This window comes from Blennius ocellaris (genome assembly GCF_963422515.1).
Source record: "Blennius ocellaris genome assembly, chromosome: 1".
NCBI classification, from domain to species: Eukaryota; Metazoa; Chordata; class Actinopteri; order Blenniiformes; family Blenniidae; genus Blennius; species Blennius ocellaris.
Window position 1 is genome coordinate 5,819,671 of NC_137650.1, and position 144,179 is coordinate 5,963,849.

A 144,179-nucleotide genomic window follows, 5' to 3' on the forward strand; every position below is an offset into this window, starting at 1 on the left:
GGAGTTAGCAGTGTGCCAGCAGATGGCTAATGGCAGCTTCAGCCCTTATGGACAGCCAACCGTGGAGCCCCACTGTGTCTACAATGCAGCATATCTTACTTCCCAGAAGCTTTTTGCACCCAAGTGTAATGGTTTGGTCCTTCATGCCATTTGGATGAATAGTTTTTGCAAAATGTTGGTAAAATACATACATGCATTCATGAATACGTACATACATATGAATACATGCAGACAAATACATAATCTTAAAAACAAAAACATAATCTAATCAGTCACTAACAGCTGCTTATTAGCTCATCACTGACAACAGAACTTCTCTAAGTAAATTAAAATCCACTATGAAGCAGGCTCAAATGCCGAGGTGATTCGTGGTCCATCAGGTTATCTGTTGTGTGAAAGGAGCCTGTGTGTGTGACAACCAGAAGGTACACATAGAGGCAGTTGTTTGTGCACAGAGTATGTCGATGTGGTGATAGCAAGACTGCCGATGGCAGCGACACATCAACAGATGACCAGCATCTGTGTCATGTAGATTATGACATCTATTCAATACAATACGGACTTGCAGACTGTTCTTCGTAACCAGTTAAGATTATTTGCATGTTTTTGGAGTACCTAAAGTACCTAAAGTAGTACCTAAAAGGAGTACCTAAAGTACCTAGAAAACATTTCCTGGACTTCTTGCTATGAAGCAACAGTGCTATCTGTAGCCTGCCTTGCTGCCCAGTGCTATTGATTGTAAGACATTGTAACAATTATGTAAAGCCAATTTCCTGTTCCTACGTTCAATAGAAGTTAAAATCATTGCAATGGTCCTACAGATGTTTCCTTCACGTATATCTCTCTTTGAAGCAATTGCTCTCCCACTTATGGGTTTTCTAGAATCGCATATGTCGAAGAGTTAAAGTAGGATTTCCAGCTTTAAAGGAGATAGTAATATAAGCCCATGAAATTAAAGGAAAGTTAAGGGTCCTTTACAATCCACTACTAATGTCAATACTTCGATTCAGGTTCCGTTTGGTCATGGAATAAATAATGATACCCTGAATTCCACTGGAGTCTGACCTGAGCAGTTTGTGGAAAAAACAACTTTTTCTCTCCATTCATTCAACTGTCAAGTTAACGGTGAGAACCGACGCTTGCTGAAGAGACCAATACCAGAGGTCTGCTAAATGAATTGAACTGATATTCAGCCAAACTGTGCTCGACTCTGATGCAACTATAACGCATCAGATTCACTGGAGAGCAGCACTCCCGTCCATATTAAAGGGTGAACGTAGCAAAAAGGACTAAAAAGAAGAACTAGCTGATCCACTGGTGCTGTGAAATATGATTCTCAAACGGGAATCAAACGATATAAAATGAATTCAATGTTAAAGTAATATTTCTGAAAATAAAACTGTGAAAAAAGGGATGAAATGAGTCATCTTTAAAATGATTTGATAATGACAGTGAAAAGCCACACTGACCTGTGCTTCACTGTTCCTTTGTTCTGAATGAATCAGTAAATGATTGGCTGCACAAAAAAGGTTGTGGCAGTTCTTCCACACTGTTGCAATGCTGTTCCCACAAAATAGAGGGAAAATGCCTCAATAAACTACAAGACAACCAGCAGCTAATGTTCCTGTTCAAACAGTCATATTCTCAACAATTTACAAAGGCGCCAAAATGTTCTGATGGTTAATGCATGTGGAGCTGAGAAGAAAGCCCATCACTCAGTTTGTTTAGAAGGCAATACATTCCATCCAGATGTTGGTCCCACTATTTACAGTGAAACATGGTAGAGGTACCATCAAGGTGTAGGGCTGCTCAGCTGTCTCTGATAGTGGAGACACTGAACATATTAAATGTCAATATGACATCAATGTTTCAGGCAGAAATGTGTTGATTATATCAGAAAGAAGCAGGACATGAAATAAAGCTCACGCCCAACAACATTAAACAAAATTCTAAATGGTTTAGGCCTCGATAACAATTTTGCATGTGCCTGAGTGTGCCTGAGTGTGCACGTTACCACTGAAGACACAACTTTTTGAAAACCACTTCCAAGGGGGAACTTTTAGGAAAGTCTCCTTCTGAGTTTAGATGATGAAAAGGCCGTCACTGTCCATACACACCACAGCCATAGTAAACAGTCCCGAAGGTGCTCAGTAGATGGACAATAACAACATGGAGACACTGGAGACAAACATGTTGTTATTGTCCATCTACTGAGCATGTGCAGATGAATGATATACTATTGCCATGGTTGGCATACAAAGAGAAGCCCAAATCATAAGGAAGGTTTTCTGTTTTCTAATGTAAAACGTCGTGAAGTTTTGAAAAGGATTATGATCAAATCACAATCCATTTCATGTGTTTAAAACACAGGTGCAACCATAAACCAACATAATAAATACCACAGTAGATCGTACAGTAATCTATGAACATAAACTGCTCCCAGTGTTGATGTTCTTTTGTCCTGTTGGGCCTGTGCTTTCACACCTGAGCCTGTTTTACAAGTGAAAACATTTAGATCTTCCTTGAAAACCTCACAGACAGTTCATAAGAACCTTGTTTGAATACTGAACAGCATTGCTGGTGTAGTGGCATCATACAAGTTTCCCATTCATGTGACCCGGTTTCAATTCCCGGGGAGTGCATGGAAAACATTGGTTCAATGAATTTCTATTCTTCAAAGAATGTATTCAGTTGTACAATGGAGGCTACGGTTGCTGGTTGCCACACCCTGCCATAACCTTTCCACAGCTTGCATGTTTTCTTACTTTAGGTGTTGTTTATGCAACAGAAAACCTACATAGTGTTTTGAGGGTCTCGGGTGACCGCAGCCACTGGAAAGACAACTACTATTTGAAAACAGCTCCCAGAGAATTGTTCATTTTTTTATATATACTATAACAGCAATGCTGGTGTAGTGGTATCATATGTTCTTGTGTCCTGGGTTCCATTCCCGGGCAGTGCATGATAAAGCATTGTTTAAAGAATTTCTCTCTTGGATTAATGGAGATTATGTTTGCTGGCTGTCACATCCTTCCCACAGCTTGTCTGTCCAACTGTATATTCCCCAACTTTAAGGTGTAATGACATGTTCAATTGCAAAACAAAGGTTTTGTAGCATTTTGCAGTTCTGGGGGACTGTTCTGCCAGGACTCAATGAAAAGACAACTACTATTGAAAAACAGCTCCCAAGCATGAATTTTCTCCAATTCTAACAGTCACCATGTATACGGTGGAAATGATTCGACTGCATATGAGCACCTCGGTTGTAGTAGCTAGTAGTTGTGCACATGCTCAGTAGCAGGACAATCAGAATAACGTGTCCTCCGGTGTCATGACTTCTAATCCATATTCTCCTGGACTTGATGGTTTTATTTTGATAGTCATAGTAATAACAATCCAACTTGTTCGTCTGTCCATTAGAATGTCTGTGTTCTCCTGTTGTTAAGGTTTAGATTGTTCTGTGCTGCATATGTGCGTGATTTCATTTACAAAACAAACAGATATCAACCACTCATTGCTCAATATGATAATTACATGTGTTGCAGTATTTCTCCTGTTTTCCAGTAAACAGACATCATTTTCAAAATGTTTCAGTTTAAATATAAACTTTTTCTCAAACACATTTTCTTCTGAAACGTTGTGGTGTAAGCTGGACTTTAATGTGTCCAGGTATGAGTCCTCAGCAGGGTTGGGAAGGTTACTTGAAAACTGTAGTCCGTAACAATTACAAGTTACTTGTCAAAAAATGTAATCAGTAACTTACTCTAAGTACTAAAATAAACTTTTCGTTACTTTTGGATTACTTCACCAGCAAACATAAAAAATAAAGGCAAGAAAGAAAAGAATGTATCGTCTGCTCAGTGTATTGACACATCTTATACACAGCAGATACAAACTGCACTTAACAAGTTTTGAACTATCAAAACTCAGAAACCAATCAGGTGTCGAACACTGATTTTTTTTAAAGAATCAGCTTTTAATTTCTATTCAAGAAAATGTGCCCATCTTTTCCAGAACACTCTCTCTCTCTGTCTCTCTCTCTGTCTCTCTCTCTCTCTCTCTCTCTCTCTCAACCCGTTTCCTCGTTGGTATTAATGTTGTTTTTTTCTGGACTAAATATGAATGTTTGATAGGTTTGAGAAGCTGCATGAATCACTGATTGATAATAACTGAACAACTCGCCACTGAGTCAACCAGCAGACTTAAAAAAATAAGTTATAGCGCGTGTCGCCCTAATTAATACCTAAAACATGAGATCCTCTAAACGTATTGAGAATGGCTTCCCACCATCAGCACCAGTACTGGTATTGGCAGGTTACTGACAGGTTATGAGCTAATAAAACTAGTTGACAGAGTCGAGGTGTGTTTCAGTGAAGGTGAGCAGGTTTTATCCTACCAGATGTTTCTTCAGGTGAGACGTCGACTTCCTGGACGTTCACAGCACTTTCACGGATGGGAGGCGTCATTAGCATTGTACAGAGAGGTTAAGAGACTTCTCAGACTTTAAAACATAGTGATGAGAGCAATTAGCTGCAGTATCCATGCCAACGCGTCAGTTCTGGCCAGCCTGAAAGGGGAAGTGTCGCATGTGCATGTGACAGCTGCATTTCTAGTTATTCCATCTGATTTTCTATTGTAATCCCGCTCAGTTATCCCAGTTTTTATCAAATTTACCTGGAACTAGATTACACATTTTTTATGTATTGCAACGGATTACAGTTACATTTTTTAATATCCTAATTACGTAACACCGTTGCATGTAATCCATGACTACCCAACCCTGGTCCTCAGCAAAGGCTTCAGGAGCTCAAATCTACCAATTCAAAAAGAATTCCTGCAGAAGTGAAAGAAACATTGGAATGGAAGAGAAATCTAGCAGAAGGTGCAATAAGCTTCTGGAGCAGCGGTAGAAAATCCTGGTCCTGGAGCATTGCATTCCTATGCTACTTCAATCGGCCTGCTCAATAGCTGATCAGGATGATCAGCTTGTTGTCAGGCTTTCTGTGGAGCTTCATCATGGTTCATTCATTAAATTCAGAGGAACATTGATAGCATGCAGGACTGCGGGCCCCCCTGGACCAGGATACCCAATGTGGTCGAGACTGAAGGTGGCGAAGAAACATTGATAGTTTGTGAAAATGTTGATATTTGTTCTAGATTTTACAAACATTAAAAACAACTTGTAATTTCACTTTAGAAACAAGTGTTTCGCTGCAATCGACTGTGAATTGTGAGCCTCAGTGTTGATAATTGCTAAACCAGCGCAACCTGAAGTGGACAAGTTATTAATCACTGTTCAAATAGAAAAAAACTCCAGTTAAAGGCAACTTATCAATGATTTTAAACATTACAATGGTATTGAGTTGGATTTTACCCTCTGGTGGGCTCATTTGGGATGCTGCCAAAGATACTGTCATCAAATATTATATACATTTCAGTAACTTTGAGGGGATTGTACTTTCATTCATTCATTCAATTATGTATTTATGTTGTGATTTAAAAAAATATTTATTTAATTAGATTAAATTTTGGGGGGTATATTTATGTTTTTTTTAATCAAAATACACAAGAATGTTTGCTTCCTTCGTTGTGTATGGATATTAACAGTCTGTAAATGAAGTTTGCCTTCATTTATTGGCAGTATTGTAGAATCTGTACAAAATACTGATGATGATGACAGTACACCACATTCAGAAGCGAATAAAATTGGACAGGATATTTCAGGTTTTTCTGTGTTGTAAAAATCAAACAAGTGATTTGGAGCTCAGTTTGTTTATTATGAAATAACACCGAAGAGAATGTTGAGCGGAAATGCTGCCAGAACAGCCACATATTGAAGGGTTCATTAATAGGCTCACAAATAGTAAAATAGCTTTATGATTCAAGGAAAACCTCGGAGTTTAGGTTGTGACGCAGTGTGTGGGCAGTCGGAGTGCCTGCTCAGCTCAGAGGCACCGTGTCAGAGTACCAACATGGGACCAGACCCACTGGATTCGGCTCACTACGTTTACACGTTTTCAGTGGAAATGCATTGTCTTTGGATTTTTTAAAATCAGCATTATCATGAAAGCAATACCATAATATGAGTCGGTGAAAACATGCAGGCAGAACCTGCAGGAAAGCTGGCAGCTAAGAAAAAAAGGACTTTTGCCAACATCTGTGTGGTGAGAAAAAAGTTGTGTTTCAGTCTCTCCAAGTACCATTGTTGTGTAAATGAGACATTCAAGACTGCACTCAAATGTTTCCGTTTTCACTTGAACACGTTGTCATGTAAATCAGGCCGAAATCTCACAACTATATAAACACTCCCCTCTCGACACATACAGATTCAATACATTTGTTGAACATTTTCAGCCTGATCTAGTCGTGGTTGAGAATTAAAATTGATATATGACAATTGCTGACAATAACTGACGATTGCATCTAAAAAATGAATATAACATGCACAAGACATGATGAGAATTTGCGTTCATAAATTAATAGAAATTTTTAACAGATTTAAGGGAGCAGTTTATATAAAGAAATAAATTTACAATTGTGACGGCCATGGCCGTATTCTGTGTTCCGGTCTGGCTGGCTGTTTGTCTTTCACAGGTGCTGCACTTGGGCGGGTTTCACTGCTGCTCCGCAAGGCCCTCTGCTGTCCACTTGTCATTTTCAAGTGGTGGTGCAATCGGAGATCACAAAATCTAGACAACATGACGAGGGAAAGAAGAAGGAAATTGAGAAAAAATGTTTTTAACATTTTCCTGGAGCCACTTCCTCTGGTGTATTTTAGTCTCGTCAGTCACATGTCGATGACGAGGAAAACGCAAACTCGCGACTGGATCGTTCAGTCGCGTCGAAGGCCATGAGATACAGATCTGATTTGGTGCCACATAGGATGGAAGGCCTGGGTCTGGTGAGCTAAAATCAGAATTGGAGCATTCACACGGTCACAAACCAGGTTGGATGTCACTGTGAGCAGAAAATTGAAATTGGGTCTCATTTGTCTGCAGTGTGAATGAGGTCTAAAGAGAGGAATTCAGGGTCTCAAACGAGAGGGGAAAAGTCAGTACAAGGACGTGCAAGAAACAAAAGACTTCATATGAGCTTAAACTAAGGCAAAGCATAAAACATTAACACACTCAACAAGAAAATTGTTTGAGAGGAAAGATGGAGAAATGGCGGCGTTACCACACTGCTCCTCTGCTTATCACAGCCTGTTGCATGAAGGTGTTCTATTGTTCAGCAGCTGACGTTCAGGAGAAGCTGGCTGATGGAGTTAAACATGGGAGGAAAATCAACCGATTGAAAAGCTTGACGGATGAAAATCTATCTTTTGCAGTAGAGCCAGGAACTTAATCCAAAGAGTGGCTTAGTGAGCATCTCACAGCAGTTCTATCAGCAGACACGCTTCAGATTATCTCCTGAATGTTGGGCAGGTATCAAGGTTGAATTTATTACTGCTGAAAGGAGCGTCAACCACCTTTTAAATAAAGGATTTACTCACTCTTTCCAGGGCGAATTCTTAATGGCAATGTTCAATTTTCGACACACATGACTTACATGCTGACCTTATTTAATTTTAGAATCAATTCAAGCAGAAAATTTAAACATTTCAAAGGCTTTATTCATTCTTTACCGTGAATATTGTTCAATAAAATATTTAATTTAAGGCCACATAATCATCAAGTAGCTTGCGTATGAATTAGATTTTGTTTCCTGACATGAAAACTAGTTAAAAAAAATTTTTAAAGTTGACTTTGAACATATTCCAACAAGTATTTGATCCGTTTGAAATAAGCTTCAATTACTAAATGTGATTTAGGTGAATACATGACACATAAAATCAAGATTTTTAGATTTGTCTCATTGGGAAGGAGCAACTATCTTACAAGTATCGCTCTTTAAATTCTACAGAACTCTCTATTAAAGGTTGAGAGTAGGTGCCAATGATTAGAGGCTCTTTTGGGACTCACAGGTGGAACCTATCTTCTTTAATCCTCTTACATCCTTTGGTCTGCACTTGCCTTCTTTATTGAAGCGTAGATCCTTATGAGCCAATCAAAGAACTTAAGATGAAATAATCTTCAAGATGCATCAATTTCTAAAGCCAGCAACATGAGCTCACAAACAAACCATCCAAAGCCACTGCTTTAGAAAATGGCCAAAATTGTAATGACTATGTCAGCAGGTGTGTCTGGTTGCATTTCACCTTCATGGTGTGCCAATAAAAAGAGGCAAACAACAGTTTGTGAACACTGATTGACAAAAAGGCAGACTCTTTTGGATCTGGTCTACTCTGGACTAATAATTCATGTTTTTCTGGTCACAGCAATGATGCAGACCAAAGACCGGGTTTTAAAGGCGCCCTCACCTGGAAATCCCAGGTTTCTTTGATAAAACATGTATATTGGTGCTGGATCCGCAGTCGAAACGTGCCTGAAAAGCTGGAGTTGGAAAGTGGCTGAGTTTTGTTTTGTTTGTGCTCGTTGTTCAAACCAGAATTGCCCAAAAGGGGGCGCACCTCAAAACGGGAGGTTTTGATTGTGCTGTCATCAACACAAGAGGCTAATATCATAAACCCACCTCTGTTAAATTTAGCCGCGAGCAGTTAGCTGCTAAGGCGATGAGCATAAACTTTGAACTGCATGTGATTTACAAATGACCCTGTATTTTATTCTAAATCTCCGAGGTGCATTGCTCTGTAGCAACAGAGATTTGTAGATAGCTCCACAAGTTATTTAAATGTTGTGTGTGAGCAAAGGCCTGCTATGCTATCGCTATCCTATCAGTGGTTGACAGTTCCTGCAGTCAATCAACACACGTTCAAACAGCCATACCAGACAAAATTTTGCATGTACTCACATGAGAGAAATTTGCGGGTTGAAAAATGATTAGAATGAGCTTTCATTTTTTTTTTCAAAATATATCTTTAAAATTGATTTAAATAAAATTGAAGGGGGACTGGATATGTGAGAATACCAGGTGGCAACGGCATTCTAAATATAAATGGTCTTTACCTGCATTGCACATTCCAATGTGGCTGTAGATCAGTAGGTAGAGTGGTCATCTCTCAGCTGGAGGGTTACAGGTTTGATTCTCCCCCTGTCTACATGCTGAAGTGTCTTTGAGCAAGTCACTGAACTGCAGACATGGCATGGCTGCCACCTCCATTGGTGTGCATGTCTGAATGTGTGTGAATTGTGAATGTGATTAACAGTGTAAAGCGCTTTGGGGGCTGCTCAAGCTGTGGAAAAGCACTAAATAAGTTAAATCGTTTCATTTAATCCTTGAGCTGTCTTAACATACTTTGACTATGAGTCGTGTCTACATACACACATTCATACACAGTTATATACCAAAGTACAGCTGCCATGCAACATGCTTGCACACCACCAGCAACAAACTGGGATTCATGGAGAGTGCAGAATGGCACGATGGAACCACAAACTTTGGGATTGGTAGATGACCAACTATTTCCACTTCCAGACGACTGACAGGATAAAAATAGATAAAATGAGCAATAAATATGTGGACTAGTTCATGCAGAAGTCAAATTAGCAGAGCAAAACAATATTGCTTTAAACATGCTGGGACTATATTTCTTTGCATATCAAAGTGTGAAAGGTTTTAAGAAAATGATGTTGAAAGCTTGTGGATTATCATTCAAAATATCTCCATTTCTCACATAACTTATAAATAAAGACTTCAGAATTGCATGCAGACAGTTTTGGAGGCTTTAGTGTGTTTTGGGTGAATTATTAAATCAACTACCTGCTTATTTAACGATATAGCTGCTTATTTTCAGTGTGTATCAATAGTGAGGCAACACTTTTGTACATGAAATCATGCCAATTCATGGGCCAATGAACAGTCAGACTGCAAAATGTGAATATCATTGAGGCAAAACCAGTTTATTGTCTGGTTGTTGGTGACAAACAAGAGCCACTGATCCCTTGTGATTTTCACAAAATTGGAGTTATCCCAGTATTGTAAAGAAGGGACAAAAGGAGAAAAAACCCAATCCAGGGAGCATTACATCTATGGATAGGAGCACTTTGTTGATGAGAGAGGTCAAAGAAGAATGGCTAAGCCTGGTCGATGTTGACAAAAAGGCTCCGGTCACTCCGATAACCGTCGGGGTAGAAAACCAACAGCGGATGCTCGTCACGTCCAACCTTGAGGTGGTTGGTAGCAGCAATAGACAACCTGTGACTTCTATAGCAGACGGCCAATGAGATGAATCTGAGGGTGAAGTTGGCACAACCTCACAAAAATACAACATGACAGAAGAAAAGGAAGAACCAGGTCTTGCGCTGATGGAAGGACCAGACCTGCTATGTGGCTTTTGGTGGTTGATGTTCATCCTCTTATAGTCGTTTGATGAACCTTCTATTAAACGTTGTCAAAGGTCTTCAGTCTAAGTTTGAGAAGCTGTTCGGTGTTCTGCAGCAGGAAAACTGACTGTGGCTGTGCAGAGAAAATATTGTTAAAACAAAATTTGTTCTCAAAGGATCATTTTCAAACTCATCTGGAATCTGCAGCTATCGGCAAATAGTATATCAAATATCAATCTGTGTTAGGCCTTGTTTGCACGGCAATGTTTCAAGTTACAGTGCATAGCTTTAGCATTTTATTTTCTGAAAAGTTTTTTGTTAACACTGCAATGCTTTGAAAATAAAGTCAGTTTACATGAAAACAGCAGAAACACTGAAAACAATGCAGTTAGCATGGCAGGCCATGAGTTAGTGCTGTTGGTTGTTTTTGCAATAAAACCACACACACACACATCAGAGAACAATCCACTCTCAACATTAACAACAGGAGAACGCAGACATTCTACTGGACAGACAAGACCATGTTGGATTGTTATTACGGTGACTGTCAAAATAAAACTACCAAGTCCAGGAGAATATGGACTGGGATTCATGACACTCTGGAGGAAATATTGTTCTGATTGTCCAATATTTGTAGCATTTCCTTCCATTTCCATGGAGACAGAGTCACAGCATTTTCAAAAATTTCCACCTTGGGTGCTGTTTCCAAAAAGTTGCATTTTTCAGTGACGCCAAGCACCTTTGTGATGTAAACGTTGATCTAAAATGCAACAAAGTTTTTCTGTTTTCTCTTGAAAGCATTCTCATATGAAACTTTGAAAAGAATTATGTTCAAATCACAATCCATGTGTGTAAAACACAGATACAGCCATAAACCAACATAGTGAACACCACAGTAAATTGTACATTAAGCTAAAACATGAACATAAACTGCACCCAGAGTTTTATATTACATGTTATGTTCTTTTGTCCTGTTGGACCTGCTTTCACACCTGAGCCTGTTTTACAAGTGAAACCCTTTAGATCTTCCTTTAAAAACCTCACAGACAGTTCATAAGAACCTTGTTTTACTAATTAACAGCATTGCTGGTGTAGTGGTATCATACAAGTTTCCTGTTCTTGTGACCTGGGTTTGATTCCAAGGCAGTGTATGCTAAATGTTTGTTTAATGAACAATTTCTGTTCTTCAAAGAATTTATTCAATTGTATTTTGGAGTTTATGGTTGCTGGTTTCCACAGTTTGTATGTTGCCGTACTTTAAGGTTTTGTTTACATGACAACATTTGGAAAAGACAACACAAAAGTTACTAAGTGTTTGTGACTGGAGTCGTTGAAAAGACAATTTGAACACAGTTTCTAGAGAATCTTGCTGTTAGACTTAAGGGCACTGCTGGTGTAGTGGTATCATACAAGATTCCCATTCTTATGACCTGGGTTTGATTCCCGGGCGCATAGAAAATAATTTCTCTTTGGGATTATAATTTCTCAGTTTAGTTGGTGGTATGCTTGCTGTCTGCCACATTTCCACAGGCAGTCTGCCCTGCTGTGCATTGTCTTGCAGTAAACTCAACTTTCTTCTTCCCACACTGATGCTGACAAAGGTCATGTTTAACAGACCCAGAGTTATAGGTTTGCTTTCATGCTAATTCAGTCGCTGCAACAAACCAACTTGATCGTCTGGCCACGAGAATGTTCTCCCATCGTTAATGTTTAGAGCTAATTGTTCTCTGCTGCATGTGTGTGTGTGGTTTTATTACAAAAACAAACAGCAGCACCAACTAGGGGCCCAAAATTAAAACTACATTGTTGTCAGTATTTATGCAGTTTCCATGGAAACAAATGTTATTTTCAAAACAATGATGTGTAAACATGAAACTTTCCTGAAATGAATACAAAAAAGATATTTTCATTTGGAACATTATCAGGTAGAAAGTTAGATGATAGAGAAGTTGACTTGTGACCAGGAGTTTGCAGGTCCCACTAGGTTCCATGTGTGGAAGAATCATTTACTCAGGCCCTGGTATGCATGCACATTGGCAACATTTCAGAAAAGTTGTGTTTTATCCCATTTACACAGAGACTCCAGATGACGTGTTTTCAAAAAAGTGTTTTCAGTGACTCCGAGCACCAGTCAGCAACTAAAGCAATGAAAGATTCCTGTTTTCACATGAAAACGCCATGTTCTTAGTGTGAGCCGGACAACTGTCCTGTACATCAGTAATGTATAGAAACTAGGGATGTCGATGATTCCATAGCTGCATTGAATACCAACCCGATATCATTAAAATATATATATTGGGTATCGGAAAATGCAACCTATACCTGAGGCAATTCTTTTCCTTCACCCGACTGACTGTAAGCTCAATAAGCTGTGCTAACCAGTAACAGCGATTACTGTAGGCATTAAGCATGATGAGTCCAAACATGACAGCGTAACAATCTACGTTAATGTTCATGATGCAGCAGCCATTAGCTGGTCAAAGTGTTTGGGAAGCAGAAATAAATCTGTGTTCCGAGGTTTTCCACACCAAAGGAAATTGTGTCATTAACCATTCAGCCAAACGATCAAGATAATAGGCAAGTATATAAATTAGGTTTTAAACTCCTGAGATGTTCTGTTCACACGGTTGTGGAGCATTGATCAAGACTTCATAACTTTACTTGAAATTTTAAAGGAAACATGTAGCATCTTAGATGTTGACTATCTAGTTTTCAATGCTAGATATCACACGCACCACACACACACACACACACACACACACACACACACACACACACACACACACACACACACACACACACACACACACACACACACACACACACACACGCACACACACAAAACCACATTTGAAATGAAATGAAACATAGAAATGAATTAACTTTCTACAGACGAAATGTATAACAAGCTTTGCATTGCATTGTACCATGCAGTACAACAGCAGAGTATCGCCAGTTCTTAGATGGACTACATCACTTACCTGTGGATCTTGTTACCAGTCATGGTAACAATTCTCTCACAATTAACTCTCGCCTGAGTAAATTAAGTGTTGCCGGACCAATTAAAGTGCCTCATGTTGCAGAGTGAGGATAATGAGAACTTGGAAGACGATGGAAGTGCATTATGTTGCCCAATCTGCAACAACAGGCCAAAGTGAAATCTGAATAGCTTCATTACTCAACAGTGCTTCGAAGTTTCCTATTCCATGCACTCTTACTTTCCAAACCATGAGTGTACCTCAGCAGGATAAGAAGAGAACACTAATGAATGACATACAGTCTTTTTTTCAAAAATCATAATGTCTTTTGACAAAACTGTAGTAAACCCACATAAATTATCACATGTAATCATGTCACACACATTTACAAGGCAACATTTTACAGAACACTACACTACGCAAAAAGATTGAGGATGTTTGGCTTTCGGGTGCTCCCTGATCAATGAAGGTGATGAGGCCTGTGCCTGGTGGTGTGTTCAGGTATTGCAGGTGGTTGTCTAAAATGGTCTGACGTGACACTTGGTGCCTCTCACCTCTTTCAATGTTCCTGGAGTCGAGTGGATTCATCTTCCATCTACGTTCCTCTGGTTCTCCTCTGACACTCTGACCTCAGTGGACACTTTGTCGGAGAACTTCCTGTTTGAAGCTTCTGTCGAGGTTCTGTTGATGAGTTGTTAGGTCTAGTCTTTGTCTCATGACGTCAACATGAGAACTGCATGACGAGGAGAACGATCCCTATACCAATTCAAACTGAACCTGGAGGTTCTTGATCCATTCGTGGATCAAACAGCTGTTGTGAATGTTTACATTAAGCTATTTGTACAGAACAGCAAGTTGTGGAAAATGAACTGAAACATTGAACAGTTGGATGTTCAACAGCTTAGAGAAGGTCACAGCAATGTCAACTGGAAAGGTTATAGTGCATTTTAGTTCCATCCTGAAATTTCACCAAAAAGCCCAGTATTCTTAAATTTTTGTGATTAGGCAAGGCAAGGCAAGGCAAATTAATTCATAGAGCACCATTCAGAAACAAAGCAATTCAGAAATAAATAAAAGAAATACATTGAAACGTCACAGAGAAATAAAAGAAATACATTAAATCAAACAATTAAGAATCTTCAGCTCAGGTGATTATGAGCATGAAATACTTTAAAATCTCACAATTCTCATCCTTTCCATTGGGTCAACTTTAGCCCTTTGTGTGTTTGATGTCCAAGATCAGCCACAAATACTCCATCCTCTTGGTAGTGAACTACACCGGTCAAGCCGGTCCAGGTACCTTCACAAACAACATAGAACTAATACATTTCTCCATGAGTAGAGGGAGTGTTTCACTGCATCAATTCAATCCTTGATTATTTTCAAGGAACATTTTTATGGTTGATCACTGTTCTAAATGTGAGTTGAAGGGAGTAGAGAATATCAGCTATAATTTAGGACAATAAAATAGACTTCTGCCTTTAGAATCTACCACGCCACCATTATCAAGAGGAGACAACTGCCACACCCAGCCTATGTAAAGATGCATCAGCACCTTCCCTGAATCAGTCACAAGAAGAACTTTCAGGGTGACGTACAAGAGGCGATCTCCTCCAGAACAGCGCCGAGTGATGTGACCCTGCATCGCCAACAGGCGAGGGCTCATCTCCCGCTGAGCTATGTGCAATCACAAAAGAAATACTCTCTCCAATTAGGACACATCCTGCTCCGACATGGAGCCTGACAGTGAAACTAACCACAAACAAAACCACCCCGATGTTCACAGGATGCACTCCAACACGTATGAAACACATTACAGCACCGACGCCGACAGAACGCCGCTTCTTTGTACATTAATAAAAACATCGTCTGCAGCAGCGCGCTACAGAGGAGAGATGATAGAGCTGTCTTGTTTCATATAGAAGGAAGGTTTTACCCCCTGTCGAGGTGCCCTATCATCTCTATGTTGTCTATTTTTTTTTCTCTCCTCTCTGTCACTTCCCGGCTCTCCTCTTCTCCCCACGTACAGCGGCGGGTGTGATGTTTGTCTTTTTCTCCGTCAGAAGTGGTCTCTGGAGTTCAGAGATGGGGAGTGTATCAGGAGTTCGCGTCTCATTACTGACGGCACATGAAAGCAAAACCACCCGGATCAAAACATCTGTTAATTGCATAAAAGGGAGACAAACAATGGTATTTATTCCAGGCACTCGCAGGTAGTAGTGCCCTCCTGTATTTACCCCCCTAACCCCCCTCCAATCCCGCTGTCAACAGGATACAAGTAAACTCCTGTTCCTTTTTTCCCCCTCGCTTTTGTTTACTTGTCTGTCTGCTTCTTTCGAAAGAGTTCGGCCTGAGCAGCTTCTCAGAGGGAAACGGATATTTGCTTCACTTTAGTGTACGTAGTGAGATGTCAGTGTGCATACGCATATATAGAGGACAAACAATTAGGGATGCACCAAGACCATGTTTAAAGGACGAGTACACATAGAAAGTACAAACTTTTTGACACTTGCAGATATCAAGTATTGACACGAGAACCTATGAAATGGCATGAAGCCTATTTTATACTCCATTTGCAGATGATATGTGAAGACTATGCTTTGCTGTGAACAACCTCTGCACAGCCTCTGTTGAGGCTCCGTTGTTTAGTACTCACTGTGTTGTATTGGGGATCAGTCACGATTACGGTACCAGACCCAATACTAGCATCGGTGTTGGTGCCAATCCCAGCTTCTGTGCAAACACTTTACCTTGTATTATCTTGGTATCATTTATGGTTATTTGTTCAGACCTTTATCAGTCACCTTCATTTAGAATTTCTAATGAGTATAAACTATTCAGATTTAAACTGAATGATTCGCATCCATCACTGTATATAAATGACATTTGCAGTCTTTACTTAATTGTAAAAGGCAACACAGATAACATTAAGATAAAGATCATTTATTATGATTGTATTAAAATGAATTACAATGTGAGGTTTTCAGTGCAATTCCAGTGCATGAGCAATATTACAAATTGAAAATAAAACATTTAGGAATGAATGAATGAATTAATAAATGAATAAATGAATGAATGAATACACATAAGCACAGAATAGCAACAAAAAAGTTATTATTGTACATTAAGTATTTGAATACATTAAAAAACGACGAGTGTGTCAAGTGTTCCAAATGATTCAAATATTTAAGATTTCTTGTTACACACTGATAAACATAATTCTGTGAAATCTGAGGTTCACTGTGACTCATGAATATGTCATAATTAGATTTGTGCATTAATTCAATAAACATTCTGTCGCACAGTAATCTTGGCTGCAGTTGCACTATATTCTCATCATCAGTGATCGTAAGCCTTTTTCAAAGCGTCGGGTTCTGGCGAGCCCGAGTGTTTCAAACACAACAGGATTGCTCAGACTCCCAACATTCAATGAGATGTCATTTGTCTTTTTGTTTGTTTCAGAATAAAGTTCTGAGATAAACAATTTTTATAGCTTGTTGTGTGTTTCCTCCATCCATACAAAAAACAACATTTGCTGAGACAGATTATTGTTCACTCTGCAGTGCACCATAGCTTCTATAGCTTGGCATGAAAATAAAAAACAACCTTAGATTTAGGTTGGCAGAAATTCTCTGCTTTTTAAACCATCAGTTTCCTGATTCGCGGATCTACGTGGAGACAGTCCTCTCATAATGTCAATATGTTATCCACATTTTGATGGTACCTCTTTTCCTGCAGTAATCATTCATCTTTTTGGCATTTTGTTTATATTGCATCTTGGGGGTTTTTTCTCGCACTGAATTACCATGATTGGAATTATTATAACCTTAGTCAAAGACAATCCAAGTGTGCTTCGGAAACATCCACCATCACACCAACTGGACACAACCATCGGAATGTAGCAGCAGAAATGGAGACCCGTCAGAGCTTTTCAAGGCGGGTTGGTCCGGTCTCAAAAGTGAATGTGAACGACACTGTCCCAAGAGAACCGAGTACCGAGTCTTCTATTGTCCAGTTTTGTCCACTTCACAAACAAAAAGAACAAAAAGAGGGTTCAGAATTCCTGCTGGATGCAGGCAGAGAAGCCGACAGGTGCTAAAAATCTGAAGGGCGCCCTCCGAGATAGGCCACAAGAGGTGATGGCACTATTCCTCAAGCTCCACCTCAGCCTCACTCGCCTTTTCTCTACTCGATTCAGCCTCGGTCGCTTTCCATTACAATATAGTACGACCACAGCATGGGTGGAGTCATCGAAACTTTTCCCCGTTGCGCACAAGTAATCACCCCTGATATGATGTAGAGTAAACGTGGATTGGATGTCTGCTCAAATAATAAATTAAATTGTGCATACACTGTATTTATTATATTTAGTAAGAATATTACAAAATGTGGATCGTTACACGTTACAATCGTGCTTCACTGTCCGGTGTTTCAGTTTCACTGGTGCCCATGTTACCTGGTGACTTCTGCCACAAGCTGTTCGGAGCAGCTCATGTTAAAATAACACAAACACATGGTACGATACATTAAACTTAAATGAAAATGCAGTTCAATGTTACTTGTTTTCTGCCATCATTTGTTCAACTGTCAGAATCATATACTTCTGTATTTGTTGTTACTACTTTTTTAATTTATGTTCCTGCTTGAAAATCACATTAATATCTAGATAGAGCTGCTCAGGTTAGTTTAATCTAATAACAGTTGGAAAGTGTTTAGATCAGTGTGATAGCTGTAAATAATATACAGAGCATTAACAAGGATATTGACTGTTGCCCCCCACCCCCATTTGCAGGAACCATGAAAGTACCTAGTAGTGGGACTAACACATAGTGGAAAAGTGTCAAAAGCGAGTCGAGTCAAGTCGAGTAGGCCTGAGGAGGAGCTAGTGGAAAAGTGCCTGAGGAGGACATGCTGTTTACATCAGGCACCAGGATGGCAGGAGAAAAGCCGATGCCTCTGACCTTCAGATGGACTGAATAAACAGGGAATTCGGGAGACGACAATACAAAACTGGCTCTATTTACATGCTTCTTTTTGAAACAATGTACCCAAGGAATTAAAAAAATCTTCTCAGGGAGATGCTGGAGCTCAGAAACAACATGATGAACGGGCTCTGACTGCATATTGGAGAAGGTGAGAATGTCTTCAAGGCAAATGAACCGATTGACCATGTCCCAAAGCATATTGTTGACTAAAAGAGAGCAGGGGTGTTAGTGAGGCTCATAGTGTGCTGTCAGGGTGATAAACACTGTCTTCCAGTCATCTTGCTTGCTAATGTGGACAGGGTCGTAAGCCTTGTGTGTGTCAAGCTAATACGTTTGTCCATTGCTCTTCTATCTGGCTCTGGTCAAGAGTACACAGCTCCTTCAGGCAGTGAAGTACCAGGCAAGAGGTCAATACTGCAGTCACATGGGTGGTGCAGAAACGCTGTGGCCTTGGTGGTGAAGTAGACCTGGAAGGAATCATGTGATCAACTATACGAATTAAAAGCCCCTAAATGCAACACAGTTTTGCACAATTCTGCATGATTTGCTAAAATGGTATAATTGTGTAGCTTTGCAGCACAGGTCTCAGTCCATGTCCACTAATCTGACTTTATTTATACGGCACCAAATGCAACACATGTTTAGATTTTTAGGTTTGGAGAAACTATTCTCCATGAGCAAGTGTAAGCAACTGTGGAAAGGAGAAACTCCCATTTCCACACCTTTGTGGTGATTGTAATAACCGCAATTCCTGTTACAACAACAGTTCGTTTTGACAACCTCCATCCTACATTTTAATTGTAATTTTCACACCTATATATATATATATATATATATATATATATATATATATATATATATATATATATATATATATATATATAGATAGATAGATAGATAGATAGATAGATAGATAGATAGATAGATAGATAGATAGATAGATAGATAGATAGATAGATAGATAGATAGATAGATAGATAGATAGATAGATATATGTATGTGTGTGTGTATATATATATAATTTTGTTTTCTTATGAAACCTGTACACAGCTGCAAATTTGAAATCCAATAACATGAAGATAAAATAACCATGAGCTGCAGAACTTCAACCTATTGTAGAATCCATTATAGATTTCTTGATAAAAATCACAGTGAATCCAGATGGTCATGTTGATCGCAGGGTCAAGGGTCCAGTTTGGGAACATGTTCTCTAAACAGTGAGAATTAATATACAATATATGCAGGTTTGTGCTCTGGGAGTTAAACTCTCCATGATGAACTTACATGTAGGAGCTCACTGTCATCTTTCAAAGAAGCTGTAGAACACAGACTGGGAGGGAATATCATTATATTTATTATTGTGTTATTTTCTTTAGATATTTTTTTCCTTTTGTTGTTGGTTTGTTTGTAAATTGCACATAATCTAAGTTATTCATAAATAATCCACTGCCTTCAGCCTATTCCTGTTTTTGGCCATTTAAAGTGAATAGTATTTTCTTGGTGTTTGTATTTTGTAAGTGTTGAACTTTGAACAATATTCAACCATTCAAACAGATTTTGAACAGGTTATTTCATGTAGTCCATCTTCAAAATTTCTTCTTGTCGCCCGTAATCTGTCACATTTTTTAAAGTCTGTAGAAATGTTTGGTGGACTGCACTGTGGCACGGATGCTTTTGAGATACATTCTGACTTCAAATATCGTTTCAGCACAGCTCCAACCTCCTTTGTTTCCAAAAGCAGATCAGACTCTCACGTTTGTTTTGCAGAATGTCACCAGTTGTAACTGCTGTTCTCTTTGTTGTTGTGCAGGCGTCTCTGAGACAAACATAGCGCTCTAAAAATAAATGTGATGTGACTTGACCTTAGCTCCAGCTTGTCCCAGGGTCAGTCACGGGCTTTATTTGGCCCAAGTCGCTGGCACGCCGTCCTCATGGTGATATGCAGCAAAATGTGTTCATGCATATTCATAATGGCCTCATTTTATGCCCGGGAACATTTCAATGGTGCCACACACACACACACACACACACACACACACACACAAACATTGATGATTTAGAATCAGAAAACTGAACATGTGCGCCCAACACTGATACACTATGTGCCAGTACACTAATTCATTCATTCATTTACTTTTTTTGTGTTTTTTTTTCCCATGTAAGAACTCATTGAGATGCACTATAGGATTAAAAGTTAAAAGCTCCAGATGCTGTGGTGCATGTATCTAAATCCGGAAGGAAGCGCCACCAGAGGACAACTTCGATCGCCATACCTCCGCCCATAGAGGACGCACATCCTGTACCTCAGGAAAGAACAAGGCTGCAGAGGCAGAGCACTTTCTCCGCAGCCACAGGAAGACAATGCATTCTGATGAAGACGCAGATTTGCAGTGTGAGAGGAGCACCGCCCTGACTTGTGTGTGTGTGGGGGTGCTTCTCTTGTGAGCAGCGTGCGGGCACAGAGCCAGAGTCGTCTGCAGAGAAAACACTTCATGTGTTCTGTAACTTTGTAATCCAAATGCACTCGGCAGCACCATGGAACCCAGGAGTTAGTTTCACTCTGGAACCGATGAACTATTTTTTTATTGTTTGGTAGAATTACACTTACACAGTAACGTATCGCTGCTGTTGTGATTTCAATCATTTGCCAGGTTTTCATTTTCACAGGTGAGTTTGACTTTGAGCAGCCAGACATCGTGGTAGAGCGACGTCATTGTAAAAACAATCACCCGAACGCGTGGGCGGTCTTAATGTTAAGGCTGATTGCTGCAAGCTGTCTCTGTATGCCGGCTGGAGAGGGAAAAGAGAGACGGAGGAATCCAGGATCATCCTTTTTACTCATGTTTGGGGAACATTTCCCCTCTTTAGAAAGCAGTTTTCTTGAGTGAAGTGCATTACAAGACGCGTAGTGGAAATCTGTCTGAATGTCAGCAGATGTTCTTACTGCCATATTTTCCTCCTTCATGCACTTTTGCTGTTTATTTTTATTTACTTATTTCCCCAGTAAATCACATTCATCTGTTGATGCTGCAGGAGCCTTTATCAAATGACAACTACATCTGGTACTAAAACTTGACTTCAGCCCTGCGTTATCCTGATCAGCAAAGTAGGAATTCTTCTTAAATGTCACGCTGGCGCTCATTGTAATGTTTTATGCTCTCAGCTTTGCAGGTGTGGATCTCTGCTGCCAGGTTGAACAGGAGGAAAGTGCTTCATGGTATTTAAAGCTGTGGTGCTGGTGTCATTGAGAAAGTACACAGCTCAGACTTAGCTGGCCCCTCAGAGACGGTGGGGGGGCAGGTGGATCATCTCTGTTCTCCGTCTTCTCCGCCGAGGCCCTGGCTGTCTGCTCCATGACTCGCTTTCACCGTCATGCTGAACTGAGTAAATCCCTGCAGTAAAAGCCCCGCGCTCAAGGTTCACGCTTTCTCCTCGCTGTGGAGAACCTGCGATGCACCCCTGGTGTGCTTCCCGACTTCATTTTCTGGCTGTGAAAGGAGGTGGACGGGGTTCAGGTGTGCTTTGTTTCCATCAGCGGCTGTAACCAATGGAAGAAAAAGGCAGAGAAAAACAAAAACAAGGCGAGTGAATGGGAAAATGTAAGCAAAATGGATATGCGCCGCTCATATTGATGTGCATTGTTGGCGAATGGCAGAAACAGATTGGTCCTTTCTTTGGCAATAAAGATAATACTCTAAAAAGGCCCATCTGTCTTATTGAATTCCAGCAGCCACAACACACACACACACACACACACACACACACACACACACACACACACACACACACACACACACGCGCACACGCACACACACACACACACACACAGCCGATTAAATGCAACCACGTCATACACAACACACACACATATGCTGAAGGGCTACTACCCAGCTGTGTCTTCCCATTCATAAATGTCACTGAAACTGTGCTCAGTATGATGAATCTCAAAGTTGCCCCCCATTTGCATAATAAATTATCAACATGCAGGATCAGAGGTTAACCAAAGTGACTCCAGCGCATCAGTGGTGCAGTGGCTCAACTCTGAAGTAAATTGCTTCTTTGACACATTGTCTTGCCAATAAAAATGTGAAGAACACGACCAGCCATAACATTATGAACATAGACAGATGATAGTACCTGTTTGAAAGTGGTAGCAGCTGCACATTTCATCCTCAAAGTTGATGTCTAAGACAATATGGGTGTATAACGAAACAAAAAGCAGAGTCAATCTCATAAACTCTAGCTCTTAAGGGGCAAATTGGGTTGGCAATGTCTGAAAAGCAAATCAAAAGTGGTCAAAAGAATGATAAGTAGTAAACAGGCAAAAGGCTCATTGAAGCATGTGATCTCATGGAAGGGCTCTCACCTCACAGAGAGAAGGTCCGGGTTCAAATACCAGCTGGGCCATTCTGTGTGGAGTTCTCATGTTCTCCCTGTGTGTGCATGGATTTTCCCCCAGTTTCCTCCTACAGTCCAAAAACATTTGCGTTTAATTAGTGATGCTAAGTTGCCCAGAGGTGTGAATATGAGTGTGTGTGTGTGTGTGTGTGTGTGTGTGTGTGTGTGTGTGTGTGTGTGTGTGTCAGAGCCCCAGTTCACTTCATGGCTCCAGGGATCAGGGTTGGTTTTGGTTGCATTGCAGCAAAATATGGCATTCCTCTGCGAGAACAAGTCTTTCAACCGCAAAGTCGGCAATTCATTGGAGAGCGCATATCATCATGAGGTTACAGATTAGCTTTGAAGCAGAGTTTGGACCTCATCTCCTGCTTCACCAGTGGGTCGACCATCACTCTCATATCCATATTCATCCATCTGAACTACGACTGACCTGTTTGGCCAGAAGAAGGAAGACTTACTCAATTGTATATATAAATGTTGTGTCTCCTTGATGTATGTGTAACGAAATGCAGCTTCAGCCTGGTGACAAAAAGCAGCCAAAGTGTTGCATCAGGCTGCATATTGTATTTGAATGAAAAACCCCTCAAGACGCAGAATCTGCACTTGATTTAGGGCATTTCCAAAGCAATTAATCCTCTTTCTCTTACAGCAAAATCTTTCAAAGTGTTGGGGCTGTGAGAGTGGTGGCTGTATAACACATTTGGTGCAGGGCGAGCATTGTAGTCAGAAAAAACATGATCAAATATACATTCATGCTTTAGGCCAGAGTCCCTTGTGTCACTGCTGTGGACCAAAAGGCTTCCATCCTGCCAAGAGTTACTGCAACCAAATATAATGCTTTGTACATTGACCTACATACTCATATACTACACACTGAACTTGATCCGGATATGAGAGTCCATAACACATATACATGTGGACTTGAATAATACATTATTAAAACTATGACTGTTTGGCTGCCAGGCAATGCAAGTTTGTGAAAAAATGTAACGCTTCTTTTTATTTCAAAGTTCACCTGCTCAGTTTGGATTGAAGGCAGCAACAGTGACACGATATTTCACCATGTAATGAAGTCCTGCAATTTTCTCAAAGGGTGTTTTATTACTATTTCTGGCAGTAACTCTGGAGACACACAGAAAATGAGAAAGGAGGGAGAATGAGGCGCACTACAGACCCACCAGGAATCACATCTCAGGGCCTTTTGGTGTCAAGATTTGGTAGATTATGTGCTGCATAACTGCACTGCGGATCGACAACCCTTCAGTTCATAAATATATGCTCCTCGGGCTGGATGCTCCAGCAGTTAAAGACTGGTAGAGTCCAAAGTGCACATTTGTAGTGTTTATATCATAACAAGCAATGACTTAACAAGTAATTCCTGGCAAAGAATGTAAATAGTTTTTTGATCCAACAGGTTTATTCCTTCATGAATATAGAATGTTGGGGCAGTTTTCCAGTGAACACAAAACAATGGGAGTAGTTTATACTAATAAGGTAATGTACATAATGTGATATACAGGATGTCTGGAAAACTTTGCATTTGCTTTATAGATATGAAAAGAGGTGGAATTTAGCCTTTAGTACAGATACTGATGTGACACTGATGCTTGCTCCTCATGAGTTTTATTTTTCGACCGTGTGATGGGATATTTCCTGTTGTTGCATCTTTTCTGAATCTCTTCTGTGCTTCTTCTTTCCCCCACGTTTTGTTTTGTGACAGATACTCTCATATATGGTTTTATTTAAACTTCTATGGTACAAAAATGTCCCTCAGGGATTAATGAAGTATCTCTGGTGTAGTTTTTTTTCCCTATTTAACCTAAATAGTTTTTATTTGCCCCGACGTTAGGATATATGTCATAACTGTTTCCACTAACAAGTCCATCTCCATTTTATCACATTTCATTTAGTGCATGACGAGCTCAGAGTTCCATCCAGTCACTCTGTGGCATTTTAAAATAATTCAGGCAAAACCCTCATTTGAATACTCCTGTTTGCGGATGATGTGATTCTTAATCGCCTCAAGACACACTAAAATCTTTCTACAAGCAAGAAAGTTGCGATGCTTTCAAGGAGATCTCAGTAACTCCGTTACCACGTTACAATGTCGATGTGTTAATGAGTCCGGGAGCAGATAATGAACCTGAAATCTCTCTCATGCTATATGAAAATTTTGTGTTGCAACTATTTTCATAAGGAAAATGAGTTTGTGGGTGATTGTAGCTTTCAAGGTGAAGTATTTGGAGCCACTGATGTAGTCAAATATGCTACTTAATAAAACTATATTTATCACTTAAGTCTTCCATCTGACATGTGTTGGTGTGGATTGAACTACTCACCGTGGGATTGGACGCCAGCCGGCTTTATAAAATTAGAGGAATAAATGTTGCTCTGTGGGTAAAATTATTAGGAAAGTATGTTCTAAAGTTTCATTAAAACATGTCCTTGATAGCTTTTCGATCAAAAACATGATGTTTCTCCAGATTAATTGCAGTTAAACTTACTCTACCAGAATCCACATGAGAAAAATAAAAACACTTAAGACCCAGTTTTAGTTGTTGCTGTACATCTTTAATACGTTGTCAACACCTTTCTGATGGAAATTCATCATTACATTCATTAATTCCATATTTCCAGCATTTAAATTTGCAGAACGTACCCGGGTTTGTTGACATCACGGAAACTCCAAAAATCCCAGAGGCATTATGTCACCAGATCCCATTTGTTCACTCGATCTCGTGAGATCTCAATTAACCCTGGAAAAACGATTAACGTTCAGTTTCACAACATTTCAGACTGTCAAAATTGGATTTGCACATGTCAAAGAAAATCAGAGCTACATTTTTAGGAGCCTCAAGCAGACCTCTCTGGGTTCATGCGTGCATTTGTCTCCAGAGTAATTTGTCTTCACTGCTGCGAGATCAGATCAGGAGTTCAAAGCCTGTGAAGAAACCATCAAGAAATAAAGTTTGAGCACAAGAGTTGTATTATATCATTTGTAAGTTGTGATTTTCACTATCAGTCCAGTTAGTCTGTATCAGTCTCATGGTTGTGCAGTAGTAGGCAATGAATCATAGGCAATGAATCATACAAGTGCCTTTGACTGACATGGACCCTTTGGACTCCAAGTCAATCTCCCGAGTCAATGGTTAATCATTCCCAGTGATTCCCATCTTTTCCCAAGTGGTCAAACTAAGTGAAGAATGGGACTGTATTAACCTCCAACAAGCTTCCCTGGGAGAAATTCCCCACAATTGTTCCATAGAAATCTGCCCTGGCTCAGCCGTGGTCTCAGCTCTTGAGTTCAGGATTCTGACTCTAAAAGGAGGATTTTCATCTTCTGAAGCCATTCAGCTGAAGTTTTAGGTTGATGTTTGGGGTCATTGTCCTGCTGTTTCACCAATTTTCTGCTTGAGCTTTTGCAGGCAGACAACCATTCTCACTTTATCCTGTAAAACACCTTGATAAACTTGGGAATTCATTGTGCCTCGGGTGGAAGCAAGCCCATTTTTACCAGCTCCAGTCATCCCTTGTAGGAGCTCTTTCTTTCTGCTTGGTGGGACAATACCGACATAATGAGACTAATTGTAGTGAGTCACAAGTTCCAACATAGTTTCAAACTGAATTTCTTCTTTTTTGAGCCTCATGCTATGATTATTTTGACATTGTTTGGCTCCACCAGAGTCTGACAGGCCTAACTCGAGTTTGATAATCACTTTATTGAAAAAAGAATACTTCATACTGACTCAGCAACAAAGATTCCCTGGCGGTGATCCAGTTGCTTTAAAGAACCTGTCATCTTTAGACTGAGTTTGAAACCCAACACTGGACTTTTATGTAAGCACCTTTTTAACACACTTACACTTTGATGCACCATTGGCTGGATTTGTCACTAGGTTCTGCTCACGACAAGCCAAGATAACCTTTAGGAGTTCTCACTAGAGTCTCTATATATTTCTACTTGTTGTAGATGGCTGAAAATAACATCTCTGTTTCTCCCGGCTGTGTACCTTGCAGATTATGTCCTCATAATGTCTTTTCCTCCTCTGCACACGGGATGAAAGATTCTGTCTGAGACATAAAGTGTCTTTTTTTTTTTTTTCATACTGATCGCTCAACTGCGATGATGAGATGAGCCAAGTAAGAGGAGGTGGGTGGTAGCAATTTTGTGGGTGTTTGATATCTGTTTCCTTCCTCTTTAAAAGTTATGTCTCAGTTTTGTTGCCGGTTTCAAGGTCCCAGACTGCTAAATGATGTCATATCTGGCTCGGGCGCAATGGACAGTCAAAGTCAGCCAAGCACGCCGCCACATCTGCTTTAATCCAGCACGCCAATCCAGCACGCCACAATTATTCAGAATGTTTTTGCTTATTTCCATAATGAAGGGGTTAATTATGCTCATGAGACGCCCCAACGATCTTGTCTTGAGTGTCGGGGACACAGCTGTAGGTCTGCAAGCTAAATCATGCGCTAAATGTGTCACCTAGAATTAGACCCATTTGGCTGCGGCTGTCGGTGGGCTGTTTGGTGTGTGAGTGTGTGTGTGTGTGCGTGTGTGTGTTGGGTGGGTGTTGGCTCTGGTCAAGTCAGGAGGCAGCGGGGAGGCGGGCGGATATCACTCATTACCCACTGGTCCAGACAAGATGCAGCAAGTCAAGCAGAGCTCCCACTGTGTCCTGGAGATCAGTTGGACAATAAAGTTTTATGCACCCATGAACAACAGGAGTGTATTTCACCATAAATGCAGCATCGACGGTGCATCATGTCTGTTTTTTATTTCTTTTATGGGGCCTTTGTTCTTGTCAGATGTATCACATGAACAAACCGTGAACCTCAAATGACATTTTGAATATTCCCTGGTTTTACATTTGAAGATGTAAACAGAATCAAAGCCTTAATATTCATTCAAGTGCATTTTATTTTTATAGTGCAAAATACAACACAGTCATCTCAAGGAAGTTTTACAGAAAATAAGCAGCATTTCCATATGAGCAAGCTTAGGAGATGGTGGGAACTTAATTTTGACAGGAGAAACCTGCAGAACCAAACTCACTAGTGCACACTTTCTCTTCTTCCAGTTCAAGGATAGAAGGAGAGAAAATGACAGGACAGATGAATTGTGGGTAGGGATTCAAATCAGGGTTCGGGTATACACCCTTTAAAGGAATCGGAATTTGCAAATTCATGTCTGTTGATGAGGTAGATTATATATATCAAGCCTGTGAGGTAAAAACACTATATAAGTTGAACATTAAATTAGAATGAAACAGCTGACTCGGTTAATTTTTATAATGACTAATAATTGATTGTATTTGTGCCTTTTCTCAACACTGATCTTTTTTTCTTTTGTCAACAGAACCACATTTCTTTCAAACTTTAGTAACTCATCATGCAAACAAGTTCAAACATAATTTCAAAGCGAATAAATTGTTTTGGCTGACCAAAATATAATCTCAACTGAATATACATTATCCCAGAGAAGCATTAATTCCTGTTTGCAAACTCTATCCAGAAGCTAAACACACATCGTTGCATTTACTTATGTGTTTTCTTTATTACCAGGCTGAATTCACATCTACGCAGGTAACGGGTTGTTGTCTACAAACAGGATAACATGTATCATGCAACATTATCCTGTCTCACTACAAATTATCACAAGCCATCAGGTTTTATGCCAGTTTCACTATCAGTACAGCATCTACATGCACAGAAAAATATATATCGGATAGTTCAGTTCAAAATTAGGGGAACCAACAAAACCAAGACCATCTTCATAGAAAACAACCACATAAGTTGATTACGGAACCTTCAGAGTTGCCCTCTCGCTCCTTAAGTAAGAGTCAAAGCTTATTCTCAAGTGTTTGGAGTTCGCATGTTCTACCTGTGCTTGAAGTCCAGGGTTCATCCAACTTTCGCCCATCGTCACCTGGGATTGGATCCAGCAGCTGGTGACAATAAAACGCCATTTCTATGACAACGTTCAGAAGAGAAAATGCTAAACTTGGTTGTATTTTGGAGGTACATTTACACAACAATGGTGGAATTTAAGAACACACTCGGGCAAAAACGCAACTTTCTAGAAATGACCAGTCTCTGTGTAGATGGTAGAAACGCTGCTACTGTACATGTTACCATCGTTCTTCTGCACATGCTCAGTAGCTGGACCATCAGAACAATGTTTCCTCCGGAGTCATGACTCCCAGTCCAGATTCTCCTGGGACTTGGTAGTTTTATTTTGACAGTCACCGTAATAACAATCCAATGTGGTCGTCTGTCCACTAGAATGTCCGCGTTCTTCTACTGTTAATGTTTAGAGTATAATGTTCTCTGTTGCATGTGTGTGTGGTTTTATTACAAAAACAAACAATAGCACCAACTCGTGGCCCAACATGCGAACTCCATCATTTTCAGTGTTTCTGCCATTATGACATTTTTATTGTGTAAACATAACACATGCTTTTTGACTTGAAACATGTAAATGGGGTAGACAAAGCAGAGTGGAAGTTGTGTGAATGGAGCTTCAGGAAAGCTGCTCCACCACAGTGCACTACTGTAAGTGTGGAGCTTTAATGTATGTGTTCCATTAGCATGTATGAAGAACTGTAATGCAATATATTATGTTTATTATTCCAGCTGAGTACATTCAGTGAGAAAAAAAAAAATTCAAAACATGGCAAGAACATTGTGATTTAACATCTTCTAAGCTTTGGGCGATGTCTTCCCTGTTTTCCATTTGATGTGAATCAGCCTGGGATTTTGTTGTGCCTGCGTAGCTGTTGGCAGGGAACAACAGAGTTAAATGTTCTGCTGCTCGCCGCACCACAAGCTGCTTTTTGCAAATGTATTCACATCAAAAGTAGGCTATACCTGGAAGCTTTCCTCTGATTAATATGTCATCAACTCACATCTTGTATGCACATAAATCTCTTGATAATATCCATGCGACAACTGCAGGTTGATATAGAAAGCAAACACAACAAAGTGCGAGGCCTTCGCTCAGTGAGTTTGGCTCCCAAACTGCAAAGAATTTTCACTTAATCTTTGGCAATTCTCTCCTTTTCCCAAACATGAAAGGGTCGTTTTCCCCCGTCGTCCAAGATGTTAGAAAATAGCAGAATTATGTTTGTGACTAATTAAAGGAAATTGAATCGAGTGAAGTTATTTCTCCAAGGATATAGCTTAAGCATTTGTCTGATGACAAACACCCGAGAAATCCTCTGACACTGTGAAGGATCACAGGAGGGAGGAATTAATTCTCTGCTTTCGTAAAATCAAAGTGCTAAATAGCTGCATGCTATTGTCATAACACCGTTAGGAGTTATTACATTTACACTTATTGTTACGATAATTCCCTGTAAAGAGTTGCATTCAAAACGAGGCTCTGCAGGAAGCGCACAAGCAAAGCCAGCCTCGCTGTTTCTGTTTTTCTTCTGACTTCTGCTAATGTCAGCTCCGTGTCATCCATGTTTTGATATTATTATTTGCATAAGCATGCTGAGAAGGATCGATCCCGAGGTCACCGCTGGATACAGCCGTAGCCGTTCTGCCATCTTTAGAGCATTTGATGTAAAATCAGAATGTAAATGACATCCAATAATTTATTTATTTATCCACCATGTGAGTACTGTATTCCATTTACTGGTTGTGTTTTCTGGGTCATCGCAGTGTGGAAACTCATGGTACATACCCAGTGAAGGCATGTTTCTGTTTGGAAATGTAATATTATTTTCTCTCTCCGTGTGCTTTGTTTATCTTGTATGAATGTATGAGGTGGCCTGTGTCAGAATGTTGTTAGAACCTTTACCCATGTACTTATTTTGAATTAATTCCCATTGCATATCTAGATCTTTTTGCATAAACATCTTCATGTATAACATTATGACCACAGACTCTTTTATTGTGTTCCTGGGTAGTGTTCACTACATATAAGGCAACAAATTCACATTTGGTTCTGAAAGTTGTGTTACAAGCAGAAAAAGCTCCAGCTCTGCTGTTCACGGCCTTCGGTAGTCAGTTTTCATCAAAAGTGGTCCAAGGAAGGAGAAGGTGGCCTGTTCAGTCCAATCCCACAGATGACCTACTACAAATCAATGTGCTGCATAATTTATTGCTGGTTTTGATGAATAGGTGTCAGAATTAGTACTGCATGATACATGTGATGTCCTTTGCTCATATTGTTGTCGATATAAAGACTTATAATAATAGAGTAAGTACTAACACAGACCCTGATATTATTGTTTGCTCTTTTCTTTCCAAGTAACCGCACTTTTTCTCTTGCCCCCAATCCACACCAGTTGTGAGGGATCCTTGTGTGTGTGTTGATATTGCAATGATGATAAATTTGCAATATATTGTGTATTGCTACAGAAAAACACACTTTGTCACAGTTCTTTGGGAATACATGACAGAAAAGGGGGACCTGCACAATTTCAGGCAGGTAGTAATATTGTTATGGCTGTTCTGTGTACATAGTCCAACACGACTGTTTGGGGGTTTTACATGATCAGTTTTTCACACGTATGGCCAAATCGGGAGCAACTTGGAGTTCAGTGTCTTGCAAAAGCCAGTTAGCCACAAGGAAAGTCAGAGAAGGTCATTAAACCACTCTCTTGTGATTGAAAGACAACCTGAGTTACTATGGTCCCTTCAGAAGAAGTGCTCGTGCTGAAAGATGAATGATCTGTTTAAATTCTCCTCCTCTGGATCTGGTTCTGCATGTTTCATCCTGTTAAAAGGGAGTTTTTCTTTCCTTGATCTCCTCTGCTTGCTTATGTAGACTTGTTGTTGGTTTTTTTCACTTTAAAAGTGACTTGAAACACCTGTGTTGTATTTGAGCAATGGAAATACAACTGAGTTGAATTAAAAGATACTAATTTTCTCACAGTCTAAAATGAGTCAAAGTTCATGTACATTTAGCTTTTATAGACTCAATGTAGAAAATCTTAAACAAAACAGAGAGACTGGAGATACAAGGTCCTACGCCACTGCAGCAGATATAAATAGTTCATAGTGTTGAATAATTTGAGCGTATTGTGCTCTTGTGTTTTAGTCACTTTCAACAGCACTTTAAATGCTGTAACCTTGTTTCTCTCTCTACCTTGGAGGAGTTTCTGGGAAGTAGCAAAAAAGCCCTGCCACCTTGGTGCAGGAGTCAGCGTGCGGGCCACGGCTGCTGAGACAACTGGGGTTTAAATTAAGATAAAGTGTCACATCTGAGCACGCTGTTCTAGTTAAAACTTCCCCAGAGGTCGGAGGTCACACCTGGGCTATTCTTTCTCCGCTGCAGCTCCGTGTCACTTCCTGCACCGAGGTCAGTCCCAGAAGGACCCCCCGTGTCACAGCTCAGACCTCTACTTCGCTTCACGCGGTCACCCTGACCGGGAGTCTCTGGCTCATCAACAGCAAACACTCTCTCGTTTTCCCGCAGTGGCAGGAACCAAGGGGTGAGGCTGCTGTATCATGAGCCACGACCAGGAATCCTGTAGTCATTGGGAAGGTTTGTAGAGTCGAGGGAATATGAAAAGCAGCTCCAATCAGATGCGACATAATGTGGGATGTGACAGTTGTTTGGAGGGGGCTCGTCAAACGCAGTCGGACTGCTGCTCGATATTCACATGATGTCTCCGAATGACGCTGACACACTTTTCAAGCCATCCATGATGTGTCACTCTCCCTCCTACTCTTTCACGTCTTTTGTATCTGAAAAGAAATCGGATGAAAGAATTCATAAAAAAAAAAAGAATAAAAATAGCTAAACATGAGTCGGAAATCGTTTCAGCAGCAAGTTGGAGGGAAAAGTAGGCGGAGACACTCAACCTCCAAAATTAGCTCCTTCTTCTCAGCTGAAGCTTAATTTCAAAAAGAGCTGCTTGCAGACTATAATTCAGAGGTTAAAGCAAACATGAAATCTGATGCAAAACATCCACGAATCTCTGCGCTGTTACACAAATGGCTGCGTTTTGGTGTGTGTGCATGTGTGTGCTCAAATGAAAGCGGTGAGGCTCTTGAGGAAGGAGGGGGGCTGATAACAGACGACTCTCAGGAGTCTTTGTACAAGAATAACCGCATTCTGTGGGGATGAACCACCTTTGAATAAAAAAGAGGTTTTTGGTGTGTGAATGTGTCTGAGAAGAATAAAGATGCATAAAGATCCATCAGAGTTGGGAAAATGTCGAGATGAAACCCAGACGGTGGTATCAGCCAAAGGAAGGGCTTAGAACTGATAAGCTTTTGCAACCTAAAGGTTTCCTGCCCTCTCCCTGTCAGGTATGCAAGAGTATTGTTTCGCCCAAATGGGGGTTAAATCCACCTCTGCCTCACTGTTGGACACCCTGTGTGTGTGTGTGTGTGTGTGTGTGTGTGTGTGTGTGTGTGTGTGTGTGTGTGTGTGTGTGTGTGTGTGTGTGTGCGTGTGTGTGTGTGCGTGCGTGTTCATTTACAACCACATCTCCAAAGTTGCATGCATTATCTCTGAGAGGGAACGGATGAGGTTTCCTGGAGCGAGTCCGTTGAAAAGAAGAGCTTGTCACATCATGTCCTTCTCCGTCAATGGTCCCCGCAGCACCAGCAGCTCCAGCAGACAGCAGCAGCCCCCACCCCATCCACAAACCACCGCACTCTTTCTCTGCTCTGACGAGCCCTTGCCTCCTCCCGCTGCGAGCAGATCTACTCCATATGCATGCAAGTCAATATGTTCGAACCTGTCTTTCTTGACGGGTCACCCGAAGTCTCATCTCACAAAAAGGGGGGATGTCACGGCAGGCAAAGGGAGAATCCAATTGTATTTTGCAAAGTCACAGGCGATTGACCATCTGCCAGCCAGATACTGAGGCCGGGGAGGTAGAGGATCGTTTGTCCTCGTGGCTTCCATCATTCTGTCCATGCTGGCCAATGGAGCAGAGGATGTGTCCTCGCTCAGCCCCGCCGTTGATGGCGCTCCACTGAAATGCAGGTGGCACATATTCATGGCCCCTCACAGACACTCTGATTGCTTTGCAGGGCTGATGAGGTCAGCCGGTCAGAGACATTAAGCCGATGTGGCAAAGTCCACCAGTGAAAGTTCCGTTATGAATGTCTACATAAGACGGCGCATGGAGCTTTACTGAAGCCATATCATTTGTGTTGCAGCACCTTTCAACGTCTATTGTTCAGATTACCATCAGATACACAACTGGAGGACATTGTTCCTCCATCACCTGAAGTAACGTACTGTTTGATCACTACTTCCAATAGGAAACTTGAAGAGTCAAGAAATGACAACTGTTATTGTCACAGGTCAGAATCGTTCATTTGCGAGTACATGTCGTGTGTGTGTGTGTGTGTGTGCGTGTGTGTGTGTACACTGAATAAAAATGTAAATGCGACACACAATAAAGGCAATAAAAGGGAGGCCAGTCTAAATGTGCAGGTGTACTGTATTTATTTTGTTCAGCCTGAGACTCACCTGTGCAATAATACTGCTGTCAAATCAGCATCTTGACATCTTACGAAGAAAAAATAGGAGTGAGAACAAAAGCGTTGGACATATTTTTGTTCCGTGTAAATCCTTTGCTGAAGTCATAGACAGCAGAAGCATTTGTATATTTTCACTATGTTCTTGCACACGTCTTTAAAAAATGTAATTATGTAATGTAGTGTTCTGTAATGTAATTATTTAGTATGATAAAATTTTAATTGCGTATCACCCGAACAGCAGAACATGTTTAGGCTTTCTACTCTAGACTTATTTAAGTAGCATGAAATCGCTGATCCTTCTCGTTTCAGATTCATCTTGCCACCAGCGACGGTGACTCAGTGCTCTGGTCAGGATTCAAATAGGCCTTCACATCATTTAAAAGTGACATTAGAGTTACTAATAAAGCATAAATATTGCCATTAAATCAGTGTTCATTTAAAAGCAACCCTGTCATTATTGATTGCATATGGCTGTGGGTTTAGCACCGCTTCGATGAATAACATTTTAAGGGTTTTTCCATCCTTCTGTGCTACAGTCCATCCATCTTCTTTACCCACTTTATCTACTTTAGGGTTTCTGGAGTTGGAGCCGGTCCCAGCAAATTCCAAAAAAATCAAACAATCCATTTAGTATGGATCGTGTAAGAAAGCCAGAGCACCTTGGGAAAACAGAGAGAACATGCAAACTGTCCACTGAAAACCCCTGACAGTGATGAAGATGAAGGTGACAACAATTGCTTCAAGAACATCTTTAATTTGCTCACCAATAAGCCCAAACAGAGAATCAGACATGAAGTAATCAAACTTTCAAATCATCTGCAAAAATTAGCAAGTTGTGTCCCATTAAAAGTCCTAACAAAGCCATTAATCATGGGTCAAAGGTTCCTAACTTTCCATTAAGCCAGAATTAGGCAGCATTTTTGGCGTCTGACCCTTTTAAAGCAAAACACTGTCTAGTTACAACCTCTTGTCATAATTTGCATAATGCTTTGGACTTTCTAGCAGTTTAACAAAGGAGCGATGCTTCCTTGTCAGCTTGCTTTATTGTAATAGTTGTAGAAAGCCTGATGAGGTAGAACTATCCTCTAATTCAAGTAAAAATGTCACGCTTGCTGCACTTTCACTGCTTATTTTCTCAGACTAATTATCTGACAACCTCTTAGATTTATCTGCCCTCTTGCTCAGAACTGTTGTATTAACTTATCAGGAAAGGTTGGCAAGTCATCGGCAGTTTGAAATCAGTAACAAATATATTGATAGGATTTTCTTTTTACACTAATCTGATTGTTTATAAATGACTTTGGTCCACTGGATGTGTTTTCTGGCATCCACAGTAGTTTGGGTGTGATGAGGGTAAACAGAACAACAGAACTACGAGATTGATCCTTTCTAGTTTTCCAAAGTGATAAAAACAATGTTAACAATTTCATATTTTTGCATAACTCAGGGTTTTCTATAAAATATTCAGGTGTGATTTAAGTGAACCAGGTAATCTAAACTATTGCAGGTTTAATTAACTATGAATCATATCTATTCCAGTATCAGGTATTGCGTTTATTACAGCACAGAGTACTCCTACTTGTACTTGTCCTTTAAAAAAGTGCTATTGGTGCATCCCTGGTTTAACAGGATGTTGTTAATAGAATAAGTACATACTTTGTTGCCAACCCAGTCATCTCCTGGTCAGGCCTAAACAATCCTGATGTCTTATAAGAGCCACGTTTGGATTCCAAAGGAAGGGGAGTACTTTATAGAGCCTGGGACTGTTTGAAGGATTGTTGTTTGACCAAGGACAGAATAAGGGTATATCCACACAACGAAAAAACTATCTTTTTTCTTCCAAGCCTTCTCCCAAAAAATGTTGTCCACCCTTCACTATGATCATGGCTCAACACGAGGCTTCAGGGCATGTAATACACACGCCAGGCCTTTTGGGGCACTGTGACTCACCAAACACACCAAAAACGCAGAAGACAGAGTACATAGAGATTTAGAAGTAGACTCCTGCTCATAAACCTGTATTAACTCTAGTTCTATAGGTCTATAGCCACCGCTCCTCCTGCTGCTAACGTCATGTAGCTTCTGCAGCTCCACCAGAGCTTGTTGTCCCTGATTATTGTGGTTATTTGATGACATTGCAGACCGCGGTGGGGGGAGAGGGGATGATTATGTCATTTTTTTTCCACAGATGATCATCTTTGCTGTCTTTGCCGTCTTTAGGTTTCCCCACTCTGAGACCCATGAAACACTGCCTTATGTGGATGACAGGCCAAAAAACAGCTCGTTTAGGTTAACCGGTTTCCTGGTGTGGCCGGCTCCTAAATGTGAGTGTCTCATTTTTCCAATAACCTACAAGCACTAACACATTTAGCTTGGAGCAGAATGTCAAAATTAAAGCCTGTGGTCCAATCTGACAAAACCACCAAGAAAATGGAAACATTTTGACATATTTCTTAAGAGCAGCAGACACAACACAACACTGAGACCTGAGCCAAGATATCAGTGACGCTGCTGTGAAACCGAGCTACCTGGTTGCAATGCCATGCTGTCCAGGGGAGTTTGTAAAAACACCCACAATGCAACAGCTTTAGAGAAGTTTTCTGGCTATATGTTGAGATTGTACTCATTTTAATTGTTTGATTTTGTGAAAATATGTATGAGGTATACTCTGTGCAACAAATAAAAACTTTAGTTTGACTTTAAAAGTTATTATGGCACTGTTTTAGCGGCGCAGCACAATCAAGATAATATTGGCCTATATGTCAAGTCAAGTAAAAGTGACACTAATGTTTTAATGTGGCTGGTTTAAAGTCCTGCATGCTATACTACCTTATTTATTGCCATCAATAACTAAACTTGAACTGTGTGGAAAAAGGTAGCAACAACTAACTGACTCCTTCTTGTTTGTGTGGGCGACATGTTGTTTAGGGCAGGTAACTGCCTCGTGATATAATTAATGCTGAGAAAACACAATTTTCAATTCTGGAGCAAACCGTGGCATTCAATTTGAGTTACGTAGTGACGAAGAAAGCCTGTCTCATGAGGCTTTGTTTCACAATATTACTTGAGCCTGAGCTGTAAGAAAACCCATCGCGAGCCGCTCTGAAGGAGGAATTGGTTTTGGCTCAGGTCTTCTCACCCCGTTAGCTTGTTCACAATACTTCAGTCCACGTTTTCTTCCAGCTCTCCAAAATCTCTGGTGTCAGCCTCCCTCTGCTCATGTGGCTGCTCATATTGGATGTGTTTCTACCTCCAGACTGGAGCCATCCACCTCCACCCTTCCCCTCCGGACTGCTCCTCCCTGTGGCTGACCCTCCACCCATTTCCAGCCCTCCTCCCTCTGTCTTGCCCCGGCACTGGAGTGACCTTCCCCGCTCCAGTCAGGACGAGCACAGCTACCTCCTGCTTCTCCAGAGCCAAGATGAGAATTCATCTCTTCAAGAAATACTTCACGTTCTCTCCACCACCCCCGCCTGAGTCATATCTCCCTCTCCTCCGCTCCCTCTCCTCTTCTTCTTACTAGTCTTAAAAAAAGAAGAAATCTTTTCATCCCTCCTCTTGTGTTGTTGCTCCTCGGCACTTGTAGCATTTTTTTTTTCAGCAGCTCCCTATCGCACATTCAGGCTTTTGAAGGAATAATTAGCATGCCAAGCACAAACCCAAAATGGGTTCAAACAAACTTTTAACTCAAGAATCAGTGTGGCAGCCAGATTTACAAGATTTTAAATGTGGCTCATCTTTAAGGTCCGAAAAAACCTATTAACAAAAAAAAAAAAAAAAAACGAAAGTGGAAGCAAGTGAATCTCCTCATTCTCTGGTTAATCCTAGGGATGTACCGACACTGATACTGGTATCGGCATGCAGTTGTACTCGTGAAAAATTGTTGATACAAGACAGCGAGTATTAAGTGATGTTATCCATCAGGAAAGCAGGTAGACAAGTGAGGATGAGCGATGTCCATGGTTTGGAGATTCTTTAATATTGATGTGAAAAATATAAGTAAGACTGACTGTAAATTATGTTTTGACAAAATATCAAGAGGAGGAGAACGATAGTTGTGCAACAGCAGCAACTTCATCACCAGAGACATTTGGACCAGCAGAGTTAGAACAATGTCGCTCAATAATTCAACTGCTCAGTGGATCAGGAAAATTCTACTCTGAGTCGTGCTACATGCTACGTGCTATATGCTAGGGCTAGGTTTCAGGGCTCACAGACCAGCGATGCTACATGCTAAACATGACTAAATTCTGTCTGATACACTCATTAACAGCTCGGTCCCACGGTCTACAGTCTATAGTACATAGCGCAGTGTGTAAAGGCCCAAATATACAGTACTTTCCACATTGCACTGCCACACACCACTCAAACTTGTGTGCACACTGAAGTTGAGCACCTGATTGCAGATATTATAACACTTCTGGGTTCACATTGGTTCGCGTTAATGTAATGTAATGAACCAAAAAATATCTCCACTTTTGGTGGCCGGCGTTCTCCTCTTTTGCTAAAGTTGTATATATTTTACTCCAGGAGTTCTGAACCATCTGGCTGTCTTTACTATTTAAATGTGATTGTACAGTGGAAATACCAGCAGATCTACTCACACAAGCGATGGTAGGCTCTAGCACATGTGCCGTAGGAGCACACAGCTTTGGTTGACCACAGAGGAGTCGGCGTGGAACCTCGTGCACAATAGATAACGTGGACGTGGAAAGAATATTTAGGCCTAAATAGACACCATGCACTGCGCTATGTGTAGTTACAGTCATAAACTGGAGCCTTCAAGGCTGTTGGAGGTGATATAACATTAATACAGATCATTTACACTGAACAAAAATATAAACGCAACACTTTTGTTTTTGCTCCCATTTTTCATGAGCTGTACTCAAAGTTCTAAAACATTTTCTACCTACAAAAAGACCAATTTCTCTCAAATATTGTTCACAAATATGTGTAAATCTGCGATAATCCATCCCACCTCACAGGTGTAGCATATCAAGATGTTGATTAAACAGCATGATTATTGCACAGGTGTTCCTTAGGGTGGCAACTATAAAAGGCCACTCTGAAATGGGCAGTTTGATCACGCAGCACAACGCCACAGATGTCTCAGGTTTTGAGAGAGCGTACAATTGGCATGCTGACTGCAGGAATGTCCACCAGAGCTGTTGCCCATCAATGGAATGTGCATTTCTCTACCATAAGGTGTCCCCAAAGGCGTTTCGGAGAATTTGGCAGTACATCTAACCGGCCTCACAACCGCAGACGACGTGTAACCACATTAGCCCAGGACCTCCCCATGTAGTATGTTCCCCTCCATGATGGTCTGAGGCCAGCCACCCAGACAGCTGCTGCAACAATCGGTTTGCATTACCAAAGAATTTTTGCAGAAACCGTCTCAGGGAAGCTCCTATGCATGCTCGTCGTCCTCATCGGGGTCTCCACCTGACTGCGGTTCGTCGTAACTGACTTAAAGGGGCAAATGCTCACATTGGATGGCGTCTGGCACGCTAGAGAGGTGTTGTCTTCATAGATGAATCCCAGTTTTCACTGTTTAGGGCAGAGGGCAGACAGTGTGGCATCATGTGGGTAAGCGTTTCACTGATGTCAACGTTGTGGATGGAGTGGCCCCTGGTGGAGGTGGGGTTATGGTATGGGCAAGCGCATGTTATGGACAACGAACACAGGTTCATTTTGTTGATGGCATTTTGAATGTACAGAGGTACTGGGACGAGATCCTGATGCCCATTGTTGTACCATTCATCACGAACATCACCTCATGTTGGAGCAGGATAATGCACGACCCCATGTTGCAAGGATCTGTACACAATTCCCGGAAGCTGAAAACATCCCAGTTTTTAGCATGGCCAGCATCCTCACCAGACATTTTTGGGATGCTCTGAATCGGCGTATACGACAGCGTGTTCCAGTTCCGGCCAATATTAGGCATCTTGGCAGCCATTGAAGAGGAGTGGATTGATATTCTACGGGCCACAATCAAATGTTGTTCAGTATACATATGCAGTATAAATTAGGCTTTATGGTATTTAATAACTACTCATATCAGTACTCAGTATCAGCAAGTAGATAAATGTTAGTATCCCTGCTTGTGCGCTTCCTTTATAGAAATGTTATCAGTGGATCCCAAATTTGAGCTTGTTATTAGTATTTCACTTTGACAGCCCTGCTCACACCTGTGACAGACAACTGTCAGACAAATCTCTCTGTGGCTTTGTGAAGAGTGTGTGAATTGGACACACAGGTTGATGCTTCCTTTAATGTTACACTTCTATCATATGAGTAAAATGACAAACTCAAGAAGCTCCATCAAATCCCTTGTTTACTATATTACAATGATAGAAACACTGGGTAAATAAAAGCAGGTAATATGAAAGCTGTCAGAAAGCAATACATTTGTGCTGTAGAATGGACTTGTCTGCAAATACACGTGTTTGCTTATTATCGTCAACAATTCTTGTTCAGTTAAAACTACAAGTTGATGTTAGACTTCAGCAGCATACTGAATAAACAATCCTAATCTCAAGCACACAAAACAGCATGAAGGCTTTCAGTACCCAAGGTCCATGAACAAAAAACAAACAAACAACAACAACAAAAAGGTGAAACAGTACATTAGCATTTCAACCATTCAATATATTACTATTGGAACTGTTTACCTCATCTGCTTAAGATCTTTTTCTGGTGAAAATTGACACTTTAATATTATTTCAAATCAACATAATACTTGATAAAACACTCAAAAATAATTTTATATGTGAGATCAAGCTATAAGACTTAAACATTTTTATTAAAGAACTTCAAAAGGTAATGATTACATAAAATATTTTACATGACTAAACCATAATCTCTGTGAAATGTTGCTAGATATTATTGTATTTGAATGATCCATGAATTAATAAGTATTCAACAAAAATTGTGACAATTTGAAAATGAACAAATGGATTTGACAGTTAATCTGAGAACAGCTCAGGGGCCTCATTTATAAACGTTGCGTACGCACAAAAGAATGCGTACGCCACTCTCTTCGCAAACCGTGGGATTTATAAAAAGAGAACTTGACGGGAAAATGTGCGGTCCTTCACGCCAACTCTGACCCAGGCGTACGCACATAACTGGGGTAAGGAGAAACTGCGCCACTGATGGCAGAAGAAAGAAACGGGAGAAACTGTGAAACTGATCGTGTAAAATAAATAGTTATATGACCTCTCATATATGGACAGTTTATTTGCAAGAAATTGATAGTAAACAATTACATTTCTACAATGAATAAACAAACGTACTCCCTGGAGTGCACACGGGAAACATATGATTAAGACAGTAGTAAGACAACAGTAGGGCAAATTATGTTTACACTGATATGAATGCAGTGTGATATCCTATATCATAAAGCCCATATAGCAGTGTTGGGCGCAGACTGGAGGCCGGCGCTGTACGTGATGGGTGGCTTCTAGGTACGGAGAATTAATGTGGAAATCCTGAGACTTGCAATTTTGTACTAGTGTTTAACCCGTTCACGACCTTGCAGGCGACAGTGGAGAACCCTAACCCTCAAGCGGTGGCTGCTCACCCCTTTTCCTAACCCACAAGGCGCAGAGGAGAGGACCTATAACCACAGCCAGGCGCGCAGTATTGTGGATCGGGCTCCTGAAGGGCAGGTGGCGGTGTCTCGACAGCACAGGAGGAACGCTAGCCTACAAGCCCGAGAAGGTCTGCAGTATTGTCAGAGCGTGTGCTGTGCTGCATAACGTGGCAAAACTGAATGCTGTGGCCTTGCCCCCCGACGCTGATCGTCTTGGCCCCGACCCGGACCCCTATCCCCAGGCATTTGAGCCAAGCGCTGCTGCCGTGCGCCAGCGTTTGGATGGGATGCGTCGTTTATGAAAAAACAGGTATGGAAACAAATTCAAAATAATCATTTATTGATCAACTCTTTCATGGTGGTGTTGAGCTCGGACAGGACATGTTTTATCTCCCGCAGTTCTCTAGCAACTTCATTTATTGCGGTGATGGTGTCTCTCTGTGTCTGCAGGACTGCATCTGTGAGGACACGGCTGCTGGAGGGCTGGATGCACGAGGTGCAGTGGAGACGCTGGGCGCACACGGCTCAGCTGCAGCGCCACTGACCACTTTTTTCACCTCAGCCACACTCCGACCTTCTGAGGCAACAGCATTGACACCATCCGCCACATGCTGCCACTCTAGAGCCTTTTTGGCGTTGGTGACCCCAACACTGTGTCCACCCAATAATATCGCCTTCCTCTTCTCCACCTCCCCGACGAGAACTTCCACCTCACACTGGGTCAAATTGCATTTCTTGGCTTTTCTTTCTGCTTTCGGCATGCTTTCAGTCATGAATCAATATTCATGAGAGGCGTTTCTCTGAATATTTATAGGCAAATATGGGCGTGGTATGACCCGCACACAGGTGCGCCACATTTAGAGTGGATTGTGATTTATAAAGGGAAATCGGCGTAGGACGTGCGTGCGCACTGTTTTAAAAATCAGGATATTTTTGTGCGTAAGCACTTTCTGTGTTTCGTGCGTACGCCAATTTTGACGTCAATCCTACGCACAGTTTTATAAATGAGGCCCCAGGTGAGGTCAAAACATCTTCATCATCCAGACCCACTGGGATTAAAATACCATTTAAAGTGTAAAAGTTGCACAGACGGGAGATGAGTCACACATTTGCAGACTTCCACACCCATTTCACCAACATCCAGAGTTAACCTAATGAAATGGGCCATAAAGGGAGTGAAAAGGCACAAGGAGAAACAGATGAAGTCATATTGACTTCCAGAGCCAGATATGCAACTTTTACAGATTATACTGACTTAATACATCATTGAAGGCACCATGAAGCTGTGGTGATTTTAATTTAATAAAGCTTTAATTGAATAATTATGCATAGAATCTAATTGTAAAATTATGATTTCATATTATGCACTTACATTTTTGTTATAATTACATTGTATTTCATAAAGCACAACTCACTATCACACAACACCTTGGGTAAAAGTCTTACCATCTATTTTCCATTTTTTTCACATTAGTTAGAGGTGTAATGATGCATGAAACCAAACAGTGATGGAAGCATGGATGGAAGTGAAGGTATTGCAAAATAAAACTCAATACAGACTAACTGAAGTTTAGTTGTACATTTTCAGAATAAAACCCTTTATTGTTTCTTTGCGAGTCATAAAAGGTCTAAACCTGGAGTGTCAAACACATGGGCCAATACGGCCCTGAACCGGTAAAATTGTCCCATAATAACCTTTAAAATCTAAACTTTTAAACCATTATAAAGTTGTATTTGTCATGGCATAGAGTGTACATGATAGACATTTCTCTATTTTCACAAAACCAACAATTACTACCAAAGACTAGGGACAATTTCAACATAAAGCCAATTCTAATGAAACCATCTTGTACAAAATACAGCAAAATACCAAGAACTGTTGCATTATGGGTGTTTTTACAAACTCCCCCTGACAGCATGGTTTTGAGGCTAATGCTAGTTTGAAAGAAATGATCCCAGGACCTAAGTGTTGTGTTTTGTCTGCTGCTTATAAGAAATTATTTGGGAAATGTTTTTTGTTTTTTTTGACCATTTGCTTAGTACTTTGGCCGGATTAGAGCCTCTTGCAAACTGTTTTTTGCCCACAGGCCTTTATGTTTGACACTCCTCATAAAACAGGTCGGAAGAGAGGTAGAAGAGACACTTGAGTTGTCAACTGAGGTTAAGATTCAGAGCTAAAGCAGCATGAAAGTAAATGTTGTCCTCATTGACCTCGATACACAGAGACCTCAGCTTCCCCCAATGACCTCCAGACACGACACTGAAATATGGAGAAACTGTATTAGACTTCCATTGAATCCAATTTGTAGCATGAAAATAAACAAATTGAATGTGATTTGTTTGTGTGCAGCCACATATCAAACGTCACGCTTCAGCGACTGATTCATTGTTTATGAATTTGTTATCGACGCAGCACATGAATGCATGTCTTCTGATAACGGTGTGATTAAAGACATAAAATATGTCCTCATACCTTCACAACAATATTCTGCTCACACATTTAACAGTTAGAGATAATAAAACCAAATCATTATTACACCCATTAACCTTTGAGTGAATGCATTGGGTTTGTTAAAGTGTTGCCCCCATCAGATATGTTTCAAGTCACCTTGGGAAATTAGAAGAGTGTTACAAGTATTATACAAGCAGAATTGTTTTTCTTTCTTGAACGATGCGAACCATGTGGAGCGAGCGTTTTGAGAATGTGTTTTTGTTTGTTTTTTTTTGGCTTGTTTACATAACTCCGAAGTTGGATAGTTTTCCAAAATTTCCATCTTTGAAGCTATTCTCAAAAAGTTGCATTTTCAATGGTTCTGAGCACCATTGTTGTGTAAACAGAAGCCTAAAATGCAATGAAAGTTTGTATTTTCACTTGAAATCTGCATGTTGGAATGAACATTTGCTTATTATAGAAAAGAGGTGACGAGTGCTCAGTCGATGGTATTGAATTAGCTGATCTGTGTTTAGTGCAGCGGCACATATGTACCATTGCAGCAGCAAGCAGAAAAAAAATACTGAAGTTTTCCTGCTTGATGTTGTTATTTGTGTATTCTGTCCATGTGTGTCGTGGGTTTCTACCAGCTGCCAGCACTATATGATAGGGTGTCACAGAGTCAGACTACAGATTTATGGATAAAAAAGGGGTTTCTCTGAGGATTAAATCCTGCTGTATTTCAAGCGATATAATGATATTCTTTGAGAGGCAGCTCTGCAATCTTCAGAAGAATCAGCTGCGTCTCCTGTGTTCAATACACTACCATATAATTTCATCCTGGCAGAGGTGACAAAAATGCATCAGCAGCTTTTGACAAATTATTGATTCTCGACTCGGTATGCATTAAATTCACGGTAACTGTATGACAGAGGGTATAATTCAATTCTCTCTGTGCGCAGAGCTCTTTAGTCTGGACCGTACGACTGTGGAATGGCAATGCACCAGGCAGCGTTATTACACCTATCAAGCACACTAATGATCTACCTCAGGGGCACAGGTACGCCCGGGTAATTTATAGGTGCTGGCAGAAATCTACAGGTTAATGCCCTCCATCAAAAGTCCGCTGAGGACTGTAGCGTGAAACCGCCTGTGTGCACGTCACTCTGCTTCTTCTCTCCAAACAACCCTCCATCGTGGCATTTTGGGTGATTGCCACTTGCGTTATCTTTTCTTTCTTTAAATACCACATGCCACTTGACAGCCCAGCAAATGATATGTTGATGGAGGCTGAGTGCTCCTGTCAGATATTTTTGAGTGTGGAATGGAAGGTCCGCTTGGGGATGCAGCTTAGGTGCAGTAGCTATCATAAGAACCCCCCCCACCCCCCACCCCTGGTCCCCCCGCCCCAGCACCTCCACCCCTCTCTCCATTCTGTTAATTCCTCTTGCCGCGGTGTGACTCCAGTGTTTTTTTGCTCGCCGGAGTGACGTGGAAATACTGTCAGCGCTGCCACGTCGCCCTCCACCCTTCCACCCTCCCCCACGAGCTGCCGAGGTGACAGGTCATAAATCCCTACAGACATGGGTGTGGGGGTTTCAAAAGTGAGTTGGATGGGGGTGGGGGTGGGGGAGGGAGGATCACTGCAACACAAACCTGAAGGAGATTTCTCCTCATGCATAGAAAGCTGTTTCCCCCTCACCGACAATGTCTCCCTCGGGGATGCTACTGCCAACTCACTGCATGCGAAGTAGGCTCTCTCTCTCTCTCTCTCTCTCTCTCTCTCTCTCTCTCTCTCTCTCTCTCTCTCTCTCTCTCTCTCTCTCTCTCTCTCTACGAATGGGTCTTGGGGAACTTTGTGGTGCAGGGTAAAAGGCAGGGAGCTACGTCCACGGAATTTGCCACCCTCTCCCTATCACCCAAATGATCCTGAATGCCAATTACCCTCCCTCCACTCCGCAGGGAGCAGCCCGTCACTCACGATGCGCCTCGCATAACGCTGGGGCATCGAGCAGCCGGGGAGAAGAGTCTGCCACTGTGAAGGAGTCAAAAGCTGCCACGTCGTACAGTTCACCGGCAGGCAGCAGCAGGAAACGCCAGCCAACTCTCTCAAAGACAGACACGTACACACGTCTACACACATTTACAGCCTCACATGGGCAGTCGAACATCAGCAGGTCAGAGAAGCTTTCAGCTCTCCAATCTGGCTCTGGTGCTAACATCTGAGACTGAAAAAAACAGAGAGTGAGATCAATAATATAAAAAAGAAACACAAAAACAATCTTTTTAATGCTTGACTGGAACAAAATAGTGATTTCAGACGAGCGTACAAAAAGAGATTCTCAAAGGCTTGCAAGCCGCTTACAGATCTTAGTGTTGTTACAGTGTGATTGATTTTGATCTGCGCATGCTGCATCTTCATGGACATGGAGGTGACAGCTGCCACCACATACGTCAACACGCAGGAATACCATCCTGTATATACTCTCTATGTGCGGCATTCAATGAAGGTACCTTGAAGCATAAAACTATAAGAGGAGGTGTTATAATCTTAAACTTTGACCATGTTTCAAGTGAAAATGCATAGTTTTAGCACTTTCATTTCAGAAAAGGTTTGCATTTACACAAAAACAAAGCGTTGATGTAGTGAGCATGCCAGACCACGCGTTGGTGCTGTTGTTTGCTTTTGTATTGAAACCACACACACATACAGCTGCAATACTATCTAATGGGAGAACATGGACGACCCACTGTTTTTGGTCACAACCTCTTTTATTGTGACACAATTTTTAATTGATTTTGACTTTTAAACATGTTTTCTTTTTCTTTTTTTGGACCAATCAGATCCACACAGTTTGTACTGAAGATAGATCTATGAACAGCGACAATTCACCCATACAAATAGTTTCATTTGTGAAAGTTAAATCTGAAAAAGGAAACAAAGTGTATGAATTAATAGAATGTGTTCTCGTTTTGGCGCAACATGAAAACAGAGTTTCCCAACATGAGCTTTGCATTTATTAGTGTGACTATGTTGATTAGGACAGTTGCTATGTCAAACACTACGTATGTTATGTGTTCACTTCCAAGGGAAGTCCCTAAGGTTATGTTTTCTTTATTAATCCGAAGTTGTGTTGACGCCTAACCCTAATAGAGGAGTGACAACGCCTTTGAGAAGGTGCTAATTAGCCCCCGAAGAAAAGCAAATAGATGCTAATTTGCTTCGGTCATCAGGGTTCTTAATGCTGCTCATGACTTGAGTCAAAGCTTGTAAATCCGAGGATTCTATTATTTATTTGTAATTATCTTGGCTACTTTGATGCTTTGCTTCAGAAATAATTGATATTGCTTCTGACCAGAACTGGTGTTTGGCACCATTTTATTCTCATTTCCATCAATTTGTCTTCGAAATGTATGTCTCCTGATTGGAACAGAGCTGTGATTTGCACTATAACTACTATAAGCCTTTTATATATATTATTGATGGGGCAAGACTGAACCAACTCGGATACAAAATGGAGGGGGTGCTTCACAAAAAGACACCTTTAGTTCCCTTTGTGATCTTATTTTTTTGCACTTTGTTTGCCTGTGCTGTTCCCAGCTTTCTGCATGTGTCAGATGTTCAGTGTGCAGCCCTCTCACCTGGCCTGCTGTTTGCGTCTCTTCCTGTCCAATGGGGTTTCTCTCTCAGGTTCGTGCTACTTGAAAGCAAGTTGGTCCTTTCCACCCTCACTACAGATTCCTAAGGATGTGCCTGTTTTGTTGTAACGTCTTGACTTCATTATACAAAGCAGCCTGAGATGACGTGTATGATGATGAGGGAGTATGTAAATAAAGGTGGACAGAGGTGGACTGAGGTGATGGACTGTGTGTGATTGAATGGGGTCGCTCGTACATCAGTGACGAGAACGTTTTTGTGTGGCCCGGTACAGTACAATGACAATTTGACACAAATTAAGTCTGTCAAGTGAGTCTCATGTGAAAGTCAATTCAATATTCAACAATTTCATGAAAAAAAAGGGGTTTTTTTTGGACTTGAAAGTCTATATATCAATTATTAACATGTAATAAGCGCTGCACAAGAGCGTAAGCTCCATTGTTAAAGCCACAGTGTGTGTGTGATTTTCTTTCATGGAGGTTTCTTTTTGTGCATCACATTCTAGCTCTAACTTTGGGATCCATGTAGATGAAAGCCACATCATCAATATATTAATATTAATACAATGAGGCAAACATATCCATATTTAGCAGTTGAGAGTATTCATGTCATCAACAATATACTTATTGTCCAAGTCGTGTTCCGTGCGACCATGTTCCTACAAAACCTCTTGTAAATGTTCATGTCATTGAGCAAAATCTGAGCTTTAACGTGAATGTCTTTTCAGTGAGAATTTGCCAACTTGACAAAGTCTCAAGACGAAACAAAGTCTTGTCGCCTGGTTCTGTTTTCATTTAGATTGCCCTTGTCTTTATCCCCATTTCCACTGCACAAAAATTGCAGGAATGGACAGGCATAATCCGTTAGGGTCCGGGATTTCTACCGCAAGAATTTGTGATTTGTGACTGTCAAACAACCGTTCCAAAGGTGGTCACTTTTCCGCTAACCCTTGGGACCATGGAATGAGCCTGAGCTTGAAGTCTGCTGATTGGTCAGTGATTTACTACACGCCCTCAATATTTTAACATGTCGGCTGTATGAATGCTCTGCTGTTAGCGTATTCAGCTTTGCACTGGTTGTTTCTTTGTTTTACTTTGCTACGCAACCTTCGTGATGTCATGAAAGAGCGGACGTGAGACAGCAGGAGGCCGGGGCTCAGGAGCAGACGTTACGAGGAGCACTGGGATCTGTCTTTGCATCGCGTCTGAGCTTTCTGCTCAAACGCTGCAGCAGCCACTCTGGCGCTGACCACCGCTGGATCTGACTGCCAGCTGCTCTGAATGCCGGAGTTTGTCTTTGCATCGTCTCTGTGCTTTCTGCTCAGGTGCGGCGGTCACATCCAGCGGCGCCGACCGCTGGAGTGCTGGAGAGCCGGCGCCGCTGGACATGGCTACCTTGGCTTGGCTTGGCTGAAATGTCCAGAAATCTTCTCCATGAACTGTTGCATTCTGGGTCTTTTTATAAACTCCCTCTGACAGCATGACTTTGAGGCTAGTTTGACAGCAACTCAGCAGCTCACTTCCATGGCAGCATCACTGATATCTCAGCTCGGGTCTCAGTGTTGTCTTGTGTCACTACTCTGGAGAAATTTGTAAAAATCTATGTTTTTTTTACATGTTTACTATTTGTGTTGTGGTTTGGCCAGATTAGCCTTATGTTTGACACTCCTGGTATCGTCTCCACATTATACCTCAACTTAAACTTAAACCTAAGTGACACTCATAGAAAAAAACTGATACTTTTAATTTTAAGCGTAAATCATATTGAACGACTTTTTTCTCTTGTTGGTATCATTCTTGCTCTCAAAATTCTGATTATAACTCCCAACACTTAAGGTCAGAGGAGCTTCAGCATCAGTCTTAGTTTTCCCATAGTGTCAAACATTGTGGGAAAACACAGTGTTTGACAAATCCAGTATTTCTGGATTGATGAAAATGGTATTTTATGGTTTGATAAGGTATATATATATATGTCAATGTTGTTTCTACTTCCCCCAGTGGATAAGAATTACACACTGCAGTCTAATTGTTTTCTCTTTCCCCCCTGATATTAATGGCTACATAAACTTGGAAGGTCAGCAGTTATTTAACTAGCTTATATTGAGCAGTAAAGGCCACAGCTTGGAATGTCAGCCTTAGGCTAATTACAGTATATGACCTATGTCTACTCATACAGTAAATTTACATTTATTGGTTATATCATGAGGAAAAAAGTATGGCTTCATTATATCACACCTCTGTCTCTTCTGAAGAGCTTCAATCTGTTAAAACAGCCTCTCAATCAAATCTGGATGAAGCAATGAGTGAAGAGGATAAAGAGACTCTTGAAAGTGTCCCTCTCGATGTTTATGCACAGTATGCAATGATATCTGAAGATCTAATTTATAAACAGCAACCTAACGTATGTGTAACATCCAAGAATAGAAGAAAAAAAAAGAAGAATCAACATAAAAATGCAATTTGTGGTTTGTGACCTGACGAAGCCGTCACTCTGACATTTCTCTACCTGAGCCACGTTAGGATGGCCTGCGTTATCTCTCCCTCATCATTTTTTCAACTGCTTTTTGATGAATCAAACAGCGTTGCGCTATCGGTCATTCTTGTGTGCAGATGCCGCCCAGATCCCTAGATGTATTGCCATTTCGTCTTTATTGCCGGCCGGCTTATCCTCCACTGATGGAATTGTTAAAAAGCAGATATGAGCAGAATCTGGGAGGACCGGCCTTTGTCGGAGCATGCGTTCCCATCAGATGAGAGCCTGCCGATAAGAATCGGAGCAACGCCTGCAGGTCGTGTCACTCTATGCATAACAATCCGCGGCTGTGTGGCTGAAGGAAAAACACTCGGAGACGGCGGTGTGCTCAAAGGGGCTGTTTTGGTGATAAATATGTATAAGGTGTCTTGACTCCTTTTCAGCAGACCTGAATGATCAATATTGCACAGCACTCTGTCTCAAGCAAAGAGACAAATCAAGGTCTTGTTTGTACTGTCTGGAGCTATTTACAGTTTTATTCATATGTATCCTGTTTTTCAGGTCAAGATATACATATTCAAAGCGCAGCGGAAAATGTAAATTATGTTTAATTTGCTCTGATATCCAAGCCAAAATAAACACCTTTACTATAGAATGAGGGTTTCTGTTTTATCTATTTCATCTAAATACCATCCCAGTTGAAGTGCATGATTTATTGGTTAAATCAGGTGTAACTGAAACGTCTGGCTGAGTCTCCTTCACTGCAGGTTGGAACAAGCAGGCAAAAACCATAAAGACAAACACAACACATGCAATTACTAGAAATCCTTGGAATAAATAACTAAGTATTTTAACTGATTGTTATTTTAATTTTATGAACAACAATATACCCTTACCAGAAAGTTAGGAATTGCACATTGCACATGAAAATACTGAAATTACATTAAAACACCAAAGTAGCTTTATAAGCCACACACATTAAAGAGAAATCGCTCTTTTTTAAGCATTTTTTGGAAGAATTGCTGATTCTCACACTCGTCTTGCAGTCTGTTCTCAGACCCCGTTTCAAACAAATCTGGCTAATTTTCTGACTTGATCTGTGCATTTATCTTCAGAGCTAAAGAGGAGCTGGTCAGAATAACGCTTTATGATGTAATGCATTACTGTAGCAGCACAGCATCTTCCTACATTAACATTCAATTAAAATGTATTTATATAGCACTAAATACAACACAGTCATTCCTAGGTGCTTTTAACAGAGAAAAGAGAAAAACCCAATTGATCCAGATGAGCAAGCAGGTTTATTTGCGACTGTGGAAAGGAAAAACTCCCTCTAACAGGAAGAAACCTTTGCAGAAACCAGACTCAGAGATGGCGGCATTCTGCTGACGAGTTGGGGTGAGAAGATAGAGGAGAGGAGAGGAGAGGAGAGGGAAGACAGAGAGATAGATTGGGTTGAGAGATACAAACCTTGATTCAGGTCATCGGCAAGAAACAGACCCTGGTCCGGGTAGAGAGAGGTAGAGAGAGAGGCAGAGAGAGGTAGAGAGAGAGGCAGAGAGAGAGAGAGGCAGAGAGAGAGAGGTAGAGAGAGATGTGGGGAGGGAGTGTTTTGAAGCAGCCGTAACTGTAAGCTTTAGTAAATAGAAAAGTTTTGAGTCTCGCCTTAAAAGTAGAGACTGTTTCAGCCTCCCTAACTGAAACTGGGATCTGGTTCCACTTTGACTGCTCAAAGTTAAAGGGATATGAGGTTCGACACAGCTGTGACTTTTTGTTAGTCTGGCTATCGTATTGAAGAGAAATCTAGGATTGTTCTTGTTTTCTTCTATTAAGGAGGAATAGTGGGCATTTCCTGTTTTGCAAAGGGATTTCTTTTATATAGATTAACAAACTATCTGTCCAGGCTGTTTGAAATACTTCTGAGTTAAGTACCATTTCTTCTCTAATTTTCGTGCTGATTTTTGCAGATTATCATTATACCATGGAGCTATCCTCCTCTGAGTTGTTGCTTTTATCTTCAAGGGTGCAACAGAATCAAGTGTGGAGAGAAGTAAGGCTGTTGTTCTATGTACAACCAAGTCAACCTGAGTAGGGTTGATGGTGTGGCAGCTGTTTACTGCTGGATCCATGGATGATATTGAAGTCAATATTGGTGGGAGTACTTCCCTGAATTTGGTTACAGCATTGTCTAATAAATATCTTATATTTCAGATTATTTTCAGGTGATATAAAGCCAGTTAATGTACATTTGAATGATATCAGGAAGTGATATGACAACAGAGGGTTGTGGGGAAAAACTGTTAATTGATCAATGTCAATACTGTAAGTGAGGACAAGATCAAGCTTGTGATTAAGATAATGAGTGGGTTCATTCACCTTCATTAAAAACCCAAGTATGTACAGTAATGAGCTAAATGCCATGTTAAGGCTGTCATTGTCAACACCTACATGAATATTAAAGTCACCCACTATGATGACTTTATCTGTGCTCAGTACTAAAGTAGAGAGAACGTCTGAGAATTCAGACAGAAATTCAGAGTATGGTCCAGGAGGACGTCCACTATGACAAGTAGAACTGGCTGCTGGGTTTTTCGGTCAGAGTGCATAAGATTTAAAGTGAGATTTTCAAAGGATTTCTGGTTAGTTTTAGGTCTGGGATTGATAAGAAGACAAGAGTTAATAAATATAATATTCTATCAATTGACATGATAAATATAAACAGACATGATAGAGCATGTTCAGCTCAATAACTCTTTTAATTGTAATTGTAAACAGCCTTAGTGATAGAGACAGGTAAAGTTAAGATGATGTTATCAAGTATTAACTTTCAGTAATTTGTGATTTTTAAAATCTGTCATCTTTGGGCAAAACACCGAAGCCCAAGTTTCTCCCAATGGCAGAATGAGATCATGAAAAGCACTTCGATGATGCTCTGACAGTAAAATATGCCACATAAGTAAAGTCCATTTCCCGTCTACCTATAGAAGTAAAGATGAAGAAAATCAGATGGCAAATACAGATATGGTCTTACTGTGAAACTAATTAGGAACTAATCCAACGCTTAAACTGTTTTACAAAATATGATAATGTAGAAACCCTTTCTCTGCAGAATAAAGATGTTACAATAATTGCAATGGTGATGAGTAAACAAGCTGATCGTTGCACTACATGTGCCTGCAATGCTTCAATTCTTAATTGAATGCGAGAGATGTGATCTGAGAAGACACAAACACCCAGCCACATGTCACCGGACAAAGAACAGCCAAACACAAGTCTTCATTAATGATGTTCAACCTGTTTGGATTAAAGAGTTGAGTCATGTTACATGTTACAATGATTGCTTACATGTATATCTCTGTGAGTCAAGACTGAGTCTTTAGGACCAAAGTTGTTTCTGTGATCCTCCCATCAGCTCACATTCCTCCAACTGCTGTACTCCTGATGCTGCTTTTTCTACGGTGGTACATCTCGCAAAATCAACACAAATTAAGCTTTATCAATATGATATTTAACTGGCAATATTTTCTGCGTCACTCTAACAATTTACTTAAGTAAGAGGTTTGCATGGTCTTCAGGATGAACTGATCCATGTTTTTTCACTTCCAATCCCATCCCGTTACCTGAATTTGGACATCTGCCAATACCAATACTATTCAGATACCAGAGCTCTATTTGCTTTAATATTATCATCATTATTGTCGATTGCATATGAGGCTGTAATAAACTCCTCTCCACAGTATGAAATGTATGAATGTATGCATGTATTCTCTCAAAATGCAACTTAAGGTTAGTATAAAGTCAGAAAAGGAAGCAGTACGAAGTATTTTGTTCCATTTGGACAATGTGGGGGTCTGCGTGACGTCATCGTCTCATAATAAACTAGTTCTATCTTTTAAACTTCAGAATCACCTTATTAATCCCAAGAGAAGTTCTTTAGCAAAGCAGCACAAACAGTAATGTTTCCAGCTCTAATACAACAGAAATGATTGGGACTATTTTCAGGGGGTTTAGTATGGAGTAGGACGCAGCTTCACGGAGGTGTGAATCGCCTACTGCAGCACAGAGGAGCTGCTGTTCATTGTTTTGATGTCAGTGCCCTTCTCCTCAGTGAGCTGGCGTTTTAACAGTGATGTCTGGCTGCAGAGAAGCTGGACAGTGGCTTTACAAACATCCATGTAGATGCTTTGTGGTGGTTTGAGTGTAAAATACATCCAAACAGCGACATGTTGTCATGAAAATTTGGCGAGCCACATTGCCACTACATTAGCCTGCTCACTGACTGCAAACTGTGGAATGGATTTCCTGACTTTTTACTCCGTGTCTCATTGAGACTCACCCCTGTTCAGGAAATCCAGGCCCTGTTCACGTGGCGAAAACAGTTCATAAGTGAACACAGAAAACGTTTGTAGTGTGTTGGGTGTTCATTTACCTCACAATGGTGCTTGGAGTCACTGAGAAACTTGTCAGACTTTCTGACAATACTCTGACTCGAAAGAGGGGGAAAACGCAACTTTTCTGTAACGCTGGTACTGCACTTCACAGACGTAGTAACTAGTGGTTGTGCACATGCTCAGTAGCTGGATAATCAGAACAATGTTTCCTCCAGTGTGTCATGACTCCCAGTATATATTCTCCTGGGACTTGGCATTTTTAATTTGATAGTCATCGTAATAACAATCCGACTTGGTCATCTGTCCATTAGATTGCATGTATGTGTTACAAAACCAACAGCGTCAACTCGTGGCCTGGCATGCTAACTACATAATGTTTAATGATAATTAAAACACATTTAAACCTGTTGTCTGCTTCCTTCAACACCAGCACAGGCACACAAACACATGAGGCTTCAACATGTAACTTTGCTGAACTTTCTTTTGCATCATTGCTCTCTGCTTCTTCTTTGCTGCTATTCAGATGATTTAAATAGCTTGGTCACAACATCCAGCACCTGCAGAGGGCTTCTCATCACATTGGTATGATTAGGAAGTCACTTTTTAGTTTGCACATGTGACAGAATTCTGCATAAGTCCAGGAGTTAAATATTAGAGCATGAATCATGAATGAACCATGAATCACAGTTAAGATCTCTGAGGAAAAGTGTTTTGCTTTAACAATGGACTCAAAATGATTTCCAGCCGTGGCAATTAACTTTATATTTTCCTTTGTTTCTAACAAGCGCCAGAGACAAATACCAGAAATATTCAACAGACACATGAAACCTAAGAATGGCTCATTTGTTTACAAGTGACAACATGAATCCTCTCAAAGAAAGAACAGCAAACCCACCTAGTAACTTGATTTCCCATCATGCTGTTAGAGGACTCAGCCTGCACATTATGACATTTGGTCCTGCTGCTTCTGAGCCTCAAACAACAGCATGTAAATAATACCATAAATGAAGCTTTTGCACCTATCTCCACCCATCCGTCTTCTATCCCACTTATCTTGTTTGGAGTCAGGTGCTGGTGCTGATCCCAGCGCACTGTGGGTGAGGTACACCCTGGGTAGGTCACCAGCCTGTCACATTCACATCTAGGGGAAAATTGAGCTCACGTGTTATTTTGACTGTGGGAGGAAACCCACACACACACAAGGAGAACATGTCAACTCCACAGAGAAAGGCTCTGGGATAGAGTTGAACCAACAACCTTCTTGCTGTGAGGCGAGAGTGCTAACCACTGCACCAACGTGTAACCTCTTATAGGTATTTGTTAAATGACAAGAAATGGAAAGCTGAAAACTCAATGAGTACTTTAATGCTTGGCCTTGGAGTGACGCACTGACGTGAACTAGCTGGACATTGAAGAGCTTAAAGCACAGAGCACCACTTAGATGACATATCAAGAGACCATGGCAATCCAGAGCTAAAATAGCTGAGCCCACCTTTACTTTGACCTCTACGCATCATAAAGGATGTAAAAGACGACAAAATATCTAAACCCAAATAGACAAAGTAAAGGTTTAGTTAATGTTAAGTTCATGTTTTGAGTGGATTGTGTTCTATTGCATGTGTGTGTGTGTGTTGCACCCTCGAGCAGGCATGACTCTGTCTCTTCGTTCGGCAACTTTATTCTTCCCAGTTCAAATGCTTTTATATAATTTTGATGAGGCTCAATGCAGAACATACATGGGCTCACGGCTAAACTGCTAACCACCGGCCGACCGGCCCCGCTCCAGCTGATGACATCACCCGTTGAACTCACGATTCTAATCTGAATAACAAAGTATTAGCTGAATGAACATGGCAATTAACAGCAAATTTGTACTTTCTTTTTCAACATTTTCAGCTCACTGCCATTTAAATGATGAAAACATAAATCAAATAATAATGATAATGAATATTTATTCTCGGTCGAAACGTGTGTGGTTTTATTACAGAAACGAACAGCACCAACTCATGGCCTGGCATGTCAACTACATTGTTTTCTGCAGTTTGTCCATATGTCATTTTCAGAACACTGCTCTGTAAAGGTGAAACTTTACCGAAATGAAAATGCAAAAACGAGTTTTCATCTGAAATACTCCATAAACAGCATCTAAATCTAAGAACTCTGCATCTGTATTATCGGATGAATGATGTTGATGAAGGTTGGGAAAGAAAAAAGGGAGTTTGCTTCAGAAACAGAAACAGTTTCCATGCTTCACACATGCAATTCAGAATGCAGACATGTTTCTGCAGCTTGATGGTGTTAGCTGTCACATTTCAAGATGGATAACTGGGAGCATTCAATTTCCTTGTTTGTAGCCAATAATGTTCATAATGAGGAAATTTTGCAAAGCAGGAGGTTTTCCAAATATTGTAAATAAATAAACCCCAGATATCCAGTTCAATAATGAAACCTTGTTTCCTGTGTGACATTACATTAGATACTGCAGGATCCAAGTGTGATTTTTCCGCACGGTTTACTGATCCACAAATAAAATGCAAAAGTCAATTTCACAAAACTTTTCTCTCACAGATTCAGTCATGAAGGGTCGTTTCACCCAAATTATGAAAAAAATGACTACTTCACTGAAATAAAGTTAGAATAAGAATGGTCCGGCTTCTCCCTCGTGGTGTCTGGCTGTTTAGATAGCGAGATTCAATTTGAGACAGGCCTGTCCGTCTCAGTGGATGGGGATGGAATTTAGTTAGTGGTAAACAGCATTAAAGTTGACATTTACAAAAATTCAGCTGGAACTCTTCTTACCAGAAACAGTTTCATTGGTGCTCTGCGTGATCTGTTTCTCGCGAACATGGTGTTTTATACTCTGCAGAGGAAATCATCCCCATGAAGGCGACTCACACTTGATTCGTAAAAGTTCACAGAGTGAACCATTTATTCAATATTAAATCTAAATAAAAAAAAAAAAAAAAAAATACAATAACGTGCAATCAAAATTGAGAATAAACCAATAGAAAACCATACGGATGTAAACTGACTGATGTTTATGAACCTGATTCCAAGATCCTATGCAACATTATACACTCAAGTAAAAAAGATTAAATTTTCAGCTTGCATGTGTTTTGTGGGTCATTAACAAAAGAGTAATACCATGAATGACTATTGGATTGAGGGATGTGTGTGCTTCAGGATCTGTTTCCACAAGAATAATCTGCTTTAAAATGTCATTTCAATGTTAATTTGTGTCCACAAAGTGTTGAATATACTGTATGCATCAAATAAGGAGAAGGAATCTTGCAATAAAGTCTGGTGATAACAGTTGTGAAAGTCCAGCTGTTAAGAGGCATCCTATATGTTACTCTGCTATAGGCTGAGCTAATTGCGAATTTTCGTTAAAAACAGCAAAAGAAGCAATGACTCATTCAGCACTTTATAAATTAATCAAATACTGTAGATCAGGGGTGTCAAACACATTTTACTGGAACTGGACTGGTTAAATTGTGCTATGATTAACTTTACATTCAAACTGTGAAGTTTTTCTTTATTGTGACACGGAGCAAACAATCACTATAGAAAATTACTCCAATCTCAACATAAAGCCAATTTTAATGAATCCTTCCGGTGCAAAATACAGTGAAATATTCAAAAATCTTCTCTTGCTGTTTTTATAAACTCCCCCTGACAGCATGGCTTTGGGGCTAGTTTGATAGCAACCAGGTTGCTAGCTTTTATGGCAACATCACTGATATCTCATCTCAGGTCTCAGTGTTGTGTTGTCTCACTACTATTAAGAAACGTGTTCAAGAATCAGTTTTCTTTCAGATTTTTACCATTTGCTTGTTGGGTTCATCAGTCTCTTGCCAGCCGGTTTAGGCCCACGGGACTTATGTTTGACACCACTACTCTCAATGGATTGTGTGCATTATTTTCTCACGTGCATCAATCGTGATCCTCAATGCGTCCTGTTAGTTTAGCCAAAACATGACCTGACTCATGACTGCCACCTGACGCACAAAGGTGGCGCTCCATGCATACTCTATACTGCACCTCAAAACTTTATTCTAGGAATTGGAAAGAGTTGACTTCAATCATATTGTTTGGATATGTTCACAGTACCTGTAAAGGCTTTCACACATTTCTTACCCTGGTGAGTTTCTATCTGGGTTATATGTAAGAATATTAGGCAGCTTGTGGCATTTTCACAGTCTTATTTTAAAGTCCTTGTAAAAGAGCAGTGTTGTTGTGTTTGCGTCCAACAGTACATCACAATAATAACCAGGCAGCCAACTCTGGGTCATTAAAACCAAAATGTCAAGTATGTAAAAATGTCTTTTCAACATGAGCAGAAGCAAGTGAGTTGCAGTGTATAATCACTAGATATGCACACAGGAACAGATGCTGCTGGCCAGAAAGTGATCACAACAGGAGAGTAAAGACTATTGAAGCAGATGAGTAGGAATTTAACAGTGACAGCAGGGTGTCTTTGAACCTTGACTGAAAGTTGGTGTGATATACCAGAATAACCTGATCAGTGACGCGGCAAATGTTTCTGCTGATCGCAAGCTCATAGATTCATCCATGTTTGTGTTAATTTGGTCTATGCACGGTGGGGTTTGTGTTTCTTCAGCCCACAGATCCATTTAGCTAATTCCTACTTGGCTTCATCTTAAAACTAGTTAGACACGACACAGTTCTGGTCTGGTCTTTGTATATATGTAGTGTTTTGATATCGAGTGATTCACTTCACATAGATCCAAGTGGCATCAAAAGGTTCAGAGACTGACCTTTATGTGCAAACACACTGGTGTTCAGATAGTGGGAAGAATCCCAATCATCCTGCTGACCTATTGCCAGTTCATCCAGGTCACTGGGACACTCATTCACTTATTTCTACAGACAATTCCTCCAGTTATTTATTGACATATTCCAACATGCTAACTAACTCAATTTCAACGTGTCTGTCAATTTCATGGAAATGGGCATCATTTTAAAATGTTGTGTTTAAACGCGGAATGTTTCAATAATAAACTATGCGTTTTTACTTGAAAGGCTGTGGTGTAAATGGGGCCTTAAGAAGTTGATAGTGCTCTTTCTATTCATGTAATAGGGTTACATTTATGTTTGTGTACCTTTTAACCAGTCTGTGGATTTAATGGGCTGAACTCGTATACAGGTACATAGAAGCCGTCATTCAACCTATAACACTATGGTTTTGAACAGGAGCTCATTTTATCTATATGTATTTTATGTGATGTATAACATACATATAGCAGGGAAATACTCTGAATCCTTTTAAATATTGAGTTAAAGTGGCCATTGACTCGTGGATGAATTAAAAGTGTTTGTCTTTGTTCAAAGATTGAAAACTAGACAGCAAAAATGTAACTGAAAAAGTGTACGTTTACATAGAATATACAAATGATTAGAAAAATACATTGAAGTGATTTTAATTTTGCAATTTAGTAAAATGTGCATATTTTTTTCTTTGAAACTGAGTTGCAGCTGAAAAATTTAACAAATGACTGACCTTTATCCATTTTTGTTTGACCAAATATGAAAAAAACTCAGAAATCGTTTCTGAAACACACACTCTGTTCAGAGTAATATCGGCCTATTGTTTTGTTGCTCACAATAAAAGATGTACATAGCTTTAATACCTGCTACTTTTTCCACCTTAATGCCTGCAGGAGTGGACCTTCTGACTGATTTTGGCCCCTGGGCCGTGGGTTTGACACCCTGTATCCACACGTTGCTCTACAACATGTTCCAGCAGCAGTAATGTCATTCTGACCTTTGGCTCAAGTCGCCTCGGCCTCCTGCATATTCAAGTGGAGATGCATCTGGGAAGAGGATGAGAGCTGGCATGCCGAACAGCCCTGGACAAAATCGGATCTTCGCCGGTGCAAAGAGACGTACACGTCTGATCAATGGAGACAGTTGGTTGTAAAGGTCAGACGGGGCTGTTGGTAAACACTGAAGTGAGACTCACAATGAGCGTGGACTCTCCCTCTTGACGGGCGACCAGCGTCGGCCCACCCAGTGCATCCTGGGAGTGGTTTGGAGCGTTGCTCCCTCGTTTGATGGCACTTCTGACCAAACACAGGCAGGATTGTGTTCTGCTGTATGCGTGCATGATTGCAGAAACAACCAACAGTGCCAACTTGTGGCCCAACATGCCAACTATGTCGTTTCTATAATCTCCATGCAATCGGGCATTGTTTTCAGAACATTGCTGTTTAAATGTGAACATTTTTTGAAGGAAAAAAATAAAACACAAAAATGATAGGCTTCAAATATTTTGTAAACAGTGCCCAGATTTAGTCTGAAAGTCAGCTTTTTGTTCTTTCACATAGGAATATATGGTGGTCCATGGTATATCTACAAGTAATGTTTCAACAGGTAACACAAGGCATTTGTTGACAGGACTGAGATCAGAGCTTTCACTTTCAGTGCCAGACTTACAGTAATTCTCTCGACAAAGCCCACATTTATTGCCCTGTAACGTTTATGGTTTGCATTAAAACCTATTTTCTCATTTCATTTGCTCCTAATGTTGGAGGACAGCTCTCTGCATTTTGAAGACCCTGGCTTTTTCAACCGGTGTGGAAAATTCTGAGGGCTCAATGTGGAAAATAAATCTCACTCCCCGTATTTGAAGACTCAAATAAAATAGCAGACATTAATCTCGTGCAGTCTACAGCAAATGTTGGGAGCAGCTCTGGACACGGCCCAAGTATCCTGTGCCTGCTATATCTCTGGGGTGTGTGCCATTTTCTTTTGTCACCAGGTACTTAAACAAGTGTCGGCCGGCGTGATTGGCGTACAGCGTGGCAGTAAATCGTGCGAGTACAGATGTACTGCACAACGGGGCATGCATCATCGAGCACATGCACTTCATATCTGAGACAGACGCTAAACAGCCTGTAGCAAACACTAACAGGAGCCCAACAACCAACCTGTCCGTGGAAACATGCATGTGGCAGTCAGCCTTTGGTCATGCCGTTTTATTCTTTATCCCATCTTGTTAGCAGGGTGTGGCTGGAGGAGAGGGCTCAGGGGAGGCACTGCGCTTGGGAGGAAGGCAAGCAACACACCTGAGTCCCATCAGGGACTAATTACCTCTCTCCCACGGTGGCCTGCTGGGACATAAAGGAGAGCCCACTGAAGGACGGAGGAAGAATGGCCTCAAAAGACAGCTCTGGTCTGACCAATAATCAAAATAAATGGTCAAACACGTGCGAGCTCCACACATCGACCTCACCACGATTCTCATATTGTGCCCGTTTTGGTCAGGTATGACGTACCGCAGTGCACATACCGGCCGGTGCTATGTCTTCTTCAACATGGCAGCACCACGCACAGGTTAATACGGTTGCCCCCCTCCTGCCTTATCTAATGTGACGAGGGGGCATTTCTTGGCCATGCCACAAAGCTGCTTTGAAGCATCTGTCAGTGCCCTCCCCTGGATAAATGTCATGTGTGGAATATCTCAGGAGGCAGCTGCACCGTTGCACTGGCGACGGCAGGAGGCCAGAAAACAGCCCAAAGCCTTTGCGCTTCTCAGTTTGGGATGAGGGAGGGGGTTTCTTTCTCTTTATTCTTCTCTTTAAAACCTGCATGCAAGGTCATGCATTAGTAACACATAAAAAAAAAACAATAAACCTAAAAGATTTATTTGATGTCTTTTTTTCCCCAGAAATAAAAACATGCAGTGTGTTCTCTCCAACTCACAATTTTTCTTTCTTCCTGCCATTTATTGCTTCTTAATATTAGTTGCTGGGAAAAAAAAAAAAAAAGATGTTTATATCTTCAGAAAAAATGCTGCCTTGTACACATACTTAAAATGCACGGAGAAGAAAGCGCCCGTCTCTCTGCCACTTCTCGGAAGGCCGTTCATTCACTGGGCTATTCACATCAGTTCCTTTCAAATTGAGAAATGCCTTGTCTCCTTATGATACCAATGCCTGCCAACCCTCTTGTGGAGCCACCTAAGCTGAGCGAGCTCATTGTAATCTTTATTACCCGCTAGGCAAAGGTGTAGAAATGAAGGCCTTGAGATTCTAGTCCGATTGTCTTGGGGTTTCATCCGAAGGAGAGGATTCATTGCAGTTTGGTAACATTTCACTCACTAAAGGAACTTTTATTCCCATTCTCTTCAATATTTAAATGGAGCACAGCATTCATATTCCTGTATTTTCCTTTACCAAAACAAAAGCAGTATTCTTTGTATTAATGTGCTTAGTGTAGAGCCCAGGTTGTGGCTGAAATGGAATCTTCATGAATGCGCCATCAAGGCTTCTCATTGGTAATAATGGCCTCTCTTAAAATACTAAGGCCCTTCCTCTCTATACCGTCTCATTTGTTTTAAAGTTTTCCACTTTACTTTGTACATCCTATTGAATACACTGACTAATCTTCAGACGACGAGGAAAAAACTTGCTGTCATACAAGCGCCTCTCATGGTCACTTTGATTTACACTTGAAATAGCGAGCATTGAGTTGGCAATGAGCTTAGCAGCAAATAAACAAAGCAAAATGGTAAGTAGCCGCCTCACTCAATAATGTTTTTATACTTACATGGAAATTCTTTTAAATTCTGAGCCTGTAGTATTAAAAAGTACTGAAATTGGGGTGCAATGTTTATTTTTTAGGATGTTGCAGTAGCTTGGGCTGCAACATCAGAGAGACATTGAAAAGTGCAAATGATGCTGGAATGATGGCGTGATGACTGGATCCTATATCTTTTAAAGGGACTTTGTCAACAATAGGATATCAGGGCAAAAGCCTAGCTGACTTAGCATTGAGCTAAGGGCACTGCAAACAGATGGGAAATAACAGGAAGCCCAAGAACCAAAAGAAACCACGAGCTGTGTGAGCAAGCAAGCACATGAGGAAGATGTCTAGACAGGAATCATGGTCGGCGCTGTCATGCCAGCAATGTCTGCGCTGGTGCGCTGCTACACCAGTACGCGGATACTTTGTGATGTCAAAATCGTCATCTGACCCCGGACGCAAATGTCTGCCCCGACCCCAAGGCCACGGTCCCAAGTTTTGTGGCCTTCCTGTACGCGACTGTACGCGCCAACTGTGCATGAGCTGGAGCTTGTGCGAGGAGCTCCTCCGTCTTCCCATCTGAAGAATCACAATTTAAAAACAAATAAAGATAGCTACATGGCTCAAAACTCCTGAAGTGAAAGATAAAGTGCTCTAGGAAAGGTGGAGAACGCCGGGCAGCAGAAGTTGAACTATTTTCAGGATCGGTACATTATGTTATGGAACGTGCACGGACGTGACCCTGAGTGGAGCATGACAACAAACGTGTGCGTCCCGCAGACATGAGCGGACACGAGCGTACTCACGACATGCGTGGGCATTGGTAGCATGACAGCACCTTTAGGAAGAGGAGAGACCTCAAACCCTTAAACCCCCATGATGAGCATCTAACACCAACCAAGCGAGCTGCTGGAGATCCTTCCTTAGTGTGGCAAGAAGACTATTTAATTTCTGAAGAAACAGACTCAGAGGTGGAGACTTTCTCAGGATGATCTGTTGTTCTGGTTGCGGTTAGGGGAGAGAGGAGACCAGGAAACAACAGACAGGGTTGCGGGGAGGGATCCAAACAGTGTGCACATTAAAGGTTATTCAAAGTTTTGCTTGCACTGAAAACTGCTGCATCAGCAAGACTGTTGCTGCAACAGATAGCCAACTAATTGGACTAGTGGACGAACTGTTGGAGAACATTTATTTATCCACAAAGAGCTACACATGCAAGCTTTTCTGCATTCTGAGAACGTGAAGCATCACAGTTTCTCAAACACTGTTTTTGTTGCACTACCAACAAAAAAAGACAAAAGACAGAAAAGTGCACTGAATGACAGGAGAGTTGAATACGAGGACTTCTCTGACCTAACATTTCAATTCAAGGTGTGATTGCACCCGTGTGACTGTGTGATGTCACACTGCTTTAAGCTTCTACAGGTGAGAATGCATTGTTGTTTTACTAATGAAAGTGGTGCTCTCCGAAGAAGTCAGAGATAAAACACATTCGGTTAGGAGAGAAATTAATGAATACTGAGGAGACAAAAATCTATCAACCTTTAAAGATTTCTTGACTTAATAGTCAATATGTCAGATTTCTATTATTTGCTTCAATTTTCTCATGTAAAAGTCCTCCATAAATGTCTAAAATCCGCAGGAGAAATGATATGTAGCCTTAAAAAAAAACTGCAAGAGCTTTTAACTCAGCGCCACTCCAAGTATCTTTAGAAAACTTGAGTTATCCTTCACTATATCCTCATTTGGAGAAGCGTGTGGAGCTTAACAACAGAGATGAAAATGGATGGATGAGTCATTTTAAACTAAATTTTTAAAGAATATAGTCATAAATGATGTACTGCAAGTTTTATGGCCATTTTATAGTCATAGTGCCCCTTTATTGTTGTGTATTTTGAAGGCTCATCTGCGCTCAGGCCGTTCATCGTCTATAGACCCTTTTTACCCTGACTGGAGCCACGCAGGCACGCACGCTCTCTCTGTCTCTCTCTCTCTCTCTTAAATCCATCTTATTGAACTTAATAAGCATGTCTTTCGTTATTTAGGAGGAAGCTGGTGAAAACCTTCTCAGGCACAGGAAGAACATGCAAACATCTGCTGTGTTCTTTAATACAAATGGTAACAAGAATCAACAATCTGTCATTATGAAGCTCCAGTTTCCTAATGAGTATCCCCCTGGTTTGTCTTTGTATTAGAATGTGTGGGCTTTGTGAGCAGTGCATGCATCTCCAGTACTTGTAGAATCTCTGCGTCTGTAGAAAGTCTTCTCTGAGGCCCTGTGTACATGACAACATTTCACGTGACAACACCTAATCCGTTTATAAAAAGGAGTGTGTTTACACTGCAGCAGCGGACACAGGGACAACGATGTAGTTAGTATGCCGGGCCGGGGGGGGTTTCTGTTGCTTGATGATTTTAATGAAACCACACAGACATGTGTGCAGAGAACAAAACACTATAAACATGAAGAAAATGGAGAGCACCCGACACCCGCATGGACTGATGACGCATCGGTTGCTATCAGGGGAGAGTCTCAACTATTAAATGACTAATATGGACCATAAAACTAGAATATTGACCGCAAGTTATACCACTGCGGGTCGCCATGTTTGTTTACAAGGGATGGAAGGGGAAGGGAGGGGGAGAAATGGGCACACACAGTAACAGGCTAAATAGCCTCCAGCAGTCTCTGCAGGAGGGATGAGTGGCCGTGAAAGAATCTTTCCACCTTGGGAGCCGGATTAAAAACTTAAAAACACACTGGTGCCGTGTAAACGAACCCCCCAACAGTGAAGAAAGTTTTGTGGATAGACTCATAGATAGAATCATTGTCGTGTAAACAGGGCCTGAGTCTGGTTCTTCAGGTTTCTTCTTGTTAAAGGGTGTTTTTCGTCCCACCGTCTCCTCCACTATTTACTGTAGAATTGTAGTTTTTTTCTCTGTAACAGTGTCTGGAAATGACTGTGTTGTATTTGGCATTAAATAGATAAAACTGAATTCAATAGAATTGCTGACTGAACTGATCTGGTTTTCGGTCTCTGTGTCTCCACTATCAGTTTACACTGTTTTTGCCCATTACCAGCGCCAATCAGTTTCAATGCAGGATGACTATAGTTAGTTGGATTGATGAATGAACCCTGCCACCAAAATTCCGATTGAAACCCCCAAAATCTGCTGTGACCGCCGTCTCCAGTGCCACATTACAGTGAAGGGAACTGCTGACAGCTACAACTTAATTAGAACTGATTTTTAAACAATTGAACAGAAACAAAACAAGGTACCCATCTACGATTTCAAAAGAGCGCCTGGAGACCTCAGGTGGAGACAACTGTTTGAGAATATCATAAACTGGTTTATATACTGATTTAAATCAAGAATAGATATCAACAAACTGTATGTTCTACAGAGTTTTTACAGCATCAACTATAATAAAACAGCAGAATTGACTGGATTTGCTAAATGTCAAATCAGCTGTGTCTTTGTTCTAGAAGTTCAGCAGTGGCACACTATTGTTTTTACTAATTTCTCTAAAATGAAAATGTACCTGAGAAATAGTAAAACATCCCAGATAATGAAGTTGTTCCAATGATCTGTTGATTCGCTGCAGCATAAAACTAGCTTTGTTTGTATTTCAGTTGTTATGGAAGCATACGTCCCTCCACCTGAAGAAAAGGACAGATGTGAAGAGCTTTATGGATTACAGTGGTCAAATTTAAACGGTTGAACAAACAAAAACAGATTTGTAGATCTTTCTTTTCTTTGTGTTCTGCGTTTTGACCAAAACAGCTACTCGCTGTTTCTTCCATCCATCTTTTATAGCTGCTTCGTTTATCGAAGATACAGCATGTCATGAGCTGTAAGAGCCAACTCTGGGTGAAAGGATGAATACACCTTGGACAGATCACCAGTCCATCGTTAGTCCATCAAGTTTGAGGTTTCCAATGATGCACATCTGTGGGAGTGGTGCTTAATTTCATTAGTGCATGCTCAGTTGTTAGCAACATTTAAATGATGACTTTTTCTCCCTTTTTGCCTGAAATGCTTCACTCAGTTTGGTAAATGTTTCAATATTTTGAGGATATACCTTTACATATCAGCTTATGATTGCAACAGGCTGTAGATCAAGGGTCTCCAATCCTGGTCCTCGGGGGTCCCTGTCCTGCATGTTTTAGCTCCCTCCCTGCTTCAGCATACCTGAATCTAATGATGATGTCGTCACCAAGGTTGTGATAAAGACCAATAACGAGCTCCTCATGTCGGACAGGTGCCTTCGAGGGCCAGGGTTGGAGACCCCTGCTGTAGATAGTATGTCCGGTAGGGTCCATGGTGACACATCTGGAGTTTTATTTAGCATCCAGGCAGCAGATACAACAACATGCTTCTGCAGGATCATTTGTTTGTCTTCACTGGGACTGTAGTTTGTTTACAGCAGGGCATGGAGCTAAAGTACACCTCCAGGCTTTGTGAAGGCGAGCTGACCAAGATAAACGGCGGTCACAACCCGCTGTACTTGCAAGTGCTCGCTGTATACCTGCAAAAATGTGGCCAAAATTGGGGGATCCATAGTCGGTGAGGACAGCCTCTGTACCGATTTGGAGCACACAGACATGCTGTAGCAATTTTCGTACATGACAAATCTTCGCTACGTTCGGGCTACGGATTCACTCCTGGATGGGTGACGTGCCTGCCTTCTATAGCCAATGAGCACACAACGCACTGACTCAGTGAGTCTTTTAAATTTTAAACTTGGTTTAAAATCGCAGAGGGGAAGTAAAAAAAAAAAAAAGCATGTTATTAAAATAATTATTTGTAACATTTCAGTGACCAACGATGAATGGTACACATTAGTAGCTGTATTTTTGAAAGCAAATAAGCCTTTAAAGTAAAAAAAAAAGAAGACCATTCTTCGAAACAAAGCCAAATGATACTAAACAAAACTAAACAAAATATATATGGACATATACCAGATATATGTAAAATATCAAATGGAAATAATATGTAAAACTACATTGTACAGGATATATATTATCCCCCCCAAAAAAAGCTGAAATGTCATCTGAGGATGAGTTGTCCGTTCACCCTTGTTAGTTCAGTTTTATAATCATTGTCAACATATTATTTCCCTATATTTCCACACGATAACTCAGATATGGAAGAATGAGGGAGTTATTTAATAAGTTGAGTTTATTTAGATCTAATTCTGGAATCGGATTTGACACATTATACCAATATTTTACACGCTGTTATATGCAGCTTCATCAACACTCATTCCTACAAATTAATTTATTGCATCGGTCAAAAAATGCATCATGAAGATGGAAACAACATAAGTTGCTCTGGATTGCTTGTATTTATTTATTGGAAATGTAAAGACTGCTTTTTTTTTTTTTTACTTCTCCTTCCGCAATTTTAAATTAAATGTCTGTGTGTGTAATAAATACATCACTATTTATCCTAGGTCACTGAAATGTTATAAATAATTCACTTATTATATTAAGTCTTCTACCTGGGAATCCTCTATCTGGAAAAACTCACATTCATCATACTTGCACGCACTTACAACATGAGAGTGAGTAAGGACACCGTACATGAGCAGTACATATAAGTACGTCCTCCATAGGATAACGTGGCAATCACACCGAGAGGTTATGTTGTAAGCACCTACAACTCACTTACGACGTGTGCAAGGTATGATGCACGCAACCACTCACGGCCAGGTGTGGCATGCAGGCCAGGTACTTACACCTTGCATTGATGTACTCCCTCCCTGCCCTTGCCACTCCCTCCCCATGTTTTCAGAAAAAACATGGCAGCTGTAGCCTCCCCAAAAAATATATGGACTAAAAACTCGCAGGGTGGTTTGTGACCAGACTGAATTGGATTTAAAATATTTTTTTTGAATTGAAATAACACCACTTAAAGATGAAGTTGGAAACAATCACCTCGTTTTCAGCAAAAGGTCAATGAACATAGAAATATTAAAATTATTTTGGATTTATACATCATTCTCAACTAAAGTATCATCAAACCTACTGTAATGGTTTTATATATATATATATATAAATCTTGATATATATCTTGATCTCAAGAAGTCCTACCAATGGCTAGAGAGGGCTGGCCTACAGGACAGCACAGAGGCCCTCATCCTGGCTGCACAGGAGCAGGCTCTGAGCACCAGAGCCATAGAAGCCCAGATCTACCACACCAGACAAGACCCAAGGTGTAGACTGTGCAAAGAGGCACCTGAGACCATCCAGCACATAACTGCAGGGTGCAAGATGCTGGCTGGGAAAGCTTACATGGAACGTCATAACCAAGTGGCTGGCATAGTGTACCGAAACATCAGTGCGGAGTATGGTCTGGAAACCCCAAGGTCACAGTGGGAGACACCCCCAAAGGTGGTGGAGAATGACCGAGCGAAGATCCTGTGGGACTTCCAGATACAGACAGACAGGATGGTAATGGCGAACCAACCAGACATCGTGGTGGTTGATAAAGGGCAGAGGAAAGCCGTGGTGGTGGATGTAGCAATACCAAGTGATGGGAACATCAGAAAGAAGGAACATGAGAAAGTTGAGAAATACCAAGGGCTCAGAGAGGAGCTGGAGAGGCTTGGAAGGTGAAGGTGACAGTAGTGCCCTCGGGGCAGTAACCCCCAAACTGGAGGAGTGGCTCCAGCAGATCCCTGGAACAACCTCGGACATCTCAGTCCAGAAAAGTGCAGTACTTGGAACAGCAACGATACTGCGCAGGACCCTCAAGCTCCCAGGCCTCTGGTAGAGGACCAGGACCCTCAAGCTCCCAGGCCTCTGGTAGAGGACCAGGACCCTCAAGCTCCCAGGCCTCTGGTAGAGGACCCGAGCTTGGAATAGAAAAACAGGTGACCGCCCGCGGAGGGGAATTAAAAAAAAAAAAAATGTTTATGAATGATTTAGTGCAAGGAAGACACTGTACATGTCCTATTTGTCCATTGTAAACTGTATCACAGTCGGAAATGAGAGTCTATGGACAGGTCCATATTCAGTAACAGAGAATCCCATGATAAAAAATAAATAGATAAATAAATAAATACATAAATAAATAAACAAACAAACAAACAAACAAACAAACACATACATACATACATATATATATATATGGAGCAGATCACATTAATAGCCTCTCAAACTCGTGGCTTGCGGGGCGATATTTTGTGGCCCCCACCTTGATATGAAAGTGTAATATTAGTGCGCATTGTTTTAACAGGTAAACTCTGCTCTTGGTCCTGGTCACCACGGACATAGAAACTAGTAGCTGTGCACATGCTCAGTTTCTGAACAATCAGAACAATGTTTCCTCCAGAGTGTCATGACTCTCTGTCCATATTCTCCTGGGACTTGGTAGTTTTATTTTAACAGTCACAGTAATAACAATTCAACTTGGTCGTCTATCCACGGACTTCTGTCCATGTTCTCTCTTTGTTAATGTTTAGAGCAGATTGCTCTCTGCTGCATGTGTGAAAGGACAGCATCAAGTCGTGGCCCATCATGAAAACTATATCGTTTTAACTGTTTCTGCCAATTTTTGTGGAACTTCGTTTTCATCGTTACAAATACCATTTGTTTTCTCTTGAGTCATTCTGTCAACAGGGTGTAAAAGTCAGAAAAATCAATCGAACACAATACATTACACTTTGAGATCAAACAATTCCTTGAACTGATTTGAGGCTTTCAAAAGAGAAAGGAGAACAGTTTCATGTTATCCAACAGTACAAAAACATTACCAAAACCAAGTTTGACAACCTTCCCGAGGCAGAAAGACACCATCCCCCATGAGGAAAGCTCATATTTGGACTTCAAATGTCAAAAAGTGTTGTTTCCCTGAAACTATTTCGGTCTCCACTAAACAAAGAGAAAGCAGCATTAAGCATGTTAAGGGTTTTAATGTAAGAGAGAATCAGGTGCAGACGGCCAGCGTTAAAGCAGAGAAGACAGTTTCAGTGGAGCAAGAAGAGAGCAGTCAAATGATTTCAGCTCAGCGTGAATGTAGATTGGTGTTGTTCTACTTATCCAGTGAGGATGGAGAAGCCAATTCTTTCCACTCCAGTAAAGACTCAGATAATTGGAGTTTTGTATTAAGATTGACACCAGATGAAAGTTGGTTATTAACACAGGGTGAAGCGTGGCAGATTGTTTATTAGAATCCTGTCACTATTTACAACCCCAAAACGGCAGAGCTTTGACATTGAGAGTTCAATTGGAAGTGAGGTATTAAATTGATATTCCAGCAAAGCTATAGACTTTGTTATTCTGCTAGTTGTTTCCAATCCAGTCGCCCACAGAGAGAAATGCAGTGTGATGTCCATTTTATCCCTCCCTACATAAAATTGCTGTTATTAGTGAAAACATGCGCTTTGGCATTATAGATCCAGTAGAGAAAAAGGCTCATAAATATTTGCATTTTCATTTTCCTTTAGATTCAGCGTGGGAGATAGGACATAAATCAACCGCAATCACAACAAACAAATAGGAAATGTAAGATGAGGATAACATCGGAGTTTGGACTGACAGTACAAATATATTCTCATATACTGATTATCTGAGGCAAATTATGTTAATTTGTCTTCATAATTATTTTTAAGCTTGTTCTTTTGAAATTGATGCCTGAAGATATAATATGAAAGACATTTGTTTCACTAATAAGCAAACACTTGTCACATAATGTGAGTAAACAACAGTAACAATGAGTTCGTTTTGCTGTGACGTAGAAATTTGCAAGAATGAGGCCATGTTTACATGTACCTGGGTTTTTACAAAAACGGATGTTTCCCCCTCTACATTTACAAAAAAATCCTCATTGACATTCATATTGTTCTTTATTATACTTCACAGATTGTACAGTACAGAACTGTGTGTTGAACTGTGTAAATATTTGTTCTGCGTCTTCGCTGCCAGTCGAGCAGTATTTCTTCATTGATAAATTACAAAAAGTCTCTTTTCTCTTTAAAAAAATAGTCACGATGATGCCTGGTAATGACCCTTTCACCCAACCCATAATGTGTGTTGATGTTTGCTAACTGAGTGGAACAAGATGTTTATTTTATTGTATTTTTTTAATGTTGAGGTTGAATGAGGGTGAAACAAATCTGATGTGTTGAAGCGTTCGAAACTGAAGCTGAGTTTCAATGAAGACAACATTTTTGTTAAATAAAAGGCTGAGGTGATTGAACAGAAAGATTTTGGTTTGTCTTCAAATGCAGATAATACTTGTTTTTTGTTTATCATTGAACTCATTTTTACTGATGGCCCACTGTGATGTTCTGCTTGACCTCCTCAGGTTCAGACTCCATGTTTCCATTCAGTTTGAAAGGTGAACGATTTCGTGTTTTACATTTCATAATTGAAGAAAAATGATAGAATATGTCTTTTTCAGTGGTTCATTGGTGTTGAGGAGAGTTAGAGTTCACAGGAAGGTGATGTATCCTTCCATTCATCCATCAGCCCATATGTCCATCCATCAATATATTGATTTTAACTAGGGATGCTCGATATTGGCTTTTCTACCGATATCCAATATTCCGATATTGTCCAACTCTTAATTTCCGATACCGATATCACCGATACCGATATCACCGATACCAATATATGCTGGCTTTTTACATCAAAACTGTTAGGTAACAACAACATAAAATATCTCCTACTGTGGAATTAACACATTATGCCTAATTTTATTGTGACGCCCCACTGGATGCATATGTGAATCAAACATGGCTTTCCAAATGTACACACTGAGAAAAATAAGAGAACAACAACTTAAATTATGGAAAAAAGTGCCATATTTATTTAGTGTTAGAGAGAAACCTCAACAACAAACTCAACAACACCACAGACAATATTTTTTAAAAAGGAAGAGGCATATCTTCAGTCCATTAGTTGTAAACAGTCAATGAATGAATAACTGGACATAACTTGTCAAATAATAGACTCAAACTGGACTCAATCTCTTTTAAGAGTAACAAAATAGTGTAAATATAAACAAGAAAGGCACAGAAATGCTCACAAAATTAAAACAGCCCTCCTTTAAAGTGCAACAAAAACAAAGACTGAAGTTGACTCGTCCATATAACTGGTCTATTTCTTTTTCCCATGTCCTCATGTGTAAGAGGGAGATTTTTCTGTATGAATACAAGCATCTCAGCATCTCAGCAATGTATGAGATTTCTCTTCTCATCAATGATGTGGGCAACAGTGCTGAACACTGGTTCACTGTCAACACTGGTGCAGGGTGCAGTCAGGTACTGGCCCAGCAGGGAAGAGGGCCTGGTTGAGCCTCCAGTCCTCCACGGACATTTCATTCACCGGGCTTCTCCTTCTTAGCCACGAGTCTAGCATGTTGTATTTGTTGTTGTTAAAAGTCATCAAGCGCGCGCCTGTAAACGTCCCATGCTGCGTTCAAGCAGACTCGGAAATTCCAATATCGGTTGTAAAAATCCGATACTGATATTTCCAAATATTACATTTTTAAGTCAATATCGGCCGATATTATCGGACATCCCTAATTTTAACCCTTTCCAACAAATGTTTGCAAAAAAGAAAAACAACCCTGGAGTCCTTGTTATGCCCGGTTCACGCGGCAGGATTATAAAATTGTTGGCAGATTTCCCAAACCTCAGAGATCACACATATGGTGATAAATAATCGCAGGTTTAACAGTTTTGGTCGTACAGTCTGTGGTGTACAGCCACTTGGCAACATCAACACACCACACCAACCGATTTCACTCGCAAACATCCCCAGATCAGATGGTAAATTGCGAGATAAAACGTGATTCCAGAGTGAACAAACCTGGTGGACGAGGAGGATGCAATGGTGATCGTTTGTGGTGTGTTTTCATCTGATTAAACAGAAGTCATGGTTCGTCATGACAGCTGTTTTGATTTTTGGATTTCCTTGTGCTTCTGGTCCAGCGTTTCCTCGCCACTACATCACCTCGCATTCTGATTGGCCGCTCGTCGCAGTCAACAGGCTCGTGTTTGTTTTCCCCTCAGAGGACACCACACACCATGAGAACTCGGGCCAAAACAATCCAACATGTTGAATATCCCCAATTTCAGATGGTAGCGGTCCCGACATCCTTCCGAGCAGACGAGAGCAGTCTTAACACCCCACACATGGCAGGAATATCTGATAAGATTATCCTATGATGATCTGAGCGTCCAAAAGATTGTCAGAAGGGGAGAATCGAGGTCCAAAATCGGCCTACTTATCCTGCCGTGTGAACCGGGCTTTACACTGTTGGTTGAAGAACATCTTTACACAAAATGGGTTGAGACTCGGGTAGGTTAGATTAAAGTATAATAAAGTAATCTTGATGCGGACAAAAGTAGCCTTAATGTAAAAACTCAAGAAATAAGTCACAGGCCAAACACATCGCCACCCCATCTGCTCTCATCAACAAGTTGTGTTTGGCTCTGAGGAATAGCAATTAAGCAACAGCTACGTCGATGTAGTTTCGTCACACTTCAAACCCCTGGTGGTGAGAAAAAGGATTACAATTCTATCGGAACTTGTGGTGTTTAAATGCTCAGCTGGAGTTGAGTTTGTGACAGCGGTAATTTCTGAACACTTGTTCGAGATTAAAGGGTGACCTTTCAGCTTTCTACTGTCAGAAGAACACTCAACTCTTTTCATTTTTCCATCTTTGTATTTGTTCTTGTTTCTGAGACATTACAATGGAATGTTCTAGCTGTAAAGCTCAGCTTCATTGCTCTGTCCATCAAACCTACTGTTGTTTAAGAGACTTGTGAGATGTAGTGACCTTGTTTGAATGATTCAAATGCATCTATATTGTAGGGAATATTGTGCAAAGTGTAACTTCTATTCTTTAGTTTGAAATTTCAAATGAAATGTAACAAAAAAGAAAGAAGTTTGTTTGTGGTTTTCTGATTGTTAGAATGACTTTAATTGTCAGATTTGTCAGCGAATCGCTCTCTGATATTGTGTTACTGGTTTGAACTCAACATAAAAGCATTTGTACAATTGTATCAAACTATAACAAAGCAACATTGCTGAATAAAACAGTACTTTTAAAACTTGGTTGAACACAAGATGCAGTGACCTTCAGGTCTGACGCAAAGAGTCACATGTTTACGATCATATACTCTATTGCTCAGGTGGACGACTCTCCAGTTTGCTGAATCTTATTGGCTGAGATCAAACAAAAGGCCCCTGAACCAAAACCCGTCCCACAAGAGGCTCCAACCTGCCAAAGCCAACAAGCAAATTGTGAAGATCTCAAAGAAAATGAAGAAATGTCTTCAACACAACACTGAGCCCCAGCTGAGATATTAAAGGTTGCAAATGCAGCCGTTATAGATGTTTTTGGACTTGCATAATTAATTCTGGCTTTATTACCAGATTCCATCAATTTCTAGTAATAATTGTTCAGATCTGGAGAAAAAAAAATAATTAGACTGTTTCAAAACATATAGTCTGGACAAAGAAAAAGTTGAGAGTGTAAGTTTAAATTTGATTATGCCACTACTTTAAAGGTCCGGAAACACACTAGATTATGTTTTCGCTTCAGGTTTATTTATTTAATTCATTGTACAAAAAAAAAAAAAAGAAACGATAAAAGACATAAAACAAGCAATTCAATACAATGCAAAGCTGAACAAAAATGTACATTACATTACATTTGCCAATTCTTGAATGAAAGGGAGCAGAAAAAAAATTAATTTATATACTCTACCCATTTATCTCAAGTGAAATTAACAATAAACAGCTTATTTTAAATAAAAGGACTTTTAAGTTCTAGCGGCCTACATAGCCTCTCTCACTTGCATCAGAGTTGTAGTTAATAAAAAAACAAAAACACAATCAACATAAACATTTCATTGTATTTGAATAAAAACATTGTTTTAATCTCTTTCTTAAATGTACCGTGTGTTTTGGAATCTTTTGCGTTCTTATAGATTGTTCCATAACTGGACCCTTTATACTGCAGCATTCCCTTAAACGACGGTCACGACCGGCTGTACTTGCAAGTGGGCGCTGTCTATCTGCAAAAACGCGGCCAAAATGTGGGGATACGTAGGAGGTGAAGACAGCCTCCGTACGGATTTGGACGCAGACGTCCTGACGGGTGACGTGCGTGGCTTCTACAGCCAATGCGCACACAACGTGAGTCTTTTACATTTTAAACTTCATTTAAAATCGCAGCGGGGAAGTAAAAAAAAAAGCATGTTGTCAAGTGAATTATATGCATCATTTCAGTGGCCGATAATGAATGGTAAATATTAACAGCTGTATTTCTGAAAGCAAATAAGCCGTAAAGTTAAAACGCAGCTTCAAAGACTACAGCTTGGAGTGATGCGTTCAGATGCTCCTTAAACTGTCGGACACGAGATATCCCGGGTTTGCAAGGGCTCAGAGCCACGCTTTTTCAGAATTATTGATTTGAAGGATTGGATTTCAAAGTGTCTCTGTAAAGGTGTAAAGACATGATTTAAATGTGACTAATACATTCATCAGCCAGGTGGAACATGTATGACCAGTTGCCCAGTGTGCTTTTTCTCCAGAACAAAATGGCTTGAGTCTTAAACAAAGTGTAATGATTATGTCATGTGTACACTTACTCACAAGCTAAATATTTGATAATATTCAGTTAAGTAATTTACTGAGGTTTCTGGCAATTGAACTGGTTCTTTCAGTAACAACTTTCTGACATGAAAAAAAAACAAGACGGATAATGTGACAAAAATTAATCATTTTGAATATCAGATGATTGAAAGGCAAAAAGTATACGTTTAAACATTGTATAATTATACTTTTTAATGATACTTCCACTAAAACCTTAAAGGTATAGTAGAGGATTTTCTTCTTCCGGGTGGATCATCAAAATAACTGGTCCTCCCAATTGTCAATCATTCTGGTGATATATGACGTAAGCCCGTCGTACGTGCTCGTCCCTGCGCGCAGCTCACTCCACACGGTTCTCATCATGCCGGTGGCCGACCCGACGCATTATTCTCGGACATTTTTACACAGTTTCACCCCCTCTGGTGCAAATCTTCTTGTAAAGTGAGCTTATGTGAGCGATGCCGACTTGTGACTTGTAAACAGAGCGTGCACGAGGAGAACTGGGCTCGTGCACGTCTCTCGCACGCGTTTTAGTAGGCGTTCTGTCTCGGGAGCAGGTACAGCGTTACGCATGCGCATTTTTTTTCAAAAGGTGGAGAGGGCGGTTCTTTCCTAAAATTCGGGAAAATCCTCCTGTATACCTTTAAGTAAAACAATAGATAGTAAAATAGACACACTCAGTTTGAAACTCAATATAGCAAATTTGGACAATGAAAACAAAGTCTAAATAAACAAGATATGTTATTTTCTAATAACTCATATGGTTCAGTGCAAAAGTCTGGCCATCAAAAATAAATAAAAGCGAACTCTCACATCTAAAGACAAGCTTGCGCCTCACTGGCCTGCTCCTGCTCTTTACAGCCCTGCTCTCAATAACCTGCATGTCAAAAGATTTCTTCAGTGTCAAACATGAACCGAGACACAAAAAGTTGGAAAACTCTGGCTTAAGCCAATGAGACTAAATGTTTTTCCTCCTGTCATTTGCAGCCATAAATTGCTCACATATTGACTTTTTGTCCGTTAAGGCTTCAATAAAGTTCAATAAGTTTGAATTTACAACGACCAAGCAATTACATTTTTTGACATTTTGGTGAAGTTTTATAAAACATCTGCTGTTGTATGTTATTCTCTCTTCCCTGTTGCTCTGCTCTGGTCTCGCACTGTTGTTCACTGCCTCCAGTCCATCATGTCCCTGCACAGCATTCATGTATCTACAATAGACAACATTACATATATTAACGTACAGTAACAGCATTTGACTTACAGAAGCTAAAAAAACAAAAAAACAAGTGTTAAGGTTGTTGTCATACAGAATAAAGTTTTTGAACAACTGATGTGCATGTAGGCTCATACAATTTTAGCTTTGTTTACAGCATAACTTAACCTTTATAGTAACATATTTCCCCACTTTATTTTAAGACCTCCCCTCCAGCCCTGTACCATCCTCCTCCTCCTCCTGCTCCTCCTCCTCCTCCTCCTGCTCCTCCTCATCGTCCTCCTAAACAGAATGTCTTCAGAGATTTCAGAAATACTACCGGTACTCGTTTTTTTCCCATTTTAGTTATCTATATGTCTTTAAACTTTTTTTTGTTTTGTTTTGTTTTGTTCTTTTAGCTTTTTTTAAATAAATATTCTGTGGGTAAATAAAATAAAGGGAACATGAAACGTTTGTTTGGATAGAATTTATGGAGCCACGACCAAAGGGCCAAAGGGTTACATGTGGCTCAAGAGAAGCAGGTTGAAAACCTCTGGGTTAAACAACGAAGATGTCCAGTGCTTTGGATTCACTGGTTTCCCTGTTAACTGGTGACCAACTTCTTTCTTTGGTTGCCTCTCGTAACAGCAGATGTTAAGAAGTCTGGGGTTATCACAACAGCTATCGATTTTTGTCAGGATATTCAGAATATCTGAGTGAACAATCCAAAATCAACATCCAGCTTCAGTTTCACACCAGGATGTGACCAACGACATAGACTCACTCTGGCTCACTCACATAGACACCAAACACATTATTTTGTATGACTACAACAACCACCAAGGAATCAGTCTATCTATATGTCTTTTATATATTTTCTAAAAGTCAAAAAGCATAATTTCCAGGCTGTTTGAAGAATTATTGGTAGTGAATCACACAGTCAGCCACGTTATCATAGAAACATCATAATTACCAGACACATAGCTGTTTCCACCAAGTGACCAGAATTACATTTGTTTGCACAAAATACTAATTATTGCTCTATGGGACTTTTAAAAACAAAATATTATTTTAAAACTTTAATGTACAAACACTGTTCTCTTTTTAATCATAATGAAATAATGTGTTTTACTATGTCCATCATGTTAATTATAATTTATTGCCTTTTACGTGTTATTCTTATCAAATATTTAAAGCAGCTTCAACCCTAAACAGACTACCAAAGATTTGATCATTTTGAACAATTTTACCCTTAAAATCCCACTTTTGTGTGTGTATATATAGATGTGTGTATATGTGTATGTGTATATATATATAGAAATTCCATGTAATTTGTTAATTCATACTAGGATTCGATAGATATCTAAAATCTTACTCTGAACGAAATGTACATAATTTATTTTCAAACAAGTGCAGCTGCTTAAGCTGAGGAAAACTGTTCACATACTATTCAGTCCAATAAAAAAAGAAGAAAAACAAACTGGCAGCAAAATTGTATGAAACAAAATATTTCCCAGAATTTGTATCAGGATAACAAAAGAAGGGCCTCGCCTGCCACTGTACACCAACATGGTTTTGCAAGACTATCAGACGTAGGTTTTATTAAATAAACAACTGAGAAATTAATATCGCTACAATGTTTTACAAGATGTTTAAGATTTATATACATTTCCTTCAGGAAGAACATTAAACTTTTCTGAATTTGCCATGTATTGTATGTCAATATTTTATGGAGTTTTCTTGTATGTGCACAGGAAGGCTTAACAAATCAAATATGTAGACTTGCTACAGTGTGTGTGTGTGTGCACACCTGAGTGTGCAGCTTGTGAGGCATACACTGATATACTGCGCACACTGTGTGCAACGTGAAGGGATATGCATGCACGCAGTTCCTTGTTTCAAACTTTCTTTCTTTTTTTTTCCCTTTTATATCTCAGCACTGTCTTGCCTAACTCTGGATCCTCACCAAAGCTCTGAGCTGTCCTTGGTGGGAAGGGTTTGGGGAAGGGGTGGGTGTGTATGCCTCAGTGTGTCTCTCTGAGTTTGTGTGTATGTGCGTGTGCGTGTGTGTGTGTGTCTGTCTTAGCGGCTGAGTGTTGCCGCTGTACCTTCCCAGTAAGTCAATGTGCCGCAATCTGCCACAGGTAAGCCAAGTCTGACTCAATCTCTTTGACTTGCACTGCGACTGACTCCCTTTCTTATTTTTAATCTCTCTCTCTCTCTCTCTCTCTCTCTCTGAGACACTCACACAGAAAAGTATTAAAAAAAAAGTGAGGACGACCTTATCTGAGGCACACCAGCATGCTAAAAACACCACAACATGCCTAATGAATCTGCACGGCTGCCGCCGAGCAGAGTCTGTCTCTGCAGGAGGAAACGGCTCCATGCGTTTTGTATTTGTGCTGCTAAATCTTGCAGCGTGCCGACTTCTAGTAACTGATGATGACACGAGTCTCTGCGCTCTTTGGCAGAGCAAAACCCACCACCAAAACTGACTTATCTATCACGCCAAACAATAAAGATGTACAGAAATAATGTAATGTTCCGCACACCCAGCTCCACAGCCTCCCTCCCGTCTTCACCACGTCGAGCCTGATTCTCTCTGATGACTGGTGAATAGAAATGGGAGCAGCGCTAAATTATGCACAATGGGGATATCTATTTTCCTGTTTCCTCACAAGATAACGGCTTGTTGTTCCATCCTTTGTTATGGACGGTGCGTGCCCATGGGATGATTAGCAGAACAAAGGATGGGAGAGAGCAAACCTGCTAGTTCAAAACAAGTTCTTCATGCCTTTGAAGATGCACACTTACTTCAGGCAAAAGTGGGTTTGGAAGAGGAGATGTGCGCGCCGTCAGATGTGTGCACGTGCATGCAAATGTTCACGCATATGCATACACAAATCATACACGTTGAGCAGACTGATAACCGAGACCTTTGGCCGGTTTGATCCCCCAACCTGTTGCCTGGAAAAGGGAAGTGCTTGAAAGGGAACAGATAGCGTGCACCCTCAAGGTGAAGGTTGTGAGAGTGCTGTTTAGCTAAGATATTTGATCCATTATACATTGTTTGTGTCTACAGCTGCTGCGACGAGAATAATAAATATTGCATTAGCCATGGGACCTACACCTCCGTCTCCCAGACAAGTTCATAACATTCTCGGCGGGGAAGGGCGGGACCTCCTGTAGCTTTTTTCCAATCCTCTTCTGTTCTCCCCCCGCGCGCGGAGGAAAGGACTTGGTACAGTGTGCAACATGTGCACCGCAGCCAGGCAATCGTTGCATTTTTCATACGACCAATGAGCAACCGGAACACCGGGAAGAGCAGCTTGTTAAATATGGTGATCACTTTGTCACAAATCAAGCTGCTGTTGCTCCCACTGTTGCTCGGTTCCACTGAGGTTTGGGGGCTTCCACGGTGAGCTCTGCTGCAGTGTGTGGAAAGCATCTCTACATAGACTGCCAACGACTGAAATCCAAACGTATTCATGAGATATGCAAGGACATATTTGAAATTGTAGGCTCAGTTTCTCTCTTCCAAAGTTTTCACTTTGGCCTAAAAGTAAGATGACCATGAACTTTTTTACCTCGACAAAGATGAGGACCAGACATTAGAACAAAATGAGGAACATTTAAAAAAAATCTTGGAAGCAGTCAGTCCAAACACAGTACTGATGAAACATTCAGAGAAATGCATTGTGTTCATTGTCCATCTCCTATAGCTCTTTATTCTCCTCAGGGTCAGGCTGGAGGGAGTTCCAGTTTACAATGAGTGAAAGCAAAAACATAGAAGAAATGGCATGTCAAATACATGCTCACACGTTCATATCTACAAGCAATTTTGGAGTGAAAAACTAACCTTGAATGGATGTTTTAGACTTTCGGAAAGCAAAGAAAAGATGATACCGCACAATGAGGCAGTAGTGCCAACCACTACACCATTATCATTTCCATGCAGTGTATATTTTCTTACTGTTGAAGGTCAAATTCCATCATTATCTCCATCTTCTTTCTTGCTGGTCCACAAGGACCAAACAAAGACGGTCCTCTCCCCTGTAACTGCCTCCAGTTCCTCTCACACAGGGCTCTTCAATTATTTCCCCCCCGAGGGTCATAATTCGACCAGCATGCCAAACCAAGGGCCGGAACAGTCGCAGATTTTTTGCACTATATCAGTAAAAGTTCTTTTAATTGCAGATGTTTTAGCTGATCTTACCATTATTACTATTATTATTGTTGTTGTTATCGTTATTATTATTATTATGAGTAGTAGTAGCCAAGGTGGTTTTAGTAATAATTTAAGCCTGAGATTTTCAAAACTTGTGTTGAGGGTTACATGAAAAGAACTCTAAAAAGTAAGTGTGAAACCAAATAAGGAAGAGCAAAACCAACTATCTAATTATTTACACACAGAGCGACAGAAACAGAAACAGGGAGATATTTACAGTTTTTTACTTTTTAAATACTGCAATTGTTGTTTCAATGCTGCATTTGTTTCTGTTCTCTCATTTCATCCATTTATTGTTTTTGCATTGTGGTCTGTGGCATTCAAGGTATAAAAACTGCTATATAAATGTAATTATTAGTACTATTGATTTTTTAATTAGTTTGTTTTATTACCTCAGTTATGTTGCCAAATAAACAAAAATGAATTAATTAACTCACTGAAGAAAGTGATGAGATGAAGGAAATCTCTCTGATGTATCCTGTCGTCTCAGTCCTGAGGCCACGATGTTGCATCAGAAAGTCTGTTTCTGGATTCTGTTTCTTTAAGTCACTGATCAGAGTTGAATAACACTCCTCTGTGAAATCCTCCAATCTTCTTGTCTCAGTATTATCCAATAGTGAAACTTGCTTAAAGGTGCGGTTACACACCAGCACGATGAGTTCCTGAGTCCATTCCTGCCACGTTCCTGATATTCTTTATGTGACGTAATGCATCTGAATATAGTTCTTAAAAGGGCCTGACATTCCTGATATTCCTGGAACATTTTTTTGGCCAATAAACCTTCCAAGAAGATCAAGAATCACCTGTATTGGTGAAGATTGTAAGTGAGCGTGTGGATTAGTTGTGATGCGTGTTGATGCATTATACAGGGTGACAGCATTCGCTCCCTGCAGCATCCTCCTCTCTGATCAACTCCATGGAATTTCTCTGAATGCTGAGCAATCTGGAATGTGTGAACTGTTTAGCGGGTGTTGGTAGAATAACTGGGGTATATGGAGTCATGTATTTTTATAGCCAGTTGCTGACCTGACTTGTTTTACACACTGGGTGAACAGCTGCCTCCATCAGACGCACCTGAGACGGTGATTCTCATTTCCTGTGGTGCGCCCTGGACAGCTGGACACATCTCTCTGAGCAAAGTCCATAACTGGATATTACAAATTCTCCCGATTGACCACATTCCTGACAGAATAATGATGTGCAACGGCGCACAGCAGCCTGCCGCATTCGCGATGTGACAACGTGGAACAATAATGCTGACTGTGCATAGTCACTCGTGATGATCGACCATCATTCCCTGCTCTTACTTGTAACGCATGATAAAAGGTGGTGACTGTCCGTGATGGCGTGACACCTCATCCCTAAATCTTATAACTCAGGTCAAAATCATGATCCGCGGTCAGGACTTAGTGCTGAATTCGTCCGTCATTATGTGTAAACGCACCGTACAGCTCCACAAGCATTGTCTTGCTTTTCTTGTCGTGACTTAAAACTTCATCAATCAATCAATTGTGCATTTTTTTAATTAACTCAGCATCAGCAAATGGTTTCTTAGCCAAGGCAAGGTTCCATGAAACCAGCAATGATGACGCTGTTGCGCTCACGGTAGTGTAATTGCGTGCCGGTAATATGAAACTAAACTATTCAGTCCAGTCAGAGTTGAACTGGCGCTTTTCCTGGTCGACTTTGCACTTTTTTACACTGTAGGTCATGTTTAATTTTTTTTTACATTTTGACTTACGGTCTCTGACGGGTAGCTTGGCAGATAGTGAAATTGAAATCCATTTCAGGAGCAGGCATTTGACGTGATTACGTCAAATGCACTTCAACTACGCTGAGGATTAAAAAGTTGGAGCAGTGCATTTTTCCCCCACAAATCGCACTTTATTTCACGTTGATGTGCAGCTCATTGGCTGGCACGGGCCAGACAGTTGACCCCTGCAGGCCGCCTATTGAGGACCCCTGCTCTTGGGGCTCCAAGCCTTCTTCATCACTTCCTAACAGGCCCCTCCTGCTCCAACGCCACTGGAAGGTGACAGTTGGTTTCTTAGGCCCCGTTTACATGTTTTGAGTGAAAACCATTATTTTTGCATTTTCATAAAAAAAAAAAATTAAATAAAACTTTTGCATTTAGACAGCAACATTTTGAAAACAAAAATATTTTACATAAATGGCAGAACTGCTTAAAATTATGTCATTTTCATGTACAGCCACTAGCGGGTGCTGTTATCTGGCTCCTCTCAAGGGAGCAGTGCAACTTTAAGTCTCTCCCAGAGCCATTTGTACCACAATCTTGTTCTTTAATTTTATTTCATTTCATTTCATTTCATTTCATTCTATTCTATTCTATTCTATTCTATTCTATTCTATTCTATTCTATTCTATTCTATTCTATTCTATTCTATTCTATTCTATTTTATTTTATTTTATTTTATTTTATTTTATTTTATTTTATTTTATTTTATTCTATTCTATTCTATTCTATTCTATTCTATTCTATTCAATTCATTGGTGGAGATAGTAAACAAAGAGCTAATATTCACAGATCCGTCTTCACCAGTCATCTTCAACAGTCCAGTTACAGCATTACTGACTGTGCCTGTCTGAATCTGGCACAATCCTCATCTCTCCTCGCATCACTCATGACGGACACCCCAACATATTCCTGCACATCAACATTTAATGCGTCCAACAATTCCAGTGTTACCTTCCTAAATCTGCTCTTATCTTGGTGCTTTGGGTAAAGATATTTTCTCCCTCTGTATCACGCTGACAAGCTTAAATGTTGCCCACCCAAAAATCGATAAAATGTTATGTTTAGCAGTATAGTTAGACTCATCTAAACAATGCTGTAGAATACTGTAGAACTTTATCTGTCAAGAAAGAGAAGTACTCTTCTACCAAGCTCAGGTTAATGGCAGTTTAGCAGCTGGAAGACGTTCAGTAGCCTTTTATGCGCCTCATCAAACAGATCTGTTTACTTTCTCACACATATTTTCCGAGTCAGGCCTTGATGGCCAAAACAGCCATGAGCTTTATTCAATCATTTGGAGGCTAAATACACTTGGTGAGGGTTTTACAGTGCTAATTGGGATCATTGGACCAATAACATTCTTTGACTCTAGGATTTTAATCATTTAGTCTGCTAATAGACTCTCGGATATACTAATCTACTTTTGAAAGAAATGATATTTGTGTGTTTTCCTAACCTGTTAATGTTTTTCTGCATTTGAAAACTAATTTATGCTTCTTTTTTTTCCCCTCTCATTTCAGATATGACCACTACGATTGACTATATGACTGTGGCATGGAGGTGAGACAGCACAACCAATTCCCATTGGGTGCTTATTCACCTCTCTGCCCATAAAGGAGGAGCCGCCCAGAGACACAGGGTGACAGGCGGGAGACACAGACAGTGCTGTGTCTGTGTGAGTTTTGGTTTTGGTTTATTAAATAAAAAGTAATGGCTCTTGAAAGTCCTGACTCCGTGACTCTATGGGTGAACCTGACGGTGGCATGCTCAACTGCCACAATGGCAAAATAAAACAAACACAGCAATGCAATTTAGCCATTTTTATTAACTCAAATGTGCTACTATAAAGAACAGATCATTTCCCAATAAACATTAAAACTAAAGTACAAGTTCATGAAAACATGCTAAAGGTTTCAGAAATCACATGTTTTCTAGGAGAATTAACATTGTGCCTCACAAAACTTTATTAAATATCAACATTTTGACAATTTGTTCAGAAATCTTTGGAGTTGTAGGTTATATTACTCATATTTCAGTTTGAGGGTGTGGCCCCTGATCTGAGTTTCACTCCACTCAACAAAATCTTGACTGTTAAATGTTACTTGTCAAAAACGGTTTGCTGCCATTTTGATTGCAGACATTTAAAGCTTGAGTTCCAACATTAATAAAGCAAAGGTCACGAACTCACTTGCCACAATTGTGATCAAATTTCTGATCAAACTGTTCCAAAGGATTATCTGTTAATTGCAAAAATTGTGTTCCATTTACACAACAATGTTTTCAAGATAAAACGGAATTGTGCAGCGGATTGTAACAACAGCGCCCACTAGTGGCCCAACATGTAAACTACTTTGTTTTCAAATTGTTGCTGTGTAAATGTGAAACTTTTCTGAAACGAAAATGCAAAAATGAAAGTCTTGAAGAGATTGGATCAATGACCCACACAGCAGCGAGGCACTAGTAGGAGATTGGAAGAATTAATTTATATTGCTTTCTTCCTGCAACCCATTGTTTGATTATGTTCATATTTGATTAGATTGACCTTTTTAGTCACTTATTTTTACTAGAAAATGTAATATGTGATGTTTTTTCTTCACATAAACATGCTGTTTTGAAAATGAACTGTTAATGCAATTGATTGCATTTGCAAAGTGTGAGAGGATTCATCCCCGAGCCAGATTTTTCTATCGTTGTCAGATTATTATAAGATACAATAGTTAATAGGTGTTGGACCTCAAGGGAGAGGAAATAGGTGATATTGTACTAGTTCATATCCGTTTAAAAGCTGTTGGAAAGCTCTCATTTCCCACTGAAATACACATTTTGTTTCCTATGGTTTGGCATCGCACCATTTGTGAACACCGTGAGCAGGGATCTGCAGGGTAATTGGAACGCACCCCAGAATATTACGATGTTTTCAGCTGAGCGTGAGTCATTTTGTTGGAACAAAACTGTAGATGTGTAAATCTGGTATTGAATGAGGTTTGATAAAAGATACAGATGGATGAATTACTGAAACCCCACTACCTACTACATACCCCCCAGTGAGTTTCTACAATGCAGTTCACATTTCTCACTGCAGGCCTGCATAAATCTGCATGACATAATACGTCGACAGTACAAATCGCACATTAAGTCGTTCCAAGCTGACACTAAGTTACATTAGGAAATAGTGTCTCTAAGCCGCTGTAGGTAGGTTTTATGAGTCGACGTTGAGTTCGAGTTCAGTAATCCCGCCACTGCCGGGGAAGATGAATGAGTCAGAATGTGTCATAAGTAATATGGGCTGCAACATTCTGCTCTTAACTTCCTTCAAGGTGAATTTTGTGGCTGCAGCGGCCGACTGAAAAACTCTGGAGAACGACAGCTTCACGACAGCTTCACGACGAGCTGTCAGTGAGTCTGCACATGAACTGCTGCTGGCTGGAGGCGGGCACGGAGATGGATCGTAGCCTCGTTCCCCTCTGAACGGACTCTCAACGGCTCTGAAAGAAAAGCATCAGGTAGCCCTTTTTATGCACGACCACTGTTGCTGTGATTCACATTGATGATCACTACAGTTTTACTGTTCTCGCCGCGACAGCGATTATTAGACATCATTAACGCCGTGGTTGTGCATATGCTCGACTGTCGACCTGCATCTGTTGTTAGTAGCGGGGCTACTGTACATATGGTGCATCATATCCACCATGCTTGTTGTTCTGTCTGATATATCACTTTTAGTTTTTTCATCGACATTGACACCGCTCTGCACCATTTTCTTTCCTCTAAATGCTTGTCATCTCAAAGAAAAGTCATATCTCAGCCCACAATAAGTGCTTAGACATTATTAAAGTAAAGGCTTGTTACGAGAGGGAAAGTCTGCAGTGGCTGCTTGTTAGGTGTCATATTAGGAAAATATATAATGGTTTAAATTCCAAATTTAACAAATAAGATAATTCAAGAAAAGTAGTATTAATGTCATTCTTTTGATGTTCCCGTTCAGTCTTATACACCAGCATCGAGTCTGTTCGAGTTCAGATTAAACAGTAAACACAATCTAAACTTGGCTGAATAAACAGCTGAAGTGAAAATAAACTGAATACTAAGTTGTCCTTTGACCTTTCCAATTTAATTTTACAATTTTTTTAAACTTTGATTATGTGAGAAAACTACGATCAATGTCCTGAAGTTAACAAAGTTAACAGAAGTTTATCCAAGACTTAGAAATATTTCAAACAATGGTCAACAATTGCAGCAGCCGAATATGGATGGATGGATGGATGGATGGATGGATGGATGGATGGATACTTTAGTCAACTCGGTGTTTTGTTCCCATCACTGTCTCTCAAGGCTTTTAATATTGATGCTGGAGTTTTGGGAGCTCTGACTTCCAACACACAAAACAAAATGGTAACTTTACCATTTAAATACTTCATCATCTTCTAAACTGAGTTAGCGGAACAAATAAGTTCATCACAGCCTGGAACAAATGCTTCTTTGAGTCGTTTGGGGAAGAGCACACTGGCTCATCCCCCGAATCAGCTTTTTAAGTTAATTTGTAAAACTTGGAGCAAACTGCTTATTCACACATCCAGCTGTTATAGAACAACATTATCATTTTCTCTGCATCTTCAAATGCAGACCACCTGTTGAGAAACAACAATTTGCTCTCATTTTAAATTGGATTGTGCTTTCTCCCAGCTCCTTAGAGAAATATATATCTGAATACGTCATATGCTAACAGCTAGCTGTCTGCTACTTACCAGGTAGTGCACTGATTATTTTTCTGTTTTATTTACTCAATATCTTGCTATCTGCTGAAAACCTCTGGGACTGGACATCAGGATTGCCAGGTCTGTGATGGATGACTTCCAGCCTAATCACATGCTATAACTCGACCAATTCAATAAGAAACAACCATGATTACGACCTCTCTACAAATGTATGTTCAATTTGCAAAATGGTCACATTAGAAACAAAGCACCCATAATAAACAGACGTCAGTGGTTCACCACACTGAACATGCTAAACACAGCTCGATCTGTCTAACATGGCGTCACAGCAGCTGTCAAAAAGTTTTATGACAATATAATGAACAGGAAACAGCTTATTCTAAAGTTTTCTTCAGTTTTTCTCTGTTTTCTCAGGAATATTTTCTTTGAAAAAAAACACCTAATACAATAGGTAAATAAATTCTCAACCTTTCATTAACACGACGGATTATTCTTTTCTTTTTTTTTTCTTTTACCCCAAAACAAGTCCAAACGGGCCACCCAACCTTGCAACACTGTTGGGCAAAGAAAGAAAGAAGTAACTGATTATAGAAGTGAGCCAGTCTCAGCTACATGTGGGGACGTCCTCTGGTGAAGCTGCTTTGGATCTGGATTCTGGAGGATTCAGGTCTGGTTTCTGGTTCAGGTCAGCAGTTCCTGTCTTGCCTCATTTGCCTTTATTGAAGCACACAGCTCAAACATTATATATCCAAAAGCACCTGTTCTGTTATTATGGTTGGTTTGATTACTGCATGGAGAATCATTTTGAATTTTCTAAAATTCTGATTTATTTTAATCACTCATCTGACTTATTAATTTCTTTGATTTATGACTGTTCAATTCTAATCAATTTCATTTCTACAGCTCCAAATACAACAGTCTCTCAAGGCTTTTTTTTTACAGAGAAAACCCCACAATTCCACATGAGAAAGCAGAGGAGACAGTAAAGAGAAACTGACTTTTAACAAGAAACCTGCAGAACCAGACACGCAACCCAATATGCATAACTTTGACTGGAGAACCTTCCCTTGACATCTTCCGTGACAGGATGTAGCAGTGAAGTACGACACTTCTCATGTCTTGCTGTCAAACTTGAGAAGTGAAAGGTATTTGCATATTCATAGATTCTATAACTTTTAATGGTTGAGAACAAGTCATTCTAACAGAGGTTCTTACAGGATTTTTGCAAGATAATTTAAATTTTACTATATGAGGCACAAATTATTATTCAAAGAAGAATGATCAGGGGGTATGCTAATCTCTTGTGTGGAGAATTCCATTTCCTGACGACAGTCAGAAGTCATTTCTTTCGACCATGACCATGACCTTTTCTAAACTTCAATCAAAGTTGCCAAAACAAACCCAAACCTTATTAGCACAGATAGCAGATCAGAAGCCAGTCACATGAAACACGATTTCCTTTTGTTTTATTCAAAACATCCCGGGAGCTTGAAAGGCAACAGCAGACGACTCTAAATGTATTTGGGAAACCGAAGCCAGACCACAGCTTGGGTCTTTAGTAGATATATCTTTTTCGCTCAGTGGACATGAGGAAGAATAGGAGGCAGAAAATGTCCCGGGTCATGTTCATGTTTCAATATCCGAAGAGGAAATCCAGGAATAGGGTATTTACCTGCAGCCCTAGACTGTATACGATAAGTAAAATGTAATTTCCATGTGCAAATATGTGTGAAATTAAATACACAAAAAGGGACAGCTTTACAAGCCTTGAATTTATCTTGACCATATTTACTCAGTATTTCATTGCATGTTCAGTTTAAGAGAGAGAGAAATATCACAAATGAGTTTATGACATTTCATGTCTGGGTGGTTCCGCATTTCTGTGAGGAGGCAGATATGGGCTGAATGTTCCCCTATTGGCAGTGATAGAGCTCTCCATCAGGGGGCTGGAGGAGGCCTGCCATCGAAACAAATCCCCCTCAACTACACTTTTACATGAGTGATAAGTTGTTGATGATAAACATATTGAATGCACCATGTTGAAATCTCATCAGAGTCCGGGTGTGCAACGTGGCGGGGAGCTCCAATGCTCCTGCATGCAGGCGACGGAGCAGCCTCTCCTCATTCCTAACCCATTTTAACCCTCCGTCACATTCCAGAGTGTGCATAGGTTTGTTCTGCCCAGAGACACTGCGGAGTGCAATCAAACTGCCCCCAAGTCCAACCAGCCCAACTGTTCTCATTAGCTCCATTTTCTATTGGAGGTGGTGCGCGCACACCTCCCTACAACCTTTTGTCTGGGGAGGAGAATGATCCTCATGTTCCTAACGACGCCTTTCAGCCTTCACAGCCAATTCAACATCTGGAGTGGAACCGGGACCCGATTTTCAAGCCTGAAATGCTGAAGTCATCCTGTGGGTGGTTTAACATGAGGAAATGTAAATCACTGGCTCCAATAAATTCAAGCTAAGTTAAATGCTGCATAAATGGCTTCACAGGCCTGAACAAGTAAATCAAACAGTTGCCTGGAGTGCTGGATAAAATCAATATGCTCTGAAGAATCTCCCACGTTACGAATCCCTGACACTTTTTCCGCCCATGAAGTGGAATCCAGAGGTGGAGAGAGGGCTTCTCAGACCGTCCGTTTCCATTTCCTAAAGCCATTCTTGTCTTTACTCAACTTTAAAGGACAAATAAGCAAGCAATCGCCTGACACCTCCATAAAAAGTCCTGGAGGAATTGTCTTTAGAGCACATACCAAGAGACACATCGTTAAGCATCTCGGTGGCAACTCTGCATCTTTCTCCCAGTGCAACTGAATGCCAGAATTGAAATCATACATCTGTGCTTCCTAGATTAATGCAGCGCAATAAACAGTGATTATAGGTCGAGTTTCCTCTGGGTGCCTCATATAGTGCTGTGAATACGCAACGCACTTGATTGATTAGTTTGAATGAAAGGAAGAACTAATCAAACAGTGAATAATGTTGGACGTCTCCCTGATGGAGCCATCAATCGAATCACTTTGTACATTTCCTAACATGTTTGCCTTTATGGGATCTACTTTTTCACAGGGTGCTGAGCAGAGCAGGCATTATTTTTTCTTCTTCAACTGCTGTCTCCCCGCTGCTGTTCGACAGAGCTGGAAATCAATTCCGAGTTCATTTAAATACATTGTGCCATCATCACAGCCAATGGTTATAAGCTCCCCACAGACATTTACAGAAAAATACATAAATAAATAAACATTAATAACATTGAAAAAAACATTCTATGCATCTGCTACTGTGTTTAAACCTGTTAAGTATGAAAGGTTGTTGGGGTCCTGGGCATGACCTTTGACTTCCATCGGCTCCCCTGAGCGTTCTAATGTGGCTTCAGCTCTGTATCATAGAAATAGGAGGGATGAATGCAAAAAAAAAAAGAAGAAAATAATTCCCAAAGGTGATTAATAAAGTATAATGTGTTTAGTTAGCATTCGAAAATGTAGAATTTCAACACTCAGGTGCTGTTAAAGAACATTTCAAGACCTCCTTTATTAGAGGCTGTAACCATGCCAACACAACCAGGAAACCAGAACAGGCATAAATTAACCAGACTGGTTCATCATTCATTCTCATCCACCTGGGGACACACAGGCTGTCGCTCACCCTCTCACTCCTGACCCACCCCCCTTTTGCCTTGACCCGCCAACTGTGCATTCAAACAACACAAAAGAAGCAGAACCATCAGAACATCATTGTTGAACATTAAAACTACTATAACACAAGTGAGAAGATGTCATTATCCTCCATCTATACAAATTTGTAATATAAATCAGTTTGTAAACTGCTCAAAATTACATTGAATTTCTGAACTGATTAGAAAAATCCTCAAACACGTGTCTTTCTAGTGTCTCTTCGTGGACAAAACATCTAGTTGACTAAAGTCCAATCATCTAACCATCCATCAACCATCATCCATCCATCCATCAATTAATCCACCCATCCATCCATTCATCATGTGTCTGTCCATCCACTAATCCAGCCATCCATTCATCCATCCATCCAGCCATATGACACAAAAATGTGTTTTTATCACAAAAGTGAAATTTTATTTACTTATAACAGGTCGCCACTCAATGTACCACAGGTACACCTCAGAATGTGGGATGTGGATTTTATATTCTATATTGAGGACAATGGAGGAAGAAAACTCAAAAGTGATTAGTGCAGCAAAGTGTTGACAGGAAATGAAAGGACGAGGTCATCAAAACTGAAATGGCATGAAACTACGATTCCATTCAATTTCACTTCAATTTAATTTCTATAGCTCCAATTACAACACGGTCATTTCAAGGAATCTTTACAGAGAAAAGAACAACAATTTCACATGAGCAAGTGGAGGAGGAGACGGAGGAAAGAAAAAAACACCTGCAGAACCAGAGTCAGAGGTGAAGAGATCCTGCTACCTCGAATACTGGAAATATAAACCAGGCACTTGACGTCCTCCAGAAAGCAAGACTGTATAGACGTTCTTTGACAGTCACACACAGGCTGAATCCTTTATCCTCCAAGAAGTTTGAAACACCGACCATGTTATATTCATTTAAGGACAGATGGAATGGCCTGAGATTTTCACTATGCAATCTGTACTTTTTCACCAGTGTGGACTGTGTCAAAGGAACTTCCAAATATCTCTCATGTAGCTCATGCACTCTGGAGATTGTATCCTGGACTGTTGGATGCATAAATCTTGGATCACCGCTCATATATTTTTGTATACTCTGGATATTGTTAGATATTATACATGGAATGCTCCAGACAGTGGCAGTGATCACGCGTCTCAAAATTATGCAGGATCCTTCAATAAAGACAAAATATAAAGTTCATATTGATATTTTTGATGACTTATCAACAGAGAGGCAAATCACATTCATATGATTTACTGATATTTTTAGATGCCAAGTGATTAAGCACAAAATTGTAAATGTTGATTTCTGTCAAGAATGTACATGGATCATTTATTCCACGTCATTGTAGTTCACTCATTGTATTTATTTTAAAGGAAAAACTGTAAGATTATCATCTCTCACCATCCTGTAGGAGCGTGGACAAGGGTGTGCAGGGGTGTCAAACACATTAGTTCAGAGGCCGCATACAAACCAGTATTGGAGGGATAAATATTGCTATAATAACCTTTATATGTCTTGAAAATGTCTATATTTTCACAAAACCAAACACTGTTTTTATCTTTGTATAATTTGCATAATCCTGATTGTGTACTAGGGTAGTGTTTCTCCCCTGGTACCGATTGAAATCAGTACACTCAGGGTCTCAATCATAGGATCTCAAGTAGCGTACAGTAGTCCAGTCTTCGTACAAAGATATTATTTGTGTCACCAAAGAGTGTCACCAACCAGACTACCTCTTGGTGGAAGTTCTTCCCACAGTCCAAAAACATGCACGTGAGGTCAGTTGGGCAATGGGCAAATTTAGTGAATGTCAGTGTGTGTGGGTGTCTGTCTACGTGTGTGGCCCTATGACAGATTAATGAATCCTGCCCTCGCCCTCAGCACCCCGTGACCCTGAACTGGATAAGCGGGAAAGAAGATGAATGGATGATTGTGTATTATGTGTGACAACATTATTATGCTGATAGCAATACCATGCTATACAATATGTTATAATCATGTATAATGCTTGTCATGGATAAAAACATATTTTTGTGTTTGCTTTTACATTTTACTTTTTTTTTTAAAGTAGGAACACAACACTTTATTGTACTAAGTGTTAGAAATATTGATGGGAAAGTTTCACCGATTATTAAAAAATGTAATTGTGATGACATACGGAGGTGACCATTCATAAAACTTTGGGGAGTTATTATAATACTGGATGTTATTACATCATGCAGTCTTACCAACCACAATAATACTTCATGGCAAAGTGTCATTACCTCTCCTCTGTGATTCTCAAGATAAATGTTTTTTGGAGGGACACGCTTATGCTCCTGTATGAAATGACTGAGTGGTAACCATGGAAACCGGAGGATCAATCAGTGGCTCCATGACACTTCTGCAGCACGTCTCCAATGATTATGTATAAGGTTAGAAAGGCAGTTCTGTAGAGTTCTGCAGTCACACAGCAGCACAACAAGTTGATTAATAAAGTTTTCACCAACACGATATTGACCACTCTGGTTTTGTGTTTCAGAGGAGAGATCTCAAACTCACTAGTCTGTTCATCAGTCCCATTATGAACACGTTTTATAAATGATATGTGATTCCCCACAGTACCTTTGTAATCTACTTCCAATCGTACTTGCGTGCATTCGGCCAAATTAAGCTATGAAAGTATTCATCGAACTTCGATATACAGCGCTGGAATCAATCCTTGCTAGCTAGTGAAGTAAGGTATGGGTTGCTCAGGCACAAGACACATTTAAGACAGTTCCACTCACCAGTTAACCTCACATGCATGTTTTTGGGCTGTGAGAAAACCCATGCACAGGGAGAACATGCAAACTGTAGACTGAAAGGCTTGGCCCATCATTAAATCCAGGGACCTACTATGAGTGGAGACACCATGCAGCCCTAATAGATCCTTCAACATAGTGTCCATTGTCATGCATTAGTTCTGACTCCATCCACAGTGACGACCTGGCTGAAGTCGTTGGATCCTGATCTTCTATAAACACTTTAAGGTCTGCATCCGATCCCGGCCTTGTTGACAAGAAAACGTCTTCAAGTGAAAACAGAAACATTTTCATTGGGTTTTGGGAGTTTGTTTACACAACAACTTCTTGAAAATCTTTTTGAGTCCGTTTCCATGTAAACTGGGAAAATGCAACTTTTATAAAAAGCTGGTCCTGGTCCTGGTCACCACAGCAGTAGTAACTAGTAGTTTTGCACATGCTCAGTAGCTGGTCAATCAGAACAATGTTTCCTCCAGAGTGTCATGACACCCAGTCCATATTCTCTTGGACTTGGTAGTTTTATTTTGACAGTCCCCGTAATAACAATCCAACTTGCCGTCCGTCCATTAGAATGTGTGTTCTCCCGTTGTTAATGTTTAGAGCAGATTGTTTTGAAACGAAAATCCAAAAACGATGCATTTTCACTTTAAATGTTGTTGTATAATCTGGGCCTAAAATATCCAGAGCTGCAGCACTTTTAATGACCCGATACAAGTGTTTTGTTTGTTTTTTTTCATGAAAAAAAAATGGTTCAATCTGAGAAAACCAACAATATGAAAAGAGAAAATTGCAATCTCCTGCAAACCTTTTTTAAAGACACTAAATTGCCCTGTCCAACAAATATAAGAGTAAATTTAAAGAATGATTTGGGAAAATGCCAGTTTGTTCCTGAATTTCTGGATGAATTGACGGAGAAGCCGAGGGGGGGGGGGGGGGAGGAAGGATCAATTTGTCTGTATCCGCCCACAGTGCTGCCAGCTTGGTGATGTGAGGGTCAGAGTGGGACGAACCTTCTCGCTCGGGCTGGGCTGCCCTTTCTGTCTCGCTGCACCTGTTTCACCACATTAAACACGTCACGTGTTCCTCAGGGTCCACGCTCCACACTGCTCCTGACACGCCGCCTCAGAACTAAACAGAAATGCACCGAAGCAGCTACATGATACCATGAATTCATACAAACACATACACACACGCACGCACGCATGCACACACACACACACACACACACACACACACACACACACACGCACACACAAACACACAGAAAATGGGGAGAGAATGAAGGTCGAGAATAATAAAGATGATGTATTGAGTAAAGGTTATCCTGTCTCCAAGATGCTAATTGTTCTGTCAACAGTATTCATTTGCCAGGACTCCCAAAGGGCATGCATCCATTTTGTTTGTTCCAAGCAGATGGGTTCTCTATCTCCCTCTCTCTGTGTGTGCACATGTGTGTACGTGTGTGTGCACGTGTGTGTGTGTGTGTGTGTGTTTGCTCCATTTAGATATGTGCCTTTATTTATGCATATGCTGAGTGTTTGTGTTTGTGGTGTGCACACAGCAGCATGTGTCTCTGTGTACCAAAGAATGCAAGAAGAGATTAAAGGCCCCAACATCTTCATATGTTTGTGTGCATAGATCCAATTTCAGCAGGCAAGGCGGAGAAATTCCATCCATTGCTGGGACTGGTTGAGTGAAATCCTGGGATTGGATGAGTGGATCCATGGCTCGGACCTGAAGATGTCCTGCCAAATGCAGCAGCTGTACAGAACTGACACAAAGCCTCAGAAACCTACAAGAAATGTTCACATTAGAAAAGGTGAGGAGCGTGAAAAAGAATATACAACGCAATGGGATAAATAATAAATCAGTCAGAATAGGATTACAATTTTTGTATGCAGCTCAGACATAAACAAATAAGAAGACATGATGACAATACCGACGGTGTCTTCACCGCTGGTTCTCACAAGCTTTTAGCCTGCTTCAGAAACATTGCAGAGAAAAACACTTTCACACAAGATATACTGATTTAACCATCTCTGTAGAAATCATATTTGGTCACTTCTGCACTCAGAATAGAAACACATTGTTTTTTGCGTTTTCGCTTGAGAAACATTAAATGTTTCTATGGCAAGATTTTGAAAACTATTTTTTTTCAGCATTTCCAACAATGGCGAAAATGTTGAAAAAAATATAGTTGTCATGCCAGACCACTCGTTGAGAAACCACACACGCATGCAGCAGAGAACAGTCCACTGTAAACATTAACACTGGGAGAACACGGACATTCTAGTGGACTGGCAAAAAAGTTGGATTGTTATTACAGTGACTGTCAAAATAAAAGTACCAAGTCCCAGGAGAGTATGGACTGGGAATCATGATACTCTGGAAGAAACATTGTTTTGACTGTCCACTACTGAGCATGTGCAGAACTATGAGTTACTACAGTCGCAGTGCACAGGAGCAGCATTTCAGAAAAGTTGCTTTTCAACCCGTTTCCATGGAGATGGGGTCGTAACATTTTCACAACGGTACTCCATGACATCTGTTTTCTTGTAAACAGACACCCAAACCACATGGAAAGCTTTCAATTTTCACTTGAAAAAGTCGTCTAAACTTAACTGAACACAGGCGGTGTTCATTTCGGGTCTTCAGGCGTTCATGGAGGAAGATCTGAAGGAGGAATCAGTGCCTGAGACATGAGACGTTTGACTCTAAAGTGCAAAGAGACAGAGCAGTTTAGGAGGGTCTATGATGCTTTCTGACACCTTTCTGTGAAAACCATTGGGTCGGGTCAAACCTCAGACACCTCTGATCCTGCCGCTGCTTTGCTGAGTCCCTTTCCTTTTGATTGAGAGAACAAGAAGTTTCAACGATGCTTTGGCCAAGTTGTCTCATTTGTACCTTGTCAAACTCTTTCAAATCCTTAATTTTTTTCCAATTTTCTCCTTTGAGGACAAACTGCTTATTTCCTGCTGAATCAGTGTTCCTCTCTTCTCCTGTCAGCAGTCATAATGTTATGGCAAGTTGACGTGTATGTCATTATAGAAGTGTACTGGGCACCTACAATTTCCAAAATAATTTAATTTCCAAAGGTTTTGTTTCATCTGTCTGTGCGCATTGACAACAAATATTAGTTATGTAAGAATCACCAGACTCCTCATTGTGTAATAACCTGCTTTCATTATCACAAGCAACAGTAATTGATTGTGTTCAATCAGTCGGACCACAAAACAGCTGGAGACATAGCTGTGCTGGATTCACACATCTACTCTCCTGTTAGGGGTTCTGTTGGCTGCTTGCGACGCACATCGCTGGCTATATTCCATCGTTCTCAGAACTGTCATCGTCTGTGTCAGGGTCAGCGCTTTGTTAAAAATTAATTGAGCTGACATCGTTTGGACTGTCTGGCACGAGCTCATATTATATTCACTGAGAACCTGATAAACACTCCAACCTTGACTTAGGCACATGAGCTGTATTGTTGAACATACTTAGCATTCAGTGGATTTCCTGCAGTGCAACAATGAATAAGTAGAATGAAATGTTGCGGCCTGCTCATGTGAGCAATGTGTTGCCCTCTAATTGTCACTTTCTCTAGTGCTGCTCTAATTTGAGTTGCTTCTTCCTTCTTTCTATTTCTTTCTTGTTTGCAGCCTTGGTTACCTGTTTGTTTGGTTCATGAATTACGCTTTAGCGAAAGCTTTGTTTCCACTTCGCAGAATGTACCTGTACGGCACGGTGAGCTACACTACAGCAAAGTGTACCCAGACCCAACACTGCTGCGCATTCCCACCGCAGAGAGTATGCTAAAAATGTAGGTGGGGTTGTGAACAACGTAATGTTGCAGGTATGTAAAGTGATCACATGACAGTAAACATTGCGGGACCAGCCACAACAAACAGACTTGTTGTGTTGCAGCTCAGGCAGCTCAGTAGCATCCCCTGGAACTTCCATGAGGACCCACAAGAACAAAAATAAAACAGCCTAAGTGATGCGTGCAGGTGCATTACGTAATCCCGATGTGCTATATGCTACCTACTAACGTTCTTCATGGCTCACACAGAAGCGAGGCTTCATGCTAAATATGATTAAAATATGACTGATACAGTCATAAGCGAGCTCGACGTGTGCGCGTAGTATCTTTTTGTTCGGCAAAACCCTGGAGTGCCGAAGGTACTTGTGTTTATAGAGTATGAATCAGTATTGAAGCCTTGAGTCTTTATTTTCTGTGACACAGCCTGGAAGACTTTTTTCATTGTGAGCAGCAGCATCCAGCTCCTGCTGAATCTCTTCCTCTCCTGGTACTGAGAGGAGCGTCTGAACCTCCTCAGAACACTGGGGTTCTGCGTCGCACCGTTTCAATAAACCCAACTAACAACAACCAGAGCACAGAATGGAGTATGTAAACAACAACGAGAGGGCTCATATGGCCAATGAGCTGTTTAAATACTGCTGCTGGTCCAGAGTGACGTAGAGCATTGACCAATCAGCAGATAGCTGCATTTTGCTCCTCAAAATGGGAACAGTTCTGAAGTTCTGGGTACCCCAACGGAAGGGTGACAAAAAATTGTAACCCTTTGGTACGGTTATTTCTGTTCCATCCACAACTTTTGCAGTGGGGACACACAAAAAGCGTACCGAACCCAATCGAACCCTACTGTACTGTACTGTACTGTACTGTACTGTACTGTACTGTACTGTACTGTACTGTACTGTACTGTACTGTACTGTACTGTACTGTACTCTACTGTACTGTACTGTACTGTACCGTACCATATCGTACCATACTGGCACATTCTGTGCAGTGGAAATAATGCTAAATAGTTTTCTATAACTGCTCTGCCCAAAGAGATGAAGGTGATCATTTCAGAAGGTCATTTGGGTCTAAAGCAGTTTTGACCTTTTAACTCTAAAATGTTTAATCAATTCAAGCCAAAGCTGTTTCACTTTAGGTTGCTTCATTTAGCTAGTCTGTGGCACAGTAAATATCCCTGCTTGATTCTGAGTCATGTTTTTTACACAACCTTTTCATCCCATGCAGGTTTTTGATGTTTGAGGTTTCTGTTGAGATTTCTGTTTATGTCACCCCCTGCCCACAATCTGTATGTCCTACAGTTTCATCTGTTTCTATCGTCTAATCCCAACTGGAACAGAGCGACTCCACCCCTGAGTCTGGTTCTGCAGGTTTCTTCCTCTTTACAGGGAGTTTTGTCAGTACTATAACTGTTTTTGTAGAATTTTTGGTATATTGTACACAAACTCAAATTGCAATGACCAATGAAGTCATTGCAACTTGAGTTTGTCATTCCCTTTTAAAACATTAAAGTGTTGTACTAATATTTGTCAGTTTAAAAAAAAAGATACAAATGCTGAGAACTTTGTTATGGACTGAAACTTTTAACTGCATCACTGTAAATCTATACTGCATGGGCTTTTGTTTGTTTGTTAATTTGTTTTGTGTTCTATAATCACTGTGTGGAAGGTTTAGGCTTCTGGAAATAAAAAAAAATTAAAAAAAGATTTCATTATTGTCAAGTAAGGGTCAGCTAAACATAAGACCTTTTTCTTCCTGCTGTTTCCCTCGTTTCCCTCCTTGGTGTTTCTCTGATAGTTTAGTGTGTACTGTTATAAAAAAAAATTTTTTTTGCTTTCATGAAAGGAACAATAGTGAATGAATGAATGAACGAATGAGAAAACGTGGTTAATATTACTTATGACTTATAAAACATGGTCTATCCATTGCACGCGCACACTCACACACACACACACACACATAGATAGACATTTCCACTAAAAGCAGATTCTCTTTGTACATTGGATGTGTGTAAAACAAATAATTATTGGATCAAATGTGAGAAAATGTAGTTTTCTTTTTTTTTTTGCCTGCAAACAAAGGAGACCACTGGTTGTTGAAGATAAGGAAGTGGTTCAAAATATTTGCGTGATGATTTTGAAGCTGGTTTGTAGCATAATTGAAAAACTAAATGCTACAATACCTGCATAAAACTGGTATCACCCTGTGGAGTGTGTTCACACGACCCTTTAGAGAGTGTGATATAGTGACGGAAAAGTGGAAAAAATGGAAGAAAGGTGATAGTAAAACACTAATGATAGGCTGATTCCATAGTGTTGGAAGTTTTTGCAGTCGACGCAGGGATCTATGATATGCTGAGGCCTATTTATAAACCCCACTTTAATTAATTAGTTCTGTGTGCACACTTTTACAGATAATGATGATGATTTGATGATGTCATATTTATTCATGATGGTTTACAGGTGCACATTATGAATTAATGATAATACAGCTGCTAAAAATATCCTCTGCGGCATGTTAATGACTCCTGGTCCCTGTCACACCAATACCCGCTGAAATTGAACTTTTGCAAATTGAGCAGAAAGATGGATGGAAAGAAAACATTTAAAAGGGTGAAAAAGGGAAACTGTACATGCATGCTGCATTTTTAGCACATTTGCCTCATTACTCCCTTCAGTGAAATCTCGTCATTGAGTCTTTGCTCGACGAGGCCTAATGGAGAATTTAATCCCAACCAAGGCAGGAAAAAAAAACAACATAGTTTTTTGCCTTTTTGTTTCATTGCAACATTTGAGGTCCGTTTGTAATAAAACAACACACACCTGTGTGCAGAGAACAATCTGCCAACTAATCTTGGGGAAATAAATTTTTTCCACATTGATCCATCTTATTTCTGGGTTGTGACGTTTGCCAGGAGAGTCCAAGGTCTTGCTCAGGGAGCCACGGCAGTGACACGTCAGCTCAGGGATTCCAACCTGCGAACTGCCGATCCCGCCCCTCGAGCATGTAGGCCACCGCTGTTCCAAACCAATGGTGCGACTGCCATGCTGGGCTCAAACCAACCACTAGGGGTTCAGTGTCTTGCTCAAGGACATTTCAACAAGTGGACATGGGGAGATATGGAATTGAATTTCATAATATTGCTGTGTAAACACAAGAGTTTTCTGTTAGTAGATCAGGAGGCAGATTTGTTTGGAGGAATTTAATCTGGCAGATTGATGAACGACCTGATGTGTGTGCTGTTTGGGACATGAACTGAACCTTGGCATCCTTCAGCCTCCGGTCCCAGCTGCTTCTGGCTTTTCATCACCAGTGTTTCCTTCATTAACTGTGTGATTCTACATGTTACAATTATAGTTAATAACTCAGACTGCTTCATTAGCTGGTGGCACTGACATTTTCTCTGTCGGTGTCATTAGGAGGATACTATTTTCATTCAGGACAGAGAGGAACATGTCCCTCATGATCTGGAGGCCTGTTTTCATACAACTTTTCTCTTTCAACTTTGTTTCTCTTGGGGATTACTGGTCTTCTCTAGTGACAAACTCTTCGACTTTCTTGGGTCCATCCTCATGTGCCACACCTCACCCTTCTCTAAAGAAATCTCTATAGAAGAACCTGCTTATTGACATCTCTTCATTACTGCGCCATCCAGACAAAGGATTCCACTCATCATCCTTATCTTCCTCATTATGGCCCTTCTTCACTTCCTCTCAGAGAGCCATCACTGGTGAGGCTTTTGTTGTTGTTGCTCTGCATGGCTTAAAGATCACCTGTCAGTCAGATTCCTGAAGTGATGTCTCACTCAGATCCTCTCTTGACTTCCTCTAAGGCTCAGAGATGGTTTTTGTTGGTAAGCCCACACTTTTCTTTTTCCAGACGTCAACAACTGATTGTGCTTAATTTTGTGAAAAAGCTGATGGTCTGCATGGTGTGGCAGTGGTTAGTGCTACACCTCACCATGGCAGGAAAGATTTTGTTTCTGTGTGTGTGTGTGTGTGTGTGTGTGCGTGCGTGCGTGCGTGCGTACGTGTGCGTGCGTGCCCTGTGTACCCCATGGGTACACACATACCCCAATGCACCATCGGCGTTTGAGCTGTCAGGACTTTAAACACCATGATTGTGGCTCATATCAGAATAAGAATCAGCTTTATTGGCCAGGTATGTTTAACACACAAGGATTTTAACTTTGGTAGACTGTGCTCTCTTTCTACAAATGTAAACACTAAATAATAACAATAAACAAAACATGTGAACACATAACTAAAGACTAATATGTACAAGATAACAGTGCAGTGGTGAATAGATAATATCTGTCTTGTGGTGTTGATTGTGTTTTGTTGTGTTTTTATTGTTCACTTAGTCTCGTCAGTTTGTTGGTTTAGTTGAGTTGACTTTTATAATTGTAATGCTACACACACGAGTGAAGAGTTTTGTGTGTTTAGTGTCCTCCTGCCACAATGTTCCTGTTGAGGTGAGTCAATGCAGTTGGCATTAAAAAAGAGCCTAAGCTAAAGTGTCATTATTCCAGGCCGTTCACCACAATACAAAGGTGTGAATGTGACTTGTGTCTATTTTATCTGCAAACCACAATATGTTTCTTGCATCTTCTTCCTACAAAACTCTAACAAAGGTAAGAAAACTGAATGGTTACAAAAAAAAATATTATTTTGATTCATTTAAAATTGCACATTCACTACAAAAACAACTAAAATTGCTAAAATGGTGCAAAAGCAAAAACAGGTTAAAATGTCAATGACAACTACATTGAATAATATCTGTCGAAAAAAATCATTAAAAAGGTTCGAATAAAGGAACATATCTAACATTCTATATTGTTGTGATGAAATATCATAAATTATATATCCAATACATTTATTCTATATTTATATGAAATAAAGAGACTGTCCTGGATAAAATAGTTCAATTACATTTATAATTTATAATTAAAATTAGCTTAAACCATTTGAAGAAGGTATAAAAGAAATCCAGTGAAACAAGTGCAATTTCTAATTTTTAGATTTATTTTAGTTTATTTATAAAATTAATTGTAAAAACAAAAAACGACCAATACAATACAATACAGAACACAAATGTGTAATATATTACAGGACTGAATGAAAGGGAGCACAAAGAACATTAACCTCTTTAACAACTAGACGGAAAAAATGTATGTAAAAAATAACCAAACCAGTGAAGTAGTTAGAAGCTAACATTGTTAACACAAGATAAAACTCCTCAACCCGTTCAGATGGATAACATGGCTGTCAGGGTTTGTTGAACTCAATTGCACGGCAGACAAGGAGCTCAGTTCAAAATTGTTTATTAAAAGAGCCACAGCAGAAGCAAAGTCAGGCAGTCCAAGGTCAAAACCAGTGCAGGCGATAGAGGAGGAAATCCAGGAGGCAAAGTCGGGCAGGCAGAATGTCGAAAACACACAAAGGCAACACAAGGAAAACATGGTGAGTACGAATGGTGTGAGAACACAGATGAACTGGCAACCAGAACTACAAGAGAGAGAAACTAAATACACACACTAATGACAATAACATCTGTGACCAGGAGGAGGAAGAAGGAGAGCACAGGGGCGGAGCTTAGGGGAACACAGGAGGGGAGGAGTGAAAACTCTCCGGAAGGGAGGGGTGAGTGAGAGCAGGATCATGACAATGGCTGAAATACTTTAAAGAACAACAGGAGTTTTTTTTCATTCATTTGTTTTTCTTTTTAAGGCTAAAGAATTGCTAAATCCATGGACAGCTTTTGAAGAATATAAAGAGGCATCTGGTGTTGATTCACTGTAAAGTGTTAAACTGGAAACATGGTGATAGATTCATCTTTTTTTTTTATTTAAAATTTTAAATGTTTTTTCTCAGGATTTGTATATTTAGCTGTTTTATCTTTTACATTGCACTTGTTTCTGTTACGACATCATTAGAAAATATTTTTCAACAATAAAGTTAAAATAGCAAAGTACAAAGATACCAGTTTTTTTATGCTCTGTTTACAAGACAATGTTTCAAGACCATAGTTCATTTTTGTTTCAGAAAGGATTCATGTTTATAAGGCACATTTTGAAAGCAACATTTGTTTCAATGGAAATGGCAGAAATGCTGAAAACAATGTAGTTTTAATTTTGGGTGATTCGTAGGTTCTGTTGTTTGTTTTTGTAATGAAACCACACATACATGAAGCAGAGAACAATCCAGTCTAAACATTCACAATGGGAGAACAGTCTTGGTACATATGTACAGGAGCATCAGTTGTGTTTTAACCCATTTCCATGGAGACAGGGTCGGAGCATTTTCTAAAAGTTACTCCGAGGCATCTGTTTTGACGAAGTTGGGCGGATGCTTTTGTGAGACATTGTTCTGATTGGCCAGCTGCTGAGAAAAGTTGTGTTTCCAGTGGCTCTGCCTTTACGAGCTGCGTTATCGCCATCCTGAAGGTTACGTGTGTTTCATCTCTGGATCATTTTTTAAATTTTTTATTTAGAAAGTGGCAAAAAAAAAAAGAAAAAAGTAAAGCAAAAATCTAATCTGAAGCTAAACACGCTGGGAAAGAAAAGAAAAGAAACCATCTGTCTTTTTAATATACACAAGTGCTTTCTATGTCAATGAATCTGCTGCGTGAGGATGAATGACAGGACGACGTGAGCCTGGGTGTTCAATAAATGGCTCTCAGCGGGAACGCCGGCTCAGTCCCTTTGCCACAGGCTGGCTTTCCGTTGGAGACAACTCTGTCAGTGTGGCCAGTAATGAGGGGCACGCAGCAACACAGCTCACACTTAGACTGTACATTCTTAAGGTTAAATGATATGACAGGCTCTAACTAAGTCTTTTTTGCCTTAAAGGTCAGCTGAATATTTTATTGCCAGCCGGGCTTGGCAGCGTATTGAAATGGTAATGCTAATACCACGACAGGGCGGCTTCAGTGAGGGAGGTCCTCACAAAGGTCAGCCAGTCTCACACACACACACACACACACACACAGAAACACACACAAAGGCAGATTCTCACATTTAGCATGGAAATCCCACCAATACATTACCAAAGGCTTTTGTATCCGTCAACACTTTTATTAGTTTCTCTCCTCCTCGTTTCATTTCTATTACACTCTGCGTTAAACTCCGCTGCGCACTTTCATTTCGAGGCGTCATTAGAGCATGAGACAATTTCCTGCCTGGAGTCCGGTCACGGGTGCCAAATGTAACGGGCTGTGATTGGCTCCTGCAGAAAGATGTGAGCTTAAGCAAAATAGCTGAAGGTTATGAGACGTGCTGCAGAAAGAGAGGCATCTGGAATTTTTTTTTTTTTTTCTTCAGATGAGTGGGATGTTTGAGCTGCTTTATCTGTTTAATAGATTGATTCTAACAGGTTGGAGATATGAAAGGTTGGTAACCTATCTGAAGTTAAACATCAATACTGCCAATATAATTTTTTAAAGCTTTGTCAGGAAACTCACTTGAGGCCGCTTGAACTGATTGTCTTCCATCAATCAATATTGATTGATTTCAACTTGTCACAAAGAAGGTAGGAAGGAGTAGAACTTATTTAATCCTTCTCCAAAATTCAATAATTACATTTTATTATGATCTTGCCTCCTAGATCTCATGTAACAAAAAGAAAAAAACACATTATATATTTAATATCTAACATATCTAATATTATCACATTATTTTCTGGTTAGAACACGATTGAACTGCTACCACTAATATGATAATGGACAAAGAGTCAAATAGTTTAAATGGAATAAAACCAAAACTTGGTAGCATTTTGGAATAATGAGTAATTAAAAAAAGCCTTTCAAAAGGTAATAACTGAAACCAATAATGTAGTAATACAAATGGGACTACATTAATAACTAATTATATATTTCCTTTCCGATAGTGGAATTAAATAGTTGAGCCAATGATGGATCGTTGGGACAACTGATTGTTGTAGATACATGCAGTCCAAGCTTTGCAATAATCTCAAGCAAATGATAACGATTGAAGTCAAAACCAGCCAATAACATGAACATGATGGAAAGCAATGCCATGTTTCTGATCTGAAATGAACAAACTGATTATCTTGTTTGCCTTTTACACATTTCAAAACTTTACAGGTGTTGCTTGGTAGATTTATCTTTAAATGCTGATTTAACTCTCAACAGTCCAAAATGTTTTCATTGGATAAGAAATATCGTTTGTGAATGTGAAAGACCATCAGCTGCTATCCTGCCAACAGGTAAAGTACTTTGTGAAGACTTCGTACACCCACATGTGTTCTCAGTTGCTGCTTATTGGACGTCTGCTGAGGTGGAAGGTCGGTGAAGCGACGGGTGAAGTGACGGGAGGTCACATGCCCCCGTGAAGCGACAACAGACCCAAACGTGCTGTGTCCTCCATTGCGACAGGCGCTAAAAAGACAACCAAAGGGTCAGGAAGATGTCAATCTTGCAGTTTCTGTGTTAGCGCCCACACAGTTCTGAGAAGTGCTCCGGCTGTGGCTGGTCGGGTACCAAAGTTATTCAACAAGAGCTGGATACAAGATAAACACGGATGCATCCGTTACAGAGATCTACAAAAGAAACCAGACAAAACCAGTATAACGATAATGGAAGTTTAACAATATGCGACTCTGCACATAGTTATCAAACACACTGCTGCATCTAGACATTATGTTTATCATTACGGTACCTGTAGTGAAAACACCAAAGCATACAACTCTTATAGTTTCTTGAGTAAGGACACTTCAAAACAGGAGTTGCAGACTCAAACTAGGAATAGCGCTGTTGGAGGATAATCCACTTCACCTCATTACACATTACTATGAACATTGTGTTTATTAAAAACAGGCTGAAATAGCCCATATTCTTGAGCAGGGAACAATTGTATCTACTATGTGCTGTTTGATTTAACCTTTAATAGTAGGAGGACTAGACATGAGGTGGAGCAGTGGTGAGCTCTCTCTCGAGCCAGACAGTTGATGGTTTGAGTCTGGACTTGGTCTTTCTGTATGGATTCAGCAGGTTGTCCCTGTGTGTTGCTTTACTCCTGAAAAATATGTACACTTTAAAGGAAAGAAGCAAATATTCAAATTCTTCAAACTCCCGTTTGTGACAGTTGCACAGTAGAGTTGTGTTGAAGCTCACGATAATGGTTCCATATCTGTATAGTAAAATCTTCCAGTATTGTTTGTAGCTCCAAATTTTTGTCAGGTTAAGAAATGTCTTCTTGGAGTTACCTCATTTCACCCTTACGGTCCTTCGAGGACCTGCTGTGTGGCTGCGATGGAGCCTCACTGTACCATTACACCACCACCATGCTTTACCTTCAATGTAGTTTGTTTATTGTATTTATGAAGTAGAAAAAAGATGATGTCACATCCCTGTGAGTGAACACAAGAGCATTATCTTGAGTACAAGAATACAGAGAATTCTATATATATATATATACACACACACATATATATCATACATGAATAACTGCTGAAACTGTCATTGCTTTACAGTGCTTTTTCCTTATTGCAGGCAACACTTTTTGTCTTTACTGTATCTTCAACTTCATCCAGTGTTTGTATTTTTCTAAAGTAGCCTTGACAGATAAACAGAAAAGGTCCAAACATTCTAATAAGCTCACATTAATGAGTCAGTGCCCGGCGCTTACACATTCACGAAGGTATTCGTTCACTTAATCCTCTCAATGTAAACAGCGGTCTAATTTCACCCTCAAGCAATATAGATTTATGTGATTTTCTTTTAACTGCGTGATATGTGGGAGCTGGGTCCGCAGCAGACAGGACAGGGAGGTGGTCGTTTTGTCGATAGACAGAGAATCATTAAAGTTTTACAGGGGCATTTTAATCCTCTGAAAATGGAAGCTATGCACACACACACACACACACACACACACACACACACACACACACACACACACACACGGTGCTCCATCCTTCCCTTCATCCCTCACCTCCCTCCATTTGATTTTGTCTGGGGTCAGCAAAGCTTCCTCGCGCTCTCTTCCTGGTGGATGCGTTCCAGGCTGAGTCTCCACATATGCTAGGTGGTGGGGGAAAGTTGCTGACGCTGGTGTAACAATGCGGAGCCCCGTGGAGCACATCTGTGATTTCAGCCCTCGCTGAGACCACGCAGCGCAGCACAAATGAACCTACGCCGGGAACATGGAGGGAGGAGAGAGCTGGAAGTCCATTTTTCACCAATACCACTGAGTGTTTCTTTGGGTTTGTCATTGATCCTGAAGGCTGCACTTATATAAAAATGCATTAATGCTTGAACAGGCAAAACAGAAAATCTCTCCTTTTCTCAATTAAAGCTGCAGATTTCTCCTCCTCCAGTAGAGTCCTTGAATGGATTGGATGTTTAAACACGGGACAGGGGAAGGCTGGACACGTCGTCTGTCTGCTGTCCCTCTGGTGTGCTTCAAAACCACACGCCATCTGGAGACTTAAACATTCTTATTGTTGTTCAGTTTAATGGCATCATGCTACAGCTCTTTATAGGGTAATTACAGTGTGGAGAAGTGTACCAACATATGCTTTGGTGTAAGTGTGAGACAGACGCTCCTGGGCACAGATGTGAGGAAGGTCCCTCACACTCCTGAAGACACATTACACTTCTGCTTAACGTCTGACTGGTCACTTCCTGTCTCTCTGTGGTCTTCATAGGTCATTTTAGGTTTCTTAGCCATTTTAGTTGGAGTCTTGAGGTTGCAATTTAATGTCTTTGTAGTAAGTTTTGATTTTTGGTCACTTTGTAGTTTAATGTCTTTGATTTGTCAGTTTCGTTCCCACTTCATTTTCTCTGTCATTGTATGATTCTTTGTCTTTTCAGAAGACGTTTTTTTTTGTCAACTGAGTGTCAGTTTGAATTCATTTTGCAAGTTTTTGATGCCTGTTTATGGTCATTTTCTTTCCCTGTTGTTATCCCACGTCTCTTCTAGGTTATGTGCTCTTATTTTAAGATAATCCTGTCTCAGTGTTTCCTCTTCACATTTCAAGTTGGCTTGTTGTAATTTTTTACTTCAACGGTTATTTAATGTATGTTTAATATAATTTCTTTGGTTTTATTGGAACGATTATGTCTCTCCGTGGTCAATTTATGTTTGATAATTACTCTGTCTTTTGCATGAACATTCATGACAATGTATTAGGGCTAAGATTTAAAAAAAAAAAAAAAATCCTAAAATCGATCATTTATTACATCTTTTCTGTCATGTGTAAAGCATCCTGCAGGTTTAAGCTGAGTAGTCTCTCGGGATCAACCAGAGCTCGCCACTGAGGAACGTTGTTCAACATCATGGAAGGAGCAAAGAGACACCAACCATTTATCATAATAACGCTGGCTGGGTTCAGGCCGATACAGGCCATGGGGGTTTGTTGCTCCAAAGCAACGAACACCCTCACCGCCCGACGGTAGTTTGTACAAATCAATATGTTAATATTCATGTATTTATGTGGTAATTTATCTCTTCTGGTTGTTTCTCTTCTGATAGGGTTGTTAGGTTTGTTTTGCAATCACATACAAAAGATTAGTGAAAGAGTGAATGTCCTCAGTTTGAAGCCACTTTATTTACACTGTCATTTTATTTGATATCAACTATTGCTTCTCTTTTTTGTGTCAGGACATATTTAATGAAAGGTTAATTTTAATGTTAATTAATTGTACTGCTTTGGTCTGAATTCTTAATGTTCTTATTGTATTTAACATTAATATGTATATGCAGTATATGGCAGAAACACTGAATTCATGTTGTGAGCATGCCAGTCCACGACTTTGGTCTGTTGTTTGTTTTTGTAATGATATCACACACACCCATGCAGCAGAAAACAATCTGCTTGAAACATGAACAATGGGAGAACACGGACATCCTCGTGGACAGACGACCAATTTTCTATCACGGTGACTGTCAAAATAAAACAACTGAGTCGCAGGAGAATCTGGACTGGGAGTCATGGCACTCTGGAGGAAACATCGTTCCTATTGTCTCTACTGAGCATGTGCAGAAGACGTTGTTACTACCGCTGTGGTGGCCAGGACCAGGGTTTCAAAAATGTTTTCTCCCAGTCTGAGACATTTTCAATAAGTTCCATTTTCAGTGGCTCCAAGAACTGCCGGCAGACAACCGTACATGTTTCCTTTTTTATTTGAAAACTTATTTGTTCATTTTAAATGTTTGGTCATTTTGCTTCTTTTGCCTCTAACTGACTCATTTTATGCTTCTTTTGTGAGTTTTGGTTGTCAGTAACTGTGTGATAATGCTATCAGTGTGTTGTATTTGTGATTATTTAAAGTTTTCCTTGTTTCCTACCTCTATGCTCATTTTAATTTGCTTCATAGACATTATGTGTCATTTTAGGATCTTCTTACCTTGTCAAAACTGATGGGATTATGCGTTTAGTTTTCCTTTGCAGCAGAGCATGCAACCATATTGAGTGACCTGATGTTAGGATTCAGCTAATGTCAGTGAAGTGTAGAAATATAAATTACAGCAGGTATTTCAAACAGACAAAAAACATTATGTGGAGCAGTCGGAGACTTTCTGTCTGAATCAGTATGTGAAGTCACATATTGACAATTCCACAAGAATATTGCAACAATTTAGGTTTTATTGGTCAAAATAATACTGGTATTAATCATGAACAATAAGTAAATGAATGAAAAAGCATTAAATGAATACTGTGCTCCCAGATTGAGCAGAAGCAGCAGTCGAAGCGGCCGCTGCCTCCACCAGCAGCTCTGTGGCCACACATATTCAGATCAATAAGACAAATAGGGCCGGTCTGAAAACAAAGAGTGTGCCGCCCAGGAACTCCATGAACCTATTTATAACTCAGGCTTTGTCCATCGGAATAATGATCCCACAGCAAGGCTGAGACATCTCCCCAGGCCAGGATCCATATCCCTGTTAAAGTCGCCACCGCTGCAGCCAAACACATGCCAGGAGCAGCAAAATAACCCCTGGCGGTGGCCTCTGTCATGTCTTCCACATTATTCAAACACGCACCGAGGGCTTCATCAATCTTCTGAGTGGTGCAGAGCTTGTTTGTTATTTTGCTCCAGAATCCCAAAACTGGAGTCGGAGGAGCCGTAAACTTCGGATACGCTGCTTCAGTTATTTTGGAGATAAATTCCAAGCATCTAATTCGTGCAACGCTAAGTAAAGTAAAAAAGAAAATACATTTTAGAGGGATGGCTCGATGCAAATGTTTCATTTATACGTGGGGTAATGTGGTTTTCAGGGAAGAAGAGCCACTTAAATATTAGTAAACTCGATAGATGGTCTCAGCCGCCACGGTCCCTATGAGAAAGCAAATGCTGGGAAATTGAATTACATACAGTAGGTTTTTGTCTTTATTTCCATAATGTGGACCTTTAATGGAATTACTTCACTAAGAGCAGAATTTTCATTTATCATTTGAAATTCAGATGGGTGCATTGTGGGGAAAGTTGCTGACAAAATTGAAACCCATAAAAGTGAAACACAAGGCTGTTTCACCCCATTTAATTAGAGCCAGCAAAGGGGGGGGGGGGGGGGGGGGGGGCTCACACACAGAAGAATATTAATAATTACACTGTTTTTTTAAACACGGTTGTGGAAAATTAAGACTAAATACTCTGCGTGATCTCTATTATGTGACTATTTTTTTTTTCTCCGCTGGGACAAACAGTCACGGACAAAACTATTGGATTTATAATGCATCAGGCTAATACACTAGCACAGCCTAATCATTAAATCCAAGGCCAGAGCTTTGACATATTGATCACGCAAGGATAATTCAGGGTTAATGTGTCTGTTTTTCCCCTCCTGCATCCTCTCTATATGAAACTCACTGCATGAGATGGAAGTTTGGTTTTGATTTATTAATTTTTCCTTCAGCAGTAAACATGCTGATGGACCTCGGCTCCCCAATTTTGACTCATTCAGCGCAAGTAAAACAGAAGTGAGGCGCTGACCTGACTGCTGATTTAATAATGTCCTGCAGGCTAAAAGCACTGAACTGCATGCAAGTGAATTTCGGTGTGCGTAGCTTCTGCAGGTGATTTTCTAAGAATAAGGCATTCAAATGAAGGTTTTACTGATTCTGCTGGAAACTACGCCACTTCTGTGTTCATTGGCTCAGAAGATGTGATTGGACAGAGGAGAGTGGCTGAGTTAGTTGTTGGTGGAGGAAATTATCGAACATATTCAAGTGTTACAACAAATAAATGAGAGGGACATGAAACCCTCAAACTTTCTCAGACTTGAAATATTTATACATATATGATGTTCTGCATGTTGCTCTCTTCATGTTTCTTCAGCAGCTTTGAAGATCCTTTCACTAAATGACTTTGAGAGTATAAGAACTGCTGGATTTATTTGTATCTGTGTAGAAAATATCAAGTTTCCTGATTGGAGGCAAATATCATCTGTACATCTGAATTGTCTTTCTCAAATGTCAGAACTGGTTAAAACAAAATCAAATTGTCACCAATGTGAATGGGCAATATAAAAAAATACATATATAATATTAAACATGAGTCTTTCATGACCTCGCTCTGGTTTTATATTCAAATAGTGTTTTTTGAGCTCAATCGTTGAATCATGATAATTTGGTCCAGTGTGTGTTTCCCCTCTGCTGCAGGCCCCGTTTACTAGACAACGGTGGTCAGAGCCACTGAAAACACAACTTTTTCAAAATGCTCTGACCTCGTCTCCATAGAAATGGGGTAAAAGCTGCTCTGGGTCCTGGTCCCCACAGCCATCGTCACTTATAGTTGTACACATAATCAGTAGCTTGGACATCAGAACAATGTTTCCTCCAGAGTGTCATGACTCCCAGTCCTTGTTCCCCTGGGACTTGGTAGTTTTATTTTGACAGTCACTGTATCCATTTGACGTGCTGCATGCGCGTGTGTGGCTTCATTACAAAAACAAACAACAGTGCCAACTTGTGGTTGGCTTTCAATTTTCAGAGGTTTCAAAATATTGCCATCTCAACGTGAGACTTTTCAGAAACAAAAGCACAAAAACGAAGCATTTTCAAGGGAAACATCATGAAAGCGTCAGACGTGTTGTGCTATTGATCTCCGGTCTGTAGCTCTGCTTTTATTCCAGCATGTAGAATGAAAGAAACATTCATCATTGTATGAGTACTCAGCCTGTATCTTATTCAGTCTATTACAACTGAGTGGCCACACGTACTGTATGTACTGTACAGAACAAGCAGCTCCACTAAAAGCTCATTTCATCACCACTGCTCATTTTGCGGCTAAAACCACGTATTGAATCTACAGTAGTTTCTTAGTACTTGTGTTGACATCAGCAGTAATTTTCTGTAAAACAATAGTTAAGATGCATTCATTTTCTGTATAATTAAATGAGCCTTTTTTTCTGCCTGTATATACAGCTCCTGTTTGTTTTTGGGATTTGGGAAATTAATGAAGACTTTATTCATAAAAGAGACATGATTACAGGCAAAATGCTTAAAACTTTTGAAATATTAAATCACTGGCAGGCTTCACTTGACTTTTATACATCTGAACGAAAACATGCTTCTTTGGGAAAACTGAATTGAATTATGCGCATGTTGGTTTCTATGAAAAAGTAGCTCAGCTCATTGATTTTGCATATCTCATACTGCAAATATGTACTATTGGTATTATGTTTGAGAAACGTCCTGCAACAAAAGCCATTGCTGTGTATTGGAAATTATCCGGTGAAACAATGCATCAAAGCACAGAGATTAGAACAACACAGAGAAAATAGCTAAACACTTCAATATGATGACATTGGACAAGGACAAAATTATCTCTCAAAATCAGTATTGCAGTAATACTGAACAGCTACTAGGACAATCACTTGATGAGGGGATGACAAATGTTGAACAAAGCTGTAGTAACACTATTACTACTTCAATACTGAGGTTGCAGTCATTCCTCCAGCTTGGTGAAATGTTCTTGGTGTCAGAAAACTGTTGCCCAAGTTGACCCTGACGGTCATGCTGACGGGCTCTTTGAACAAACGAAAGTCACATGATTGCAGTTTTAATGTGACTGTGTGCACTGCTGTACTGCTAAAACTATAGCTGTATGCTTTGGCCTCCGTTAACACGACTGTGTTTCACATGGTGAGTTTTTGCTTCAGAAAAGTTTCACGTTTACATGACAACGTTTCGAAAACAATGTCCGTTTCCATCGAAATTGCAGAAACACTGGAAACGATGTAATTAGTTAGCATGCCAGGCCAGGAGTTGGTGCTGTTGTTTGTTTTTGTAACGGAACCACAAACACATGCAGCAGAGAACAACACACTCTAAACATCAACAATGGGAGAACACAGACATTTTAGTGGACAGACGACCAAGTTGAATTGTTTTTTATGGTGACTGTCAACTCATAAAGTTCTTTACCAGAGTCATACCACCCGGAATTGACAGATTTACTCATTGACACCCATTCTGCACATCCCAACATCTCAACCACGTGCTGTGATACCGATTACATATTGCACTATTTTGTATGCTACTTTTGGTTCTTTGCACTATGATTATACATCGTGTAATGACAACAAAAGCTATTCTATTCGGTTCTATTCTATTCCGGGAGAATATGGACTGGGAGTCATGGCACTCTGAGGGAAAACTCTGTTGTTACTGTCCATCAACTCTTGCGTGTGCAGAAGAAGTATTTACTACAGCTGACAGTTTTCAAAAGTTCCATCTTGGGTGCTGTTTTCTAAAAGTTGTATTCCCAGTGGCTCTGACAACCCTTGTCACCCCTGTAAACCGACACCCAAAACACTATGAATGTTTTTGTGTAAACTGAGTCTTAAAGGCAATCCATTATATGTTGCAAGACCTCAATACTATCAATATCCATAATGTTACACTATTGTATTGTTGGGATTTCACTAGACACAGACGATCGTTATTTGTCATGGTATAAAAATCATGCACGTGGAGTAGCACTCTCAGAAATCTGCTGGCAGCACCTCACCACAGGGGGCCATGCAGCACTCCAGGCTCTATGCACTCCCCTTGAGCTCTGCTGCACACAGACACACAGGGTATGCATGCTAATCTTTGCTTTTCTAACTTGTTAACTCACATTTCTACACATATCACATTGAAGACAACATCACCAATGTAATCGACCAGCAAGGAAAATTCAAATTTTGAATGAATTGTTTTGTATATCTTGTGATTATATAACCTATTTGGCTAGTGTTGCCTGTTAAACAGGTAGTGCTTTATTATATCTGAACCATATCAAATATTTTTGATTAAAAAAATTAATAACTATAAATATCTTTGATAGTTATTAATTCATCATGAATATCCAAACTGCCTGAAACCCAACATTGCTGGTGATCTATATGAGGTAAGAAATCTCTACAGTATTGTGTGTATATATGTGTGTATGCACAGATATGACAAAACAGCACATTACACAGTATAGAAATGAAACTTTGACATGTGACCTATTTCAAAGTTAACAACAATCTTGTTTCTGTGTGATGAACACAGTGGGATAAACCTTTTGATGTGAGGGAAACAGCTGGCCATGATTAAAAAAAGACCATGCTTTGTGCAATTATAACAAATGACACAGCTGCATTTCACAAAGCAACGTCAATCATGTTTGGTAGCAGACATGCACAGCGAGGAGAATCTGACTCCATTATGGAAACTGTTTGGACTGCATTCTGTTCAGAAGAAGGATCGAGAACTCTGGTTTCTTTCTGAATGGACCCTATCGGATCAGGATCTGAAGATGGAACTGTTTACAGAACAGGTTTTGGTCATTATAGGAAAAAAATTCACCAGCGGATGTAACAGATTGTATAATTCCTCCCTCGCTCCTATTAAATGTAATGTATACATGCAGTGGGTGACTTAAGGATTTTTCTTCCGATGCACTTAGAACAATATTACCGCCTCCTTGGAATATAAGTGAAATATAAGATTTTAATTTTCTTGCAGTCTCAAAGTGAGAATACGATCCTTAAAGGAAACAAAGGGCTGAACGTTGCACTTTCCTTCAATCAAGATTAATTTCCACTGCAGACATGACCTCATCACAAACACTTGCACCTGATGATCACTCATCGCTTTAATAATAGCTGCTTGTCGTGAAATTATCACAGACCCCGAAAATGCACGCAGAGACGCAATAAACACGATTGCAGACTGCCTCTGTTATGCGTGCGGCGTGCGGAGTGGCGTGGAGACGGAGGCACTTTGCATACTCAGCCAATCAGCGGACGCTCTCTTCAGTCCTCCGCCGCCTGGCGCAGCCATTCAAGACACATTCTGCAAGTCATCGACGTAATCACTCAGTGCTTCCACCTTCCTCACTCCACGAGTTGCATTTAAACAGAGTGGGCCATTTAGGCCTGCAAGAACACAATTAAAATTTAAATGTTAAACTCCCTGAGATTTTTTGCCTACCCCTTCGCCTTTGTGCAGTGACCACTGAGAAAGTTCAGGCTGGAATCAGCCGCGGCTTTTTATTCACTACAGGTTACAACAAAATCTAGGGATCCATCACAACTATCAGATTCCTTATGCCTTTAGTTCATTTATAAGTTTTGTCTTTTTCTTCTGTTTCGACATGAAAGCTTTGGTCTATGTAACTTTTTGAGATATCTCGCCAGCGTTCTCTATTTTTGTCATCACATCAAACTGAGACAGTTACTCGTCCACCCAAAGGACAAAATCCGCACAGAAAATAATTGAACTGTAAACCCCAATAAGTTAGTAGAACTAAAAAAAAAAGAAAAATTAAGGTACACAACTGAAACCTCTTTCATGAAGGGCAAGACTCCCATGCACTGGAGCAACAGTACACTCCTGATCATATGTATTCTGACAATAATTGTGTAGGCATGTCACTGTTATATTTGATGAAGCCAATAGTGTGCCCCAGACAACATTGATTCATACAATCCTTTTTTTAAAATGTGTCATATATGAGTGACATGCTTTCAAAAGTCATACCTGTCATCAAAGTGGTTTGGGTTCAAGTCCAGGTGTGGTCACATTTTTTTTCATTGCATCACGTCATCCAGAGATATTATTTGGACATCCAGACAGGACCTCCAGGCAATGTCAAGGCAAGACGAACAAAAAGCTTTCATTCTGGCTTCCCTGAAGGTGTCTTCTGGAGGTATGGAGATGACCTCTTAATAACGTGATTTGGACCACTCTTTGCTCAATGGGAAATAGATACAGTAAGAACCAATTATGGTCAAAATGTTCCAATTTGAACTCTTTCAGTCTTTGGGGAGTTTATGGATGGTACATTTTAAATTTAGTATAATTTAGCTAGTACCCAGCCATTTTCATGGGAAATACATGACTATACAGTGAAAGTATACATTTAACTGCAGATTAATTAATCCATATAATAGCTCAAGTTAACCAAAAATAATTAGTTATATCAACTCCAAAAATTGACAAAACATTAAAAACAAGTTCTGTCACGGCTGGGAGCCGGTGCGTGGATGTCTAGAACCCAAAAGCAGACCAGGAGGCAGAATAGGTGCAATTGTCATTGATTTTATTGCGCACCAGGACCAGCTAGACGGGAAACGCATCCAGGAGTGCTGCGCAGGCGGGAAGACTGCAGCCGGGATGTACGTGGCCCCCCAGGAAGGAGTGCTGATGGCGCACGGCGACCGCAGCCCGGAGCGCTGCGCAGGCAGGAAAAGGGGAGCTGGAAGATGCGTTGCACCCAAGCCAGCAGTGCTGCGCAGGCGGGACCACAGCAGCAGGGAGGTGCGCTACACTCCGTGGAGAAGTGCGGATGGCGCCCGGGGAACGCAGCCAGGAAAACGGCCACAGGGAGGTGCACTGCACTCCGTGGAGGAGTGCCGATGGCGCACGTGGAACGCTGCTGGGAGCGCTGCGCAGGCAGGAGAACGACCGCAGGGAAGTGCGCTGCATCTCATGAAGGAGTGCGGATGGCGCACCGAGAACGCTGCCGGGAGTCCTGCGCAGACAGGAGACACATACAAGGGACACCACACCCCGAGGAGAACACTACACACCACACCACTGGGAAGACACACAACAACACATCCCGGGGAGGAACACATGCACACATCTTGGACTGGGCCCGGGGACTCTCGGGCATCTTGGACACACCCACCCCGGGGAGGACACTCACTCCCCGGGGAGGACAAACAACAGACTAGCAATAGACAGACAGTAGACAATCCTCTGGCAGCGGACCCACCTCACTGCAGGGCTTAAGAGCTCGGAGCCATCAATTAGCTGATTGCCTGCAGGAGTGTCCGTGAGGATCCGGTGCCGGAGCGAGGTGTGTGAATCGTCACAAGTTCAAAACATTTAAGTAAGTAGAAATGTTATATTAACTTAAGTTTGCAGTACTTGGATGATATTGTTATTGTACACATTTGGGTTCACAGTGTGCAATATTATATATGAGATACAGTGGAGCCCCTATACGAGGGGAAAAAAGGCATTGTATCTCAATGTAATTTTTTCAGTTTTTTTCTTCCTTCAAAATGTTCTTAATTTTCTTCATGTCACTTTAGAGGCTCTGTAAGATGCTGTGTCTAGCCTGTGACAAATCTTACACTGCATGGGTGAAACAGGAAGACAATTCAAGACAATTAACATAATGAAGAGTGCAAGGAGGAAACAGGTCAAAGGCAATCAGGAGCAATCAAGGAGCAAACCACACAGGAAAACCTGAAATCAGCCATATCAGGAGACAGCAGAGGAGAAAATCCACATCGTGGACTGTGACAAGGCCAGAGTCGCCGGCACTGAAGAGGACCGCCACAAGCGCTGGATCATACAGGCAGTAGAGACAAGGAGGTGAGGCCCGGGGACTATGAACCGAGACGAGGGAGGATACACCTGGAACAGCGTCCTGATGGAGTGGACACACAGCAGGGGGCGTGGCCAGTCTGTCATTAGTGACAGGTCATCACACCTCTGTGACATCAGCTGATATAAAGAAGCTTCATCCACTGCCATCGGATGATGTTTCTGATGAAGACGGGAGGTCAGAGTCAAAAAATGTCAAACAGATATGTTGAGAAAACCAACCAGCCTGAGCCGAAGAAAAGAATACTTGTCACTGCCTCATGTTCATTCATTAGTTTCTCTTCCACTTCCACACAGAATAATATAGAGCTGCACAAAGCAGCCTACTTCATTGGTTGTATTGTGTCTCCACTTGTAGTACATGTTGGAAGGATAAAAATATGTTCAGGCTGCAGTTTATCAAATTACTACCAATAATACTATAATATATAATATTGAATGGCCAATAAATGCTGCAGTGCAGGCTGCAGTGCAGGTAATGAAGACTTTCTAGAAAAAGTGTGGTTAGACATCGGGAATACCTGCACATTTAAACACCTTAAGCTTAATGCCATGAAGATTTGTACAACATACTTTGACAATATGACAAACCAAAATGCCCATCTCTTTTCGCTCTGTGACATTTCCCCCCGTTCCTCTTTATGTGGTCCTGTTACTGCTGTTTCAACCTTTTCAGTTGTTGTATCGATTGATTTGTGATGTTTTTATTCTCTGTTGGAAGGGTGAGCAGACGTAGTTCCACCCCTGCTGAAGCACTAGCAGAAGTGCTAACAGAGGTGACTGAACCAACTGCCTCTACATCTCGGAGTCACTGGCAGAAATGACACACGGGCTCGGCTTGACCAGAACAGACAGAATCCCACGCTGAGAGGGGAACTTACTGCTGGAGAGAGAAAATAATACTGGCGCTGTCCCCAACATGGCTCCAGAAGTGGAAGTCTAGAGAGATTTGTCAAGAGTAGATCAGATTCAACCAAAGTTAAATGCAATACATATGTAATAATTGATTGCTCTACAGGGGCAGGACACAGATATCCTGTCATTTAAACCCGAAATTTGTACAGTATATACATGACACAAAGAGGTTCATCCATGAAAGCCAGACACAAATACAAACAGGACACATGGATTCCATCTGAAATGCATTAAAAAAAAAAAAAAACACATGAGAGATGTAGTTCATTTGCTCTCATCGATATGTAACATTGAGTTTGTATGAATACAGACGGTGAAAGCAGGGCCTCACAAGCCCTCTGACCTTTTGGGTTTCAAACAGAATGTGTCAGAAAACAGGGAGAACTGGCACATTCACAGTGTGTGGCTTTTTGAACTTTGGATGTCGGTTCTTCCTGTTATTGTGAAGCAGAATTTACCAAACGTTGGATTGTTCTGCCACTAAGAAGGAGGGTGAGCTGGGAGGAGACCATTGTGAGACAGGTTAATTGTAACAAAATTAATTCCAATACCCAAATGTCCAACACAAACCTGTTTGTTACTATGTTGTAAATCAACTCATCTTTTAGTGGCGATTGGTGTCATGAGAGAAATGTTCTGATGTCCTGAGACATTCTTCTAACTTAAAATCTAATAGCTGCAATAATCCAATATTTTATAGAACTTTCTCCACCAATTCCAATTTGTTTATTACTGGTATTTTTTGCAGGTATCTAACCCAACATACACAACCCTTTCATCTTGTGTAAAGCAAAACTAAAACAAGGGATAAAGTTTTTTTTTTTTTTTTAATCATTTATGGATTGTGCTAACATTTCCTCATTATGAAATAGCTTCTAACCACTGAAGCAAAGAGTCAACTGTGTAATGTGTCATTTATGTGCTTCCTCTGGACCGGCATGCTACATTTTTTGTATTTTTTAATATTATTATTAGGAATCTCAATGTTTAAGTTTGAGTGTTTGTGGTGTGGTGGGGGGAAAGTAACTGTGAGTAATAAACTGAGTGTTTATGCAGCTGAAGCCGGTTGTACAATATCCTAGTTTACCTGTTGGAAAAACTCGTGTTTCACTTTTATGTTTACTTTTCAATTGAAAAGCCAATATGCTTTTCAATTGGCTGTGGAAACACCAGTCACACTGCAGCAGAATGAACTAATAGCGCAGTCGTTAAAGTTAAATTTCTTATGGCTTGCACTTGGTTTCCCTGGTTGCTAATGGTAACGACCGAAACATTTTAATACTTTAACTCAAGTCCCAGAGCTCAGGTTGAAATGATACTTACTTTGATGGCAGTAAACACACTGCGCGCTAAGCAAAGACCCAGGGGATTTATTGGGTAGTTTTGTTTGGATATTACCATTGGATATTTTAAATGTAAAATTGTTTCACATCCGAGGAAACAGCTCAACTGCCTGAACATGTGTTGACACAAAGAAAAGCTCTATAAATGGAAAGCTCACTAACGAGACACAGAATCAGGTTGGGGGTGAAAAAACTGGATGTCGTCTGAGTCATAAAACTGGATGAAGAAATGATGGCCACAACTGGACACTCCCTCCTGCTACTATATACATAGGCATAAACTCTCAAATGTAAGACCCCATTTACATTTAAGTGAAAACACATTGTTTCAGAAGAGTTTGGTGTTCACATGGCAACACTTTGAAAAACAATGTCAGTTTATATCGTGGCTGGGGAGTCAATGTCCTGCAAGCATTCAATGTTCTCCTGCTCCAACACACCTGAATGTAATGAACGTGTCACGATGAAGCTCTGCAGAAAGCCTGATAATGAGCTAATCATTACTGTCAGGTGTGTTGAAGTGAGGACACATTGAAGTCGTGCAGAAATGTGGAGCTCTAGGATCAGGACTGCCCACTCCTGGTTTACATGCAAACAGCAGAAACGCTGAAAACAATGTCATTTTTATGTTGGGTCACTCAGAGCATTATTGGAAAGTGTTGTTTTTGCCCGTCTACAAGGTGTCAGGGTGAGAGCATTTTCAAAAAGTTCCAATTTGGGGGCCGTTTTAAAAACGTTGTTTGCAGTAGCTCAGAGGATCATTGTTGTGTACTTAGACAAACAAAGTACAACCACATTTTTTTGGTTTTCACTTTCCCATCTCGATTGTAAAAAATGTCTTAGGCCTCAAAACGACAAAGAAAACAATTATAACCGCTAAACTTTCTTCACTCAAGAGTGAAGAAAGTTTAGCGGGAGACTGCTACGGAGCCTGTTTCTCTGTATGCGCATCTAACTCATGGTACATAGTTCCCTCTGCTCATGTGTGACCAACAATCATTAGGACAGCTTTATGGTCCATATGGGTAATTTTATATTTGAGACTCTTCCTCTGATAGCATCCGATTCATTATTAGTCCATACGAATGTCAGGTTCTCTCGATTTTGTTTACGTTTATAGTGTATTGTCCTCTGCACACGTCTGCATGGTTTTATTACAAAAACAGCACCCTCCCGTGGCCTGGGATACTAACTAAATCTTTGTCAGTGTGTCTGCAGCAGCAGCAGTGTAGAGGAAAGACTTTTCTTTAACAGTCAATATGTTGTCATGTGAAACATTGTCATGCAAACGAGGCCTGAACAGGCCAAGTGTTGACCCCTCCTGTGATCTATGACACCTCTTCACTTGTGTCCCGTCCTTCCATTTTAGAACCGCTGTGACGGACCACTGGAGGCTAGTTTTAGCCTTTAGACTCCAGAATGACAAAGGGTCTCTGGAGAGACAGGCTGGACATCAGTCTACCAAAAAATCTAATTGATTTATAAACACTGTGTAGCTGTGGGGTGGGTGGCCCACCTCTTCACCCCTGATCCCCCACCTGTCCAATGGTTCCAAGACTCCAGAAATGAATAGAACGTGGATGTAGAAAAAGGCACTGAGGTGAAAATAAACAAAGATCGTGGCTTGAAGATGATTTCTGAAGCACTGATTGACTGAACAAAAAAAAATACAAATCTAAAGTCCAGCATAACAATGTTACACAATAAGAACTCCTATAGGTTCAGCTATAGTATGACAGAATGCCCTGCGTGTATGTTGTGTATTAATGTGTTCCTGAACCATAACTGCTGCTGCACAATAGACATGAAGGAGCCTTTCAGGACATAAAGGGTTTCCTCGCTCAGGCTGCAGACGCAGGCATCAATTGCTGCATGGTGGCAGCACGGTAACTGTTAACTTTAGATTGGATGTGTTTTAACGATGTTTCCCCAACTGCACTTTTTTTTTTTTAACTAATTAACATCCATTCATCTTCTACAAAGAGAACTAGTCGTACCCTGTTAATAACTATGGGGAAATGAATTTCTTTCCACATTGACACACTAGGATGTGGAGGTGCAGCTACACTACGGCGCTCCAGGGAGCTGAAGGTGGTTAAAAGTCTTGCCCAAGGGGCCCGAGTGGTGACACGTCAGCTGAAAGATTCGAACCTTCAAACTCCTGTTCTGCTTCTCTAACCTCGAGGCCACCAACGGGCGTATATCGCTTCATTGCTGTTGACTTGGGTCTGGATCTGATCCCAGCTGATTTTGGACCGTGGACAGTCCATCACAGAACAAAAAGAGAGACTGTTTAGAGGGAGCAAATTACTGAATACTCATGCTCTTGTGAGGGATGACCTCTACCTGGATGCACAGACATAAACAGGAACAACATGTAAACTAAACACAGAAAAGCCCCTGGCCCCATGGGGATCTCGTGGTTGCCACTGCAGCCCAGGTGGAGCCACAATAAATCTCAATTGAAGCTGCACCATCAGTAGAACAATAGTTTGCTTCCTGAATCTCTTGGTAATAATATTCAACACCTTTAATGTTTTCTTTCTGTCAAATGTAAATTTTTATGAAAATAGTAAAGAAGCATTTTCGGAACACATTTATGCCTCTCAAAGGAATCATGGGTAGACTCAACGGCCACCATCATCCTCCCATCACTCCTAATGGCATGCCACATCTGTGGAGTGGGGGATGTTTTGGAAGTTTAGAGGGTCTTTTATTCCTTCATAGAGGCCTTGAACTGCAAAGCAGAGAGCGGATTTTATTCAGATTTCAGACAGAGGTGAAATCTGCTTTTCTTCACTTCCATCTGTAGCTGGGAGATAGCCACGGATTGATGGCCAATCAAGGAAAGGAGACCTTCAGTGTAGTGGAAATCATTTCTCTTCATTCTTTTTTCCTTTCCCCCATTGGTGGTGCCTCCAAAAATCAGCCAGTGTTCATATGGTTTTCTCCCACTTGTTGGCCTCTCCTCGCCTCTCTCATGTCGACGGCTCGGTTGGACCTGGGTTACCCAGAGAAAAAAGGGTCTGCAATTGAATGCTGCTTGTGTTGAAAGAAAAAAGGGGAATCTGGAGTGTCTATTACCTGAAAGAAAGCGAGAGAGTGGATGGAGGGTTGGGGGCCGTGGAGAGCCAGCGAGCAGGAATAGAAAAGGTTTTGAGCAGAGCAGTTTTCCCCGGGGACATAATTAGGCCTTAGATGGCTAATCATCGGACATAAAATACAACCTCTATTCCTGTATTAACACATAACCTCTTCCCTTCAGTGCCGGGAGGGTTTGGGTGGAGATAGAAGACCCCTGGAATCATTTATCTGCTGTCACATCACTATCAGCGAGCTTGCGCATCCGGCGAGAACAAGACGCTTTGAGATGAGAAAGAAAAAGTATCAAACACTTCCAAGTATCAAATGTATTTCCATAGGAATGTAGAGCTGAAGCCTTTTTTCTTCTCTTCCTGCGCTCCAGCTGCCAGGCGGCTCAGGAAACGGCAGCGGTGGAGGGAAGGATGGAGGAAACGTGAGAGGAAAAAGGCAGCTTATGTGTCTGACAAATGAGTGGCTCTCATATGTCGCGTCTTCCTCTGAATGAGCTTCATATCTGGCTGCCGGATCCGTTCCCCCGCTGCTGAGTCGTAGCACGGTAGGTACCAGCCATTTGCCAGCTCACCAGGGTGTCTTTAGATCTGTCTCCCAATGGTCATATTGGAAAATACATCTCAGGGTGAGAACATATTTTGTAATGATTAAAAGATGTGGCTGTTATAAAACATTTAAAAAAAATTCCCTTCTTCTTTTTTTCCCTCTTTTGAACTTACAATCCATTTCATCAATTCCGGGTTGTTTGAGGAAATTAATTGATTTAAATGATGCATGGATCGGAGATGAGCCAATACAAGCTGCTGTTGACCTGAATGCTGCACGTGTTCCAGGTCAACGTTGCAGGGAAAGTGTAAACTTGGCGGAAATTCAGTGCAAGCAGCAGTCGGTGTCTCCAGACGGCAACATTTGGCCTGCGATAACCTCACACACCAACTCTCCCCCCGCCCCTTCCCCTATCGCTCCATCTCCACGTCCGTCTCTTTGTCTCCTTCTTCAAATACTCTGCTTTCCAGCTCTCCGTCCCCCTATCTCACCTCCCGCTGACTCCGTATCCCTCAGCCCCCGTCGCATCTTCAGTTTCTCCTTCTTCTCGTGAAATGCAATATTTATCTGGTTCTGTTTGAGTTCACTCACCCTTATCATTGGGTGTGCTCCCAGTGGCTCTGAGGTGGATTAGTCTAGGACTCATTGACATTACATCTGTCGTGAAATATGCATATCACGATCAAAGGTGATGGCAAGAGAGACGGCATCTCGACGAGCGCTGGCAACCTGCGGCTGATGAAGCTGCCCGTGAACGACATTGTGTAAAGCTGCAATGTTACACGTAAATGTCCTTAATAAAACATCGTCACTGGATGACGTGTGGACGGCAGACAGATTCACATGTGTGGAGAATGAAACAACAAATCTGTTTGGAATGCACACCTGCAGAATACTTTGATTGAGATATTTTAATTTAGATCTCCTTTTCATTAATTGCTGTCATCTTTCTGCTCTGTTCTGTGTTTTTGTTTTGTTTTTACCTGAGGCTTTGGAGCGAGGAGTCTGCCAACACTCTCATCCCTCTCTTCAAAACATCTCGTATAAAGAATGACGCATTTCAAAGTGAACAAATATTTGGTTTAAACCGCCAGGATTATGAAGCGGTGAAAGCGTCTCCGCAAAGTGAGACATGGATCTTCAAAAAAGCAATCTGGCATGTAAAGAAAGATTTTGCTGTAAATTAAAAAAAATATGAGGTTCGTGGAGAAATGGGTGGTGAAACTTTGACGATGATCCACAACCTTTACAAGCAAGTGGTCAAAACCAATTCTAACTATGAGCAAAAGAGTAAGAGAGGAAATCATTCTGTGGTTGGAGGAGGTGGTTGGGGTGGATGGATATCACAAAAACTAACTTTCAGAAGCTGTTTCTTGTTTCAAATAGTAATATCCAAGTACTAATTAATAAAGTGAGCTGCTTGTTGATCAGGCCAAAAGATTTAATCCATAATGTAATTTTTCAAGGCAATGCAGCTTCATTTGTTCAGCACATTTCAGCAAAAGTCCAATTCAATGGGCTTTACAACAAAAAGGTACAATGGTCGAGGTGGAAAAAATCAAAACAATACAAAAAGGAAGAAGCATAATAAAAACTAAAATCATCAACATTTCAAGGTATGTGTGATGTTCATCGTCATAGTAAATATAAATTTGTCCAGGTTTCACCCTCCGGTTAAGTGAGCAGTTTGAAAATAAAATGCAAATGCATTGACCCAGCATGACTTGAGATGTACTTTACACTGGGAGGGGGTCAGTGGCGGCTCCAAACCCTGCTGTGGTCACATGATTGTCCAGGTTGTGTCCTTGAGTAAGACAGTTCTCTAAACCTGTTCTGCAGAAAACATGACATGTAAGTGTTCAGTATTCAGGACTGACAACATATTGGGGAAATGCTGTAGTTCAATGCCGAGTACTTCCAAGCCCTTTTTGCCCTTAATGTTGTCGTTTCTTTGTCACTTTCATAAAGATATTAACATCAACCTGCAGGATTAAGATCGGAAGTTGTGTCCTTGTATTCTTTAACCCAACCACTAAGACTTGACAACATTTCAAGTGAAAACACGTCGTTTTTTGTGTTTTCATTTCAGAAAAGTTTCAGGTTTACACAGTAACATTTTTGGAAACAATGTCTGCTTACACAGAAATGGTAGCAACTCTGAAAGTGATGTAGTTAGAATGTTAGGCCACTAGTTGGTGCTGTTGTTACTTTCACCAATGAACGTTGGGGGTAATGTTATGGTTTTGTCTCCGTGTATTTTCACTGGATGGGTGTAAGTATGTATATATTTGACCAACTTTTTGCAAAAAACTATTAACCTGAATTTCATGAAATCGTAAGGGATGTGTCATCATCCCAGGACCAATCAATTACATTTTGAAACATTAATGAGTAACTGTACCAAATAAATCCCCCCCCCCAAAGAATGTCCCATACAATGTCCCAAGAGAGGCACCTTATGGAAGAGATCAGAGGAGATCAGAGGCTGTTGCTATGGAGATGCACTGAAGGGCAGCAGGTGCTGTTAGCCATCTGCAAGCACACTACTGACTTTACTCCCCACCCCCTTCTCCTCTCTCAGCCAATCACATGCCGATTTGCTCTAACAGTGTGTTCAAGTAACACAAAAGAATGGAACCAACAGAATATCATACCTTATCATTGCAAGGTGGCGTTGGCGGTGGTCTGTGCTCTACCGAGTGCCAGTTCTAGGTTTTTTTTGTAATGAAACCACACACAGAGAACAATCTGCTCTAAACATTAACAACAGGAGAACACGGACATTCAAGTGGACAAACGACCAAGTTGGATTGTTATTATGGTTATTATGTCAAAATAAAACTACCAAGTCCAGGAGAATATGGACTAGGTGTCATGACACTCTGGAGGAAACATTGTTCTGATTGTTCAGCTACTAAGCATATGCATGATAGCTGTTACTGCAGTCATGGTATGCATGTGCGTAGAGTGCATGTGTGTAGAGTTTTATAAATGTTGCATTTCGACCCCATTTCCATATAGACGGAGTTGGAGCATTTTCGAAAATTTCCACCTTTTCAAAAAGTTATGTTTTCCGATGTAGTGAGTCATTTAAACGGACACCTGAAACTAAACAATAGTTTTGTTTTCACTTGAAAAAGTTGTTGTGTAAATGGGGCCTTATGGCAAACTTTCAGTGACTGATTCATTCACATGACCAAGAGACAAAGCCTTCATTTGTGCTGCTGGGATCATTTTTAAACAAAGAATTATAGCCTCACGGCGAGAATATCCCTGGCTCCAGCTTCGGTCTGCATGTTCTCCCCGTGCTTGTATGTGTGTGTTGTTGGCAAGTACTAGATGGCCTGTAGTGTGAAAGTGTTTGTGTGTGATTGTGTGTCTTTGTATTGTTTCTAGAGTGTAACCTTCCTTCATTAGTAGGGTTTGACTGCAGCTGCAGACTTTCAGAGCACCGTTGGATTTAAGGTAATATCCACTGACAAAAAAATAGGACACAAAGTTGAATTTAAGGTCAAGTTTGTGTGTTATGATTAGACAGATGGAGAGTTTGTGTTAAGTACAAACCTTCCGGAGACGGACTGTCAAATAACATTTAACTTCAAACGGATTGTGAGTCTCAACCAAAGGTCACTGGATCAGCAAGGAGAGAATATTTCATGGACATGACTCTGAATGCCAGAGGAAATTTTGATGCTTTTCTATTCAACAGCAGTTGAACAGTTTGGATCTTCTCCTAGTAAAAAAATAGACTCCCAGAAAATCTTTATGTGCTTTTAATGAATGCTGAGAGACAAATGTCAATGCAGGTGGACTTTGGTCATGTTTATTGTTCTGTTACTCCTGTTTTAGTTCAGTAGTGTCACATAAGCGTTCACGCAGAAGAAGCCTCTTTTTGATTTACTTGTCTTTGATTCATCTAAACTTTCTTGCTCCGGAAGATTTGCCCCACAGAGCAAACTGCACCCATCTGTCACATAAGTAAGTTAAACTAAAAGCAAAAGGCAGTTCTAAATAGCTTTCTGGCAAAGATCCGCACAGAAACAAACACTACAAACACAGTCAACACACTTTGAAGTGACAATACGGGTCTCAGGCATTTTGGCCTGAACTGTTTCTTCAAGGAATCCGATTTATTTGGCTTCCCATCTCCTGATGGTGGAACGGCAGCAGGGTAGCGGCTCTGGTGGAGGCAAGGCAGTTAAATGCAGGACTGTCAAACATAAGGCCTGTGGACCAAAACGGGCCTCCGGGATACTCCAAACCAGCTAAAGTACCAAGCAAATGGCAAACATTTCAAAGAAATCTTTATTATTTTTTTTTTTATTTGTTAAGAGAAGTGTCACATCACAACACTGAGACCCGAGCTGAGATATCGGTGGTGCTGCTATGAAAGCTTGCTACCTGGTTGTAATCAAATTAGATCCTCAAAGCAGGGGGTGTTTGTAAAAGCTAACAGCTGCAGGAGAAGTTTTTTGGAAATTTCACTGGATTTTGCACCAAAAAGTTTCATTAAAATTGGCTTTATGTTCAGATTGAAGTCATTTTCTGTCATAATTGCTTGGTTTTGTAAAAAGAAAATTGCCATTTTTCATATATTCTCTGTGCCACAAGAAAGAACAATTCTAAGTTAAAGATTATTATAGCACTATCTCATATGGTCCAACCCTCTCAAGATGAAACTGGGCTGTGTGTGGCCCTGGAACTGAAATGTCTGACAGCCTCTCGAGACTAAAACGGCACGTTAGCGTAGGACAGACGTTAATGAACCGACTCCTGATGATTACCAGCTCCTCGGTGTCTGTGCTTATGCATGCTGACCATTACCTCAATGGATCGTTCGTGATTACCTCAGAATCAGCAGCTAAATGAGCTAAAGCCAATAACGAATTATTGCTTCCTTATTATGAAGGAATTTGAGTTTTTCGAGTGCATGTCCCCTCAAGTAAAGTGGTGCATCAAACTGAGCAGCTCCAGGGAACGCATCATTACTTCATGATTACCTTACCACTCCTCACTGTTTCTGCTCCCCCCCCCCCCCTCCAAGTCATTTTTGTTAACTAGTTTGCTTAATTTCTGAAGCGTTATTAACAAAATTGAAACATCAAACTGATAAATTAGGATGTAGTACAAGATGTGACCCAGAGTCCACTTCTACTATTTCCAATGAAGGTCCATTTCTTTTTGTTGTACATAGAACTCATGAAATGAAACCAATCAAATCACAGTTTTTATTAAATTTTTAAAGGGTCTATATTTTCATGTAAATCGTGAGCGACAGCGTGGAAAGCGTCACAAAGCATTATCAACAGTGTTCAGCCTGAGCGTTTTCATTGCTTCTCTGTTCTTGCTGTAAAGTACAAGCTTTGCATGTATTCTTTCTTTGTAAAAGAAAAATCTATTCCCACAAGCTTCATTTAAAAAGAAAATCCCTGCAGACACTAAACCACAAGAACACAACTAAGAGTGCTGCTAACAGCTTTCCAAATAAAGGAACCTCAGCAGAGCCGAGCTTCGTTGTGTGATTGAAGCACCGTCCCCAACATGCAAAGTCTTTCTCTCCTCACGTAATATTCAAAAATTTAGCAGCTCGACGTCTCACCAAAAACCAGCAGCCACTGATGTGGGATACTACTTCCTGTTTAGTGAAACCAGTGCTGGAATGACTAATAGCAACACAGTTTTCATGTTTGTACAAAGTAAAGACACGATACAAGTTAAAGTGGATAAAACTCTTTTTTCTAGGGGTGGGGGGAAACCATTTATTAGAAGAAATCATGATACTGAGAATTATTTGAGGGCAGAAATAATATACATTCCATCACGTATTATATTTTTAGTACTCTACCTAAGGCAAGGCAAATTTATTTCTATTAAGAATCATACATTTAAGATTTTAAGATTATGAAAAACATTTAAATAAAGAGCTTAAGAAAGGCATAAAAGTGAGGATAGATAAAGTTAATAAATTAAATATTGTTTAATGGAAAGCCTGAGTTCATAATTGTGTTTTAAGTCTTGATTTAGAAGAGATCAGTCTGTCAGCAGGATGTTTGTTCTCCAGGTCAGGTGGTAGAAACTAAAAGCTGCTTCACCTTGTTTCTTTTGATTCTGGGAAAACTCTTGCTGAGGAAGACGATTCCGAGGAGAGGTTGTTCTACAATCTGAGATCTATCCAAAGCTTTGTAGAGCAGAAGTCAGACGTTGAAGAGGATCATGTGACAGACAGCCAGTGCAGAGGGAAGCAGGTGTAATGAGCACCTCCCTCTTGGTGTTGGTGGACGTTCTGTCTGAGACCTGAAAACACACCGTTTCAATAATCCAACCAACTGATTGTAGAATAAATGTAAAGTGTAACAAGTATTATGGTTCCAGTCTGGAAAGGAAGGTAAGTGTGTACATACAGTAAAGTGTAAGTCTAAACAGTGACAACCTCCAGTATTTCCTTCAGATGTGACCAGCTGCTTTACAATCATTAGTGATAAATGGAGATACAAGGATTTAGCTACAGAAAGTTGAGGACAAAAACAATCTCTTTAGAATGTTGGGAACATTAGACAGTTTGGCTATTGATAATTATTTAGAATGATCAAAGACAGTTACTCATTTAAACAAAATTTGAATCTGATACGAATCTGATAACTTCGGAGCACCACCTGTTTAACAGGAAATGATATCCAATGTAGTCATATCAGTCTTATAAGACATAGTAAACTATCCATTTGTATTATAAACTATCTGTTAAATTATTAACGCTTAACCAAAATTAATAGTAAAACATGACACATTTTTGAGTTCTTGACACAGAAGAGGTCGACATTTAATTCATGTTGGTGCACATTTATTAAACAGCAAGTATGATTCCAAAAATTCTATTTTTTCCACAATGAAAACAAAACAAAAGACTCAGATTCTAACTAACTCGATACAACTTGGTGTGTGTACGAATGTGTGGGTGAATGTGTATGTGAGTGTGTGAGAGATGGAGGTAGAGAGAAAGTAAGACTTGTGAAGAGAACTGTAAAACAAAATGGCGGATCACCAAACACAACATTCAATGCGGTGGTTACCAGAGAACCAAGATGGCTGACCTCTGTCTTCTTTTGACCACGTGTTCAACGGAACGGAGGATGAGGGATTCAGACTTTAACGTCTGCGTCTTGAGTGTCTCTGCTGAAAGCCACTGTTTTTATAAAATGAGTTTAACTGACACAGTTCACTTTGTAACGTCTGGAGTCGTCAGACGGTGTTCAGTTGTGTGTGTGACATCGTATTTGATGTGATATGTGTAGGATTGTGAGTTAACAAGTTAGTAAAGCAAATATTAGCATGTGTCTGTGTAGCAGAGCTAACATTGGTTTACAGGTTGATCCTGATATCATTATCAATAGAACTCAATCACTGTAATAGAATCAACAGATCTTCACGAAAGTTAAAATTCTGTGCATCGCATCAGGTTAAACTATCTGCTGCCCAGGAGTTACCATGCTTTCTTGTCTTTATAAAATGGAGTTGCTTTCGTTGTCCAGTGTGGAGGTTCCCAGGCTTGTAGTCAGCATCTCGTGAAGGAGAAGCTGTGTTGTGGTTCAGGTCTGTCCGTGCCATGTCCTGTTCTTCCTTTGCAGATCCCACGAGCTGCTCGCTTGAGATCTATTGTGACACTTCGTCTGCTTCAGGGAGATGTTGAGACTCACATGTGATGATTTTAAGATGATGACAAATGAAGTTCTGTGTCCATTGAAATCCCAGCAGATGCTTTTTGAAGCATGCTAAATAGCTTGCGCATGCCAATAGAATATGCTTCCAATTTGCATGTGTTTGACGGGTCGACTTCAAATAAAACCACGACTGACATCAAACGAGAACATATCATCCTGTTATAGGAAATGTATCTGAGCTGAGGGGGAAATAGAGACTTAGGAACCACAATATATGAGAAGATCTGTCACAGCTATGAGAAAATGATCAGCAAAACCAAAGAATCAAAGAGATTGCAAACCTAATAAAGGTAATAACAACAAAAAGCATATAAGTAATACATTCAATTCAATTTTATTTCTGTATCGCCAAGTACAACACAGTCATTTCAAGGCACTTTTGTGGAGAAGAAACCAATGATTCCACATGAGGAAGTAGAGGAGACAGAGGGAAGGGAGAACACTCTTTTGCACAGGAATTACACCTGCAGAGCCAGACTGAGAGGAAGAGATTTTCTGCTGTTCTGGTTGGGGTTAGAGGATCGAAGGAGAGAAAGGAGAGGACAGAAACTGAGAGCAACAAGCAAATGGACATTAATCCACTCGGTAAATAAAGGTCATGGGGAGCTGGCTGAAGAAATGCCTCTCACCACATTAACAGCTGCACCCCTGCTACACAACAAACGCTTTCCAAAACAGACATGTTTTGCCAATTAACTTGTTCACATAGACTCCTCCCAGAATGTTGTGAAATTTGTAACACAAACCACCTGATATTCCATACTCATAAATGTATGGAATATATATGGATGTCAAATGTCAAACTGGATCCTCAGTATGTCCATTCAGCTTCCACATACTATGCGTGCATCCAACCCTGAGTTTGTACCTGTTTTGATGAAGCTGTTTCAGTCTTTCGTCTCCTTCCATTACCAACAAACATCTCAGCTTCTGAGCGGTGATCAATAGTTCCTGTCAGTGAGAAATGAATAAGGCTAATAGAGTAACAATCTCCTGCTGTCATGAAAAAATACATGTTTACCTAAAATCAGTATGTAGATTGTGAATATTGATCTTTTGATATGGAATCAATGTTCGTATTGATCTACACATCACTGCCAGCAACATCCGCAAGATTAATTGTCAGAGTGTGTTGTGGGAATGAGTGGATTTCCAGTCAAGCCCACCTTTGTCTCCTGTTCGGAAAAAAAAAGCAAACTTATACAAAAAAAAGCACAAATTAAAACAAAAAGCAATCAATGTAGCAGTTTAATTACGTTTTTTTCTGTCATGTGTCTTTGAAATTATAGCACAAGACTATTTAAAAAAAAGAAAAAAGTGTACATGTGGATGATCCTGCAGAGCGAACCTCTGCCTCCTTTTTGCTTCCAAAGCTGCAAGTGCAGCCTCTATTAATGTTCAATTTGAGTGCAGAGAGCATGGAGAGTGTGTGTCCACTTTCTCCTGGACATGTGGTTTGAATGAGGTCCAGCCACTTCCATCAGAGGTGAGTGTAACACCAAGATGGGTGCAGCTATCAAACATGCACCAAGCAATTCAGGGGAGCTGACCAGCAGCCCTGCAATTACTGGAAATGGTATTCTTACATGAAAGATGCAGCCACCTGGCTTATGGAATGGAAAAACTAAGACATCAGACACATTTTTGAAGCTACCGCTGCTGTGAAATGGAGCAGCAATGCTTTCACCAGACAGACAGACATACAGACAGACAGAAAATCTAAATTCCATTAACTCTTGCAACTTGAGCATTTTTAACCAACCATTAATGAATATGTATCTGTATCTCTGTACATCTGTAGTGTCCTCTTTCGTTGTTACATCATGAGTCCCGGCCTTCTGTGTACAGCTGCATCAAAGCTGTGAATACAGTATAATGTTCATTGAAAGAAAATCATTCTGGGACTAATATGATCATTCTATTCTATTCAATTCTATTCAATTCTATTCAATTCTATTCTATTCTATTCTATTCTATTCTTTCTTTTAAGTTTCCATATAGTATTTTCTTTAGTTTTATTTCTAAGTCATGTAAAGAAAATAAATAAAACATTAAAAATAACGTACTTTTAAATGGGGAACTTTTTTTAATATAATATAATATAATATAATATAATGTAATGCGAATATGTGTGTACATGTGTACTGTATTTGTTTTTAATTGGAATATGTTAATATCTTAACATTTTTCTTTTTTTCATGATGTGAATTTTAAATCCACTATTACAGCTCTCACATGATATTTTCAGAACTGTGCTCGAAACAAAAAGAAAGAGCGGAAGATACATTTTGTTCAGTTGATGATGAATTATGTTCAGGCCTTTGACTTCATACATTGTGGCCAGAATCATTAGATCTTTTTCGAGCTGGTTGCAGCAGAAACCAACTGAATCCAGTTGTTTTCCCTATTTGTCGAGCAATTTCCAGTAATTTGAGGCTCCCTTTCTTTTCCCTGTGAAGAAAATATAAAAAAACGGGAACCCTATGATATCACAACGTGGCTGTAAATGGAAACAGAGATAATCCGAGCGCAGTGGCGCGCGTCTCTGCTCCGGCGAGCGGCTACGTCCTCCAGCAACGCCACGCTGCCTTCATCCGCCCGACTCGCGGACCCAGTTAGTCTCCAGCAGGGTCTTATAGCTCAAACACAGACAGCGGTGCACAGCTCAAACTGCAGGACGGTTATGGTGCAATTGTGCCGGCTGCTGTTATCCACCAACAGAGGTGCTAATTAATGCTAATTGCAAGAGGGGGTCAATTATACACTCCACGGTGCATGATTAGGACCACCGCGTTACAACCAAGGAATCAAAACAACAGCTCACCGCTCTTCTAACCAACACGGAATGCCGAAAGCATGTTGGTGCTGAATTAAAGATGCAACACGGTGGATTATTTTTCCTCTCTCTCAGCACAAAATGGGCAGAATATTTCTGTCAGTGGGAGATGAAGTCAAAGCCGGTGATTTAGCAAGTGCTTGGGTTTGTGTTGGTCGTTTCCTTACTTGACAGCCTGAATTCTTGTAGTTTGGAACAAGACATGTACATACATCATGATGGCAAGACAATTTAGCCCTCATTTATACGACAATGCTTCAAGTGAAAATGCATTATTTCGTGTTTTTTATTTCAGAGAACCTTTCAGATGTTCTGAAAACAATGTCTGTTTCGTCCGGCTTCAGAGAACAGAATTGAAGCAAACACTTTGTTTCAATTTTTTTGGTAACGTAAATCCACAAAGAATATGCAAACGTCTCATTTAAAGCTAATTCAAGAACAAGAGTGCAAGACATTGCAACAAGACATTGCAAAGTAAAACCGCAATGATTTCTGCGTTTATGTGTCAGTAATGTTTCACGTTTATATGACAATGTTTGGAAAACAATGTCCATTTACATGGCAACGACAGAAACACTGAGAGCATTGTAGTTTTCATGTTGGGCCACTGGTGGGCACTGTTAGTACAATACACTCTAAACATTAACACTGAGAGAACCTGGACATTCTCGTGGACAGACGACCAAGTTGGATTATTATTACGGTGACTGTCAAAATAAAACTACCAAGTCCTTCCAAGTCTCCGTTTTCAGAGCAACAGAGTCTGAGCGTTTTCAGAGTTCAAAGTTATGTTTTCAGTAACTCCAAGCACCATTGGCATGTAAGCGGAAACCCACAAAGCAATAAAATTTTAGCGTCATTGCGGTGTACACAGTTTGTAATGGCCCCTCCCACCTCGTTTTTCCAGCTGTAGAGATCCAGCGTTTCAACTCCTTGATGTTTTACAGAGCATTTTGGCTCTTTGTGGGTTTTCTCAGCTCGTCAGGTGAAATGAACTGTGGATGCTGGAAAATTGAGTTTTCTGAATTAGTTAAACCGTCTGTCATGCCAACACAATGTTGAACCGAGCCATATGGCGTCTCTGTGGTTTGGTGGTTCAGTGACCAATGGTGAAACTGCAAGATTGGTGAGACAATTAGCGGATTTTTTTTTTGTGTCCAGCATGGAACATTTAATGTTCTCGAAAATTCTCCCTCCACTCTGGAAACAAACTTTTGGAGGCAGCCTGCCTTTAATCTTTGGACCAGTTTCCTCCTGCCTTTGTTTGGGCTGGTACTCTCCTGCTTATAGTTGCACCTGATCACGTTGTTTACTTTGATTTCTTCCTGCTTTTGTAGTGATGTTGTGGAACATTTTTGCAGCAACCTCAGAAGATCAAAGTGAACTAAATTAGACATGTAAATACTGTTTGATGGAACATAATTAAAAAGTTATTGTTAAGGTTATCCTGCCTGAATAAGTTCAATCGTAATGAGGGAATAAATTCATATAATAAAGAAATGGGTTTATTTGTGAATCCTGTTGGGACTTTGTTATTGAGAGGAAAGGTAAGGAAACTATTTGTCTAAGAGAAATTGCACAGGGCCTCTTCTTCATACAGTAATATGTATGTGTTTGTGTTGCTAATGAACTAGTTCCATCTAATACAAAGCCGTGCTGTGGATTAGATTACACATATTCAACTAATTATAATCATTTCTGAATCCTAAAGCAGGTGAGTGGAATGCGCTCTAATTTCCTACAGGCAAAAAGAAGGGGCCCCAGGTGTGCAGGGCCCGAGAGGCGACATAATCACTGTGATTCACTTGGTCAGTGTTAATTTAATCAGTGTAAATTTGTTTGGAGATATGCTTCATGTAATCACAAATGTTAAAAGCCCAAAAGGGACAGTTAACACAAATCAAACAAATGCACAGTCCGTGCTCTCCAGTGAAACTGTGAAATACCAACCTTGAACAATGACCCAAACTGAAAAAAAGATGACTTCGTCGTAAAAATGAAGGCAGGATGATTGGTTTGGACTTTTCATCTCTTTATTGTCGCTCCCATACAGAAATCATAAAGACCCAAACACCCCTGCCACCTCCGATTTCCTCCAGATTGACTTAAGTAATCCCAGGCCATTTCCAGGCCATCTGAGCAAAGGTTGGAAAGCAATTGAGAGACATAATCACCTCAACAAGTCTCCAAATGGCTGGAGCAGCAACACATTTGGCCATGCCCAATTTACACCCAATTAAAAACACAACTTTAGGTGATCTGTTTCTCTGGAAGAATATGATTGAATGTGTCATGTCATTGAAAATACATTAACTTGTTCAGGTCAGAGGCGTCTGAAGACAATTTGAATTGGATGAACAAGGCTGGCTTGAAGGTCTTGGAAGACATTTTGTCCTTTATTGAAGTTACGTCATCAGGTCATGGGGTTCTTTTTGATCTCACAGGACATATGATCAAGGTTTACATTGCTTTACATTGTTTTAAGATGAGCTCAGTTCACATGTCTGAAGGTATGAGACTGACCAGCTGGACCTGGACAGCTGAACAGAGACAACAAACTCCCCACAAAAACCCCAAGCTGGGTCTCAAACTAAAGAGCCTGAGCCTGGTGGTCCACTGTGGGGCAAAGATACAAACCAGTTCTCCACTGCAGAGTCTGCTCTGAGAGGATAGAATTGAAAGAAAATAGTTTTGTTTTTGTTTGTGTTTTTTTCTGAACGATGTGCTTTCAACATTAACAGTTGGAGGACATGGACATTCTTGTTGACAGACAACCAAGTTGGATTATTACGGTGACTGTCAAAATAAAACTACCAAGTCCAGGAGCATATGGATTGAGATTCATGACACGGCCGAGAAAACATTGTCCTGATTGTCTCTACTGAGCATGTGCAGAACAACTCGTTACCACGGCCGTGGTGACCAGGGGTCCGTTTCACGAAGCAGGTTTAAGGATTACCCCAGGTTATTGAACACCGAGTTGAGGGAAATGCGGGATTTTCCGTTTCACAAAGGGAGGTAACTCAAACCGGAGGAAGCGGGGTAACTCAAGCCTGTTTCACGAAGCGGTGTAACGTCAACTCCCGGTCAGTTACCGGGGCAACAGACGCTCTAGAACTAACCTGGTCGGGAGCAGGTTTTTGGCAGTGAACCTGGAGTTTTGCTCTGGCTCCGCCCCCTTTCAGACGGACACGGGATTTCATTTCCTCATTCAGCGGGGGAGTTTTGGTGAAACAGTTCTACAGTGCCTTATTCCCGAGGCAAATTAGACGTCAACTTTATTCCCTCAATATGGAATGTGCTTTTGATAATGATCCGATTGATGAAGGCGCAGCATTACTTCGCCGAGAATTTAATATTCGCAGATAATATTCGCATCATCAGACCGCGCATAGATGTACTGGCATTTGCAGACACCTTCCTTTTTGAGCGGTAGCGTTTTACTGCCGAGACCATTATGTACATCCACAGTTTAATCGCTCTGTACATTAGCAACATCACCAGCCGGAGCCTTGCCCTGACGTCATAGCAGATATTGTGTGTTGTGCTGCGTTTCCTCGTAAATGGCAGATATCAATTTCCCTTGCAATAATGTTGCGATGACAAAGACGTTTGAATTTACGCATTCACTTGAGCAGCAATCTTCTTCCACACCGCCTCCCTCTCTTTAGCAGCCGCTGCGCTGTTGCATTTTTTTTTTTTTATATGTTCATATTCGCTATATGATCGGATCAATACTTCCTGCTCCACTGGCGTCAAAAACTCCGCCCTCCGCGTCTCAGTTGTCATGGTGACTCGTTGAATCGGGGCTCCATTGATGCGGTCTTTTTAGAGTCGTGGTGCACGCGCTTGACTCCAGGTGAAACTACTCCGAGTTCATCAAACTGATCAAAATCCGGCGTCGTGAAACCGAAAACTCCGCGTTTTCTGTCTCAGTGTAACTCAATTCAGAGCTCGGTGTTAAGCCCATGGCTTCTTAAACCTGCTTCGTGAGACGGACCCCTGGATCAGTTGCAGCATTTCCGTTGTCTACTCAGAATCGAGCCCGACCATTTCCACAAAGTGTTGTCTACGAGAGGCTGTTGGAGCATTTTCAGAAAGATGCATTTTCAGTGACTCCGAGCTCAGATGTTGTGTAAACGGACAGTCAAAATGCTACAAAAGTTTTGTGTTTTCACCTGAAAACCAAGTTTTCACTTGAAAACACAAAACTGAACGGTTGCCGTGAAAAATGGGTTCCAAGAACCGTGAGGATCATTTATGTATTTTTCAGTCAAGAAATGTTGTCTTTTGATCTGATTTGGATGAACATGAAGCAGCTTCAAAATGTATTGATTCGCTTATTGATTCAATAATTCTTATCCATTTGCAGATTTAGTTTCCAGCTTGTGCTTATTGTTAAAAATTAAAACCAAAACAAAACCTCGTGTATTGCCTCATGTCGTCTGCCGACTGAGGGCATTGTCTCCTCTTTAAAAACCAACCAGTTCTCACCTGAACCAAATGTTTTATTCATGCTGTTTTCTTACTTACTGTTTCTGTAATTTTGATTCCAGATGGAGTCAACTCTCTTTTCTCCTCCACAACCAGCATCCATTGACCCTCCACTCCTTCCTACAGGCTCATCGGTATTCCTGCTCTGTGTTGTATTGATCCAGATCTTTAGCTCAGTTCTTCACCTTCTGCACTGCTTTCTACACTCCACAGGAAGATTTTCGTCCGGAGCTCCTGACATGGCTAGATTCTCTGAAAATAATAATAACTCAATAAAGACTTTGCCCAAATGTCCTTTTCTTGTGCCTCTTAAAAACACATTTTGGTAAATCAGTCATTAGACTTGTAAAATGACAGTAAATGCGGAGATTACTTGGGCCTAAACAGGACTAATGTAGTTTGTGGAAAAGCAGGAGAGGCCTGGAGGATTCTACCTGTCCAAAGGAGAAAAAAAAAAAAAACAGGTTTTACAGCCTTTATTACCTCTATTGATATTGTTCTTACATGGTGCATATTGCTAAATGAATTAGTTGTTTAATAAAATTACCACAAACTAATTGGCGCACAGCAAACCCAGGGCCAGGTATAATTCTGGCTCAGGAGGACCGTTTGGTTTCTGGAGCTTTAGGCAAAATATAATTAATGGGCCATGTGTTTTCTGCTGTGTGCTTGACGGGCACTTGTACATATGAACAGAGTGAGAGAAACACAGGTCAGTGTGAGTCCACTACCCTGCCTTTCTTTGCTCACGGGCAGCCAGACAGGGTTAGCCCGGCCTCAAAAACAGCACAAAGGTAAATATGACAAGAGAAAAACATGGCGCTGTGGGACTCAGCAACACGTGATATCCATATCTCAGAAATCCAGAACAGAAAGCCTCTTTGGTCATTTGTATGCAGCAAAGTTTGTTTGTAATTGAGGGCATCTCTGCCAGGCAACAGTAATTACAGTTTCTCCGCCGCACGAGCCTCAGCCACGGGGCCGCCATATAAAATCTGGCACATATCAGCAGGGAACAACGAGCGCAAGGTTGTCACCCGAGGGACACTTCCATTACGTGACAAAAGTGAGAAGGTAATTTGATTTACTGTTTAGTTAGGCAACCTCTGTCAGACCCGCAGCCATACACAGCAGCGGGGGTGCATGAAGATTGACTACAAATGAGCTGGCTGACCTGCCGGGGTCGCACATTCCTGAAAAACAATTTGTGCTATCATTTAGCCAAATATATCGGCGGGTAAAATGTGTTCCACGGCTGATTTTTGACTAATGGATCAGGTGCATAAAGATAACAGCCTCTGGGTTCAGCATTACCTCCAATCCCAGAGGGCAAAGGTAAACACCAACACCACTCTGGCAAGTTTGGAGAAAAAGGTAGGATGCACGTGGTAATGTGGGGGCGCACGATAAGACTCATGATAGTTTTCTTTGCACACTTCAAATACGTACAATTTGCGTGATGTTGTTTTTATACCAGAAACATTGGCCCTGTCTGAACTGTGAGAGCTCCACTGTATGGCGCTCTATATATAGGCTCAGTCTGGTGTGCGTGTGTGTGTGTGTGTGTGTGTGTGTGTGTGTGTGTGTGTGTGTGCGCGCGTGCGAGTGGATTAGTGTGACTTGGCGCCTTTTGGTTCGCCGCAGCACCGTCAGTAATTGATACGATCAAAAGCTTTTGTTATTTATGAGAAACCTCCATATCAGATCAAGCCGTACAAAAGTCTAATCTTTCAACAAGATTAACAAAGAGAAGACAATGTTCACAGAGAAATAAATAAAAAAAGGGCAGAATAAAAAAGGCAGGGAAAATGGGGAAATTGCATTATATCTAATCTTCTTTCCTCGTATGAGAAATATAAAAATAAACAGCAGGGGCAGATGAACATTGCTACAACACATTTTACATCCAGACTAATTAATGTAATGAAGGACTTTCTCATCTAACACTTGCATCTCCCTGGGTATGATTCTCTAAGAGGGGAATCACAAATCAGCATTAATACACACAGAGATGTTTTTTCATTCCTTCATTCTTTTTAATAATATACAGTCTGTCAGCTAGGAAATTATCCAGGATTATATATTGAAGACACAGTCAGCTGAGAATGAAACATTGATCAGTGATGACAGAAAACAAGTACTGGGTTTATAGGAATGTATATATACCTGTACCTATTAATTGATGAGAGGTTGTCTTTAACACCACATATTGGTCATGTGTTAAATAAACCATGCATTTCATTAAGTCCAAGGAATCATCTTCTTAAGCCCGTTAACCTTTACTAGCTCCTACAGGTGATGTTCTTTATATGAATGTCTCTGACTGCTCTTTACACGTGTTGGAAGCTGCAGCCGACACACTTTATCTAACAGGGTAAAACCCCACACACACCACTGTACTCTCTGTTTAACTGCTCATCATTATCTATTTGTCCACTTGTACATTCATACACCTTCATCGACACATTCATGCTCACACTGCTTCCATCTGCTGCCATTTCCTACTCAATCAACCTGCAATGACTGCAGCTGGATGGGAGGCTGGGTTAGACAATACATCATTTATGAAGCAAAACTACGAAGTTATAGCATAAACATGAGAGTAGCATTTATTTATTTCATTAGATAAACCAAATGCGATTTAAAACTCTGCAATCTACGTAATGACAAACAGCTAGGGAATGGTGAAAAAATGGTGGCTGTCAGGCTGAAAAGAAAGATGAGTCTGTCAAAAACAAAACAGTGTACCAAGAGAGCTACATAGAATAGTCCAATGGGGGAGGGGTTGTGTAGGTTTATAACAGAAAAAATGTGGGTCCTTCAAGAAAAAGGTTGAGAAATTATTATTATTATTATTATTATTATTATTATTATTATTATTATTATTATTATTATTATTATCATCATTATTATTATTATTGATAATAATAATAATAATAATAATAATAATAATAATAACAACAACAACAACAACAGATAGACCTTAAATGGCACATTCTTATGCATTCTGGACTACTAAATACTACATTGTGACATGTAGATTTTGCATTTTAACAGTGTTGTATTTCTTTTACTCATTGACATTTTTGCTTTTGCATTCAATATATGTACTTGCTTTGATTAAAAAAAAACTCTTTAAAGCAAACAGCTTCTTTTCATTGGTGATTGTGATTATTGTCAATACTGATATCAGAATCAGCCGTTTCCCAGCAAAAAAACTGTAATGCTTCAATGAAAAGCATGACTGATGTGCCGTTATCCAAACGTGTCAATATTTTAGAAATGAAAAAGTAGATTGATCATAGGCTCAAAGATTTATTCCCACCTGTGTGGATTCTGCAGATATAATTCCTCAACATTTTGGAAAGAAAATGTGTT